The sequence below is a fragment of the Lontra canadensis genome, unplaced genomic scaffold (assembly GCF_010015895.1).
Source record: "Lontra canadensis isolate GAN:19392208 unplaced genomic scaffold, GSC_riverotter_1.0 scaffold29, whole genome shotgun sequence".
Lineage (NCBI taxonomy): Eukaryota > Metazoa > Chordata > Mammalia > Carnivora > Mustelidae > Lontra > Lontra canadensis.
The window spans coordinates 12,599,410-12,743,588 of record NW_022631023.1 but is presented as its reverse complement, the minus strand read 5'-3'; the positions used below and the strand labels follow the sequence as shown (position 1 = coordinate 12,743,588).

At 42.0% G+C, this 144,179-nt stretch overlaps 2 protein-coding genes across 4 annotated transcripts; one reads left to right on the top strand and one right to left on the bottom strand.

The window, feature by feature from the left end:
- The first annotated feature begins 21,278 nt into the window (after positions 1-21,278).
- SOD1 (superoxide dismutase 1) lies at positions 21,279-29,916 on the top strand. Its single transcript, XM_032865444.1, has 5 exons — positions 21,279-21,456; positions 25,344-25,437; positions 27,455-27,524; positions 28,334-28,451; positions 29,536-29,916. Exons 1-5 carry the CDS (start codon positions 21,385-21,387, stop codon positions 29,641-29,643), a joined length of 462 nt encoding a protein of 153 aa, XP_032721335.1. The 5' UTR covers positions 21,279-21,384; the 3' UTR covers positions 29,644-29,916.
- Positions 29,917-31,717: 1,801 nt separating this feature from the next.
- SCAF4 (SR-related CTD associated factor 4) lies at positions 31,718-98,992 on the bottom strand. 3 transcript variants are annotated; one of them, XM_032865440.1, is made up of 20 exons: positions 98,551-98,992; positions 75,554-75,637; positions 74,597-74,641; positions 72,908-73,069; positions 71,634-71,769; positions 71,162-71,301; positions 70,380-70,556; positions 65,768-65,940; positions 65,029-65,137; positions 62,979-63,143; positions 62,358-62,443; positions 61,488-61,678; positions 60,242-60,342; positions 59,719-59,832; positions 58,233-58,389; positions 56,857-57,014; positions 47,682-47,847; positions 47,507-47,593; positions 47,162-47,353; positions 31,718-33,562 (listed from the first exon to the last, which is right to left on the bottom strand). In XM_032865440.1, the coding sequence occupies exons 1-20, from the start codon at positions 98,578-98,580 to the stop codon at positions 32,607-32,609; spliced, it is 3,429 nt and encodes a 1,142-aa protein (XP_032721331.1). In that variant the 5' UTR covers positions 98,581-98,992; the 3' UTR covers positions 31,718-32,606. The 3 variants fall into 3 exon arrangements, with proteins under 3 accessions (XP_032721331.1, XP_032721333.1, XP_032721334.1); XM_032865442.1 differs by having other exon boundaries at positions 47,162-47,287; XM_032865443.1 differs by having other exon boundaries at positions 47,162-47,287; positions 70,380-70,550.
- Between the last annotated feature and the right edge of the window lie 45,187 nt (positions 98,993-144,179).

Below are 144,179 nucleotides of genomic sequence, written 5' to 3'. Positions count from 1 at the left end.
TTAGGAGACGAAGGGGGTCTGTCAGGCGGACTGCCTAGCTAGTGCTGACCCTGACCGGTTTGAGTGTCCCTTTCTGGGAGAGCCAAACCTGGAGTTTGGTTAAGTCTTGGTCTAGTGATGTGGGGTATAACACAAGCTCCCCGATTTGGGGCTGGGTGCCTTGTTTTTAAGTCCCAGCCAAAGGTGAATCTTATAACTTGTAAAAGTTTGCTTAGTAGTATTTATTTTATTGTTTAATAATATTTTTTAATAGTTAAGCATTTTTTTTAAAGATTTTATTTATTTATTTGACACGGAGAGAGAGATCACGAGTACGCAGAGAGGCAGACAGAGGGAGAGAGAGGAGGAAGCAGGCTCCCCACTGAGCAAAAAGCCCGATGCGGGGCTCGATCCCAGGACCCTGAGATCATGACCCGAGCCGAAGGCAGAGGCTTAACCCACTCAGCCACCCAGGTGCCCAATAGTTAGGCGTTTTTAAAAGCTATAATAAGTTTGGAAAAGTTAACACGGTACATGAACACAGCAAAGTCAAAAAAGGCTCTAAAGGGGACACGGGTAAAAGTCAGCATCTCCCTCTTCTCCTACCCCTATCCCCAGCTCCCTCCCCCAGGGCTGGCAGCTCAAGTTCGGGCTTCAGGCCCCAGTGGGGCCTTCTAGGCAGCTCTCCTTCTTCCTCAGTCCTACCCGAGATCTTTGGACCAGAGGATCTTGGCTTGCTGGACAAAGGGGGCAGGGGAGAAGACAAGTCCCCAATCCCTGTGTGAGGCCTTGAGTTCTCATACCCAACCAGCTGTTTGGAGCACAAGTACAAGTCACTCATTCTCAAATGCTTACTGATTGCCAGACACTGATCAGGGCATTTGGAAAACACCAGGCAGTACAATAGACCGGAGTCTCTGCACTCATGAGAGCTTACATCCTGACATGGGAGGACAGAGTGAAAATTAAATATCATAAGTAAATTATGTGAATTAGCCATCCCTCCTGGTTGGAGGTGGAGAGCTGGGGAGGGGTGGGTTGATGAGGGCCTGGTGTGAGAGCCAGGACAAAAAAATCCCCCTTCTCGAGACTCTAACTGCAAACTAAAGAGCTTTAAGCTGGGAAGGGCAAGTACACTTTTTCCTTAACCATCTACAGTGCAAAGGATTTGAGGCCACCACCCACGCCTCTAATATGAACAAGCGATCCCAAATGTTGTTCTACAGTTCTTTCCTTCAATGACAAAAATGGGACCTCGCAACACAGGCGTTCAGTGAGTCACCCATTTTTTGGCTCCAAGCAGTGCTCTGCACTATCACTTCTGGTCAAGGAGCCATCTCTGGTTTCTAGGAGGGCTTCTTGTAGCCAGTGGGTTGGAGCAGAGAGAGAAGGACGAGCAGAATCCCTGATGAGTGCAGAGCCAGACGTGAGGGCTCAACATGGGGACTCGACCCCAGGACCCTGAGATCGTGACCTGAGCCAAAGTCTGACGCTTAACCAACTGAGCCTTGAGCCCTTAACCAACGTGGGCGCCCCTGACCTGAGCCATTTTTAAGTACTCAGTTTAGTGGTACCAAGTGCATTCATACTTGAGTAGGCATAACCACCATCCCACTCCAGATCTCTTCTCATCTTGCATAACTGAAACTCTGTACCCATTTAATAATAGCTCCCCCTTCCCCTCACCCCCCGCCCTGGGCACCCCAGGTCCCAGACACCCTACTTTCTGTGTCTACGACTTGACTATTCTAGGTCCCTCCAACAGGTAGAATCATACAGTATTTGTCATTTTGTGTCTGGCCTATGTCACTCATCAGAATGAGAGGTACCTTCACGGTTCATTTATGTTGTAGCAAGTGTACGGGATTTCCTTTCTTCCTTTTTAAGACTGAATAGTATTCCACTGTAATTTATTTATGCCATGTCGTGTTTACCCCATGCATCTGTCCATGGAGACCTGGGTTGACTCCAACTTTTGGCTACTACACACATAGCCGCTGCTGTCAACATGGGTGTACAGATTGCTGTTCGGGTCCCATTTTCAGTTCCTCTGTGTATATGCCCAGAAGCGGAGTTGCCCTCCGCTTTCCTTAATTACAGACTAAATGACTCTGTTGCAAGAAAAAGTCAGGATGGACAGGTCATCTGTTGGATGTTTGCCACCAATTTGATGACCCAGCTGAAGCCCTCTCATTTAAAGAGAGAGAGAGGGATGTGCCTTCTCGCAGGTTCACAGAAAGTCCCACCGATGGACATACTTTCGAACACACCTCGTTTCTGGTGTAACTATTTATGCCCTGCGGTGTGTGTGTCCAGAAACTGCACCCAGCCCAGAGCCACAATCTTATTAGGTGCTTTGAATGCCCACAGCACAGCTGTATCCAACGATTTCAACACCGAGAAGCTAATACCCCTTCCCCAGAGATATATCCTTTCACACAATCCCTTGCCTTAGGTTTCTGTAAAAGATCAAATTCCAATCAAGTGGCAGAACAAAGAAAGGATGGTGACCTAAAGAAAGAAGCACTTAAAGTGTCTGAAATGGAGTAAATATAAAGCAGAACAGCAGCTCAGTGGGGAACAGGAAATACCTAGCAATTTGTAGACTGATGGAGACAGTGAGCACATGTAGGTGTGCTCATTTGCACGAATAATCAAGGAAATGGAAATTAAATGAGATTTTAGGGGTACCTGGGTGGCTCAGTCGTTAAGCGTCTGCCTTTGGCTTGGGTTGTGATCCCAGGGTCCTGGGATGGAGCCCCGCATCGGGCTCTCTGCTCAGCAGGAAGCCTGCTTCTCCGGTTCCCACTCCCCCTGCTGTGTTCCCTCTCTTGCAGCCCGCTCTCTCTCTGTCAAATAAATAAAATAAAATCTTTAAAATAAATAAGATTTTATTTTTAAGCTCTGACTGGTAGATAAAGAGACTGGTCCTACAAAGGTCCGGTGCGGCTTCAGGGAAACAAACACTGAGGGTGGGAATGAAAAGAAGAGCAACCTTTTTTGTTTTTTGTTTTTTAAAGAAGGCATTTTTCCTTTTTAAAGATTTATTTACTTATGGGGCAACTGGGTGGCTGAGTTGGTGAAGCGACTGCCTTCAGCTCAAGTCGTGATCTCAGGGTCCTGGGATTGATGCTTCTTCCTCTCCCTCTGCCCCTCCCTCCTGCTGTTCTCTCTCTCTTTTTCATAAATAAAATAAATACAAAATCTTTAAAAAATGATTTAAAAAATGATTATTTATTTGAGAGGGAGAGTGCAGGAACAGGTGGAGGGACAGACTGAGAAGGAGAGAGAGAATCCTAAGGAGACTCCCCGCTGAGGGCAGAGCCAGACATGGGGCTCGATCTCACAACCCTGAGATCGTGACCTGAACTGAAATCAAGAGTCAGTTGCTCAACTGACTGAGCCATCCAGGCACCCCAATCTGTTCTACCAGCAAATCATGGGAAACACCAATAAGTCTGTCCATAGGTGTAACGGGTTGACATATTACCCCCAAAGGATAAGGTAAGTCCAAACCGTTAGTACCTGTGAACATGACCTTTTGGGAAATAGGGTCTTCGCATATGTAATTAGTAATGATGGTATCATACTGGATTACAGTGGGCCCTAAATCCAGGGACTGGTGTCCTTATAAGAAGAGAGGACACACAGACATACACACACAGGGAAGAAAGCCATGTGACCCCACAGGCAGAGACTGGAGTGAAGTAGCCACGAGCCAAGAAATGCCTGAAGCCACCAGAAGATGGAAGAGGCAAGGAAGTGTTCTCCCCCAGAACCTTTGGCGGAATCACAACTCGGTTGACACCTTGATTTTAGACCTCTGTCCTCCAAAACTATAGAGGTGTAAATTTCTGTTATTTTGACCCACCCAGTTTGTGGTGATTTGTTATGGTAGACGTAGGAATTTGATACGAAAGGGATCAAGTCAACAAACAATGGTATACACACATGACTGGGGAAGGGAGCGAGACCCTCAAGCTAGCCTTATTAGGTTCTGGTTTTTGAACTACAGGAATATAGTTCCCTTTAAAAAATAAAATAAGAAATGCCTGAGTGGCTCAGTCATTAGGCATCTGTCTTCGCCTCAGGTCACGATCCCAGGGTTCTGGGATCAGGTTCCTTGCTCCGCAAGAAGACTGCTTCTCCCTCTCCCACTCCCTCAGCTTGTGTTCCCTCTCTCGCTATGTCTCCCTCTGTCAAACAAATAAACAAACTCTTTAAAAAAAATAAAGTATTATGGGGCGCCTGGGTGGCTCAGTGGGTTAAGCCTCCGCCTTTGGCCTGGGTCATGATTTCAGGGTCCTGGGATCGAGCCCCATGTTGGACTCTCTGCTCCGCGGGGAGCCTGCTTCCCCCTCTTTCTCTGCCTGCCCATCTGCCTACTTGTGATCGTTCTCTCTCTGTGTCAAATAAATAAATAAAATCTTTAAAAAACATAAAATATTAAATAAAATTCAGACAATAAATATGGTTCTATTTCTTTATAACCTAGTTGTTTGAGCTTTATTTATTGTGCTTTATATTTTAAAAAGATTTATGTATTTGAGAAAGAGAGAGAAGAGTGTGTGTGTGCATGTGTGTGCAAGAGCAAGGGGAGGGGCAGAGGGAGAGGGAGAGAATCCCAAGCAGACTCCCCGCTGAATGTGGAACCCGATGTGGGGCTCGAACTTACAGCCCTGAGCTATGACCTGAACTGAAATCAAGAGTCAGACAACTAACTGAGCTACTCAGGAACCCCAACTTTTTTTTTTTGCCCTTTAAAGCCAAAGTAATAGTGGACATTTATACTGATTCTTTTTTATAAAATTTTGAGCTAGAAAGAGCTAAGAGATTGCCCAGTGTAGTAGGCAGAATAATGGCTCCCAAAGATGTCCACATTTTAATCCCTAGAACCTATGAATATATTAGGTTATGTGTCAAAGGGGAATTTAGGCTGCTTATCAGCTGACCCTAAAACAAAAAAGATGACTCTGGATGAGCCGGATCACTATAATCATTAAAGTAGGCCCAATGCCATCCCTTTAAAAATCAGAGAGGGAGGCAGGAAAGTCAGTGTCAGAGTGACACGATGTGACAAAGATTCAACTGGCCATTGCTGCCTTTGGCTTTGAAGATGGAGAAAGTGGCCAGGAGCCAAGGAAGGCAGGCAGCCTCTAGATAGTGGAAAAGGCAAGGAAATGGATTCAGTCTAAGAGACTCGAAAAAGAACATGGATCTGCTGACACCTTGATTTTAGCCCAGTGGGATCCCCATCAGACTTCTGACCTCCAGAAATGTAAGAGAGGAAAGGTGTGTTGTTTTAAACCAGTAAATCTGTGGTAATTTGTGACAGCAGCCTTAGGAAGCAGACATCTTGTTAACTCCTCCTTTTCCAGAGGAAGAAACTGAGATCCAGGAACACCCTGGAAGAATCAACACTCAACCCCAGATCTCCTGGGTAACAGGGTGTTTTCACTGTAAAATGTGTTACACAGGGTGCGTGGGTGGCTCAGTGGGTTAAAGCCTCTGCCTTCAGCTCAGGTCGTGATCCCAGGGTCCTGGGACCGAGCCCCGCATCGGGCTCTCTGCTTGGTGGGGAGCCTGCTTCCCTTCCTCTCTCTGCCTGCCTCTCTGCCTACCTGTGGTCCCTGTCTGTCAAATAAATAAATAAAATCTAAAAAAAAAATGTGTTATACAAATAATAAAGAAGACAAACTTTCAAGTCAAACATGTTTTGTTACAATTGACTTCACTGAAACATTTAAAATACGAATTGTTCTTTGGAAAATTCAGCCTTTTAGCATTTCTGGAATACTTCTCATCTTTTTTTTTATTTTTTTTTTAAGATTTTATTTATTTATTTGACAGACAGAAAGCACAAGAAGGCAGAGAGGCAGACAGAGAGAGAGGGGGAAGCAGGCTCCCTGCTGAGCAGAGAGTCTGATGTGGGGCTTGATCCCAGGACCCTGGGATCATGACCTGAGCCCAAGGCAGAGGCTCAACCCACTGAACCACCCAGGTGCTCCAGGAATACTTCTCATCTTAAAAACAAAAATAAACAATAAGGGGCACTTGGGTGGCTCAGTTGGTTAAGTGTCTACTTTTGGCTCAGGTCAGGATTCCAGGATCGTGGGATCGAGCCCCAGATCCGGCTTCCTGCTCAGCAGGGAACCTGTTTCCCTCTCCCTCTGATGTTCCCCTTGCTTGTGCTCTCTTGACTCCTCTCCGTCAAATAAATAAATAAAATCTTAAAAACATTAAACAAGGGACGCCTGGGTGGCTCAGTTGGTTAAGCAGCTGCCTTCGGCTCAGGTCATGATCCCAGCGTCCTGGGATCGAGTCCCACATCGGGCTCCTTGCTCTACAGGGAGCCTGCTTCTCCCTCTGCCTCTGCCTGCCATTCTGTCTGCCTGTGCTCGCTCTCTCTCTCTCTCATAAGTAAATAAAATCTTTAAAAAAAAAACATTAAACAATAAGGATATTCCATACTCACCCTCAGACCAATTTATTAAGAACCATTTTTTCACCCAGTTGATCTGGTTTGACTTATTATCTTCCTTGGTAAAACTGGACAAGTTTCTCACTTCAAGCCGATTCAGGGTTTTCAGTCCTGTGCACATGAAGAGCTCCACAAGAAGAAAAACCAATCGTGCCACTCCATGTACAGTTAATGCATGTGCAACAGGATTGCTATAAATTTAAATCCCTGTTCACTGTCAAGAGTAATAAAAAGATTGCTTCTAGAATTAATGTGGTTTTGAGCCCTGTTCTCTAAGGCACTGAAAGGTTAACAGAAAGCACATGTTGTAAGAAAACTGTGAGGGGGGGAAAAAAGAGTCCGGAGCAAGTGGCATATGAAGGAAGATTACTGTTATTTGGGGAAGGGGGGCACCCGGCTGGCTCAGTCAGTGGAGCATGCAACTCTTGATCTCAGGGCTGTGGGTTCAAACCCCACACTGTGTAGAGATTAATTAAAAATAAAATCTTAAAAAAAAAGATTACTGTTAGGGCGCCTGGGTGGCTCAGTGGGTTAAAGCCTCTCCTTTCAGCTCAGGTCATGATCCCGGGGTCCTGGGATCAAGCTCTGCATCGGGTTCTCCGCTCAGTGGGGAGCCTGCTTCCCCGTCTCTCTCTCTGCCTGCCTCTCTGCCTACTTGTGATATCTGTCAAATAAATAAATAAAACCTTAAAAAAAAAGATTACTGTTATTTTTGGACAGTTTGGTAAAACCAAACATATCCTACAGACCTTAGGTACTCAGTGTATGTTATGTTTGAATCAAGACTCATGGGAATCTTATGGTGGTATTTAGTTACTTTAATTGTGGTTAACATGCAAAATTAGAGCAATCAAGCAAGGACAATGATAAGATGTTATTTTAGACTTTAAAACAAATTCCCTGGTATTGTTGAAGGGTGCTGGCCTAGAATTTAGAAAATCTGGGTTTTACCCTTTCAAGGCTATGACCACCTCCTTGAGTCTTAATCCCTAATTTATAAAATGGGAATTATGATATCCTGGCCTTCTAACAGGTGCTTGTGAGTACAGCATGGGATAAGGAGCATGAGAACAATTCAGACTCTACTCTGGGTGCCAAGGAAAAGCCCTGTGCAGGAGGGGCAAGCTAGGAGTAGACGCCCATCCCACAAGGGCCACTGGTGCAGATGCCCTCACATGTGGAAATCCTGTCCTCACTGGCAAAAGAAAAGTACAGATCTATGACCAAACAAGCACTTTCTTGTGGAAGTTCCTGAGCAAGTCAGGTCCTTGCACTGGAAATCCTCCTGCTGCCACTGGCCTGACTTTGCCGGTAATTACCTGGACCTCTTACTCTACTGCCTGGCTATGGTTTCCTCCTTAGGATGACCTTCCCCTCATATGTTGTGTTAGGATTCTTTAACGGGTGAGCAAAACTCATCTAGAAATGGCTTAACGGATGAAGAAGAGGTATACTGAAGAAGAGTTCTGGAGATGGGTGGTTCCAACTAGTTAATCAACAGGCTAGAAGATGCCATCTTTCAGCCTGGCCACCCTCGGCTTGTTTTACTCAGTTTAGCTCAGGTCACATTTGCAAGACGGTTGTCGTAGGAAATCCAGAAGAAGCTGACCAATTCTTCATTTTGCAGATCTTTTCTAAAGAAAGGGAACATTTCCCAGAAGCCTCCAAATGCATGCTCCTCATGTCTCACTGACGAGGACTGGGTAGGTCTTAGGCTTACCCCTAAACTCATCACTGACCTACAGAATGGGGTGACCCTGGCTGGTTTAGACAATCAGGATTTCCTATTTCCTCCAGTCACAGGGGAGGACAGATTCTGAAACAAAATTTTGGTGGTTGGGCTGGTGATCAGCAGTGCCTGATGGAACTGGAAAATAATTTTTTTTTGAGGGGGGTCAGGAGGGGGAGAGGGAGAGAGATTCAGGGCTTGATCTCATGACCTTGACATGATGACCTCAAGAATGGGACGCTTAACCGACTGAGCCACCCAGGCAGTCCTGGAAAATAATCTTTAAGGTTCAGTTCAACTCTGTCTATGGTAATTGTGTAGACGTTGAAAAGGAAGGTCCACCATTACCTTCCTTTCCTTAGATAACTAACAGACACCATGAACTTAACTATATCCGAGATGAAACCACTGCCATTTTCTTTCAGATCTGCTCCACTTGCAGCCTTCCCAACCACCTTAATTAATAACAACCTCATGCATTGGGCCAAAGCTCTGGAATCATGCTGGACCTCTTTCCTCATGTACCCAACATCCTAACCATCAGCAAATCCTACTGATTTTGCCTTCAAAATATATCTAACTTGGGGCCCAGGAAACAGGGATATGGGGGGAAGGCTTGCATAAAACCCAACCACGCTCCAGCATCAGACTAAGGAGCATGTGGAGGCAGCGTCCTTGGCATGCAACTGGGTGTCCTCACGACGGACAGTATAGGAGATGAAACTTCTCCAGGTGGCTCTGAGGACTGTGAATGGGGATAAGGAGCCAGAGCATGTGAAAACTGCAGCTGATACTCTGATTTTGTGGACACACGTGAGCCGATACTCTGGATATGCCCAGAAATAACTAAGGACACCTGGGGATGAGGCGAAAGGCTGATAACCAATGGAGCTGGTAGGGACTTGTGCCAGGAGGAAAATGCAAACTGTCTTTATTTAGAGTGGCTATAGGCTATTCAGGATCTTCAGGACTACAGGTGGATAACTACAAATATTTATGATGCAGATGGTGTTGTGAAAACATGAAACTACTGTGTTTTTGTTTCTCTCTGAAATCATTCCCCAGTAGCCTCCTACCTGCAAGTTTGAGTCATGGGCCTTTTTGTCCCAGAAAAGGAGAGGCTATTGACCCCCACAACGAGGAATTAATTGCTTCCAAAAAAGCTGATTTTCCTGAGGCTGTAGCATGAGGCGACCAGCCATCCTGGTTTGTCTAGCACAGTCCCATCTACGCTTGTGGTCTTAGCATTATTATTATTATTTTTTAATTTATTTATTTGACAGGCAGAGATTACAAGTAGGCAGAGAGGCAGGCAGAGAGAGAGGAGGAAGCAGGCTCCCTGCCGAGCAGAGAGCCCGATGTGGGGCTCGATCCCAGGACCCCGGGATCACGACTGGAGCTGAAGGCAGAGGCTTTAACCCACTGAGCCACCCAGGCGCCCCAGGTCTTAGTATTATTTTAAGTATCAATTGATTTCCTCACCAAAGGTGCCTCAGTTTGGACAGTAAGCTATAGAAGATAATAGTTTGAAAACCTTTTCTTGAGAGAAAAGGATTTTCTAAGTTCCTTAGCATCCATTAACAAATCAAAAGTCAACCCTTATAAAAAGATGATAGAATTTGGGGCGCCTGGGTGGCTCAGTAGGTTAAGCCTCTGCCTTCGACTCAGGTCATGATCCCAGGGTCCTGGGATCGAGCCCCACATCAGGCTCTCTGCTTGGCAGGGAGCCTGCTTCCTCCTCTCTCTCTGCCTGCCTCTCTGCCTACTTGTAATCTCTGTCAAATAAATAAATAAAATCTTTAAAAAAAAAAGATGATAGAATTTTACTATAAATCAGGGGTAACAAGAAAGCAGCACAGAAGGTAGAGATCAGTGGTTCTTTTTTTTTTTTTTAAGATTTATTTATTAGACAGAGATCACAAGTAGGTAGAGAGGCAGGCAGAGAGAGAGGAGGAAGCAGGCTCCCTGCTGAGCAGAGAGCCCGATGAGGGGCTTGATCCCAAGACCCTGAGATCGTGACCTGAGCCGAAGGCAGAGGCTTAACCCACTGAGCCACCCAGGTGCCGGAGATCAGTGGTTCTTAAAGTGTGAATAGCAGATCAGCAGCAGCAGTTATCTCCTGGGAACTTGCTAAAAATGCACATTCTCAGGCCCCATCTCGGACCTGCTGAATCAGAAACCCTGGAGGGTGGGGGCTGAGTCATCTGCGCTTTAACTCTCGAGGGGGTTCTGATTCAGAGAAAGTCTGAGATCCTCTGAGACAGAGCAAGTGGAACACTTTTTCTTCAATATTGTGGGGAGAGGGAAAAGGAGAGCTGGAGAGGAAGCAAGCCACATGGGTGAGCCACATGGGTCCTTTCTTTCTCTTTCCCTGTGAGTTTTTTTTTTTTAAGATTTTATTTATTTGAGGGACAAAATGAGTGAGAGAGAGCAGAGGAGCAAGAGGGAGAGGGAAATGGAGAAGCAGACTCCCCTCTGAGCAGGGAACCAGATGTGGGGCTCAACCCCAGGACCCTGGGATCATGACCTGAGGCGATGGCAGACACTTAACCAACTAAGCCACCCAGGTGTCCCTCCCTGTGAGTTCTGAGGGCTGAGGTAGAAACACCTAGATAAAAATAGAAGATCTTAAAAAAAAAAAAATAGAAGATCTTGAGAACTTTAAGAGTGCTCATGGCATGCATATAAGAGTGGAAGAAGGTCAAAAGTCTGGGAGAGGGTCCATGGGGAGACATTTCAATATGGTGCCAGGCCAGCACATCTGGGTATGAAGGGAGAAGTCAGGAGAGGGAAGTCTGAAGAGCTTCACATTGCCTATGCCTAGCTGTCTACAGCACCCAGAAGTTTCTGTGGGCCCAGTGTTAGATTACAAAAAGACCAAGTCAACCGGTAGACCAGCAGAAGACTGAGAGCAGCGCAAAGAAGTGGGCACTTGGAGACAAGGTAAATGGTCTGAACCACAGTCGACAGTGGTGGGACCAGCCATATCTGGTTGTCACCAGTCCAGAACCAGACTGGACCAGGTGCTCTGCAGCAGAAACGAACAAGGACCCTGGTGACATCACATGAGTAGGGGGAGCTCTCCTCCAGTGCTGCCAGTGAGATGCCCTGGGTCCGTCCTGGAGTGCAATCACGGGAATGGTAGGAAATGCTGCATCTACCAGTGACGCAGGAAACCGTCCACAGTCTAAGGAAGGCGGTATGGAGCACTGTGGTGCTTGGGATAATTACAACGTCCTCTGGAGAGTAACTAGCATTTTTGAGAAAATAACTGAGCAATTTTCTCATAGACTCTGATGAATTTGAGCCTCTGTAGGTGGTTAGATTTACCTGTGCTATCTTGTTATCAATCACCTGAACTGCTAACCATCAGGCTGGCACAGAGTAGACAAACATTCACCTGACAGGCCTTTTTGAACCTAAGGCTAACAATATTATTTAGACACATTTACTTCTTCTTCTTCTTTTTTTTTTTTTAAGATTTATTTATTTGACACAGAGAGATCACAGGTAGGCAGAGAGGCAGGCAGAGAGAGAGGAGGAAGCAGGCTCCCTACCGAGCAGAGAGCCCGATGTGGGGCTCGATCCAAGAACCCTGAGATCATGACCTGAGCCAAAGGCAGAGGCTTAACCCACTGAGCCACCCAGGCACCCTAGACACCTTTACTTCTATCAAAAGTTCCTGCCAGGGGCGCCTGGGTGGCTCAGTGGGTTAAAGCCTCTGCCTTTAGCTCAGGTCATGATCCCAGGGTCCTGGGATCCAGCCCATGTTGGGCTCTCTGATCAGCGGGGAGTCTGCTCCCCTGCCCATCCCCGCCCGGCCTGCCTCTCTGCCTATTTGTGATCTCTGTCTGTCAAATAAATAAATTCTTTAAAAAAAAAAAAAAGTTCTTACCAAAAAGAAATCTCTTAATCAGCTTTATTCTAGGTCTTGTTCCCCTGCAGCACTTTTTTTTTTTTTTTTTTAAGTAGTCTCCATGCCCACTGTGGGTCTTGAACTCACAATCCTGAGAGCAAGTCACAGAGTCTACTGACTGAGCCAGCCAGGTGCCCAACTCTGCAGCAATTTTATTTTATTTTATTTTATTATTATTTTTTTAAAGATTTTATTTATTTATTTGACAGAGAGAGATCACAAGTAGACAGAGAAGCAGGCAGAGAGAGAGAGGGAAGCAGACTCCCTGCTGAGCAGGGAGCCCGATGCGGGACTCGATCCCAGGACCCTGAGATCATGACCTGAGCCGAAGGCAGCGGCTTAACCCACTGAGCCACCCAGGCGCCCCTATTTTATTTTTTTTTAAAGATTTTATTTATTATTTCGACAAAGATCAGAAGCAGGCAGAGAGGCAGACAGAGAGAGGGAGGAAGCAGGCTCCCCGCTGAGCAGAGAGCCCGACATGGGGCTCGATCCCAGGACCCTGAGATCATGACCTGAGCCGAAGGCGGAGGCTTAACCCACTGAGCCACCCAGGCGCCCCTCTGCAGCAATTTTAAATAACATTTTGTGTGTCCTCCTAATGAGTATATGAGAAAGCTGTTCCAGTATCTAAAAGACTCTGAGTTAATCTAAAGCAGTGGTTTTCAGAGTGTGGTCTTTGGGCCAGCGGCATTACCTGGGCACTCACTAAGATGTAAATTCTCCAGCTACACCCAGGTCTAATGAATCAGAAACACAAGGGGACAAAGCTGACTTCTGGCTATGGTCAAGTGGAAAGGCGAGCAAATCCTCTCCCCAGAATGCAACTATCCTATAAAGCTAGACAAAATTGCTAAGAATGACAATTTCAGTGTTCTGGAAACCAACCAAAGGCACAGGACAATTTGAGAAGCGTTTATGCTTCAAAACTGCTGAACTGTAAGACTAGTAGAGGTCTGAGGCATCCTGGCCTAGCACTGCTGCCCTCCCCTCCAGCCCAGCGGGTGGTAGAGGTTCTCCCAGGGAAGGACAGGTCGTGAGGGCTGGCAGCTATGCCACTGTGGCTGAGGGGGGCTCACAGGATTTGCCATAGTGGGTCATGCCCATGGCCAGTGGCACTGTCAGTGGAAGTCATGAAAGCCTTGCCTTTCAGAAAATACCACAGGAAGTCCCTCAGACTGAAAGGAAGTGACACCAGCTGACAACTGGATGCGCAGGGGAGAATGAAAAGCACTGGAAATGGTAAATACGTAGGTTAATACAGAAGACTCTATAAGTATATTTGCCTCATTTCTCCTTTTAATTCCTTTACAAGACATAAGATTGTGTCCAACAATACTCAAAACACTGTATTGTTGGATTTATAGCACATATAAACGTAATAACAATAATAATACAAAGGAGAGGGGAGAAAATTGAGCTATACTGCAGTAAAGTTTCTATATTTTACCAGGATTAAATTAGTATTAGTCTCAACTAGATTTTGGTGAGTTAAGATGCTGAAATCTAGGGAGGAACCATTAAGAAAATACATTTTAACTTAGTAAGAAAAGTTAACAGGGGAATTTAAATGATATACCCAAAAGTACTTATTTAACACAAAAGAAAGCAATGAAAGAGATACAGAGAAACAAAGAAGAGAGGAGACGGAGACAAACAGCAAAATGGAAAATGTAGATCCAAACATATTATGAATTACAGTAAATGTGAATGGCCTAAACATCCCAGACGAAGAGTGGAGAGATGTGGATTGGATACAAAAAGCAAGATCCAAACATATGCTGTATGCAAGAGACACACTTAGATTCAGAGACAGAACGAGGCTGAAAGTAGAAAGATGAAAAAAGATACACCATGAAAAAAGCGACCATAAGAAAGTTGCAGGGGCCCATGTGGATATTAGCTAAAATAGAAGTAAAGACAAGAAATATTACTAGAAACAAAGACAGATGTTTCCTAGTGATAAAAGAGTCCATAGATCAGGAATCTACAAAACCCCATTTGCAAATAAGGTCGCATGGGGTTATCTTCAAGTTATGAATTGTGGTGGGGGCACAATTCAAACCACAACAAATCCAAATGTCCAGCAACTTGAGGGGAAAAACAAGTTGTGGTATAGCCATATAATAAATTACCACTTAGACATAAAAAGGAATGACCTCCTGCTACATGCTACAACACAGATTAAGCTCTAAAACATACTAAATGAAAGAAGCCAGATGCAAAGACTACATATTGTATGGTTCCATTTATAAGAAACATACAGAAAAGGCAAATTTATAGAGAAAAAGGCAGATCAGTGGTTGCCAAGGGCTTGGGATGGGAGAAGGGATTAAGCAAAAACCAGCAAGAGGAAACTTATTGGGCTGATGGAAATGTTCTAAAACTGCATTTTGGTAATGATGGCCAGCCACCTAAATTTCAAAAAAAAAAAAAAAAATCACTTAGGTGTACACTTACAATAGATGAGTTCTTAAGATAGTATATAAATTATACACTAATAAAGCAATTTCTTTTTTAACAGTTTCTGAGGGTGGGGACCAGCCATCTGGGTTTTAATAAGCCTTCCCCCTAATTCTTTTTTTTTTTTTTTTTTAAGATTTTTATTTATTTGACAGACAGATCACAAGTAGGCAGAGAGGCAGGCAGAGAGAGAGAGGAGGAATCAGGCTTCCCACTGAGCAGAAAGCCCGACGCGGGGCTCGATCCCAGGACCCTGGGATCATGACCTGAGCCGAAGGCAGAGGCTTCAACCCACTGAGCCACCCAGGTGCCCCAAGCCTTCCCCCTAATTCTTGTACTAAGTGTGCAAATCACTGCTCTCAAGAGACTATTTAAAACCACATGAACTTGACATAACATCACTGGCACATCCAAGTCATACCTGATTCTTACCCACCCAAAGTGGTAGAGGATCATGAAGACAGTGACAGAGGGCATAAATAGCTACATTAGCTTTACCAATCTGAATAGCATGTGTGTTAAATTTGAGACAGAGTCCAGACTTAGATGTGACCCTGAGATTCAGACCCACAGCCAAGTGGACAATTCCACCTTGGAACCGTCAATTCTAACTAATTGGCAATTCTAACTCCCTCAGGTACTCCAGACGTACCCTTTCCTGAATGAGGATCTTTATCCCTCTACTTGCTTTTCTTGGTAAATGGCACCACCATCAACCCGGTGGCCCAAGCCTGAAAAAGGGGAACTACATTTGCCTTCCCCCTCCCTCACTTTAGATAGTCACTGAGGCTTGCATTGCATTTCAATTATCTTTTTTCCAGTAATGGCCGTAGGCCAGGACGTTATCGTGGCTCGCAAATGGACTCATTGCCTGCAGTCTCACCCCACCCCCTGTCAGTCCACACACTCAGATCATTTTTTTTTTTAAGATTTTATATATTTATTTATTTTAGAGAGAGAGAAAGAGGCATGCTAGTGGGTGGGGGTGGGGGTGGGTTACGGAGCAGAGGGAGAGAAATAAGCAGACTCTGTGGAACATGGAGCCCCACACGGGGCTAGATCCCACAACCCTGGGATCACGACCTGAGCTGAAATCAAGAGTCCAACACTCAAATGACTGAGCCAGCCAGGCTCCCCAAAACACTGTTAGGTTCTTATGTCTTATAGCAACATGATATGCATTTATAGTTCATGTATACATACAATTTGAAGATTTGAATGTAAGCGGGCCCAAGCCCAGTATTTTCTTTTCTTTTCTTTTTTTTTTTAATGATTTTATTTATTTGACAGACAGAGATCACAAGTAGGCGGGGGAGGGGGGAAACAGGCTGCCTGCTGAGCAGAAAACCCGATGGGGGGGCCCAATCCTGGGACCCTGAGATCATGACCCCAGCTGAAGGCAGTGGCTTAACGCACTGAGCCACCCAGGCACCCAGTAAGCCCAGTGTTTTAAAAAAGGCTCGCAGGTAGTTCTAATGTGCAGCCCAGGTACCTCTGATTTATAGCTGAGGTCTAGAGAGGATATTCCAGGAAGATACAGTGGGCCAGACGGAGCCAGAGCCCAGGCTAGAACTGCTAAAAATATAGCCTATGACAGAGGTTCTGACAAGATTATTAAATATACAGCTAACTCGCAATTATAGTTTGCAAACTTCTAATCACAGACTAATCACTCCTGCTTACTAACAATCTATATTAATTTTTACCCTTTTTGCTTTCCAACTTTCAAGAATGCCTCAGATACTTCATGGTTCTGTGATATCATCTTCCTACAGGGTTTATTGGTAATAGGGGTCAGTTTTGGGGATCTACTGACATCTGGGTTTTAGTATAGGCCGGCAGAACTAGCTAATGTCACTTCTGTTTCTCCTTTGCTTCCTAGTTGTTAGTGCATTTGTTTCTTAGCATTAAAAAACCCCTCTTTGTACTTTCCTTCTCTTGGATTTTCCTTGGCTCTAGCATTTTCCTACAGTTCACATAAAAATATGCCTTTTTGAGGGCGCCTAGGTGGATCAGTGGGCTGAGCGTCCAACTCTTGATTTCTGCTCAGGTCATGATCTCAGGATCCTGAGCTGGAGCCCCACGTTGGCTCCGTGCTCAACGGGGTGTCTGCTTCAGATGCTCTCTGCCCCTCTCCCTCCGCCCCTCCCTCCCATTCTCTCTCTAAAACAAATATATAAATCTTTTTTAAAAATATGTCTTTCATAAGCAAAGGCCGTGGTGATAATCCCTTTGTGGCATGTGATGTAAAGGATATTAACAGAAAACTATGTATTGACTGAGAGTGATTAAGGTATAAAGAGGAGATTGCCTTGAATCACAGAAATAAGAATGATTTAGGGAAAGAAAAAGATGAGATAAATGAGAAAAAGTGGAGAAAATGAACCCTGGGCAAAGAAGAGGAGGAAGGGGAAAAGAAAAGAAATGCAAGACTGAACTTTTGGTCTACCTCCTCACTCACATCCTAACTACAGAAGTCCCCAAATGTTGACTTTCATTCTCAGGAATGTGGGAAAGACAGGCCGTAGCTGCTCAGTCATCCACACAGGCTGTCTGATATCTGAGACATCTATCCCTCCCCATCATTCCCTATAAAATCAAAGTCTCTCTGGACTACCTGGACCCCATTCTCACCATCAGATTCTGTCCACATTCTGGGGCTCAAGACAACCCAGGCTACTTTTGAATTGTTTTGACTTCTTGGGGATAATGACTCTCAGTAGCATTGGCCTGGTACGACAGTGACTTTTCGAAATCACCTGAGTACTCTGGTCACACTGCAGTTTGAAACACATCAACTCTGGGGCATGAAATTTTGGGGCAGGAACACTCCAAAGCTACCATGGAATCTCAAGGTTAAAATGAATAGGCCTGCCTTAATATTTACCAGACTGGGGCAAGAGCACAAATGGAGGCCCTCACACCATACACTAGATATGTAAATAATATAAACCAAGATAACAGCCAGATAAAAATATATCCTATCTTCTGGTTTAACAAATATATCTTAATAAAGACCTGCAAGGCGGGTTCAAATATGGCATTGTTGGGCTTAGAGTTCTAGGTAGGAAGGTGGTGATAGGATGAGAGCCAGTCCCCTGTCCCTGGTCTTTCCTTCTTTCACCACTGCAGTTTCCCTGTTGCGCCGGGGGGTCAAACTTAGGTGCATACCCATGGTGGTACCATCTTTAGCCTGTCTAGGCCCTGGAAACAGGCCGAGGATGCCAAGAAATCGCAAAGTCTTAAGTCTTCAATGAGTGTTCTAGAATAGGAGTTCTCAACTGGGGGCAATTTTGCCCCTCAGGGAACATTTGGCAATTTCTGGAGACGTTTTGTCTGTCATGGCTTGAGGAGAGGGGTGTTAAGAGCCTCTAGTGGGTAGAGGTCAGGGATGTGTAGACATCCTACAAGGCACAGGTCAGCCACCATAGTAGTTAACTGACCCAAAATGTTACCAGTGCCACGACTGAGATGTCCTGCTGTAGGTGGACACAAATACTGTTCAAGATCACAAGATACCTTGGAGATACTGTGGGTTTGGCTCCAGACCACTGCAATAAAGTGAATATTGCAATAAAGCAAGCTGGATGAAATTTTTCATTTCCCAGTGCATGTAAAAGTTATGTTTACACTACAAAATACTAAGCGTGCAAGAGCATTCATTATGTCTAGGGGCGCCTGGGTGGCTCAGTGGGTTAAAACCTCTGCCTTCGGCTCGGGCCCTGATCTCAGGGTCCTGGGATCGAGTCCCGCATCGGGCTCTCTGCTCAGCGGGGAGCCTGTTTCCCCCTCTCTCTCTGCCTGCCTCTCTGCCTACTTGTGATCTCTGTCTGTCAAATAAGTAAATAAAATCTTTAAAAAAAAAAAGAGCATTCATTATGTCTCAAACAATGTATATACCTTAACTTAAAAATACCTTATTGCTGAAAAATGCTAACCATCATCTGAACTTTCAGCTAGTTCATAATCACTGACCACAGATCATCATAACAAATACAATGGGTAATAAAAAAGTCTGAAATCCTGTGAGAATTACCAAAAACGTGACACAGAGAAATGAAGTGAGCAAAGTCTGCTGTACATACGGTACCAGTGGGTGCCTGGCTGGCTCAGTCGGTAGAGCAGATAACTCTTGAGCTCAGGGTTGTGAGTTAGAGCCTGGCACTGGGTGTAGAGATTACTTAAAAATAAAATCTTTGGGAAAAAAAAGAAAAGAAAAATGGTGTCCACAGACTTGCCCGATCAGGGTTGCCACAAACCTTCGGTTCATAAAAAATACGTTTGTGAAGTACATTAAAGTGAAGCGCAAAAAATGAGGTATGCCTGTATTTAAATTCCTTAATCCTGTTCTAGAAGGAGGGATAAGGTTCTGGGCAGGAACACCCTCTTGGCTCCACAGACTCTCCCCCACAGGAGATCTGGTTTAGCGAGGGACAGAACAGGGCCTTCTAAAGTACAGGGCCCAGGGCCAGGGACTCCCTTGCCCAGGTGGGAGGGCAGGACTGGGAATGAATTTAGAGTATCTCCGGGGTCCTCGAAACCTGTAGGAGACAAAGCCCTTCCACTAAGCAAAACGGGCTGTCCCGGCTTCAAGTGAGTATTTCAAAGAGGACCAACTCCCTGACCTAGGGCTGCTCTTTGTATCCAGGAGTTGGTCCCTGGGCTGGTCCCCTGGCAAGTTCATACAATGAACTGAAACCAGACTCTCTCACTTCCTGGAACCCAAAGAAACTTAGACCTTGGGCAAAGGCCCTTTGGCGAGCATCTGCACATTTATGCAACTTAGTAGCATATGCCAATTATCTGGAGAATACTAGTAAGTACAAGCAGGAAAATTACAAATATGTGCACTTTCTAGAGGCTGATAGAAAAATGTGGATTGTGTATCTCTGATAGAGGACGCCTTAGAATCCAAGGGTCTTAAGAAGTAATTGAGATAAAGTGTAGCCCAGATGTGGCTGAAGCAGCCGCTGTCTTTGCTCCACTCTGGCATTGAATTAGGCCTCAGTATTTTGTCATCCTTACAAGTGAATCCTGCATTAGAGGGAAACCGGGATTGTGGTGCAGAGCTGTCAGGAAATGGGGAGGATAATACCACAAAGCAAACAGAACAGAAATCCCCAGGAGGCAGAGCGGTTCTTCTCCAGGTCTGTCCCTTCTTGGTCCCTGTCCTGGTCTCCCTGTTTCCACTTTTCTTTTCAGGACTCTTTCCCCATCTCTTCTTTGGAGTCGCGTAGGTCCAGCTCTTGGCCCCAATTTGCCTGCTTCACTGGGCAAGAGGAACACCTGCGAATCACAGGTTCTCAACATGAGGTCCCGGACCAGCGGCACTGGTGTCACCTGCGAGTAAGTTAGGAATGCAAGCTCTGGGTTCCCATCCCGGACCCACCCAGTCAAACACAGCAACCTGCAATTAAACGCGCCCTTTGGGTGAGTCTAACGCTTGCTGCCACGTGAAGGTTAAGCTCGGCACTTCCTGCAAACACAGGTCAGCCCCCTTTGCTTGCATTCCCCAGGCATGCCCTGTGTTGTTGGAAGACAAGGCTCTACTCCCTGCCAGGCTCCCCAGCCCCCACGGCTTATCAAACTCTTCCCCCAACAAAAGTGCGGGTGTCCGGGGGGAGGGTGGGTGGGATTGTCAAAGCCCTATCGCTGCAAACAAATTCACGGCCCGTTGTGAAAAAGGGGCTACAGTCTCCTGTACATCTTTCTAGACATTTCTGAGCGCACAGTGCGTAGATTTATCCTTAAAATGCACACATTTTGGACTGTTTGCTCATTTCATAACATGTTTTTGAAGTATTTCCCTTGGGGCGCCTGGGTGGCTCAGTGGGTTGAGACTCTGCCTTCGGTTCAGGTCATGATCCCAGTGTCCTGGGATCGAGCCCCCCATGGGGCTCTCTGCTCAGCGGGGAGCTTGCTTCCTCCTCTCTCTGCCTGCCTCTGCCTGCTTGTGATCTCTGTCTGTCAAATAAATACATAAAATCTTAAAAAAAAATTAAAAAAATCTCCCTTGAAGGCTGAGTAGGCCTGCCCCGTTAGGAGGAACGACTCGCGCCCCGTCTGCCCTTCTCCCTGACCCTCGAGGCCGTAGAGCCGCCAACACACGAGCGAGGTGCGGGAGTCACCGATCCGGCGATTTGGTGTTTTCACGGTGGTGGGCCTCGCCCAACAGGGAAAAGGCGACAAGGACACAGAATTCCGCTAACCAAATTGGTAACGCTGTGCGCCAGGGACTGAGGAAATTGCAGGGAAGCAAAGGCGGGGCAGGGAGGGGATGCGCCGCTTACACACGGTCAGGAAGCCCAGAACGCAGGACGAGAAACGAAACGACAAAAAGCGCCCAGCTCGACCGTCCCCATTTCTGAGGCACAGATGAGACAATGCTCTTATAACCACTGACGCTTCCACACAAAGTGACGTAGACTATCGAAGGCGTGCCACGTGTACCTCATCTTTTCCATTTCGCGCACGGAGATCTACGGACTGGAAGAGAAAGACCGAATTTTTCCACAGGTCCATGTTTCCCGGCGGAGGGAGCCGGCGGCGCGGGCCGCAAGGTTTCCCACGCGGCCCCTTGGTCCCGCCCCCGGCCGGTCACTCCTGGCCACTCGCGCGCCGACGCCCCGTGGGGAGCGGGCTGAGCGCGCGGGCGGCGATTGGTTCCGGGCCAGGGTGGGCGGGGCGCGGAGCGCCGGCCTATAAGAGCGCGGCGCGACCACTTCGGTTTGCGTCGGCGTCTCCTGCGGCGTCCTGCGTTGTCCTCGGGGTCCCTGCAGCCCTCGGCGCCCGGACCGGAGCGCACCCTCGCGAGTCATGGAGATGAAGGCCGTGTGCGTGTTGAAGGGCCAGGGCCCGGTGGAGGGCACCATCCGCTTCGTGCAGAAGGCAAGGGCTGGGGCGGAGGCCAGCGGCGAGGCGGTGCCCGCGCACCTGTGCCCCGGAGCGGCGGCCGGCGGGCCCTCGGGCCGCCTTCCTCGCGCCCCTGCCGCGCGGGGTCTGCGGGTTCGCGCCGCCCGAGGCCTCTGCCCCGCGGTGGTGTGGCGGCCGAGTGCTGAGTCACCGGGCGGGCCCGGCGGGGGCGGCGGTGCGTCGCGAGGCCTGGGCGGGGGTGCAGGGAAGGAGCCGCGGCCGACCCTGGCGGGGCGGGGGTGCGGGGGGCTGAGAGAGCGGGCCGGGCGGGGAGGGCGGAGGCTGGCTGGCCCGCGGGCCTGGGCCTCCGCCCCGGCGTTTGTAGGTCGGGCGGAGGAGGTTCTTGAGGCGGTTGTGTCCCTCCCTTGCGGGGTCGTTTTCTGGGTCCTGAGGCTCCAGGATACGGAGTTGCGCAGTCTCCGGCCTGGCCCGCCCTTGAAAGTCCGGGGCGGGGGTGGGGAGTGCGGCGGAGCCACCTGGGCACGGTCGCATCCGTAACCCCGCTTTGGGGCTTCCTTTCCGCTCAGGGGTCTGCAGCTTGTAGCCTGCGGGCACAGCCGGTGCCGGGGCGGGTATTGTGCAGCCCCGGAGCTAAGAGGGTGGCTGGTACACGGTTCGTTTAGAAGGTCCTGAAAAACAAGAATCATGGGACTGACAAGTCCGAGATGAAACCCTTGAGTCCCTGAGGTAGTAATTAGTAAAAGCTTATAGTGCACACGCGGGGAGATAGTCGGGACCCGGGAGCGCTCAGACCTAACCATGGGATGAGGGGGTATATTGCCCTAAAGCAGCTTATAGAGTGAGAAGGCAGGGACTGTACTAATTTTTCACAGTCATGGGTCACCACAGTTTTCTTAAATAAGTAAGAAATTGGTTAGTGTTTACCAAAGACCGGCCTTGGGATGCAAACAGTTTGACCTTTTGCTTAGGATTTCCAGAGGCATAAATAAGAAATGACCCAGGTCAAGTTAGTCTTGCAAAATAAGCCAGTTAAGCTATGCTTGTGTGACTAAATTGGTTTTGTCTGATCAGGGAATTTTCAAGGCTGGTCTCGGTTTGTTTTTGACTGTAACAGGGCAGAGACCTTGAGTGGCCCCTTACAGAAAAGTTTTCTGACCCTTGCTCTGGGTCATGGTCAGGCTGTAAAGGCAGAGAAGATGGCCTTGGGCAAAGCTGCTTTTCCACCTGCAAAGCTCCAGAAGCAAGAGAGCTAATGGACTCCCATGCTGGTTGTTTTCCAGACCTGTGATTTTTTTTTTTTTTTTTTTTTTTTAAACTCTGGGTGTATAGTAGGCTTGTTTCGGGAGCTTTTAAAAAAATGTTGATTTCTGGGGCCAACTCCAGATTAGTTATATCAAAATCTGTCGGGGTGCAGTCTGAGCTTTGCTGTTTTCAAAGTTTCCACAGTAGTACTGATTTGCACCAAGAATTGAGAACTGTTGGTAGAGGGTAGTGGATGGGGTTTTTAGGAGTTGGAAGTCAGGAGATGTGGAGTTCACTTAACTCTGTTGTGAGCGTTCATTTAACCAAAATCTCTGTAAAGTGGTTTTTGAAATTGCTCTACCAATAGGCCCATTACTGAAATGGTCAAAAGAATAAACTGTACAAAAGTACTCATTAATAATATCGCAAAACACATGTTTTACAAGGAACGTGCTTGTGGTAAGACTTGTTCCCCAAATCTTAGGTTAGGAACTGATGGAAAATTGTCTGTTGTACTTGGCTTGATAATCATAACAGGATATTTAATATATGAATGAGATTTAATATTTTTTTAAAGACTTTTTTATTTATTTGACAGAGGCAGGGAGAGAGGGAGAAGCTGAGCTGGGAGCCCTGATCCTGGCCTCGATCCCAGAACTCTGGGATCCTGACTTGAACTGAAGGCAGATGCTTAATGACTGAGCCACCTAGGTGCCGAGATTTAATCTTTAAAGTGGCTTACAAAAATATGAGAGGACAGGAAAAGTAATCTTTGAAATTTATGCAAGGGAGCTTAATTTTTTCCTTTAAGTGGTTTCCAAATTTTCTGGAAAAAGGCTTTGTCATTTGACTAAATTTTTGCTGTTTTCACTTGCCAGACTTTGTTTCACTCTTCTTCTTTCCTTTGTAATTCCGCCAATACTAAAAAAATCTCAGAAGTCTCTGAGGAATACCTTCCCTTTGGCCTTGGAGAAATGGCATGGGTGTTACCTTCAGAAGTCAAGCTGTGAATCCACACATAATGGAGTTTTTCCATCTTCCCTGAGTCTCTTGTGGGGCCCCCTCTTTTTATAAGTTCCAAACTTCATTTTGGTGGTGCTGTTTGTACCTGATAAAAGATCCTAGTGTAGTTAAGCATTACAGCTCTACGGATATCCAGGAATGTTAAATTGGAAATAAACTGTATTTGTTTGGTGTATAGTGTTTAAAATTTTGGATTAATTTCCAATTTCTAAAAATCAGAAGTTTTGACCTGTAAGACCAAATTACTAGCTTCTCTTGAAAAAGGGAAGCCACACTGAGCCCTTATTAGGTCAGGACAGCACCCTGCAGGATGAGTGTATGCTTTTTGCTTCCCTGTCCTGTTTCAGTCAGTTAAGGTAACTGCCTGGCCCTATAGGGTGGCACCCAGTCCGCTGACTGCTGAAACGCTCATGTGTGCTCTGTGCATTACCCATTAATGGCGACTTGGAAGAACCTGCCCTTTTGTCTCTGTGCTGTCGGTAACACAGTGCGTTTGAGGGACTATCATTCACGTTTTAGTTTTTCCAGAGCTAAAGCTTAGAAGAATCCTAGTGTGTTCTCAAAGAAAAGCAAAGAAGGGCAGAAGTTGACATACTACTTTCTTTGAGCCACGGAGGCTAACACCTCTTGTAACTGTTGGCCCTGGCTATTAAAAAAAAAAAAAAACAAGCTAAAAAAACAAAGATGCCATCATGTGTATAACTGTGTGGTATGGATACTACGTGTGTTTTATTTTTGTTCCTAAGATCTCTTAGCTGCAAAAGGTCTTCTGTATGCAGCCCTGTGGCGCTGTTACCTATGACCATTGCTTACATGGAGATACCGGTGTGTTCTGCTGCTGTAGTGTTTCTAACTGCCCTTCTTTTCGGTCTCGAGTGTGGAGGTTATCTAGGTTTGAGGCCTTTAGGAAGCAATAACTTGGTTTAGACCAGAATCAGTCCCCCAGGGAAAGTGGGATAGGATATTTTCTGGCTGTTAATAAAAAATAGCTATGTCGGAGATGGATAAATACCCCTAGTGAGAGAGTGGAGAACCGGGATTCTAGGGTAACCTGCTGGACATTTCCAGGGTGTCTTTTTTCCTTTTCTTTTCTTTTGGTGGCTAATCTGTATGTTTGCTGTATGGAAGAGTGTCTGCATGAAGAAAACGACGTGTTACGATGTGCTGCCAACATTTGGGTCAACAAGTTTGATACATACTCATATATTCAGCAGGAGCAAATGTATTCAGAAAAGCATTTACAAAAGTCATGAACTTACTCATATAAAATAGCCATATTACGTATGTAGTGTCTGTTGTAAGGGAGTCAAACCCTACAACATCCACAAATCCACCATTTTAGTGTTCACTCGCCATTCGGCGAAGTGCGTTTTCTTGGCTATTAATTGTGATGCTGGCTGTAGGGCTCCCGGGCTATGAATGTTAGAACAAGGTCACATCTCCCTTGTATTGGTCCCCAGCCTAGAACAGTTAAATAGCTTGCTAGAAATTGGTGGGCCTGGGATTTGGACACAGATCTTCGACTCCCATGTCCATGTTCCTTCCACTTCCCTGTGATTGGTAAAGATTATTCAACTCTTTTCTTTGTTCAGAAGAACTTGCTCTCTCAAACTTTTTGCACTTTTCTTTGACTAAAGGGAAAGGGGCCTGTTGAGGTATCAGGAACCATTACAGGATTGACTGAAGGCGAGCATGGATTCCACGTCCATCAGTTTGGAGATAATACACAAGGTGGGTGTTGTTTTGGTCTAGTGGCTCCTACTTGTTTCAGCTAGTAAGATAAGTAAGACTGGGTAGAGCTATCCCTAAACATTAAAAACCATCAACATGCAGAGAAAAAAAAGTCAACAGGATTACTATGGTCAGCCTTAGAGAAATGTCCCACAAAACTGACTCTTAAGTGTGGAAAGTAAGGGGAAGAAGTTGATTTTTTATTTTTTATTTTTATTTATTTATTTGACAGAGATCACAGTAGGCAGAGAGGCAGGCAGAGAGAGAGGAGGAAGCAGGCTCCCCGCTGAGCAGAGAGCCTACCTTGGGGCTTGATCCCAGGACCCTGCATCACAACCTGAGCTGAAGGCAGAGGCTTTAACCCACTGAGCCACCCAGGTGCCTCAAGAAGTTGATTTTTTTTTTTTTTTAATCATGATTATACCTTGATTATAAGAGCTTCAAGTATTTTTTTTTAAAGATGTATTTATTTATTTATTTGACAGAGATCACAAGTAGGCAGAGAGGCAGACAGAGAGAGGAGGAAGCAGGCTCCCTGCCAAGCAGAGCGCCCGATGTAGGACTCGATCCCAGGGCCCTGAGATCATGACCTGAGCCACCCAGGTGCCCTCAAGTATTTTTTAAGAAAACAAAAAAATTAAGCTACTCTTTTTTTTTTTTTTTTTTTTTTAAAGACTTTATTTATTTGACAGACAGAGATCACAAGTAGGCAGCGAGGCAGGCAGAGAGAGGAAGGAAAGCAGGCTCCCTGCTGAGCAGAAAGCCCAATGTGGGGCTCGATCCCAGGACCCTGGGATCATGACCTGAGCTGAAGGCAGCAGCTTAACCCACTGAGCCACCCAGGTGCCCCAAATTAAGCTACTCTTACCTTCCATAGTAATCTCAGGTGTTTGAGAGCCGGGGTTGAGGGTGGGTGCAGCCAGCACAGGGTCTGCGTTTATTTGCATTACCTGTAAGAGTAGCTCGTACCTCCAACCCAGGAGCATTAGTAGGACAGAAGTAAGGTACAGTCTGAACAAAGAATGTAAACTGTTGGTGTTTTTGATTGAGTTTCGTTTTCTCACTTTGGGATTAGAAGCAAGTTAACAAAAGCTTATATGCATGTAGCCATCTTTTACCATATTCGAGTAACGTGAACTCAGTGTTTACTTTTTATGATGAGAACTTGATTTATTCGTCTTTCTGGATTTGTTTTTATGTTCTATAATTTGGTTCCTATAAAAATTGTAATTTAATGACCAGCTTTGAGCCATTTCGACAATTAAAATTCCTCAGGTTGCTCTTTTTTTTTTTTTTTAAACCACTTTGTGTTGGGTGGCATTTGCCCTGTGTCTTTGATTTACCGTGCCACTTCCTGTGACCTGTGTGTCTTCTCCCTGGGGACACTGGGTAGAAGCTGTAAGCCATGGAAACTCCATCACCTGCCGAGTGAAGAAAGCCTGTCACTAACGAGCCTTCTGCATTGATGAGTCGTCTGTGAGATTGGCTTTCTGTGAGGACAGGAGCGCCATTTTCACAGACTATTCTGAATGGCACTCTGTGGAATTCTGTGAGGCAACAGCCTGGGCTCGTAGCTGTAGGGTGCCATTTCTAGTCTGCTCGCACCAAGTAAAGGGCACCGACAGTGGTTGCTGGTGGTATGTTGTTGGGGAGGTCAGCTTCTTGTAGTTACGGTATGCCACCTCACAAACCAGGATCATAATCATGGGATTTTAATAATAGAAGAACCATGACGATCAAGTTCTGCCCTCTTATTTTACAGGGCAGTGAGGAGATCAAAGCCCAGAGAAGGATATTACCTTTACTGGTGTTACAGAGTAGTTAGAACTTGTTTCTACTGCTTGCCTGTTTTATTTATACTGAGGTGTTGCTTCCTCTCTTTATGAACCTGGAAGTCATGATGTAGGTTAGCATTTTTTGTATTTGAGGTTTTAGCAATGACCAGTTTCTTTTTAGAATTTGTTTGGAAATTCTGATTCATAATTTGGCCACCTTTGTTTTTGTTTTTGGTAAATAGGCTGTACCAGCGCAGGTCCTCACTTTAATCCTCTATCCAAAAAACACGGTGGGCCGGAAGATCAAGAGAGGTGAGTGACGAAGTGCTTTAACTCTTAACTAAAATTATGGCGATGGCTTGTTGGGGTCAGGATGGGTATCTACTTGCAGATTGCATGCTGACATAACTGGGTAGGCCTCCCCACCTCTGCTCTTGAATTTGTTGCCCCCACCAAGTAACCCCTTTGCCCCAGGTACTAGAGCCGCTTACTCCCTGGGCTGAGGAATTGACACATGGGGACATGATTTGGTTTTGTAGCATTTATTGAATATAGAATCAATACAAGTGCCAAAGGGAACTAATACAGGAAATGTCATGAGTAACAGTACTGTCAACCACTAGCAACATAAACCATCATTGTGAAACAGAGGAAGCCTTGTAGGTAAAAATTTGATACTGAAAATTCAGTGAGTCCATTTGCATGTGTGTTTCCTTTCAGGAAAATATTAAATTTAAGGACAGGGCTGAATTTATTTTTATAACAGGCCTGGGGCATAGCATTCTTAGCCAGGCCAAGAATTAACAGGTGTAACTCAGTAACTTTGAGTTTACCCTTCGGTACTTTACCTCTGAAATCAGAGACGTGTCCCCATCCCGCAATTCTGCCCAGAGCATTACCTTGTAGATTGGAAGCTTTGAAAAGCAGCGTGTCTCGAGTGTCAGTTGTTTCTAGTTTGTGTGTATGTTCCAAAATTCTGTCGATCTGGAAGAGTGGGTCCTGTTTGGTACGTACGTACCATCCCTACCCTTCTGTATGACTCAGTCATTAACTTAGTTCACCAACTAGCCTGATGTTAGATGGAAGTCAGTCCCAATTCCTGATGACTCTTTCCCTGTTAGGCATGTTGGAGACCTGGGCAATGTGACTGCTGGCAAGGATGGCGTGGCCATTGTGTCCATGAAAGATTCTCTGATCTCACTCTCAGGAGACCATAACATCATTGGCCGCACAATGGTGGTGAGTTTTTGTATGCTAGGATATGCATACCGTTTCTTCTAATACACAGACATGTATCTTTTCATGGATTCATGATTATTATTCCTGGTTTCTAAGGATCCATGTATGTACCTTCAGTCCAGATTAAGAAAAGCAATTACTTTGATGATCACTGTGAAGGTGAATTGGGTTGATGTAGGTTGGTTGTGACACTGTTCTGCAGAGATGTGGTAATTAAGTAGGTTTCATTTGGTCATACTAGCTCTGTAGCGTGGAGAAACAGTAGTAGTCACCGTCTGGTTTTAAAATGGCCAGATTTTCCGGCCGTGATTGAGTGTCCCCCTTGTAGTTCAACAGAACATTTTGTGAAGTCCAAATCAGACAGACTTCAGTATTGGTATTTGTTCATGTTTGTGGGTCTCCACCATTTGTTAAACTTGTGGGAAGCGAGTGCCCTGAGTTACCCATAGGGGCTGCATCTGGTTCTCGTAGTCACCAGGTAGCGTAGGCTCTGTGTTGCCTGACCCAGAGGACAGTTAACTTTCTGTAGTCCTTTCCTTCCAGTTGACCCTAGAGTTTTCTTCAGCTATGGTTGCGAAGCAGAAAAATCATTGATCAATGTTTGAGGAGCCAAATTTAAAATACTATTGTTTAAATAGTTGAAGATACTTACAGACTGGTGGTTCATTAGGCACGTTTTTGGGTTTTTTAAAATTCCTTTTCCTTTTTTTTTTTTTTTTTTTTCCTTCTAAAGTGTTTTATTATGAAAGAAGGTTATAACTCAGGCTACTAAAATTTCTCTTGGAGGATTCAAACTGGCACATGGCAGCCTGTAACACTTGCCCCGGGTTTTTAGTATTTCATTTAGAGATAGCAACACTTACCTAGTGTTTACAATGAACTTAGTCTCTATCACAAAGAAAAAGCTTTGAATAGTAGTTTCTGTTGTTTACCACTAGATTAAACATTAGTGTATTTCCATGCTAGGATTATTTTAACATGGTCTTTCTAGTATTAAGTGGTTCTTAAAAGTCTTTGGGTATTGTTGGGAATAGGTGGTAATTACTTGATTGTGCTATGTTAATGTTCTCAAAACTTTTTAAAGGTCCATGAGAAACAAGATGACTTGGGCAGAGGTGGCAATGAAGAAAGTACACAGACGGGAAACGCCGGGAGTCGTTTGGCTTGTGGTGTCATTGGGATCGCCAAGTAAATATTCCCTAGGATGCGATCTGAGTCCTAGTATCTCCTCTGTTATCTTGCTAGTTGTAGAAATTTAACTTGATAAACATTAAACACTGTAACCTTAAGAGTGTAATTTGTGTGTCTTTTTAATTGCTTTAAAAAGTACCTGTAATGAGAACTGATTTATGATCACTTGGAAGATTTATATAATTTTATAAAACTCCTATTCAGTTAAAATGTCTGTTTCAACGATCTCTGTATTTTGCCAGGCTTAATAATCATACGTGGGTATTAAACTTAATTGTGTGAATTTCTTCAGTTCTCACTCAAGCCCGCAATAAACAAATATACCATATGGCACTGGATCTTGAACCTGTGGAAGTATCCAAATTGAAACTATAAATGAGCTCTTGATACTCCTACAGAGCGCTCGAATGGAACAGAGTTAGTAATATGTTCACAGATAGGACCGGTTTCATAGAGGTTGCTTTTCAAAGTGTCTTAAATGACGGAAGAGGGTTTAAAGTTCTAGCAGCTGGTCTTTTAGCTAACACCTCAATTTGAATCTTGGTTGGACAGCTGTCCTTTGTCAGCTTCAGGGAAATTAAGGTGGTTTCCCTGATTAGCTACTTACTTAGCATTTTAATTCAAAAAGTATTTAACTTTATTTTAAAAAGTAAATGTTAAGGTTTGAGAGAGCCCTTTGATAACTTTTAGTGAAACTGTGAACAGTAAGTTAGCCTCAGCTAAGAGTAAATTTACCTACCTGCCAAAATGGCACATATTCCACGTTTCATACACCTATGAACATTTATTTAGCTTATAATAAAAGTAGAGGGTGGCACAGTCTGCTTTCAAAGTAGCCATTTAAAGAAAATACCGTAGCGTTTTAAGATGGGACCAAGGAAATGTTTGAATGTGGGTTATGGCTGTTTAAGACTTTACGCATCCAATTAGTAAGTTTAGGTGTAGTTCTCCTATTGTAAATACTTAACTATGTACCTATGAGAAACTACTTTTAAATGAAATGTTAACCTAATTCAGGTTTTGGACTCTGGATTACAGTTATCAACTGGTAACAGTAGAGTATTTCTGACAGGGAAATCAGAAATAAGGTACAGTTCTGATTGATCATAAATATATGCTATCCTTTTATCAAATGTAGGATATTGGTTAGGAGAGGAAAAGCCAATTTGGAAAAGGACAATTTGTAGTGTTCTCAGTTTTAAAATTGGTGATAAAAAGAACAGCATGCTCCAAAGTGGTTAAAATCACTGTTAGAATTTAAAAACTAACGGATTTCGCTAATAGACTGCTTGGGTATACGTGTGTGGGATAAGACTCAAATATAGGGCCTGGCTTGTGAGCCTCAAGTGTAATCATTACCACTTAGTACTTCAGGGGAGGGGTGCTGTCATGTGGAAATAGGATGGTTCCAATACTTAAAATTGGAAATAGGGGTTTTAAGTCCTTGAAATCTGAAAACTAAATCAGATGTATTATTTCTTTCCAGAAGCAGTTTCAGTTAGGACTTTTAAACCTCTCAGGTGGGCCAACATCAAACGGAGGACAAGTCTTATAATTCAGGTGCAGATATCAGCCTGATTTTTCTCTCATTTTCTAAAGCCAGGAACACAAGAACATTGTCCTAGATACATTCTCCCTGTCGAAACAGATCTTGCTGCAAAGTACTATTTAAAAACCAGAGTCATAAAGCAGCTTCACCTGGGGATGAGGGCAAAGAAAAAGTTAACCTGCTCAGCACACTAAAACTAGAACAGTTTAAAAGGTAATTTAAGGGAAAAAAAGCCTCAACAAGGCCATAAACACTTGGGACTGTGTAACAGCAGGTCTCTTCCTTGGCACTGGGGAAAGCAGTTTTACGGAACCGCTTTTCTGTATTTTAGATACAGGTTTGATTTGGCTTTGGACGTCTCCACATAATATTTCCTGGATAAACTACATGTACTTTTCTAGTTATCCCAACAATTTTAAGCAAAAGAGAAAATACTTTATATGTTCTTATATGTGACAAAAAGTTCAGTCTACCTCTGCCCAGCAGGGGAGTTTAACAAATGGTAAAGAAAGGCAACAGTCAAGGCTTATAAGGAAACAATAGGTTGCATTTAAGTCCTTAAACGTAGAAGACAGAAAGCTTTTAGGTTGCAAATGTTAACCTTGATTTTTTTCACCCTTCTGAAAAATTTAATGGGATGGTAAGGAAACACTCAAACTTACTTCTAGTAAGTAATACCCAGGCAATCAGATAATTCTATAGTACAATCGGCTCTTTGGGATCCAGTTTTTCCCCCAGCAAAATTTCTCTTTACAAGTTAATTAGGGCAACGTTTACCACAAAGCCAATGGCAAAAAAGAAAACCTTGATTGAACTGCAAAACTATCAAGCTTTTCAATTAACATGAACACAACTAACCCTTTACACCTTATGATTGAAATGTTAAAATTCAAAAATAGTACAAATGAAAGTGAGAATAACTACATAAAGATGTCTATTTCCATCAAATAAACAAGTCTAATTTAGACTCCAATACAGTATTAACAGCTCAAACTTTGATGGTGAACAATCCTTTTCCACCTTAATGCAGTGTAGGAAGAATAGCACACATTAAAGTTTGTTATGAAAATAGAGTTTATTAAAAACATCCCTATTGTTTTGAGGAGCTTTCACCGTTACCTTGTCTTAAATTAAAAAAAAAAAAATAGAGAGCACTTCTAATTACGATTTGTAAACTTTTTAAAGTCAAAACTTTTAAAAAGTTACAGCAAAAAGGGTAATATTTATTCATATTTTCAGTATTTTTTGTTATTTTGTGGCTATTTTTAAATAGAAGGGAAGCAATCAAATTGCTTACAATTCCCCACCAACTACTGCGGGGCTGCGGTATAGCAGGAGCAATATAATACAGCATCTGTACACCTCAAGCTCTACACTCCGCAAGTGTCACGGTCACATTCGACAAATGCCAGTCTCTAACGAGGAGCCTCTGCTGCTGAGCCAGAATCCTTTTCGGGTTCAACGGATGAGGTAGCCTCAGCAGGCAGCTCTTCAGAAGGTTTTACAACGGCAGACTCAGACTCGCCCTTACCAAGTTCTGAAACAGTGTCTACGGTTCCCACTTGGCTAATGGGAGGTTCAGCGGTTTTGTTACCACCTGCCCTGTCTGTCACCTCGGGCTTCTCCTTTCCTCGGTTTTCTTCCTTATCTCTACGAGACTCTCTATCTCTAGAATCTCTCTCTCTGTCTCGATGCCCACTAGAGCGTCTATTTCTCTCTTCCAAGTCTCTGTGCCTGTCCCGGTCAGGGCTCCTTCTTCCCCACTCTCTCCTTTCACGGTTACTATTATCTCTATCATCATTACGGCTCCCATACCGTTCCCGGTCATTTTCCACCCTATTTCCAAAAGATCTTCTTCCAAACCTCTCTTGGTCTCTACCTGAATTGAACTGCTGCCTGTTATCATTTCTAAACGGCTGTGGTTGTTGCTGTGCGGGTGGAGGCTGTGGCTGCGGCTGCTGCTGCTGCTGCTGCGCGGGTGGAGGCTGCTGGGGCTGCGGCTGCGGCGGTGGGGGCTGCTGCGGCTGGGGTTGCTGCTGCCTTCCGTCTCTGTCTTCAGGACCCCCTGGGCCTGGCCCTGGGCCCCCGAGCCCTGGCATTCCGCCAGGCCGAACAAAGGGGCCATGTGGTGGAAAGGGGCCTTTCATTCCATGAGGTGGCGGCATTCCAAAGCCCCCCGGTCCTGGAGGGGGACCTCTGTGCATCATATGCGGCGGCATGGGACGAGGTGGCATCAAAGGGAACCTCTGTAAGTGAGGTGGAGGCATTCCTGGAGGGCGCTGAAGTGGGATCAGGCCAGGTCGGGCACCAAGAAGACCAGTGGAGGGTGCCTGGAGCCCAATTACAGGACCAGGTGCAACTCCTTGAGTACCTAAGAGAAAGTAAAAATAAAAATTAGGTAAAGTAATGCAGAAGATGGCATTCGATTTTCACCTCTTTCCTGTGGAGCTTCAATCAAAATAAAGTTCAATCCAGAATCTTCCAATTTTGTGTGGTTTGCCAAGTCTACCCCGTGAGAAAACTCAATGTGAGGGTCTGCCCGGTCACAACCACGGATGCAGTCTTACAGATACTACACTATATACATGCTGTGGAGACGGGTCTATGTAACTAGTGCACAGGTGTTAGTGTCTCATAGTGGTAGAGGTCAAAACCAGCTGGAAAAGGAAATTGCAGTATACCAATTTTGGAAAGTCTCCTATAGTCTTCACCAGCAGCTGTTTGGCGAAAATACTTAAAACATTTGAGAAATCGAATGTACTAGGCCTAATGAGAAAGCGCTGAAATATCTGAGCCAACTGAAGGCCAGCTCAGGTGCACGGTCAGGAAATTTTTACGTTTTAAAGTCAATACTAGAAACAAATGGGGTCACTGACCCAGAAAGTCCACTTGAGAGAGAGCTCTCCGATTCCTTGTCGGGAGGATGCCTTACTACATGGTACGCACTACTTGAACAGAAATGCTTACAGAGACGGATAGCCCAGTGGAGGGTTTATTCTTACAGGTTCTTGCTAGGCCACAATGACGAAGGAGGCCCAAAGTTCAGCCATTCATCTTCTCATTCTTCCTAAGGCAACAAGCCGGACGAAGCTGGTGCTGTTGACAGCACTGAGGACTTACTGGTTTTATTTCCCATTTACATGTGGCTTTGCTCATGTTTTGGTGTTAAGTCATACAAATTCAACAATCCACCATTTAGAATGATCTGGCAAGCAGTATGCATGTTTCAGTTCACCACTTAATAACAGAAAGGCATCATCTATTTCTTCACAAATATCAACAGCACAAGGCAAAATACTGTATGACCAACGGGAGTTAACTCCTGTTACGGTAACACTGTCACTAACGCTGGAAACTGTTCCAGAGGTTAGAATGTGTACTATTTCCTCATGTACTGCAGAAAGGCCTTTGAGCAAGTTATGAGTTAGGACTCTTGATCAGCAATGGTTCACAGAAATGATTGGGTGACAGATGAAAAGACTCAAGAGCAAACCCCATACTTTAATACTAAGTATTCCCCGCTCCCCCCCCAACATCACTTTGAACCACTTCCTTCCTCCCACGTGGTTCAGCAAACATTTAACAAGTACTACTCCCTCCCCAATTTTTTCTATGAGTTTCTAACTTCAGTTTCTGCTCCTCACAACATGTGGTCTGATAGTATTCTGTCAGACTTAAGGACTAAACAGAGTAGACCTGAAAATATACATACAGCGGTTTATAACTTTAAACATAAAAACTCACCAACCTTGGTATTTACTTAGACACACCTTCTTTCACATGCTTAAAAAGAAGTATGTCTGGTGAAATATAATCTCACTTAGGAATGACCTTGGACGTGTGCCTCAGAAATGAGAGTAATACCTGCCTCTTGCTGAGATTAAATGGGATAAAATACATATAGTTAAATATGCTGAAATTATATCTTTTTTTTTTTTTAAAGATTTTATTTATTTACCTGACAGAGATCACAAGTAGGCAGAGAGGCAGGCAGAGAGAGAGGGGGAAGCAGGCTCCCCACTGAGCAGAGAGCCCGATGCGGGGCTCGATCCCAGGACCCTGAGATCATGACCTGAGCCGAAGGCAGCGGCTTAACCCACCGAGCCACCCAGGCGCCCCTTATTCTATTTTGACAGGTGATAAATATCCTAACATTAAATATCTAACTTCACTAAAATGAGTGCATTTTTCATTTGGATCTTATTAACCTCTCGTGGTTCCCCAATACCCACCCCAATTTAACGTCGAGCACTTTGGCAGTTGGGAAAAATGTGAACGCGGTGAGCTTCCACATGTCGGGTCTAAAGGTAAAGTACGCTAAATACCACAGTAAAAAGCTAGAATTTATGAAATGGACAAACGAGGCAAAGACCTTGTCTCTTCACACACTCTTCAGACTGGCCTTGAAGCCCCAAGGAACATACACAGAACCTATCCTACGTTTCAGATCTAAATGAATTCACAATGGCCAACATTATTCTATCACTTAGTAAGCACCGTGGTGTGCCGAACAGCAGGGCAACAAAAGCACCTAAGATACGTCCTTTCTCTCACTTTTAAAAGAAATTAGTCCCAACATTTGCGGACCATAACTCAACATAAAACGTATGGACCCAAGTTACTGCCCTTTTCACAGAGATACCACACACAGATACACTCAAACTTTACTCTCCCACCAGCCTTTAAAATGACCACTGTTTTACTGTTAGAGTTCAGGGCAACACATTACAGTACCTCTCTTTAAGCTCCAGAGGCCAATGCCAAATTTTTAAATATCACTAGAAAAATGGGAAGCAGGTTCAGAGCATCTTATTATAACAAAAGAATCAGGTTCAGATGAATCTTTAAGAGGCAACAGGGACTCCTGTAGGACAATGGAAAGGTCCTACTTCCAGATTTACCCAAGACTGGCTTCCTCAACTACCAATCTGACAGTGGCCAAAGGATGCAAGGCCACCTCAGCCTTGTACAGAACAGATAAACTGGCAATAAAACTCTTTAAAAGTACAAACCTGTCTCTAGGAACACATCTCTTAAGTCCTTTATAACATGCACTTGAGAGTAAACAGATTGATTTAATATGGTTAACATTTATAGTAATCATATATTTAAACTATCTACAACATACAATATTTTTAGAAAAGCAAAAATATTGCCTAATTCATTGATTCTGTATGTGTAGCTGTTTGTATTTGCCTAAAAAAATCCCTTCTCTCATTTGTAAATAAGTAGATTTCCATTTAATCCTTCATGGACAAACATTTACATTCCCCTGACAGAATATTCCCATAGTCCTAAATGTTGACCTTCAGGCCACAGAAGTGGTAAAATTATGGATTATTACTGTTTTGTTTTTTTTTGTTGTTTTTTTGCCATCAACATGTGTTGCTTTTATAATCAAAGTTATATTTAACTAAAAATATACCAGGTGGCATAAACCCTTGACAGGCATGCTAGCTGAGTTTCATTTTTAATTAGGAAAGCTGACATTATACATACATCAACAGACTATGTAGTGAGTTAGTCTGGTCTAAAGGGCCTTCAAAGCAATCGTTCATTATGTCATGGAAGGATGACATGCAATGCCACTGACAAGTTTTCTAGTTACAGATTAAAAAAAATAATTCACATATATTGAACACTTGAGCTTTACATTATTAACTCATTTCATGTGCTAGAGACATAAAGATAAACGAAACATTGTCCTTTCCTTCAAACAGGATATAGCCTAAGTAGAAAGAAACATGCCGGCTGTAGGAAGAGATGGCACAAGCTAGTACGGTGGCAAAGGCGGGCCTGCTGAAGCTTGTACGAATTGGAGTGTGAGGCTTAGGGTGTCTGAGCAGGGTCCGACAGCAAGGACATCACCAGCCAAGAGAATTGCAACAGTGTGTCTTCTGACGAGAGAGAAGACAGACAGGCCAGATGAGGTTTATTACTGGGGCAGCAGGCAAGAATGTGCGTGAATACACTACCATCCAACTGAAAGAGGTCCAGGAGGCCGAGCAGGCTGGCTGGGGCAATTCAGAAGTGTGATATGCCACAAGAGGAGAGCCGGACTTTGGCTTCAAGTGATGGAGCAATGACCAAGGCATGATTCGCAAGGAGGATCCCGTGTTCATTTTTGAAAGAGCTTTCTAGCAAGCAGTGTAGAGGAGAGCCAGGAGGGGAAAGACCGCAGAGAGCAGGTGGACGCTTATCCCCAGAATCCACGGGATAGAAAGAGAGAGACTGAACCCAGACAGGGGGGGACAGAGAGGAAGAGCACAGCTCTCTGGTCTGAATGAGTGGACAGAAGCACCAACGCAGTGCAGGAATTTAGAAGAGAAGCTGTTTTGGGGGAGAGGACAAATTTCCACTGAGCTAGAGGAGACTGGGTTAGATCTGGTGGGTGTGTGCAGAAGAAACTGGTATGCATACCTAGAGCTCGTAAGAGAAGTCCCAGTGTCACCCTCAGTTCAGGTGAGGAAAGGGAAGAGTTCAGACCCCAGGAGACACTACCTTAAAGTCTCCAAAATTTTAATACAGCAGATTTTAATGCAGGAAGAGGGACAGCCCCAAATGTCTATATTCAAATTTGAGAAGTGTTAAGAAATACACTTGAGTTCAACTCAAAATAACCAAGACTTAACTGTGAATATTCCTGTGAGTCAAAAACCAGACATTTTACAATTAAAAAGTCAAGATTAAAGGGGAGGTACACTGCTATCTAGAGCAAAGCTGTCCAGAATTACGTGACTTAAAGAACAGGTGTTTAAAGGCTAAAGGGGCAGCGAGGAAGAGGAAGCTGGTATCATGGGTGGAGCCCAATGTGGACCTTGAAATCCCAGAACATAAATAAGGGACACAAACAGTCACTTTCTGCCCTACAGGCAGCTTTCTGCTAAGGACTGTAGGGGGGATAGGGAGGGCAAGGAGAAACATATAAAATTACTGGAAGTTTGAATTAAGTGCTGAGTGACCCAAATGCATCAGTTAGCTGGACGCTTTTGAAGAGGATGAAAATTCACGGGGGATCCTTTAAGGAAAGCAAGGACTTGCTAGGTGAAAAGGGGAGGGAGGAAAAGGATGAGAGGGAAACATCTAAAAAGGCAAGGCAGCTCTACCTCTTTGCCAACAATCTCGTACTTCGTCCTACCAAAACCACTGCTTCTTCCAAGTCCTGGACCTTTTGTTACAAATATCAGTATTACTTCCAAATTCTCATCTGCAAGCACCCCACTCCCCGATCCCCTTCTCGGAGTAATTTTTGATCTCCCAAGGGTCAGGCCCCCACAGTGCCCTTCACTGTCTTTACCTTTCCTTCCTTAACTTGCCTCAGAGTCCATGGTACCCCCTCACCACAGCTGGCTTGGAAAAACCTTGACTTGATGGTTTTGAATGCAACTTTTACCTAATCTGTACCCAGACAGGGCTGGGGGGCATCCCACCCCCAAGACGTCAACTGGTCTCATTTTAAGTGTACAATTAAAACCATAAGTGCTTCCTTAATGGGTTAGTGATCCTCATTTTCCTAGTCTGTTTTCATTCTCATTTCCCTCGATATCTAATTCACCTGTTCCTCCTTAATTCTGCTTATTCTTAGGTTTTATAACAAATTCAGTGAGATAAAATACACATTGTTTATAATTCACTCACAAGTGTTTGTAACTCAACGGTTTGTAGTATATTCAGAGCTGGAAAACTGTCACAATCAACTTCAGGATATTTTCATCACCTCAAAAAACCCACTCTTATCACCCCCCATTTCTGGTCCCCCACTCCCTGCCCCCTGGCAACCGCATACTCCAGTTTGTGTCTCTATAGATTTGCCTATTCTGGACATTTCTATAAATGGAATCAAACAATATGCGATCCTCTGGGACTGGCTCCTTTCACTTAGTCTATCTTGTTAAGATTCACCTATCTTGTAGCATGTTTAAGGGCTTCATTTTTAAAAAAATTACCAAGTACTATTCCACTATATGGTTTATAATGGAAACCATTATAATGAAAACCGTATATTGTATATATGTACTGGGGTTTATCATGAAAAAAATAAAGGTCACTGGAAGACTTTTTCATTACCTACCTACCTACCACATCTACCAGTTTACCTGTATCCGTAGTACTCCTTCTGAGAACATTATGCTCCAAGGGCTAAGCTCTTTATTTGAACCCTGAACCCATGCATGCCCTCAGCAAACACCTCTTCTTTCTTGCACCAAAAACTTCCCCTCTGCTGATTTTCCAATAAAGATACTTTAGTTTCATCCATCTTTTAGAAATTAAAAAAGCCTTCCCTTTCCGTGCATCTCCTTTCAACTGTGACCCCATTTCACTGTTCCTCTATGTACCAAGAACCCTCAGTGATGTCCAGAATCACTGTACCCATTCCTTCAGCTCATTTTCTCCTGACCCTTCGTAATTGTGCTTTTTGGATCCATCATTCCAAGAAAACCGTGTTTCCAAGGTTATCCAGGAGCCTTCATTTTGCTAAATCCAGGCAGCAAGCTCCAGTGTCCTTCCTTGACCCATCAACACAACCGATAGCTGATCCCCCCCGCCTTCCTCGTGAGTCTACTTGGCTTCCAGAATAGCCCTCTACTTTGCCTGCGAGCCCACCGGCCGCACCTTCCAGTGCGCTCTGCTGAACAGAACAGTGGTTAAAACCACAGGCGTGGGGAGCAACGCTGGCTTCAGCTCTGGACCCACCGCCCGCAGCTGTCGACTTGGCCAGGGTATGTCCTCTTTACGCTTCAGCCTCCTCATCTATAAAATGGGGTAACTGCACCCACTGCTTAGGGCTGTAAGGATACAGACAAACTCTTCAGAAGAGTTCCTGGCATATGGAACTATGTCTGCCTTAGTTCTCCGTACTGTATTCTCAAGCGCTAGGTGCTAAGTATTTCCTGGGCTCATCCCTCTAGGTCTCTACATTCCCTCAAGTCCTCTCACAGGCTCCTGTGGCTTTGCCGATGTGTTTGTAGACGATACCTGAAATCACATCCCTAGACATTACTCACCAAGTTGTTTACTTACCATCTGCACGTCAATTTCAAAGTTAAAATACCCACCATTTTACCTTGATATCCTCTCTGCAAACCCACTCCTCCTCGACATAGGTCCACCTCAGGAATAGAAATTATACCCTACTGATTGCTCAGGTCAGAGACTCATTCCTGACTCCCTCCTCTCACATCCTGTATTTAATAAGGCAACAAGGAGGCCCTCTCTTCAAAAGAAATTCAGTGTCCAACCACTTCATTTCCTCCACTGTACCATCCCCGATGCAAGTGGTCAGCCTGCATCTCATCGACTGCAACAGCATCTGGTGTCTTCTTTCCACTCTTACCAACTCCCGTAGTCTGCTTTCTCTGAAACAGCTGTTACCTTTATAAAATACACATCGGATTAGGACCACAACATTCCCCATTGCGCTCATACCCAGGCCCTTGACAACCTTCTCTGAACTGAGAGCCTGCTGCTCTTTCCTTTGCTTACCCGCTCCAGCCACAATAGTTTGCTGGAGTCCCTCGAATAAGCCGAATTCATTCTCAATCCTAGCCTCCTTTTGGCCCTCTACATGAAATGTCTTTTCTCTATGTCTATGCCTCTTCCCCATCATTTCTCTATGAATTACCTTCTTAGATGCCCTCCTGAGCTGTCCCATTTAAAAGAGCACATTGCTGGAGCGCCTGGGTGGCTCAGAGGGTCAAAGCCTCTGCCTTCAGCTCAGGTCACGGATCTCACGGTCCTGGGATCGAGCCCCACATCGGGCTCTCTGCTCAGCAGGGAGCCTGCTTCCTCCTCTCTCTGCCTCTCTACTTGTGATCTCTAATAAATAAAATCTTAAAAAATAAATAAATAAAAGAGCACACCGCATGTGACACTCCTCCAATCCCTAAGTGTTCTCTACTTCACTCTTCACAGTCCATGTGAAACTATTACTTTTATCTGTGTCCCTACCAGAAGTTCTACAAAGACGGGCTTTTGTCTTGTTCATTCAGGTATCTCTAGTACCCAGAAGGGTGCCTGGCACACTAGTTAAGTACTGCAGAAATACATGTTGAATGTACGAATGAATGGTGGTGGCAAGTCGTGATGACTGAATTCATCAGCAGAAAATCTCTCTTGGGGTGCAAGAGAAGAAGCTCTAAGTCCAGGTTTCTCCCCCAGGGTAAGGAGTGTCTTTCCGCTGTTTACCTACAAAGATCTGAAATTTATTTTCAGAAAGGCTGCAATTTTCTTTCACAACCTCCTTTTCTGTTCCTAGTTGTGGTTCCACCTTTTTTGATCTGATCCCAATAAAATGAATGTCACTGTGGCATTTGCATGAATCTAGAATGAAACTTTCCCACACAAGGAAAAAAAATTATCAACCACCCTTCTCTCTCCCACCAATACCAAAAATCCCTAGGCATTTTTTAATTTTTAAAAAATCACTAAATATCTTTTTTTTCATTCCAAACCTTCAGAAAATGGGAATACTGGCACAACCCATATATGTCTTTCTTTTGCCTAGATTTACCATTTAGTAACATTTACAGCATAACTATTTTGAAAACACTCCCAGGCAATTCTTACAGCAGCTACTATGTTGGGAGCTGGGGAGAACAAAAGAGTAAGGAGCTAGTTTTCAAAGAGAAAGCACATTTTAGACAGTATTATGCCAAAATCAAATCGTGCCCAGAATGTTAACAAGAGATCTTTAAGAGAAATCGGAGTTTTCAATAATACATAATGCAGGTGTACTGAGAGGGGGATCCATTTTTAGTATGGGGGTACATTATGTTTTGATAAAATCCAATACATGAAAAACAGAATTTCAAATGAAGAGAAATCAGATTATTTAAAAGTGACTGCATGGCTTTTTGCAGAATAATGTACAATAGGCTCTGGTCCATGTCCCATAGTTCATTTATAGTCACTTTCTAGAATTTGCACACAAACTGCTCTTTTAGTATAACTGGCAAAGCACAACAGCTCTGACTTGGAGTTAAGAGTTGCAACATTCAATGTTAGCTGGAAAAAAATCTTACCTGAAATTCTTCACAGCAACATCACTGTCTACTAAAATCAGTTCAGAGCCCAGAGTATCTGCCCCTCCCACCTTCCTCAAACCCAAAGTGATATATGTCCGAAAGATTTAAATTTAAGAGAGACCCTTTAGGCTGGAGTTCTATAGCCCAGGAAGCACAGAGGGACATGGAGACAAAGTGATATACAGCTTTCAGATTTTTGTACAAGACCTTCCCTGTGTGTTTCATTCAAGTACTTCACCTACTGAGAACATATAGTGTATTCATGCATCAACTCATATCCAAGGCAAGTATTTGTTGTGGATTAATAGCTATTAAGCATCTGCTGTATCCACTGAACAATGTTATATACTAAACTGAAGGTAGGGGACCAGTATGTGGGAACCATTTCTACTATGTAACACTAGTGAAATAATTACCAATGTAATATTTAGAGTACCAATTCCAGTATTTTAAAGCTTTCAAAGAGAACACGTTATAGGATAAAGTCAACAGGCTTTTTGGGGGTACCAAATCAAACACCTCATAGATCCCTCTAGCTTATAATTTAAAATAACCAAATATTATAGCAAAGTTCGCAGTAAGAAAAAAACCATTAAAACATAAAAGTTGTATTAAAAATGAAATATTATCATAAAAAAATGACTTTCTAGGATTTCTTCAGGTTTTCTTTGAACGTTATTCACACTAGATTGGTGCTCTAATGTTCTAATTTAAATGTTAAAAGTTACTAATATAAAAATAATTAAAATTCTGGGCAGAGAAATCCAAGCTAAGTGAAATCACCATAAACCAAATATGAATTTTAAAGTAATCACTGAATGTGATGGTAAAACTATTCATCTTCTAGGCAGTTTCAAGGATCGTAACTATTGCATGAAAGCAAACACAGTTATTCACGTATGTAATTCCCAAACCAAGTCTGTACACTTAATTTCTTGAAGCATCCAAATTTGGGAACATCAACTCAAATACTTATTGAGTTCATGCAGGGATGTGTAGAGACCAAGTATGAAGGGCGTCATACCACGATCTAGCAATTCAGCCTGGAGGCCACCCATTTGTGACTTCTGCTTTAGATCTTTGGTAACCAAAATTACCAGTAAGTAGGAAGCAATCTTAGAAATACCCATTTCTTACTTACAAATTTCGCCATCATCTATAGCAGTGTGATAAAACTAGGGAGAATTTGCATAGTAGCAATTAATGAAAATAAATGTATCTGACAAGAGAAAAGGCTTTAATTTTCCACCGAAGGAAAGAGTTCAAGTTAGCGTAATTTTTCCTTGAAAAGGTATTTTTGGGCATACTGGTAACACAGCAGAGATATGTAACACAAACAAACATTTTTTTGTGTATTTTTTTATTGTCTGGAACACCAAAGTAACCCAAATTTCACATTTACAATGAACTTTTTAATAAAAAATATGCTACACATATTAAGGGATACATGTGATACAAGTGTTTGAAAAGTGAGCACATACACTTAGTACAGTAAAGAGAACAGACTGACTTGCTATCATTAACATTCCCTTTCACCTAAACGACCGACACCCCTACCAACAGCTTTTTTGAAACCACCACCGTCCTAACTAGCTATTTTGGAGTGTGACGTACAAAGAAGGGATTTCTTCAAAATTAGGTGATAATGAATTATTACTGTGCATCATATACCTTCGCATTCTCAGAATGTCACTAAAATGATCAGAATCTCTACAAGATGGAGGTCTAGTTCTCTACAAATTTGGGAGTGTGGGGTACCTCAGCCCAACTCTAGAAACAGACGGTTGGTCAGCACTTCCACACTAACAGCCACACTTAAATTTGATCATTCAGAAAATTCTTCAAGCCAATCCTTGCAGCCCCGCACTGCCTCCTCTCCGTATAATCAGGCCTTACTACTGAATTTGGGGAGATGCGACGAACAGCTGTTTGGCCCATGCTATTTTAAAAATACTATTGCCATGTTTCAGAAATTAAGATCCAAGAACTCAGTTAAGTCCCGAGGATAGGTTCAGCTTCCCTTGTAAGAAAACTACCTGTGTATCATTAATGAGAACAATACATACATCATATTATGCCATTTCAACGAAATGCCACTATGGCCAACTCTTTCCCTCAGTAGGCCAAGTGATGGAACTTGAAAATGTGTGAACTTATGACCCAGTCTAATCTACCAGGAAAATAAGGGAGGCAACTATGTCAAAGTGCATTTTTTTAAAAAGCCCGTTTCCTTTGCCAACAAACAGAACAGTTCAAAACTAACTATAGCTAAAGTAATATAATTTTAGAATTACAAAGTAGAGATCTTATCTAGGTATTTTAAGTATCTCCTAGGACACTCCTTACCTGAAATAAGCCCCCACCATTCACAGATGGCCTACCCTGTGGCAGGCCCCACATGTCAGTCGTTTTATATACATAAGCCCATTGAATCACCACAACACCTGGTGTGTCATTTTTATTCCTCCCCCACCTTTTTAAAAAACAACAACAACAAAAAACCAAAACAAATGAAGAAACTGGAGTTTCATATCACCTTATAGGCTTAAAGTTTCCTGGTACAGCACAGCATTTCTTTTTATTAGCGTAAGAGAAAACATTAGAGCACCAAGAAGAAAGTTGAAAGCACCTTAGTTCTAATATTCTACTACTTGGTCAACATCAACAATATCCCAACCTAATTAGCAACCCTTCAGGGCTACAGTATTACATGTGATTACTGCATTTCTTTATCAGAATGATGGAACTATGATTCCTTTTTTGGATAAATTCTCCTTTATTTGCATATGTGACCTTTCTCTTAAAGGCCAAAATTTAGAGGATATTCTGTTCAAGATTTCTAATTGAAGGACCATGAAAGGCTTTCTTTCTCGTGACTGGAACTAAACTACTGCATTTCAGTTAGAAGTACTTATTTTAACAAAAACAGTTTTCATTTTTATGTTATGTCACATTTTGATCTTTCCAGATTTGGAACAGCCTTCAATTTCTTAATTTTGTTTTGAAAGTTACAAAGATCATCATCAGAGGTAAAGTATAAATAGCCCTACATTGAAAACCATCCATTTATCCAAATCCTCAAGTAACAAATGTCCCTCTCTCATGGAATTTCTATTCTAGTATGTATTTGGGAGGGAGAAGAAGGAAAAGACATACAAAGAGGCGTGTCAGGCAATGATAAATGCCGAAAAATGTAATTATTTTTCTAGCATTGCCTAACTTTCTAAGTTTGTTTTTCAAGCTCACCAACTTTTGATCTGTGCTTTAGTTTGTTTCACAGGTTGGATGCAGAGTTTAAATTAGGCACCTCAGTAGTGATAACAAATAAAGGGCAGAGTCTTCAGGACCTTAATGTTAAATCAGAGGCAGTCTACTTAGTCTTCAAGGTTGTTTGAAAGTAGTGGTTATTAAACTCTTGGGGATGAAGAAAGCTTTCATTTAGTGGATTTACTAACGCCAGAAAAAAAGCACAAATGCATGTCATTTTGTAAACAGTCTCAGGTGGCCTAATATCCACGGATGCCAGTCTCGGAAATTTCATTACAAACAGAATTCATAATCAGTGTGAGGTGGAGGAAAGGGGTTGATCAGAAAATACTATCCAACTCAGATTCTGTGATTCTTATGCAACCATCTTATTACAAATATGAAAAATAAAATGCATAACAAAACTGAGATCCAAAGATTTTAAGGTATCCTGGCTCCCAGAACAACGTTCCTTCTACTACACGATTTTCATTATGGCGTAGACCTTGTAAGCAACTTCCTCATTAAACAAACCATTTGCCATCGTTATGATGACTACTGCTGCATTACTGGTGACAAAATTTTAATCCTAAATGCTCTTTTACCATTACCCAGTATGTATACTAAAGGAGTTGAAAAATCAAGTTTATTTTCAGACTAGAGAGGGCAGAAGACAGCATGCTATTTGAAAACAAATTGATTTTTATTATAAATGTAGTATATGCACAAAGTAAAGTTCCAACAGCACTGAAAGGTGTAGGTGAAAAGTAAAAGTCCTGCATCACAAACTAATGTTCCACAGTCCTACATTTCAGAGGCACCTAAGGTGCTCTCTCCTTAAAAAAAGCTATGATTATGAAAGCTTGTATGTGCACATACATATACTTCTGAAAAATTACAGGACTACAATTACAGGGGTTACAGGACTACAATGTTATAATACTAAGGAGGAATTAACTACCCATTAGGAGAATCAAGTGTTAATTATACCTGGCAAAACCACTTCAAGACACAATAATGTATTAATTTAAAAGATGGTCACTATAACAAGTATATGAAATAATCATTTATAACTCAAGCAAGCAAGGTAAAGCCTCTTAAAGATGGAAACAATCTAAATCATACTTCCCCTGATTGCAGTAGTAAAACTGCGGGTAAAGAGTACAACAGATAAACTAGCAAGAGGCAACTAAGGGGTGAGAAAACACTGTCCCAGGCTGTGCAACTGTCACTCAGACAATAAAGCCATTTTATTACAATGTATCAAAGATAATTTCTTTGATAGCCAACAGAGATTATTACAGCCCAGGATTTTATAAAAACTGGTCCAGACAGGAAAAAATTCCGGGTTGTCAAAATGCTAGCTCTTACAACGCTGGATGTCTGGCGTTATATCAATCATGGACTCTGTTACTAATTCCGTCTCACAGAGATTAGTTTACCTTCCTACACCACATTACGATGTACAAATCCACACTTTCATTCAGGACAACAAACATGATTTCATCTTTGAGGTTTGTCTCTTGGGCTACTCTTGGTAAAGACCAAGGGTACATATTTAAAAGGAAGATCTTCCTCAAAGAAAAGTACGAGTCTCAGAAAACATTTTACCAAAATTAGCATTGTTAAAAAAAAAAAAAAAAGTAAGACACCTAACTTGGGTGGGGAAAAAAAAACTAATGATAAAAAAATTAACTTACCAAGAAGTGAAACAGGCTGGGTTACAGGAGGGGTGGGCAGATTCGTGGGTGCAGCAGGTGGCACGGCAGAGCCATACATTTTCACACTGTCACCAGACTCGGCGTTTCCTCTAGCCCCAGACACCACTGTTGGAATGGGATTTCCAATAGATAAGTCTTTTGTAGTGTCTTCATTTATACCAGCGATAGTAGCTAAGGAATATAATTACATCAACATGTGAAGCTGAATAATTATCTCCCCAGTCAACATTCTTTTGCCATACTATAGACCCTATTACTGGTCCATTCTCCCTCCTACTCCCAACTCCAAGAGGACGAGTGAACACAAAGGAAAAACATGCTTACAGTTTGGGATGCTTATTGGAGGAGTGTGAGGAGGAGGAATGGATACTGGTGGAGTTATAGGAGGTGGGGGTCCAGGAGGAAGAAAACCTAGAATAAGAAAAATAATGTCAACTTACGTTGTGTCACCTTACTTTGGGCTCTAAAAAGAAATGTCTTCTTAAACAACTCAGTGTACCTGGTGGTAAATGCATCGGATTAAATCCTGGGCGCAAAAATGGTGGAGGAGGTGGTGGAGGAGGAACACCAGGACCAAAACCCGGAGGGGGAATGCCCAAGGGAGGCGTGAAAGTGGGTGGCTGGAGAGCACCAACTACAGGAGGACCCGGCTGATGTGGCGGGACCTAAAAACAAAGAAAGAAGAATGAAGCCACATATCTAGCCACCTTCCCATCCATATAGTTAAGTAGAGATGAAGAAAAGATCTTGTTGAAAAAGCTCTTTCTAAACTTGTGCTTACTGTGTGAACAAATTTATCTAAGGTGGTAATTAGTACCTACTATAAAGGACAATTCAAATTTTTGTTCACTACTCTATGACAGCAAATTCACATTTTATCTCACGAGTATCTATTAGTGTTCTGATAGAATATGACATGTTGCAGATAGGTAAACGTGAGAAATACAACTCTAAGAAAAGATACCTGGCAATTTACAGGGATTAAGATCCCAGGTTCTGGAGTCAAACTGCCTGTTCCCTCTCCACTTCTAACTAGCTCTATCATCCCGAGTAAGCTATTTACAATCTTTAGCCATCAGTTTACTTATCTGTAAAATGAAAAAGTGCCAACCTCACATAGTTAAGGGGATTAAAAAGGTAATACATGTTTAAGTGCTAGTGCCTGTCACTTTACAAAACACCCAACAAGTGTTAGCTATTATTAAAAAACAAACAAAAAAGTATGATCAACTTTAACAGATTAGTCAGGTTTCTTTAAATGAGTGGTGATATACACTGAATCTTATTTAGAACCTGTGCTGAATGCACACATCCAAAAAACCAGCTAAAGAGTTTGCCAATTTAACCCATGTACAAAATATCACAGCTAAGTATGTATCAAAGTATGTAATTTTCTCCTTAGGGAGGGAAAATCAAAAGGCTAGGTACTTGAAGGGAGGAGCAAGATGGCAGAGGAGTAGGAGATCTAAATTTTGTCTGGTCCCAGAAATTCAGCTAGTTACCAAACCATTCTGAACACCTACAGACTCAACAGGAGAGCAAAGGAAAGAATACCAGCAATTCTATGAACAGAAAAGCAATTACTTTCTGGAAGGCAGGATGTGTGGAGAAGTGAATCCAAGGCGACATTTGGGAAGAAAAGACCATGGGGGTGGGGGGATGGAGCCTCTGTCAACCAGCTACTGGCAAGTGACAGAAGAGTGGAGCATAAAATTGGAACTTTTAGAAGTCTGCTCCACTGAGGGATATTGCTCCAGTGGCTAAGTGGGGGAGGCGGGGGGGTGGAACACTCGCTGGGGTAGTGTAGTCCAGGACCCTCAGGGTCACAGAAAGAGCGGGGGTGCCTGAGTGTGGCAGAGCCCCTAAGTATTGAAGTGGGGAAGCAGCTGCAGAGATGGACCTAAGAAGGGGGCTCTCAGCTTGGGGTTGCCATAAACCATGATCTGACGCACAGTCTGGCCACTGCTCTTTGAGCAGGGACGCAACAAGTGGCAGATCTGGGGAGATTCCCCTTCCTCCCCCAGGAGGAGCGGCATGGGAGCACATTGCAGGAATCTGATGGGTTTGGAAACCCTAAATGGGGTCATGTGCCAGAGACAGAAATGCTCCATCACAAACCTGGTGAAAGGAGTGGGGCCCCGAGACCTTGGCTCCTCTGGGGCCAGAGACTGGGAGGCCGCCATTTGCATTCTCATCCTCCAAAGCTGTATGCAAAGCTTTCAGGGAACAAAAGCTACTGAGAGCAAACAGGAGGAGATTACTTAGCTAGGCCCCTGGCAAGAGCAGTGTAGTTCCGCCTCAAGCAAAGACACTTAAGAATCACTGCAACAGGGATGCCTGGGTGGCTCAGTGGGTTAAGCCGCTGCCTTCGGCTCAGGTCATGATCCCAGGGTCCTGGGATTGAGCCCCGAATCTGGCCTCCTTGCTCAGCTGGGAGCCTGCCTCTCTCTCTACCTCTGCCCTCCTGACTGCTTGTGTGCTCTCTCTTTCTGACCAAAAAAAAAAAAAAAAATCACTGCAACAGGCCCCTCCCCCAGAAGATCAGCAAAAATATCCAGCCAAGACCAAGTTTACTGATCAATGAAAACTGTAAAACTCCAGCACTAGGGGAATACAGCATACAGAATTCATGGTTTTTTCCCCCATGATTCTTTAGTCTTTCAAATTAATTTTTAAAATTTTATTTTAAAAAAATTTTTCTTCTTTTCAACCAACACCTTATCAATTCATTTTAAAAATTTTTTTAGTTTTCACTTTTACTGTCCTATTCTATCCCTTCATTGTATTTAACCTTATTTTTGGTATATATGAAAGTTTTTCTTTCTTTAAAATTTTGGGATACAGTTTCTTCTAACAGACCAAAATATACTCTAAATCTAGTGTATGGCTTTGTTCTAGTCTCCTGCCTGATCACATTCTCTCTCTTTAAAAAAAAATTTTTTTTTAAAAACCAGTTTCTTACCAATTCCTTTTTTAAAATCTTTTTAAATTTTCATCTTTACAATCATATTCTGTCCCTTCATTGTATTTACCCTTATTTTTGTGTATATATGTAAGTTTCTCTTTCTTTAAAATTTTGGGAGGCAGTTTCTTCTAAAAGACCAAAATACACCCAAAATCTAGAGTGTGGCTCTGTTCCATTCACCAGCCTGATGATATTCTTTTTTTTTTTTTTAAAGATTGGGCAGTTTCTTTTCTTTTTTTCTAAAAAGATTTTATTTATTTGACAGAGAGAGATCACAAGTAGGCAGAGAGGCAGGCAGAGAGAGGAGGAAGCAGTCTCCCTGCAGAGCAGAGAGCCTGATGTGGGGCTCAATCCCAGGACCCTGGGATCATGACCTGAGCTGAAGGCAGAGGCTTTAACCCACTGAGCCACCCAGGTGCCCCCAGCCTGATCATATTCTTATTCTTTTTTTAAATCCCCTTTTCCTTTCGTTGTCCCCCCCCCCCCCGCCCCCGGTTTTGGGCCTCTTCTGATTTGTTTACTGTATATTTTTTCTAGGGTCACTGTTATACTTTTGGCATTCTGTTCTCTCATTCATCTGTTCTTCTCTGGATAAAATGACAAAATGGAAAAACTCACCTCAAAAAAAAAAGAACAATAGGCAGTACTGACTGCCACAAACCAAATAAGATGTGGGAACTACAGTTCAGAATGACAATTATAAAGATACTAGCTGGGCTTGAAAAAAGCATAGCAAATACTAGAGAATCCCTTTCTGGAGAAATAAAAAAACTAAAATCTACCAAGTCGAAATCAAAAAGGCTATTAATGATGTGTAATCAAAACAGGAGGCTCTAACTGCTAAGATAAACGAGGCAGAAGAATTAGTGATATAAAAGACTAAATGGTGGAGAATAAGGCTGAGAAAAAGATAAATGACTACTGGATCACGAGGGGAGAATCTGAGAGATAAATGATACCATAAGACTGAACAATATTAGAATAATTGGGATCCCAGAAGAAGAAAGAGAGGGGAAGAGGGTAGGCATCAGAATCCAGGAGGCACAGAGAATCCCCCACCAAAACAGGTCAACACCCCGACATCTAATATTGAAACTCACAAGTCTCAGAGACAAAGAGAAAATCCTAAAAGTAGCTCGGCAGAAGATGTCTGTAACCAACAATGGTAGAAACATTAGACTGGCAGCAGACCTATCCACAGGGACCTGGTAAGCCAGAAAGGACTGGCATGATATATTCAGAGTCCTAAATAAGAAAAATATGCAGCCAAAAACACTATATCCAGCTAGGCTGTCACTGAAAATCGAAGGAGAGATAAAAAGCCTCCAGGACAAACAAAAACCAGAAGAATTTGCAAACACCAAACCAGCCCTATAGGAAATATTGGAAGGGATCCTCTAAGCAAAGAGAGAGCCTAAAAGTTAAGATAGACCAGAAAGGAACAGAGGCAATATACAGTAAAAGTCACCTTACAGGCAATACAATGGCACGAAATTCATACCTTTCAACAGGTACCCTGAACGTGAATGAGCATTTATGCCCCAATCAAAAGAAACAGTGTCGGACTGGATAAAACAAGACCCAGCAATACGCTGTCTACCAGAGACTCATTTTAGACCCAAAGACACCTCCAGATTTAAAGTGAGGGGGTGGGAAACCATTTACCATGTTAATGGACATCAAAAGAAAGCTGGGGTGGCAATCCTTGTATCAGACGAATTACATTTTAAATCAAAGAGAATAAAGAGATGAAAAAGAACACTATGTCATACTTAAAGGGTCTATCCAACAAGAAGATCTAACAATTTTAAATATCTATGCCCCTAACAAGGGAGCAGCCAATTATAAAACCCAATTAATAACAGAATCAAAAAAACACATCAACAATAATACCATAATAGTAGGGGACTTTAACAAACCCCTCACTGAAATGGACAGATCATCCAAGCAAAAGATCAACAAGGAAATAAATGTTTTATTTTTATTTATTTATTTATTTTTAAAAGATTTTATTTATTTATTTGACAAACAGATCACAAGTAGGCAGAGAGGCAGGCAGGAAGCAGGCTCCATGCCGAGCAGAGAGCCTGACGCGGGGCTCGATTCCAGGACCCTGGGATCATGACCTGAGCCAAAGGCAGAGGCTTAACCCACTGAGCCACCCAGGCGCCCCAGAAATAAATGTTTTAAATGACACACTGGACAAGATGGACTTCACAGATATATTCAGAACGTTCCATCCCCAAAGCAAGAGAATACATATTTTTCTCTTATGCACGTGGAACATTCTCCAGAATAGATCATATCCTGGGTCACAAATCAGGTCTCAATTGGTACCAAAAGACTGGAATCATTCCCTGCATATTTTCAGGCCACAATACTTTGAAACTAGAGCTTAATCACAAGAGAAAAGGTGGAAAGAACTCAAATACATGGATGCTAATGAGCATCCTACTAAAGAATGAATGGGTCAACCAGGAAATTAAGAAATAATTAAAAAAAAATTCATGGAAACAAATGAAAATGGAAACACAACTGTTCAAAATCTTTGGGATGCAGCAAAGGTGGTCCTAAGAGGAAAGTATATAGTAATACAAACCTGACTCAAGAAACAAGGTCTCAAATACGCAACAAACCCTACACCTAAAGGAGCTGGAGAAAGAACAGCAAGTAAAGCGTAAACCCAACAGAAGAATAAAAAAGACGAGAGCAGAAATCAATGAAATAGAAACCAAAGTAACAGTAGAACAGATTGACAAAACTAGGAGGACAAAACTAGGAATTAGGAAGATACGACCCAAATTAATAAAATCATGAATGAAAGAGGAGATCACAACCAACACCGAAGAAATACAAACAATTATAAGAACATGTAATGAGCAACTATATGCCAACAAATTAGACAATCTGGAAGAAATGAATACATTCCTAGAGATGTATAAACTACCAAAACTGAACCAGGAAGAAATAGAAAACCTGAACAGACCCATAACCAATAAGGAGATTGAAGCAGTCATCAAAAATCCCAACAAACAAGAGCCTAGGGCCAGATGGCTTCCCAGGGGAATTCTACCAAACATTTATAGAATTAATACCTATTCTCCCAAAACTGTTCCAAAATATAGAAATGGAAGGAAGACTTCCAAACTCATTCTATGAGGCCAACATAACACTGATCCCAAAACCAACAAAGACCCTATCAAAAAGGAGAATTACAGACAATATCCCTGATGAACATGGATGCAAAAATTCTCACCAAAATACTAGCCAACAGGATCCAACAGTACAGTAAAAGGATCAGTCACCACAACCAAGTGGGATTTTTTTCCTGGGCTACAAGGTTGGTTCAACATTCACAGCAATCAATCACTGTGATACAATACATTAATAAAATAAAAAGAACCATATGATACTCTCAGTAGATGCAGAAAAAGCATTTGACAAAGTACAGCATCCTCTGTTATCAAAACTCTTCACAGAGTAGGGATAGAGGGTATGTACCTCAATATCATAAAAGCCATCTATGAAAAATCCACAGCAAGTATCATTCTCATTGGGGAAAAACTGAGCTTTTCCCCTAAAGTCAGGAACACAGCAGGGATGTCCACTATCACCACTGCTATTCAACATAGTACGAGAAGTCCTAGCCTAGGCAATCAGACAACAAAAAGAAATAAAAGGCATCCTAATAGGCAAAGATGAAGTCAAACTCTCACTCTTTGCCGACGATATGATACTTTATGTGGAAAACCCAAAAGACTCCACCCCAAAACTGCTAGAACTCATAAAGGAATTCAGTAAGTGTCAGGATAGAAAATCAACACACAGAAATCAGTTGCCATTTCTATACACCAATAAGACAGAGAAATTAAAGGAGTCAATCCCATTTACAATTGCACCCCAAACCGTAAGATACCTAGGGATAAATCTAACCAAAGAGGCAAAGAATCTGTACTCAGAAAAGTACAGAATACTCATGAAAGAAATTGAGGAAAACACAAAGGAATGGAAAAACGTTCCATGCTCATGGATTGGAAGAACAAATATTGTGAAAACGTCTATGCCACCTAGAGCAATCTATTACACATTTAAGACAATCGCTATCAAAATACCATCAACTTTTTTTAAAGAAATGGAACAAATAATCCTAAAATTTGTATGATATCAGAAAACACCCTGAATAGCCAGAGGAATGTTGAAAAAGAAAACCAAAGCTGGGGGCATCACAATTCTGGACTTCAAGCTCTATTACAAAGCTGTGATCATCAAGACAGCATGGTACTGTCACAAAAACAGACACAGATCAATGGAACAAAACAGAGAATTCAGAAATGGACCCACAACAATATGCTCAACTAATCTTCGACAAAACAGGAAAGAATATCTAATGGAAAAAAGACGGTCTCTTCAACAAATGGTGTTGGGAAAATTGGACAGCCACACGCAGAAGAATGAAACTGGACCATTTCCTTACACCACACACAAAAATAGACTCAAAATGGATGCAAGACCTAAATTTGAGACAGGAGTCCATCAAAATCCTTGAGGCAGGCAGCAACCTCCTCGACCTCAGCAACTTCTTCCTAGAAACACTGCTTAAGGCAAGGGAAGCAAGGGCAAAAATGCACTATTGGAACTTCATCAAGATAAAACGCTTTTGCACAGCAGAGGAAACAGTCAACAAAACACAAAAGACAACCAACAAAATGGGAGAAAATATTTGCAAATGACATATCATATAAGGGCTAGTACTGAAAATCTATAAGGAACTTAAAAACTCAACACCCAAGGAACAAATAATCCAATCAAGAAATAGGCAGAATACACGAACAGACATTTTTTTTTTTAAAGATTTTATTTATTTGAAAGAGATCACAAGTAGGCAGAGAGGCAGGCAGAGAGAGGGGGGAAGCAGACTCCCCGATGAGCTGAGTCCCCGATGTGGGGCTCAATCCCAGGACCCCAAGATCATGACCCGAGCCAAGGCAGAGTCTTTAACCCACTGAGCCACCCAGGCGCCCCACGAACAGACATTTTGGTAAAGACATCCAAATGTCCAACAGACACATGAAAAAGTGCTCAACATCACTCGGCATCAGGGAAATACAAAACCACCGTGCGATACCACCTCACACCAATCAGAATGGCTAAAATTAGTTAGGTCAGGAAATGACAGGTGCTGGTGAGGATGAAGAGAAAGGGGAACTCTCATACTGTTGGTGGGAACGCAAACTGGTGTAGTCACTCTGGAAAACAGTATGGAAGTTCCTCAAAAAGTTGAAAATAGAGCTACCCTATGACCCAGGAATTGCACTACTGGGTATTTACCCCAAAAGTACAAATGTAGTGATCTAAAGGCGCACGTGCACCCCAACATTAATAGCAGCAATGTCCACAATAGCCGAACTATGGCAAGAGCCCAGATGTCCAGCAACAGATGAACAGATAAAGAAGATGTGGTGTGTATATACATACATACACACACACAAGAATGTTATGTAGCCATCAAAACCCACCCCCCCAAATTTCGCCATTTGCGAGGAGGTGGATGGAACTAGAGGGTATTATGTATGCTAAGCGAGTAAGTCAATCAGACAAAGACAATTATCATATGATCTCACTGACAGGAGGAATTTGAGAACAAGACAGGATCATAGGGGAAGGGAGGAAAAAAATGAGAAAAAAAACAGAGGGAGACAAACCATAAGAGACTCAATCTCAGGAAACAAACTGAGGGTTACTGGAGGGGAGAGGGGGTGAGAGGAATAGGGTGGCTGGGTGAAGGACTTTGGGAAGGGTATGTGCTATGATGAGCACTGTGAATTGTGTTAAGACTAACGAATCACAGACCCGTACCGCTAAAACAAATAATATATGTTAATGAAAAAAAAGGCTAGGTGATAGTTTTTTGATAGTTCAGATTTATCTGATTTAATGTGAGCAACTGAAAAAGGTACAGGAAACACGCTGAGTATTTAATATACATTATGTCATTTAATCCTCAAAACAACTCTGACCTAGGAAGAACACCAGAGCCAAAGCCAAGAAAGGGAATTTGCACATTTACAGATAGGAAATTAAAGCTTAAATTAGGTGACTTGTCCAAAGTTACATTGTGAAGAACAAACAATGGAGCTGGGATTCAAACTGCGTTCTGTTAGAATTCAGATTCTCTCCTCTGAAGTAATGCACTAAGTGATCAGACAGCAGACATTTAAGAATATGCTTTCATTTTAAGTGGACCTCAATTTATTCAATAACTGATCCATTAAAAAATGTCATGATAGCACCACACAATTTGAAAATTGAGAAACCCTCTTTCCCTCAAAGCAGATGCTTGTTGGGATATATACTTTAAGTTCCCTCAGATCATGAAGTCTCCAAAGAATAAAGATGCAATAAAGGAAAACAAGAGGAAACAGAATGTAAAATGCTATTAGGTTTGGATCTCAAGCCTGAAACATTATAAAGACACTTAATAATCTAGACAGGTGTCAGGCAATATGAATTTACTTTGATTTTGTTGGTGTTTATAGAGAATGTATTAGAGTTTATAAAAAGGAGGTCCGACATACGAAAATATGAATATGAACATCTATGGATTCATTCATGTCTTTGAACATTAATCTAGACATACATCTAAATAAATAAGATTTAGAAAGGTTTATCTTTCAGACACAAGTTTAAATAGTGCTCCAAATATTCTTACCTGTGGAGGTGGCACTGTTATAGGTGCGGGGACAGGAATAGGAGGGACAGGCACTGGTAAAGGTTTAGGTATGGGTGATACTGGTTCTGTATGTGAGGTTTCTGCCCCTCCATTTTGAGCAACTTCATTTTCATGCTTCTTGGGGATTCCTTTCCAATCTATAAGAATTAAAGAAATTTAACAATATAAGTTTGCCATTTTCAGTTTATAGCTTTAAATACAGAAATCATTTTTAAAATGCTGATTATATAAAAAATTCAGCAGTATGATTATTAAGGAAATGCCTATGCTAATCTTATAAATACTAAGCGAATGAAAACAACAATAAAAAACATGCAAAAGAATGCCAGTTGTGTCTCAGACACAGTTCTAAGTAATATGTATTAATTCAGTGAATTCTCATAACCATCTGTAAGTAGGCTCCATTATTATTCTCATTTTATAAATGAGAAAAACAATTTGGAAATTAAGGAAAACAAGGTCAGATACTGCTAAGTGGCAGAGGAGGGATTCAACATACACACATTTGGCTATATGGTCTATGTTCTTGACCATAATAGCGTACTGTCTGTAGTAAAGGTCCCAGGAGGGAGGAGCAAGATTCTTTTTACCCAGACCAGAATGCCTGGCACACAGTCATGCCCTGATACCTATTTGCCTGAACAGAAACCTAGCTCTACCCTAAAGTGAAGGCACCATGCACTGCAGGAAACAAGGTCAAGGTATGGGAATGGCCCAGCATGGTTTCACCTCTTTTTGGCTTTCAAACCAATTCCACTTGCTTCAAACTCCTTTAATCACTTACTTCTATTTTGCCACAGCACCCCGCACTCCACCTCGTCCAGTTACCTAGCAATCTCCAGCTCATGCCCACACCTGAGGCTATTTCCCCCAGTGTAATCCTACTGTCAATCTGGCATTTTTAATGCTCATCGCACAGGTAACTATACCTCCTTGTCTTATATGTTTACTTTCGACTGTTTCTCTGGACATTTAAATGTTTTCAAAGAAATTACTATGAAGCACTGGATTAAAACATAATACCAGTAATGTTCAGTTTAAGACTCATTTGATCCATTAGGTTTTCACAGTGAAAAATTCCATTACGATCTACTTATACTGTAATTAATGATTTAACCCCACAATCAATATTATTTCATTTATGTCTCAATCTGTCCCACTAAACAGAAGTTGCCTTAAGAGTAAAGACCACATCTGTCTTATCTACCACTCCTTCCTCAGTTTATTATGGAGAGATTAGCACATAGAGGGTACTTGAAAAATCTCAAAAATCACTTCCTACTGTGAAAAAACATTTTTCATATGTACAGTCAAGAAAACAGATGAATTTTAAAAGAAATTAAATACTGTTTTACCTGGATTAAGTGTATCACTGTCCAACATTCCTCCTTCACAAAAACTCTCCAGTTCTTCAGGCTTGACTTTGTCCCACGGAATATAAGTAACACCCAGTTCTACATCCCAATACTGCTTATAATCTGCCTTTATTCCTTTGTTTAAAGCCCAGGCAATCTGTATCACCATTAGTCAAAGTATAAAAAGAAAGAAAGAAAGGGAAAAGAAGGTCAATTTTGAGAATTAACTGTTTCTCGAATTTCTAGTCACTCAAACTTGGGGGCAAAAGGGGAATAATCTGGCCTTGCTATCCACAGATTTCAATTTGATGACAGGAAACTGGTTAACATTTTCTCCCACTTTATGCAAATTTAACTGGCATTGCCTCCTTATCCACTCTTTGAACCACTCACTTCTCAATTTAGCCAACATAAAACTTAGAGAAAACGAAAACAGTGTTTAGCAGGGAAGGTTGAATGAAGTTCCCTGCACTGGGACCACTTTCCAAAGTCTTGGGTACCTTGGAATTATTCCACATTAGACAAAATCCTTTTGTAGTGCAGTCAAAGGGTAGACTGTTATGACACTAAGGAAATGCTGACGCTGGCCCCTTACAGGAAGAATACCCATGTACCTACATCTTTTCCTCTCTGTTGAATTTTTTTTTTTTTTTAAAGATTTTTGTTTATTTATTTGACAGAGATCACAAGTAGGCAGAGAGAGTCTCTAGAGAGAGAGAGGGAAGCAGGCTTTCTACCGAGCAGAGAGCCCGATGCGGGGCTCTATCCCAGGATGCTGGAATCATGACTGTGCCGAAGGCAGAGGCTTTAACCCACTAAGCCACCCAGGTGCCCCGACTGTTGAATATGTTGAATATTTTTAATAGTTAGTATTCTAAGGATGAGATAGCAAACTTTAAAAATGTGTAAAATTCAGAGGCACCAGGATGGCTCATTCAGAAGACCAAGTAAATCTTGATCTTGGGGTCTTAAGTTCAAGCCCCATGTTGGGTACAGAGATTACTAGAATAAAACTTTTTTTTTTTAAAAAGATTTTATTTGTCAGAGAGAGAAAAAACAGAAGCAGGGGGAGTGGCAGGCAGAGGGAGAAGCAGGCTCCTCACCAAGGAAGGAGCCCAATGCGGGACCTAAGCTAAAGGAAGACATTTAACAGACTGAAACCACCCAGGTGCTCAAAATAAGTAAAACTTAAAAAAAAATTTTTTTTAAATGTATAATATTTAGAAAAATATTTTAAAAATGTATAAATCCAAAATATCTTGAATGACAAAATGAAATTATATTTAAAGCACCAATTAATTAAAAAATACCTTGATGAATTCCACATGAACCTAACATTTAAAATTTTATGTTAATATTTAGGAGATAAGCTCTTTAAAAAGATATATAGGAAATGCTTCAGTGTCCAAAATTAGTTTTTAAAAAGCCAAGTAATGTTATGTATTAAATTTAAAAAAAAATGAACTACAAGGTATAAAAACCGTACCTTTATGGATTTCTGGTTTACTTTATAGTTTCCTCGGCTCAGTTTCTGCAGGGCACGATAGGCATCTTGCCTATGAACCATAACAATATAGGCACAACCTCTGGGAGGAATCATCTGCTCCAAGATATTTAATAAAATAAAATAAAATAAAAGAGCAACAAAATTAAATAAATACTAAATAACCAATTCCAATAACCCCAATTCCCCTGACCCCTTCCCATCCCATGAAGCCAGGTTCTATAATCTGAGGTTAAGGTATCATAAACTGGCAATTCAAGTTTGGTCTCAGCTGCCAGCTTATAATGAACTTACAGTTCTCCAAGCTTTGTTAATATAATTTTTGTAGAAAAGGGTCTCAAACTTGGGTTATCTAAGAACTGTGGTTAAATGCAGAGAGTGCTAAACTGGACTTAACACTTAACACTAGCCACATCTACAAAGCTGGGCAAATTTTGACTTGGGTCTCAAGTCCTATGACATTAATCACACCTGTCAATCATTACATAATTTAATAAACACTCACATTAATTGATTCAATTGGACCGAACTCTTCTAAGAGACTGGCAACATCTTGTTGAGTAGTCCTTTTGTCCAGCTGTCCCACCCAGAGTGTAGTACTACAAACTTAAAATAAAATTATAATCATAAAAATATACATATTTTGATAATGAGCAGCACTGTACTTTTCTACAATAAAATCGTTATAAAAAGATGCACAAGTCACATGATACCATAAGATTAAGTAGCAAATCCCATACACATCCAAAAATATCCTAGAAAATTATGGTAGTACTTCCAAAAATGGAATAGGATAGCTGAACAACATAAGAGTTGAAAAAAATCTGGCCCTTTTGTGGACATATCTAAACTGGGGCCAGAGGTACAATAACTGGTCCAAGGCCACCCTTGGCAAGTGAGCAGAAGACCCAATCCTAACTCTTTCGATCAACAAACAGTCCAGCTGTTTTTGTCCACTAACACAGCTGTCTCTTCCTGACTATTGAGTATACATGAATGGTTTTTCTCTTATGTTGTATCCTAGGTAAAATCTCCCAATCAGAAGCTCTACACATGCCCTACTTGTAGTATAAATAAAAATTTCAACAGTAACTACAAACTTACACCATGAATGTGTCTAGCATACCTTATTAAACATATTCTAAGTACATGATGAGATTCAAGAGATAATGCAAGCTAATATATTCTGTAAACTGTAAAACCTCTCCATGTATAGGAGCGCTAGTTCATCGGCTTCCATTTCATACATTAAATTCAAGACATGCTATCACTTTATTTTTCATCGCTATTAGCTGGTTTCACTCCTTACTGCTGCTTTACAGCTAGTTTTTTTTTTTTTTATTGTGTTACATCAGTCACCATACAGTATACCATTAGTTTTTGATGCAGTGTTCCAAGATTCACTGTTTATGTATAACACCCAGTGCTCCATGCAATCTGTGCCCTCCTTAATACCACCACTGGGCTCATCCATCCCCCTATCCCACTCTCCCCTATAACCCTCAGTTTGTTTCCCAGAGTCCACAGTCTCTCATGGTTCTCTCCCCTTCTGATTCCCCCCCGCTTCACTTTTCCCTTCCTTCTCCGAATGTCCTCCGTGTTATTCCTTATGTTTAACACATCAAAGCATATGACAAAGCACAAACAAAAAAGAGAAAATAAAGCAGTATGTCGCTAACAGTTATGAAACATTTTATACCCAAGATACACAAAAAATAATGCAAGAAGTCTGAATGTAAAAGTTAATTTACCACTCGCAGTTTCTGGTTTGATTTGAGGAAGGCCTTTTTGTCGGCGTTCTCTTTCTTTTTCTCTGTCTCGCCTTTCTTGGGACCGAGATCTAGGAGAATGTCGGCGTCTATCTCTGGACCGGGATCGAGAACGTCGATGGCGGGACCTTCGAGATCTAGAGCCAGATCGAGATCGCCTTCTTTTTGGTGACCTAACATTTTCATGAGGATGAGAATGGATAAAATACAGAGAAAGAACTGAAAATGTTAAGTGGGTATTAATCTGAAAAAGAAAAAATATAACTAGCTAGTTTAATGTTTAGACATGTAATAATTCAAAAGCAGAGAATTCATTTTTAAAAAGTTTAATATGTTGCAAGTTAGAAAGCATGCACATATTTTAAATGAGATAAATAAGGATGCTAGCTTATAAAAAAGTCTCTCATCTTTGATAACTTGATACTATACTAAATTATGTGCCTGGGAGTGTAAGAAGCTGTCATCACTGAGACAGACTGTTTACTACTGGTATCTATCTTCTCAGTTAACTTCTTTCCTGCAGCAAATAAAAATATTATCTGTTTATAGTATTACTTATTACCGTTCCACTTTTGTTGGCTGATCAACTCGTAAAGGAACTGTGAATAAAGAATTCCTATCATTCTATGCATATATGCGTGCAGGCACTGGAGCAACTCCAGGGGAAAAGCATGGGTAAGATGACAGGCCTTAGTTTTTTACATCACTACTTCTTCTCCCACTCTACACAGACAGACATACAAATACACCAAATGTTATTTTATTAATGTTGTATGTCTAAAAATAATCCAGTTTGATTTCAAATTGTCTCCTAAGACACACAGGATTGGAAAAATATTTTCTATCAATTACCTGGATGCTGACCTAGATCTTGACTTTCTGTTATCAGACATGTGCCGCTTAACCTCTTGAATACAAGGCTGTTCGACTTCCATTTCCTTTAAAAATCAATAAAAACAAAAAGAACCAAAACAACCACCCAACATTAAATGAGAGAAATGGAAATTATAAAGGCAAGAAGACAAAATCTAAAAAATGCTAAATTACAAATCCTTTGCCTCGACAGTTTTATTCTGGTTACTTGACACCACATTACTAGTTTAATAATGATTGTCCATCAGTGAGGAAAAAAAAAGTTTTTATATGGTTTACAAGATTAGAAGAAACACTTCTCTACTTCTGAAAATTCATATAAGTTACATATAATTTTATTAAACCATTGATTACAGTGGTAAACTAGGCATTCTAGTTAAGCATTCTGGACTCTGACTCAATGCTCACAGAATCCTACGGAAATTGGTTATTACTATGTCCACTTTCCAGATGAAAAGCTTTAGGCACAGAAAGGGTGAATATGTGCCCAAAGAAGTCTTTCTTCACATTCAAAAATGAAGATAACAAAGCAAACAGGCAGGAATCTGCATATAAGTCAAAGCAACAAAAAAGATAACCAATCTGAGAATAAAGTTTTACCTGATGTGCCTTCTGTGTTAGTGGTTCATTCTGTGCCTGAAAAGAAGCTTGGAAAGGCTGCTGCACAGGTGGAGTTGGAGGAATCACAGACTGAGCCATGGGAGGAAATGGAGGTGTAGGAAGAAGGCCAAATCCTGGCATCTGTCCATTAGGAGGAAGTGGAACCTTTTGTTTTTAAAGAAAGCACGTGAGTAGATTTTAAGAAACAGCTACCAAAAATAATTTGGAAAGTCCTTAGTTACTTGATGTAAAACTAAAATATCTTTAAGCAATTTTGATCAAGCAAAAACCGTGAAGTGACATACAATAACGATTAACAATTTCCGTTAAGTATAGTATTTATCTGAAGAATTTACATCACGTATATAGGTTAAAAATTCTAGAACTCGGGACGCCTGGGTGGCTCAGTTGGTTGGGCGGCTGCCTTCGGCTCAGGTCATGATCCCGGCGTCCTGGGATCGAGTCCCACATCGGGCTCCTTGCTCGGCAGGGAGCCTGCTTCTCCCTCTGCCTCTGCCTGCCTCTCTGTCTGCCTGTGCTCGCTCGCTCTCTCTCCCTCTGTCTGACAAATAAATAAATAAAATCTTAAAAAAAAATTAATTCTAGAACTCATTTTTTTTAAATTTTATCTATTTATTTGACAGACAGAGATCACTAGTAGGCAGAGAGGCAAGCAGAGAGAGAGAGGAGGAAGAAGGCTCCCCGCTGAGCAGAGAGCCCGATGTGGGGCTCGATCCCAGGACCCTGGGACCATGACCTGAGCTGAAGGCAGAGGCTTTAACCCACTGAGCCACCCAGGCACCCCTAGAACTCATTTTTAAAATTATGAATACAAAGGCTTGACTTCATATATTTAAAGACATAATTTCATTTATAAGAGGAACAATGTGACCGAATAAACTTAAAATTCAGAGAGGTACTGTAATCGGTCTCCCTTCAACCTCAAAGGCAATCAAATCAATTGGGAGGGAGAGTGGCTATAGCACTGATGTACAGGTTCACTTTTTAAAAATTTACTCCAAGGGGAATTTCAATAAACATCACTACTTTTAGGGTTCAAAAATATCATATTATTAATGAGAGTAAACCACAACATAACATATTTCTGCATGTGCCATTCCAATATGGACAATATTAAAAGTATAATTATAGGGGCTCCTGGGTGGCTCGTTGGTTAAGTATCTGCCTTTGGCTCAGGTCATGATCCCATGGTTCTAGGATCAAGCCCCACATCAGGTTTCCTGCTCAGTGGCAAGTCAGCTTCTCCTTCTCCCTCCTCTCTGCTTGGGCTCTCTTGCTCTCTCAAAATAAATAAAATCTTTAAAAAGCACAGTATCAATTTCCTAGTAGCCAATTACAGAATGGATCAAACACGATACACATAAGAACATGAACATACTCTTCAGAGTATTTCTCAGAACCCTTTCTAAACCAAGGATACGAAGTAGTATTTCCCAAGGCTGGTTATAAAACAAATCTGTACATTTAAAAAAAAAAAAAACAGATTCTTTAGATTTGACTTTAGCATTAGATCCCTACCTCTGTCATTTCGCTGTACAGTTAAGTTTAGGAAACTCTGAATAAAGGATGTGCTAAAACAAACCCAATAGCAAACCCCTACGAACTTCTTGCAATTTTTCAGAGTTCCTTTCACTGCAAATCTCCAACTATACTCCTGAATGTGGAGAGCTAAAAACCCTCTAAAGCATCTCAAACATCTACTCCCCCAAAAAAATCCTCACAAGGGAAAAAGCTGCACCATTAAGCAGGCCAGGTACCTAAAACAGAGCTATAATCTCTTCTAAATGGTTTTAACAAAACTACCTGTTATTAAATTATAAGCATGTAATATTTAGTATGCTTGTTTTAATTAAAGCTTTTTAAAAATAACAACTCAAGTCAATCTCACGCACAACAGTTCTGACTGCGACTGCAGTACTACTCAGCCAAACACACAGCTAACTAACAGTGGGCTGGGAGGGGCAATCCGTATGCTCTAATGAACAGATCCTCACATATTAAAACTCAGTGGCGAGAAAAATGTGTATACCTGATGATGCACTGGGTCCTGCTGTATCGTCATCATTCGAGGCTGAAACTGATCCATAGTTTGATGCTGTGTGTATGCTGGCTGCTGCATGCCATCTGCAGGAAACCCACTAAAAAAATAGGAGCTATCTTCATTTTGTCCATTCAAAAACACTTAAGATTCTAAGCCACATTTATACTACAGAGACATTAAGAATGCTGTTCAGGAGTCATTAATAATTAACATCTTACTGAATCATGTACTTGCCTACATTAATTTACACATCCAGCATTATTCCCAATGTAAATGCCATTTTTAACTGTAAATCTGATAGCATCTCCTCCCCATTCAAAAGAAAACCCAAGTATCCTTTTAAAAAACAATGACTATATGAAAAATGACTTTGTTACTGAAGTTATAGTTGACCCCTGAAAACATGGGTTTCAACTATGTGAGTCCACTTACAGTTTTTGGCTACAATATAGTACTGTAAACATATTTTCTCTTCCTTATAATTTTAACACTGTTTTTCCTCTAGCTTACTTTATTTGAAGAACACAGTATGTGTACAGGTTTGGCTTCCAGTGAAGAGTAGGCTATGTAAGTTTTGGGGGAGGCAAGTTATAATGCAGACTTCAGACTCTGGGCAGGTTGGCACCCCTAACTAATCACCAGGCTGTGCCAACGATCAACTGCACTTGTCTTATGCCTGATTACAACTCCCAACTCTACCCAAGGAGGAGCATAGGAAAGAACTTACAAGGGTGCCTGTGGAGGGGAAGCAGCAGGTGCGGGGGCCGGCGTGGTCGTGGAGGGCGCAGGAGGCGCAACAGTCATGGCAGGTGCAGCGGCGGCAGCGGTGGCGCCATCTTCCTTCTTTGATTCTTCCACAGCCTCTGGCTCATCATCATAATCAAATCTATCGAGTAGCTTCTGGAATAGGTACATCAATATTCCATTTTAAAATTGGGATTGGAAAAAAAATAATAAAGTTGGGTTGGGATACACTACACAAAAGACTTGATAAAAACAACAGATATCTCCTATCATCTACGATCCCAGAGCAGTAATGTACCATCTCATGTTCCCACTCGCCCCTTAGCACCTTGGTTCACAGACATACCAATGCCACACAAATGCCATCTGAAAAAGAATTTTTTTAAAAAAAGATTTTACTTATTTATTTGACAGAGAGAGATCACAAGTAGGCAGAGAGGCAGAGAGAGAGAGGGAAGCAGACTCCCTGCAAAGCAGAAAGCCCCAATGTGGGGCTCGATCCCAGGATCCTGAGATCATAACCTGAGCCGAAGGCAGCGGCTTAACCCACTGAGTCACCCAGGTGCCCCAAGATTTTATTTATTTATTTGACAGGCAGAGACCACAAGTAGGCAGAGAGGCAGGCAGAGAGAGAGAGAGGGGGAAGCAGGCTCCCTGCTGAGCAGAGAGCCCGATGGCGGGCTCGATCCCAGGACCCTGGGACCACGACCTGAGCCGAAGGCAGAGGCTTCAACCCACTGAGCCATCCAGGCACCCCTGAAAAAGAATTTTTTACTGTTTTTCTTCACCAATTATAAATGCAGTGTTTTCTGCTTATTTTCTATACACTTATTTTATAGTTAATTTAGCAATATAAATATTAAAATATTCACACACTAAAAACGTTTGGAACTTTGCACACATGAAAATGGGTGTACATTTTCAGTTAACTGTAAAATGTACCAAGACCGTCTTATCCAATCACTATAAATCCCTAAAGAAGAATGTCCATATGCTGCTTGCTCAAAAACATACTAACATGACAAAGAAAAAAGAGAATGGCACAGACATGGCCATGAAGAATTTACTACCTGGGCACCAATTTCCTTCCTTAAAGCTTCACAGCTCATGTCAGAGTACCAGAAACATGGAAGGAAGGAAGGAAGGAAACAAGCAAGCTAGCTCAACACGTCACAAGATCACATGTCTAGAAGAGCCATTTAAAAATAAGATGACATTTGTTCAGAAAGGAAGGAAGGTAACACCACAAACACCTACTCCTACCACCATCTACTGTTTACATATCTATGTATGATACTTCATCACAAGAGGCCTGCAATGTACACATAGCTTAGATATAATTTCTTCTTTTTATAGACAAGGAATCTAAGACCCAGGTGATTAAGAAACATTACTCAGACCGCAGAGCCACCAAATGGTAGAACTGGGATGTGGACACTGTTCTTTTTTACTTCAAATCTCTCAATCTCTGGCATTCAAACAAGCAGTCTTTTCCCTCAAGCTGTGCCCATTCTGGTCATGGATTTTCAACCTCAAATTCCTTAGCTTGTGTTGTTCTGTGGTAGTTCTGCCTAGAAATTATGGTTCCACTTTACTGGATAAGAGATTTCTGAATTGGGAAAGGAAGTCCCCTTCTTGGATAACATAGTTTCTTTGTAATGCCAGGCCATGTCATTAAAAGTTCTTACAGTGGGCGCCTGGGTGGCTCTGTTGGTTAAGCGGTTAACGTCTGCCTATGGCTCAAGTCATGATCCCATCGGGCCCCATATCAGGCTCCCTGCTCAGCAGAGAGCCTGCTTCTCCCTCTGTCTCCCTCTGCCTCCTGCTCTGCCTACTTGTGCGCGCCCTCCGTCAAATAAATAAATAAAATCTTAAAAAAAAATTCTTATAGTAACTGAGTGATCTAATTACGACCCAGACACCTTGTTGTCTTACACACATTAGCGTATCATCTAACCCTCAAAGCAGCAAAGCCTACACACTGCCGTCACTTTTACAGTGCTGCACAATGAATACTTAAGTGACTCAGCATCAAGACAGAGTCAATGATGGGAGTCAAAATTAAAACTCAGGTTTAGACTATCTACAAAAAACAAAACTTATGGTCTCTACTGTTTTTCACACGTAGATATGTTCAAAGTTTTAAGGTTTAAAGCTATTGCTTTGAAAATGATTTGAAAAAATTAAAAAATTAAAACTAAGATTCAAAAAGACATTTTTGTTGCTTTTTAGGAAAGTGAAGATCTGTGAAGCAGCTGAAGCTGTTTGACTAGCTTAAAACAGATCTTTTAATCAAAGGAAAACCACAGAATTTCTTTTTCTGAACTTCATGTAACGGACAAACACCGACCAACCAAACCACTTGACCAACAAAGGACTCCATCAGCATTACTATTATTCAGTATTTTTTTGAAATCCCAGCCACCAGTACAATAAGAAAAAGAAATAGGCATACATATTGAAGAGGAAAAGTCAAATTTAGTAGGTACCCAGAAATCTGAGCACCAACTAAAAAACTAAGTGTTTAGTATCATGAACATTTAAAAGATAAAAGAAACAAACAGGAAACATGACTAAACATCTTAGAAATAAATGACGTAATAAATGTACAAGACTTGTATGGAAGGGATTGTAATAAATGGACATTCTGTGTAAAGCTCTTGGTACTTCTTAAATTAACTTATAAATTCTAAAATTTATGTTAAAGTTCATCTTGAAAAGTATGATGTGATGGTTAATTTTATCAATTTGGCTTAGGTTACCATGCCCAGTTGTTTGGTCAAATATTCATCTAAATGTTCCTGTGAAGGTCTTTTAAAAATGTGATTAATATTTAAATTAATAGAATTTGAATAAAGAAATACCCTCCATAATATGGGTGGGCCTCAACCACTCAGCGAAGGCTTTAGGAGTAAGAACTTTGGTTTCCGCAGGAAGGAATTCTCAAGACAGCAACATAAAAACCTTGCTCTGTAAAATTCAGACTCAGAACTGCAACATTAACTCTTGCCTAAATTTCCAGCCTGCCTTCTGCCCTACAAATTTCAAATTTGCCAGCCTTCACAACTGTGTCAAACAGCTCCTTACAAATGAACCGATCTGTCCCTCTCTCGCTTTGCATGTGTGTGGGCGTGTGTGTAATACTTGGAAATGAAATAATATAGTACAGAAGCTGCAAGTAGTTAAATTGTTATGATGCAGAAGTAATTATATTAGGAGGACACAACAGAGTTCAAATGCCCACAAACAGACACAGAAACAAATGAGAATTCAATGTATGACGAAAATAGGGAGGGAGAATTGGCTCTTTCCAAAAAGCTCAAGATACAACTATCTTGAACCATATTCTAAAACAGGTTCCAGATGGAAGGAAGAGACAAACATAAAAAACAAAAATATAAAACTACTAAAAGAAAATATAAAATTAAAAAAATATATACGTGTGGAGAGTTTTCCTAAACTCCGAAAAAACATAAACAAACCTGTTCCAAGCAGGTAATTGCTTCCTTTTTCACTTTAGAACTTCCTGTATTGTGTTCTTTTTCCCTATAAGCATACACTCTTTTTCGATTTCAAATTTTATCCAAACTCCTTTTAGTGAGTAGTTGTTCATAAATCATGAAGATATAATGACAACTAGTATTTACCAAATGGATTCTTAATTTGGACTACCAGCAATAAAATTTTATCTTAAAATTAAAATCTGGAAAGAATAAAACATTTTAGAGATGATTAAGCTAAAAGATTTCACTTAGTTCTAGGGTTTTCAAACATTTGTATTTCTGGCAGTGAGACCAAAAAAAAAAAAGAAATTTTGTATAGTCATAAACCCAATGGACAGACAAGAAATAAAAGAGGTAAGACAGAGTTGTCTGGGCTGACAAATTTTCCGCAGGAAGCTCTGAGCTCTATGAATCCAGCACATCTACATCCTTAGTTGCAGCTCCCTAAACATGCCTCCAACAGAGCAGCTGGAAGACACTGAACCAAGGAAACTCTCAAGTTATACATACGGTAAGTTCTAAGAGCAAAAAAGCAAAAGGCAGCTTCAGTGTCTGTCAACAGGGGAATGGCTAAACTGTGAGGTGCACGTGTAATGAATACTCCTCCCAACCAGCACTCAGTAAAAATGTAGACCTAAATCTAAACCTTCAAACTGACAAGAGAATTAAGATCAAAACAAGTTAAAGACTGTGTGTATATATATTTATATATTATGCATAAAACATGCATATATTCTATATTGTAATGTACATACATACTATGACCAAATAAAGAAACACCGATCCACAGGAAATTCGCTCAGAAGAGACATGCAGCGAAAACTTACAGTAGTTCTCTCTGAGTACAGGGGTTAATGGTCAAAGTTCTCCTGCTGACTTCCCTACTTCCAATGTACTAAAAATTTTTGCACTGAGCATCTAGTACACACTTGCAGCCAGGAAAAATAATCAACGTCTCGCTGTCAAGGGGGGAAAATCCTTTAGGCCACGAAACAACAGAATGAACAACCCAGAGAGAAAGACGTAACTTCCATATCGTCAACTGAGTGCTATGAACAGTCACGGTGGGCCACGTAAGAGAAGCCAGCCTACCTTGTCAAACGCAGTTTTTTGCTCGGGTGGGGGGAAAACAGCTTTTTGTTCGGGCGGCTGGGCAGGAGCGGTCTTGAACTGAGCCGTGATAGCCTGGACCTGGGCCATCACGGCACTGTCCATGGCTGGCGACTGCGGCTTTGGAGGCTGCTGGAAAGTCTGAAGGATCTGCTGAAGCTTAAAGAACGGGAGAGCTGGTAAACCACGTAACAAAGCAAAACCGAAGTACCAAAGGTTGATTTACTGGAAAAAAAGGTCTTAAAGGTAACTCGAAGCAGCACAGGCACAAAGCGAACTGGAGAAGGAATACACCTTTCAGTAGCGGCTAAGTCTGCTGTAAATTCCAGGGACACAGTGTGTGTCGTTCAAGGTTAAACACGTATGCCGATACCCCAACAGGCAGAAAACAGTCAAAAAGGGAAAATACACGGAACTGTGAACAAGGGGAAGAAATGTTTTCTAGAAAAATGTAAAAAATATCTCCAATCCAAATACAATTTTGAAGTTAGTCCGAAATGCTAGAATCACGAGCCACAATACCAACCAGTCAGCAGTTCTGAAGTTCTCTTCACAGGGGCACTGCTACTGCTCAGCACACGGCTCCCTTATTTCTTTCCCTCACTGCCCGTTATCCCTATGCCGTTACCTGCCTTGTAAATGCTCTTCTAGGTGAAAAGGAGAAGCATCTCCTCCCTTGAATGTGTTCATTAGTTAGGAATGGAAAGTAAAAACTGAAAATAGTACCTAACTGCACGGAATTTAATCTTGACATGGTAGTTTACCTGTTGACCTTGAGTTGTCTGAAACAGTTGGGCCACAGCAGCAAAAGCATCAGAGCTAGGCAGCTGTGGTACAGTTGGTACAGAGTTTGTAGTGGCTTGGGGTGGTTCAGAAGAAACTTTAACTGGAGGTGGAGGTGAACCTAAAAAAGAAAAGGCGATTAAGACCTGCAAGAACTTTAATCTTCCAATTTTCCTTTTTAAACTCCATTAGCTATTTTACTAAACACTGCATTTAGTTTAACATACAGGAAAAATAAAGATCATGGTACTAGACTCTGTACTATAGCAAATACATGAAAGAGCATATTTTTATTAGAAATAAGAACTGTGAAAAGAAAACCATACCTTCCAAGATGTAAATTCAAAAGTCTTTCTTATGGAAAAATTCCACCAATATAATCAGACCACAAACTTCTCACGTACAAAAGTTATACCAGTATTTTTCTAAGTTCACAAATATACTTGGCCATACCTTCATTATTAGTAACATTTTCTGCTACTGGGGCGGCATTGCTGGTTCCTGCAGCCATGTCCAAAAGAGGCTGAATAATTTCAATTTTGAATACTCCATTTTTTTGCCAAAGGTTCAGCACACGAACTATTTTACTCTGTTACATGCAATAAAACATGAATATACAATAAATATTTTCACAAATAATGTATTATACCTCTAAAAAAGAAAGCAATCTCTTTAATTTAATCTTTAATCTCTTTAAAGCTAATAATTCCATACTAAGTCTGTTTCATAAACAGAAAAAATTTATCTTTAGAATTACCACCTGGTTAAAACTACCCTCATCAGCCTTTCTTCAGTAGTATAAACTAGAATAAAAAGCAAGGGAGAAAAAGAAACAGAAAAAAAATATATAAGCTAGATAATAAAAACAAACATGATAAAAAATGTACCTCAAGTTTTCACTGTATTTATGATTACAAAGAAATACCATCACTGACAAAAGGAAGTAATTATCTTAGAAAAGTAAATGAAGTGAAGAAGAATTTCTTCAGGATGATTTTAACTGTTAAAATATTTAAGAAACTGGCCTGTAATTGATAGCTAAGTCATTTTATGGCCCAGTAAATATGATGGCAATCAAGAGAAGATGTGTTATTCATGGGAAAAATAACTCTTATGTCCTACTCAGGAAATGATTTTTTTGTCTTGTATATTTTTCCCATTAAGAACATTCCTCTAAGAATATAGAGAATCCACAACACCCAAATTTATAGTGTTCATTGTAAATGTCTTCATTCTTCTGAGTGGTTTTAGCAGTGTATTTCTCCCACCTACTGGGAGTCCAGTTTTCATGTCTGTAATGTTCTTTCTTCTACCCTTTTTATAGTACATAGTAAAATCAGCTGTAAAAATGAGGAATTAAATACTGTAGTCTGATTGCTAATGAATACCATTTATGCTCCAGCCTCTCAAAATGCTAGGAAAAGCTATCAATTATTGGTCCCTTCTTTCTGCAATAAGCAACAATATAAGTACTGCCTTTTTCTATGGCAGAATTTATCACTCAACTACAAGTCAATCTTTCCAACTTCCTTTTCAACAGTACAACATTCCAGAAGAATTTCACAAGAAAATACATAAACATGAGATGGCCACAAGAGAAAACACTGGGTTTTGTTTCAAGTTCACAGAGATCCCCATATAATTCTCTTTCAAATATATAATATACATTTAAATACATTTAAATATAGAAATAATACAAGTTTTCATTTAAAAATTATTAACTATACCTTATCTTCAGATGGACAAAGATATAAATATTGGAATGTGGCGGTTATGTTTTTAGAGAATCTTGGCCCAAAAACATCTTTATCAGTTCCAAACTGATGACGAGACTGTCGCACGATTGAGTCAATTACATATAATCCTGGAACCTTGTACTCTGGTTTACACTACAAAGATAAAGATGCAAAGTTAACACAAGAAAAGCAAAATCCCAGTTTGATGCCCAATAATCTTTCTTTTACGTGGATAAACTCTGCATATCCAATGATTGTTTCTATTTAGAAACTGCGTGAGTGTTTGGTTCTTTTACTGGCTAGCCTGTCACATTTCCCACAGGTGTGTACAGAACTACCAATTCTCCTGACTCTCCAGATCCCCCAAATTTTACTTTCCTCTGATTCCTCTCTTCCCCGACAATTTCCCCAAACCAACATTACTTTACCAATCCCTAAGCCACTTCCACACAAATCCACTTATTATGATACTCTCTACTCCCAATTCATCCTGCTTAAAAAAATAATTTCTACCTCTTAAAGTTATCAAAAAGATAGTTTTAGTAACATCAATTTTAAATCTACTCAAGTATAGTACCAGATAAAAGAAAAACTGAAAGGAGAGATCACATTTTTGGCCCACCAAATCAAGAAGAAGAAAGGAGAAACAGACACATATATATTTCTGGTGGTACAACCTTTATGGATGATGATTTAGCAATAAAAGCAAAGCCTTATTTGATCCAACAATTCCACATCTAGAAATTTATCATAAGGAAAACCATTAAGATGTGGCTAATTTTTTCCTTAAGGCCAGCCACTGAAGTTGAAATGTCCAAAAGGAACTAGCTGAGTAAACTGTGGAAACAATCATGCAATGGAGTACTTTTTGCAGACATTTTACGATAAATTCAGTGGCAAAGCAGCTATTGATGTCACCAGTTTCTTTTATGAATGTATGTGTACAGAAATAAAAAATGAGTAGATCCAAATAAAAATATAGTAATTTGGGGTGGTGGCAAATAGGTAATTTTAATTTTTTTCCATTTTACTTATTGGTACTTTGATTTGCTACTATAAAAACTTCCCCTGATCATTTTTTTGGTCTGTGGGGACTAACTCCTAACTCTCAGTTAGTATTCAAAGGCCATGGATTAAAGACAATGCCACACACATTTACTGGTTTGTACTATGAAACACAGCTCCAGGTTTTGGGGAGGGGAGGGGTAGACAGAGAGGTTTATTAAGTCTCTGTTCTCAGTCCTCCCCTGGTGAGACAGATGTGTGCTAATCGCATGGTTATAAAACCAGATACAACTGTAGAAGTGAAAAATGATTTTATTATGATAGGAGCAGGAAAAAGTTGGAAAAACTTTACAAACTGATTTCATTTGAAATACTTCAAGATGAGTTAAATGTCAATGAAGTAAACAGCAAATGGCACAGGAGGCACATCAGACTCAGAGAAGAGTCATGCTGAGTACACAGGAAACTTGCTGAGTGCCTACCTTATACTAATTAATAAACAGCATTGCTATACATTTTCGGTTAAAAAACAAACTCAAGCGATTAACAAGAACACCTAGTGACAACTTTTTTGGTAGAGTGGCTTTAGAAGCAAGCAACCAAATTACAATTTACAAAGTAAATTACAAATACTCATCATAACTAAAATGAAGTAATAAGGAAATGGATAGTTACCTTTTTGATGAACTTTTCTACTATTTGAACTACATGCTTATAAAGCTGAAAAGAATTAAAAGAAAATTATTGTACGGTTTACATATTTCTACATATTCAGTAATATAATTAGAAAATACTTAAAACCTTAAAATTTGCACAATGTGAATTCTCAAAATACTGAATGAACCATGACAAATAATCCCTAGTCAGTAAGTGAACAATCATGAATCAGAAGAGAATTAACCAAAACAGAAACTACAAAAATACCCCCAAAAGGTCCTTTTATTAAAGATTTTTAATCAATAAACCTTAATAAGGCAGTGTATTCAGGCAACTATGAGCCTGATAAGAACAGTGGAACTGGAACTAAATAATGCAGTTTCTAAAGTGAGTCAGCTACTTAAGGTGTGATCTTGAGGAAAACGTTTAACTTCATGGAGCCTGAGCTGTTTTTTTTTTAATGTAAGTATGAGGCTAATACTCAGCTGATTTATATGGCAAGAATTAACTAAAACAAAGCAAAAATCCTTTCATTCTACTCTCTACTTCTATTCAACTTTCTGACACTGACACACACACACACACACACACCAGCAAATACATGAGGCAACAGATGTGCTAATTGGCTTGACTGTGTTAATCATTTCATAATGTGTATCAAACCATCATTTTTTAAAATAATTTATTTAAACAAATAAATAATTATTTTTAAATAAATTGGATTTTGTCAATTATACTTCAATAAAGTTGGGAAAAAATATAAATGGGAGATACTAAAACAACAAAAAAGGGAAAAAGGTTTTGAAATAATGTGTTACATTTCAAATATATTGTACCGTATTATCACGTGTCTTCAGCAGAAAGCTAGTTACTGTTCTTTGATTCACGCCTAAACTAAGAGGATGAATTCTCATGTTTAAAAGTATTTTCAAAATTTCAGAAACATTTTTTGAATAAAATATATTTTATTCTTACCTTAATAGCTTTAATAGCAGCTTTAGTGATAAGAATCATCTTGGCTCGAGAGATGGGAGGTTTCATATCCATAAGCGAAAAGAGCTTAAAAAACAAAAATAATTTAGAAATTAAAAGTTAGAGGTCAATTCCCCCCACTTCTACAAAGATAATGCAATTTATTAATTAAAAGAATAACAAACTTTTGGAACTAAGCTGAACAATTTAGCTCGTAAAAAAAATCCAAGCACTTTCCTATATACCTGCATCGCTACCAAGAAAATACAATGGAAAAGATACTAAAAAGAGCAAGAAAGAAAAAATAAGAGATTTACTAAAACTATAACTAAAAAAAAACAAAACAAAACAAACAAAAAACCCACCACAAAACACCTAGAAAATTTTACTGAAGAACTCAGAAATAATTTGAATGGAAACATACCAGGGATTTCTGAGACTGGCAACAGTATGACTCAATATTTAATGCAAACCTCACTGAGATTTTGGAGAACTTCAAATAATTCTAAGGTTCATTTGGAGAAAGATGTATTAAATTAGGCAAGAAATTTAAAATGCTGGAATTCACAATTTCTTGATTTAGTCAGGCATAAAAACAGCACCATATTTACCAAATCTCATGACAGTAAATACAACAATAAGGTGCTCCCCATGAGATTCGACCACACATGCATACTTTTTCCCCCAATATTTAAATCAAAACAAGACATAATCAGAGCCCACAGAGAGTTACAAAGATAAAACCCTGACATTAAGAAGCTTGTATCTAGCTTCTTAAATTTTGTTTTTGTTTTTGTTTTGGTTAAAAAAAATTTTATTTGAGAGAGGGCATGCTCATGTACTCACGGGGTGGGGGACACAGAGGGAGAGGGAAACCAACAGACTCCCCACTGAGCGGAAAGCCCATGCAGGGGGGGTCCAAGCCAGGACCCTAAGATCAGGACCTGAGCCTAAACCAAGAGTCAGCGCAACCAACTGAGCCACCCAGGTGCCCATTTGCATTTTGTTTAATCATGGGCACATACTCACCCTAGGACTTCTAAAAAGATAATTTGTGGGATTTTTTTTTTTTTTTAAAAGTAGGCTCCACCCTCAATATGGAGCCCAACACAGTGTGGCTTGAACTCACCACCCTGAGATCCAGACCCAGCTGAGATCAAGAGTCAGATGCTTAACTAAAGGAGTCACCAAGGCACTCCTAAAAAGATACTGTGAAATAATTTTCAGGGCTATATATGAATCATATTTCCAAACAATGTTGATACTCCACATATGTAATCTCTAAGACACAGATCTTTACTAGATCACTAAGAAGTTAACCTGAAGTACAAAAGTCTCTTTTTGTAAGGTAAACAGCCCTATTTGGCAATATACCCTAAAAATTCAGAAAATTTTCACAGCTCTTCACACAACTACAGACACAATGGGACTACAGATAACAGTAACAGTAATATTAGAAAAGGCATGGAATGCCAGAGATAATCAATACAAGAATTAGATACTCTGGTTTAAGCAGAGAAAAGGAGAATTCTTCCATAAGTAATATTAAGATTAAAAAAATTGGGGAAAACACAGATAGTAACAAAGGAATTGGTTTTAAAAAATGCGATTCTCTGAAGAGGGTCACAATTCTTTATTATATCTTTACCAAGGTAATAAAAATTATCCTTGAGAATAAATGCTCATTAACAGAAAACAATTAGAAAGGAGACAGTAATCTTTGAGACTAATATAAAATGATGGGAAATGAAAAAACAATTTAAAATATTACAATTTAAATACAAATTCTAAAAATATAAACACTGCATGAGATATATACCATGCATTTTTATAAAGGGTATTTTCTTACCATTTATAAGTTATAAAATTTATTACGGCAATTGTTATTACTGCTGTTCTATTTTCTTCTCTGTAACTTAATGTAGAGAAAAGGGATGCAAAAAAGTTTATACATGATCTTCAGGAATGAACAACAGTGAGAACTACTTCTCTGGTCATTAAAAGCTTAGAGAATCATATTTTCATGAAACCTAAGCAAAAAGTACTCATTTATTGTATCAAATAGCACTCCTTGATTACTTCAGCAGTGAGCAACTCGCCTTATTAAAAAACCTCAGCCAACTGAGCACACAAGACAGACCAATGTACCATCACATAAAATACTCCATAGTCTCTATTTAAATTACAACTTGTTAAAAAAATGAAAATACAGACTATATCATACAGCACTATAACCATTCATGCAAAACACCAAGAGAACCCTCCAGTGCTATTATCAAAGAGCCAGTAAAAGATGTTAAACATTTCATGAAGAAGGATGACTTGGTAAGAGAGGAGGGAACCAGCATCTGAGGGTCTATGATGTATAAGAATTAAATTTAGTGGTATATAATTTTATTTAATCATATTAACAACGGGAGGGAGGGTGGGGGGTGGGCTAAATGGGTGATTTCCTGTGATGAGCACTGGATGTGGTATGAAAGTGTGGAATCATTAAATTCTATACCTGAAACCAATTTTACCATATGTGTTAATTAACCAGAATTTATATAAAAAGTTGAGAGGAAAAAAAAAATCCATATTAACAAATAACACATTCTCTTCCAACTGTTTAAGATGATATTCAAAAGGGTTACTTACACATCTGTTTCGGATGATGCCCAGGGAATGGGTTTGAACTATAATTTGTAGATTTTATAGCTCACAATTCCCCCCCCTTTTTAAAGGTTTTATTTATTTATTTGACAGAGAGAGTGAGCACAAGCAAGGGGAGTGGCAGAAAGAGGGAGAGGGAGAAGCAGGCTCCCAGAGGACCAGGGAGCCCAACATGGGCCTGGATTCCAAGACCCTGGGATCATGACCTGAGGCAGCCATTTAACTAACTGAGCCACACAGCTGCCCCTATAGCTCACAATTCCTAATAGCACATTCATACCCTTAATGCAATGCTGCTTATAGATTAAATACATACGAGACCATTATGATGGGGAATACAGACAAAACATGAAGCAGGCATCTGTGCCTATCTATATATGTATTATACTGACTCAGGGATAATGACTAAACATATTCAATTTATACTGAAGTTCAGGCAGACATGAGAATACGGCTCTTGAACACAGAAATGGTCCAGTCTAGAAAATGAAAAGTCACAGAGTCAAGACCATGAGTGTGGGTGAGAAGAAAAAAAGAAAGCCAAGAAAGAACACATAAGCTAGGATGTATCGAAATGCCACTGTGGTATAGAGAAAGGGGTTGCACGAATGAATAATATCAGGATAAATACCAGAAATTAAAGGCATATGGTATGGTCAAATGTGGTCGGGGGTGCATGGTTTGACTATTACGTGGCTGAACAGATACTAGTATACTAGTTTTTGAAAGTGATTTCAAAGGCCAACTGGTAAAGAAGTAGGAGGTGAGGAGGCAGAAATACAGTTTTGTGTAATTTTTCATTAATTTAACAAATTTCTGAGCTCTCAGGAAGTGTCAAGCTCAGTGAGTGGTACATAGAGGAGGCAGAGCCATGTTTCAGTGTTTTACAGATGACCGCTCTTAAAATATCTCTTACTTGTAAGCACTGCGATGCTTCTGTCACATTTTTTTTAGACAGTCTTTGCTTTCCTTTACAAATGACTTTTTTAACCTTAAAGCCAAAAATCTGTATTTGATATAATTTATAAAGAAAAACAATACTACAGGCAGATAGAGAAGTTACAAAACCCGAGGCTGAAAAAATTACCTTTAAAAGCTCAATGAATGTTACTAATATTTTACTGACTTCTTCGAAGCACAAATTCATCAGTTTCTATCTTATGCAAGGCAAAAAGTTTCCCTGGTAACTAGATCAATACCTTCCTTGGATATAGAGACCCAGAAATTATGCTGAAATTGATATACCTTACTGGAACTATGTGCACTGACACTACCTATTTAAATAGAAACACTAATTGCTTTTGTGGTAGTTAGATATTATAATTCCACATGAGAACACTGAGGCATAAAAGTTCAAGAATCTGCTCAAAATCATAATTTAGGTGGTAAATTTAATCTGTGGTCCACCACTACCCAAAGCTCAAGTTCTTTCCAATAACTACCTAACAATAAAGAAATTATTTCATTAATACTATAATACATTATCCTAGAGGAATGAATAGCACACAGACATTAAAGATGATAGACTATACAACTAAATTTTTAAAAGTTATATATAAATATACACATATATATGCAATTATATATGTGTGTGTGTGTGTGTGTGTGTGTGTGTGTGTGTGTGTGTGTATGCGCATGAAGACCCAAATAAGAAAGTATACCAATATTTAACTGTTATGGAGGGACCGGACCCAAAGATTTTTTTAGTAACAAAAATAAGTGACACAGAGATAAAGTGCTATGTCCAGCCAAGCAGTAAGTTAGAGGTAACGTACTAAGTCCTTAACTGGATCTAGAGCAAAACTGAAATTTAATAATCTTAGATAAGAAAGAGTTAATTGACATGTTGGCTGAGAAATCTCTCAGAAGTACACGACCTTGTGGTGGTGATCTAAGCAGACTCAGATTATAGTTCCTGAATTTTTCCCCCCACAGGTATACTTACTTTATTTATTTTTTCATTATTCATTATTTTCATTTTTCATTAAAAGTTAACATATAATGTATAATTTGTTTCAGGGGTACAGGTCTGTGATTCATCAGTTCCACACAATTCACAGCACTACCATAGCACATACCCTCCCCAAAGTCCATCACCCAATTACCCCCTCCCCTCCAGCAACCCTCCATTTGTTTACTGAGATTAAGAGTCTCTTATAGTTTGTCTCCCTTTCTGATTTCATCTTGTCTAATTTTTGCCTCTCTTCCCCTATGATCTTCTGTCTTGTTTCTCAAATTCCTCCTGTCAGTGAGATCGTCAGCATAATAGCATTTAGTTCTATCCCCATCCTTGCAAATGGCAAGATTTTGGTGTTTTTAATGGCTACATGATATTCCATTGTATACATATATACCACATCTTCTTTATCCATTCATCTGTTTCTGGACATCTAGACTCTTTCCATAGTTTGGCTATTATGGACACTGCTACTATGAACACTAGGGTGCAGGTGCCCCTTCAGATCACGACATTTGTATCTTTGGGGTAAATACGCAGTAGTGCAATTGCTGGGTCCTAGGGTTATAGTTCCTGAATTTTTAAAAACAATAAATTTGTTAAAGTAATGATAAGAACAAGATCAATAATCAACTGTCTGGAAAATCCGGACTCCCCATCTGCTAGGTATGAGAAGTTGTTTCTTCATCTGTAAAATGAAAATAATTAGCCCCTACTTATTAAGGCAAGTTTAATATAAACAACACATATAAAGACCACTAGTGCAGCACCTAGCACAAAGTACACAATAGACATCACCTATTACTACCATCACACATAATTTTGTTGAAAGGAGAAAAAATCCTTGAAATAATCCATATGAGTGTTTTTTCAAACTGTGGGCTGAGATACATTAGAATATAAAAATGAGCTTAATGGGTGACAGAAATTTTTAGTGGAATAGAGTAAAAAAAAAGATAAACAGAATTGTACACAGCAAGTAAGTATTACTTAGTGAAATTTCTCAGTTTTGTGTGTGGGTATATACGCAAAAACACCTATGTAAAATTATAAATCTTACTACAGGGGTGACAGTCAAAGGCAATGACTCAGAGAAAAAATCTTTTGTCTTAGAAATGAGGGAAAATAAAGCCCCAAACTAAGTGCTGTCAACTTTCAATAATGAATAGTGTCCTTAAGCCATTAACATATTTCTTATGAACAAACTGTGGGGAAAAAAGCAGCACTGTCAACTTAGAAAAAAATTTCATATTTTTCAATCAAGTTTAGAATACATAGCATAGAGAGAGTAGAAAGAGGGGTAAACTTAATTTGGGCTCTAGTTATTTCTGATCAACATCCAATCTCAGCCAACAAACCTCAAGAAAATAACCCACTGACTTCATATAGAAGCATGAGAACATAAGCTTTAATATAATTCCAACAAACTCTACTAGTGGGAAAAAAAAAATCAGATACATGGGTACTCTGGAAAGAGAACAACCTGGTTTTGATTCTGGGTCCAGCAATGTAAACAATTCTGGGCAAATTACATATTCTACAGGATGCAGTGTCCTCATATGTAAAAAGGTATGGTAGTTACCTACTGCAGAGGCTTCAATGAGAACTGAGTGAGTTTTTGCAGATGAATGACTAGTGTATCATCTGCGAGCGCTCAGTAAGTATCACTTAAGAGAGGCACTCTCCCTACTACTACAGCCTCTAGTCACCACTTGTGTCATCTGTCAATGAAAGCAAGTATGTCAAGGCAGCCAAAGAAACCCATGTAATTCTAATACAAAATAGAGGAAGCATAGGCAGAAAAAGGTGCAAGACCCACATGGAAGGCATTAGTAGAAAAAAGTACTTGCCAACAACAGAGGTGTCTGGCTTTTTCCTCTGTCACTAGCTAAATAACTACAGAAAGTATAAATGTGAACACAGTCTTGCTATGGGACATACAGAGAAGCCTGATACACAAAGCAGTCTAAAAATTATGAAGAATCATTCATCACAATCCCTTATACCAATAAGGAATAGTTTCAAGAGAAGGTAAAATATGAGACTATTTGGCCTGTGACACATGTTGAATTCAGTTTGAGGTAGTCAAAGTAACATGATACTCTGCTATTTACTAATGCTATAAACTCTAACAAGTTTAGTTAACCTCTCTAAACTTCAAGATCTTCTGAATATAAAAATGGGGATTAACAGCATATATTTCATCTCATAAAGCTATTAGGATTAAATGAGATAATAGACATAAATCTCAGCCTCGTACCTAACATATAAGTGACTCACTAAATAAAGTTATACAATGCCCTGACAATCTTTACACACACTTTTTGTTATGGCTTACCATAGTATCTTTTTTGTATTACATCTACTATTCAAACACTGCACTTAGAGAAATCTTCTCTACAGTAGCAATACCATAGTATCAAAGACTCTTAAAGCCATATAGCACATTAATATCTAACCTGGTATGTAAACTGAATTTAGAACTACTTTTGTAATGTATCTGCAGCCAAGTGACATACAGCTTAAAACTCCTAACTAATCAGCTCCAATGGTTACAGAGGCCTCCTGTGTACTAACCCCCAATCTCCTTTCTGATACCTTCTCTCTCCTGTTCCAATTCTGATTAGTGAGCTCTCTTGCAGGATAAAATATTTAAAGCTGACTAAACATGTTTCCCACTGAACTATCTTCTTCAACTATTAGTGAGATGGTACTTCTAGTGAAATGGCTAATTCCTTTTAAGTATGATATCCCCAAATGGACCTCGTCCAGATGTATTACTGTGTTAATGGAATCCGGTGGATTGCCTTTTTTTTTTTTAAGTTTCCTATTTCTGCAGTAACACATTACCACAAAATTAGCAGCTTAAAAACAACACAAATTTATCTTACGGTTTTGGAGGTCAGAATTTCCCTAGTCTGCATTCAAGGTGTTGGCAGGGCTACTATATTCCTTCTGGAGGTTCTAGGGCAGAATGTATTCCCTGGCTTTTCCAAGCCAAGGGTGCCTACATTCCTTTGGCTCATGGTCTGTCTCTTCCTCCATCTTCAAAGCCAAGAGGGTAGCATCTTCTCCTCCCTGACCTCTGTGATTCTGTTGTCACATCACTTTCTTGACTCTACTCCCTCTCTTGTATAATGACCCTTGGGATTACATTGTGCTCATTTAGATAATTCAGGACAATTAACCCATTCCAAGATCCTTAACCCCATCAGATCTGCAAAGTAAGGCAACTTATAATAAGGTTCTAGAACTCTAAAGTGGATGGGGGAGGAACTTTCTTTCCTTATTTCCTTCTTAAAAAGATTAATTTGAGAGAGAAAGACCACTGTGGGCAGGAAGGGGCAGAGGAAGAGGGAGAGAGAAACTTTTGTTGATTTTGCTGAGCCTGGAACCCAGACACAGGGCTAGACCTCAACTGAGATCATGACCTGAGCCAAAACCAAGAGTTAGGCACTTAACTGACTGTGCCACCCAGGGGCCCCAGAACATTATTTAAAAATACAAAAACAAAAACAAAAAACAACAACAAAAATAGTTTATGTGTTTTTGTTAACCCACATCTATAACAAACCAAAACCCTCAAACTGTTTTCAATGGAATCTCTATCTAAACTAGATCTTCATGTTGACTTTATGTTATTTTCTGACAGTCCTCTCAATCTACTTAGGTCATCTGGAAATAATTTTCTGCTACTTGATGAAGCAGCTACTCCAATCAGCTCACAAATTTCATGAACTTTCATGAATGTGCTTTATATGATTTCTTCCAACTCAATGGTTTTTTAAAAATTAGTAAGAACAGGACCTACTTGGGGGATGACCCATATGGTCCTTGGACACTGCCTGTCAGCTAAAATTGACTTGACAACACTCTTATCCTGCCCTTATTTTTCTAACGTATTCATGATGAAAACAAGACACATATCTTTCTGAAATACTTGGTTTATAGTCCTCACTAGGTAAAACACACTTCACAAAAGAGAAAAGTTTAATTTGGTCTGCTATGAATTGTTAGTGAACCTGTTCTGGCTCTGAGTATTTTAGAAATTTCTAGTAACAGAACCAGCAAAGATAAAAGTTATTGGCACTGAGTCTTCGATTTCTGGAATATGCCTTTTCCTGTTCTTTGAAATAGAGCTATTAAAGCAGTGAAAAGAATTAGAAGACCATATTAGTCTAAATAATTCTTCTAGTCCCTAATCCCTCAATGTTTCCTTTAGGAATCTTTCAATGGAATGCTTACCTCTTTCCCCCTAAACTTTAAGAAACTTGCTTTCCTCAAATTTATTTTATAATGAATCATACTGATTATATATTGCAGTATTCCTTCCTTGCTATTATCACCTCCAAAATGACAAATTCTGCTTAAGCTGGTGTTATTAATACTTATTTACAAACTTTGAAGAAAAAATACGAATCCTTCCAAAAGGAAGTATGTACACTTAAAGTGACAGGCTGACAGTCAAATCTCCCTCCTGATAGATGCAGGTATCAAAGCATTTAATTCTGATCTTTCTTCCTCTTTCATTCGAAATAGAATCACTTTCTTTTGCAAAGATGCTTTGTTCATCTAATGACAGCCTGAAGACCACCCCATAAAATACTGCTGGAACAATCAGGAAAGGGATAGTTAAGAGCTCCTTTTACATGGCATTTCACTTTATGCCTTAAGTACACTATATCAAAGGTCTGTTCAAACTAATACTTTCTTGGGGCGCCTGGGTGGCTCAGTGGGTTAAAGCCTCTGCCTTCTGCTCGGGTCATGATCTCAGGGTCCTCAGATGAAGCACCGCATTGGGCTCTCTGCTCAGCAGGGACCCTGCTTCCCCCCCTCTCTCTGCCTGCCTCTCTGCCGACTTGTGATCTCTGTCAAATAAACAAATAAAATCTTTAAACTAATACTTTAGTACTGGGCAATTTGACATGATGGGTTGACAGGTACAAAGAGTTGCAAACCAATCACATGTACAATGCCATTCTACCAACTACGCCGTTTTACCTGAAAGTAGAACATATGCAAACAGTAAGAGACGGTGAAATTGAAAAATATGTAGAGGAAAGTAACTCAATTAACAAAGGATACTGCAACAGCCAATTAATAAACATAGAAAAAAAGCCCAACTCTACCAATAATCAAAGAAGTGCAAAGTAAAACAATGAGACACAATTCTTCAGCTGTCTAACTGGCATGAATGTGGCTTGGCATCAAGCAAACAGAGCCCTCTGCTGATGAGAACTAATTGGGGAGTTTTAATTTCAGGAAGTTTAAAGCTATGTATCAAGAACTGAAAAAAAAATTTTTTCTTATCTTTTAAGCCAACAATACCACTTCTAGAAATTTATCTAAAACAATAATACATGCTCCAATCTTCCATGATGACTATTTTAAAATCAGAAAATAACTTATTAAAAATTTTGATCTGGTAACCGTGTAAAAATTTGCAAACACAAGTGGAGGGGGAAAAAGACTAAAACACCCTAAAATATTAATGGTATTCAGTGGGATGGTATTTTCTTTTTTTCCTAATTTAAGTTTACATAACTTGCATTAATTTTAAAGGGAAAGAGATTAAAATCTATTGATTTTCAAAATGAAACACTTTGTGTCTGAGACAAAAATGCATTTCTCAACTTCTGATTATAAATATAATAAAATAATATACAGAACCATCATTATCAGATATAGCTCATTCATGGATTAAACCTTGTCTCTGAGTTATCAAAAATTTTCAAAATTATTAAAACATTTTTAAAAATAAATTTAAAATTTTGTCCCTTTAAATATTTATAATACCTGATGCCCTTGTGGATATAAAACTCAAATTTGAGAAATCACTATCTTTGTATTTTGTTGACCTCTGCACATTAAAGAAAGTATCCCTTTAGTTACTGACATACTTTACCGCCAAGCAAATTCAATTTACTTTCCATAGAATCAGAAGCCCTTTGAAACCCAAATCGTAGCCAATTTTCAACCTGCTTAGAGGAAGGTATAGAGACAAGACAGTCTGGCATTAACACGAACTATTCCTAAGATGGAGCAAATTTACAAGGCTATTGAAACAAAAAGTCAAGAAAAAGAAACCATTGTCTCCCTGCTCCTACTAAGCAGTCTTTCATTTGACTTAAACACTAGAAAATCGTTCCATTTATTTCTCCACAAAATTCACTTTTCAGATTTCTAAAGATCCCTAAACCAGATATTTTCTTTCTTTTTTAAAAATTAACGTACAATGTATTATTTGCATCAGGGGTACAGGTCTGTGAATCATCAGTCTTACACAATTCGCAGCACTCACCACAGCACATACCCTCCCCAATGTCCATCACCCAGCCACCCTATCCCTTCCCCCTACCCACAGCAACCTTCAGTTTGTTTCCTGAGATTAAGAGTCTCTTATGTTTGTCTCCCTCCCAATCCCATCTTGTTTCATTCCCCCTGACCCCGCACTGACACCCCCCGACCCTGCCTCTCAAATTCCTTGTATGAGATCATGATAATTGTCTTTCTCTGATTGACTTATTTTGCTTAGCATAATACCCTCTAGATCCACCCACCTCATTGTAAATGGCAAGATTTGTTTTTTTTTATCCTAACCAGATATTTTTACAAGCAACATAGCTGCACAGAATATTCTCAAGTTCAAAAAAATTTTTCATACTTTTCCTTTATCTTTACCTTACTACATCCTCCTACAAACTCTCCAAGTTTTCTCCTAGTTCCAGAATTTGGAGTAATGCTTTACAAAATACACACCTATAAGTGCAAATAAAAATTGTGAATATTAGGGACGCCTGGGTGGCTCGGTTGGTTGGACGACTGCTTTCGGCTGGGGTCATGATCCCAGAGTCCTGGGATCGAGGTCCGCATCAGGCTCCCAGCTCCACTGGGAGTCTGCTTCTCCCTCTGACCTTCTCACTCATGCGCTCTCTCACTGCCTCTCTTTCAAATAAATAAATAAAATCTTAAAAAAAAAATTGTGAATATTAAATATGAAACTATTTTGAGTTGACTACTTATTATATCTGTGTGCATTAAGGAAACAGAGTATTGGTGTGCCTGGGTGGCTCAGTGGGTTAAGCCTCTGCTTTCTGCTCAGGTCCTAATCTCAGGATCCTGGGATGGAGCATCAGGATCTCTGCTCAGCGGGGAGCCTGCTTCCCCCTCTCTCTCTGCTGCCTCTCTGCCTACTTGTGAGCTGTCAAATAAATAAATAAATAAATAAAGTCTTTAAAAAAAAAGGAAAAGAAAAGAGAATATGGCAGGGGCATCTGGGTGGCACAGTTGGTTGAGTGTACAATTCGGTTTCAGCTCCAGCCATGATCTCAGGGTCTTGAGCCCGCTCTGCCCTCAGTGCAGAGTCCACCTGGGACTCTGTCTCCCTCTCTATCTCCCTCTCCCTCTTCCGCCAGGGCTAAGCTCTAAAATAAATAAATAAATCTTTTTTTTTTTTTTAAGATTTTATTTATTTATTTGAGAGAGAGAGATCACAAGTAGGCAGAGAGGCAGGCAGAGAGAGAGAGAGAGAGAGAGAGAGAGAGAAGCAGGCTCCCTGCCGAGCAGAGATGCGGGACTCGATCCCAGAACCCCTGAGATCGAATGACCTGAGCTGAAGGCAGGGGCTTAACCCACTGAGCCACCCAGGCGCCCAAATAAATAAATCTTAAAGAAAAAAGAAAGAAAATAGAACATGGCTATCAGTTTAAACATCCTCTGCATTATTCCACACTTTTTAATTATATCACCAAGCCCTATTTGTCACCCTTTGCTGCTGGCAGAACTAATTTTCTAAGTAGTTAATTTCTCACAACTTACTCTGTCAAGTATGCCCTTAATTTATTCTTCACTTAAGAGTAACTCTGCTATAATTTCCAAGAATCTACCCTTTACCCAAAAAAAATTTTTTAAGTAATCTCTACACCAACCTGGCGTAACACCCCTCCACGAGATCCAGAGTCCCATGCTCTACTGACCCAGCCAACAACCAGAGCCCCTCATTCAAACTTCCCACTTTAGAACCAAGGCTGGTCTCTTTAGCAGGGCTTTTAACCCATTCAGCTCCAGCTCAGGACAATAGGTCATTTTTTCAGTCCTTAGCTACATTTTGGTTCACTGAACTCCGATCAATCCTCCACTTCTTTTCACTTGATCAAGAAATAGGCCAGAAGGTGATTTTAAGAAATGGCAAATATTTTCTCTATGTCATTGTTTACTAGCAGATTCCAGATTGCAAAATTCCTTTTCCTGTGCCTCATACTAGTGAACTTTGTGTCCCCCCCAAAATTGTCTTCAAACAGTTTTGTGAGGGGTGCCTGGGTGGCTCAGTAGTTCAAGTGTCTGCGCTCAGCTTGGGTCATGATCCCAGGGTCCTGGGATTGAGCCTCACAAGGGGTTTCTTGCTCAGCTGGGAGCCTGCTTCTCCCTCTCCCTCTGTCCCATCTCTCTCTTCTCACTCTCTCAAATAAATAAAATCTTTGAAAAAACTTTTTTTTGTGTGTGTGTGTGTGAATTAAGTAATTTTCTCCTAGACTTCAACTGAAGAAATAAAAATTAGTTCCTGGATATAAAATCATTTGATTAGAAGAAAAAAAAATTATTCCATATTTAATGTATTTCATTTATAACCAGTTCTTTCCACAAAGTTGTGATGAATGGATTTATGCACAAGTACGGGACTAAAAATGAAAATGTTAGAATTTATAAAATCCTCAATTTAAAATTTTGTGAATATAAATTAGTAAAAGAAATATAAATGCCTAGAAGTGCATTTAAGTTTTAAATATGGATTATCTATGCATGACTCAAAAACTTACCAAACTTCATTATTCTTAAACTTCTACAAATCCTTCCAGAAGTATACATTATAGTGTACTTGCTACCATACTTCAGATGTAAAAAAGTTGTTAGTGAGCCCTCTCCCCTCATAAACACTCCAGCAGACAAAGAGCCACTGCTTAAAAACCTCCAGCGCAACCATGTGGGGCAATGGACTGGGCTCAGATGGGTACTTAAAAATACTCTGTAAAGTCGCAGAACTGCCGTATTACCCGGTGTGGCCTTGGTCAATTCACACCATCTCTTCCATTTCCCTAACTTCAAAATGAAAAGAATGGAAAGACACACCTATAAAAAAACCTCTTAGCCCATTAGCTGGCATCTGGCTGGTAGTTAAGAAGCAAATGCAGGATTCCTTTCCTATCCTTCCCTGGATTACTTCTTAAAATAGCATGTAAAAACTAAAGATATCCTATAAAACAAACTTAGAACTCAAGATCAACAAAATAATTTACAGAACCACTCAGCAGCTACTAGGGACTATTTTCAACGGAAAGAAAATCAGATCAAGCAACAAAATAATGGAAATGATGTGCTAAAAACTAATGTTTTCCTATTCATATACCATAAAACTCACCCCTTTAAAGTATGCAATTCAGTGTTGTTGTTGTTTTTTTTACTATATTCAGAGTTGGGCAGCCATCAACATTATTTTGTTTTAGCATACTTTGATCCCCTCCAAAAAATTCTATACCCATTCCTCCCTCCCACCAACCAATAATCTACTGTCTCTATGAATTTGCCTATTTTGGTATTAATCAATAATTAGAGCCTTTATAAAGATTTGAACATATCTCCAATGAACCCCAAACCTGGCTCTCCTTTCCAAAGTGACTTATCATTCAGCATCTCTTAATTAAGGTGAATAAGGTGATATATGGCCATTAAAGTCTGAAGAGTATTTTATGCTTCCTAAAGGCTTAAATGGCTTATTACTGTAAATTTCCATATTATAGGCTTCCTTTAAGCAGCATATAATTCCACTTCAGCTAAAACTCCGCTCTGACAAAGTCAAAAGGAGGGAAAAAAGTAGAATACTCATGAAAAAATGCATAAAGATATCTTAAAAACACTGCAGAGGGAGAGTGAGAGACTACAGAGCTGGTCCACTATTGTTCTCCAACAGCATACGGACAGTGGGACAATGGGAGAAACTAACATAGGTCAGGCAGTCAGTGGGTAAATTGTCTCTGAAGACTCTAAACACAGTAATAAAACTGACTGAAATCATTCTGTCATCACTGAACACTAGCAATTCTAAATAATATCAGGTACAAAATATTCCTTCCCAGAACACACGTTGACTGAGATGTTTAGGTTTTAATCTATTGCTCTGGTTACTGTTAAATTTCAACAATATGTAAGCATCAAATTTATACATTTTTACTACATGTCCTTTACTAAGCCATCTACTCTAAGTAGGAATTCATTAGGAAATCCCCCAGTTATGCGGTCAGTGCCCCAAACATGCAGATTCGCCCTACCTGTTCATTTGGAGAGTCACTACAAAGAGATTTAGTGTACACAGCCTGCACTCAGGCTCAGTTTGTTTCTCCAATCCTATGGTTCCCATATACGTGTGTGTATGTAGTTAAAGAGTACATTCAAAATATGATAGCTGAATGCAATTCTCCTTTCTGAGATCTTTTTTTCTGGTATAAGTATTTACAAACAGCCAGTATCAGCCTTGAACAAAGGTATAGTGGAACACAGAGCTTGAAGATCCACGAATAAAAATCACGGAGAATGCCATTACTACTTAACAAAATGTAAGGAAGCAGACATTTACACATAATTTAAAGAACGTTTAACTAAAAGAAATCTACACTGAACTTTTTGGTGGAAACATTTCAGTGAATTTTTTTATTTTTTTGGGCTGAGGAGATATTTGAAAGTCACTACAATCAATGTGGAAGAAAGACATTCTAGATTTCTAGAATTTATTGTGAAGTGGTTTTTTCCCCTAAATTTCTAACCAAAGATAATTTATGTTTAAGACTCCTTAACTAGTGTTTATCTGTTGCTTTACTTACAACTTTTCATAATTAAAACCAATAAAAGTGTTCTTCAATTATAGGTGAAGACTGATCAAACGGGCTCTAACGGTCTATGAACACAAATATGTGGAGATCACCTTGACAGTCAGCGATAAATACGCAGAAGGTAACGATTGAAGAGAAACTGGAATATCCTAGTAAGTCATTATGACAGACCAGTATGTAGGTAAATTTTTCTACTTTTCCCCCAAAAAAGTATCAATGCAATTTAAAAATATTAACCTTTTCCCACTGTAATATATATTTGCAATTGGCATAAAGTTCAGGTTACTTTCTTGGCCATTCTCATGATTATTTCTGGAATAAATTTTGTTGTAGAAAAGGGATCTATTAAAAAGAAAAACTGTGCTCCGGATGTCACCTATGCAAGGCGTGCCACTGCTCAACAGTCTCTTCCAACTAGGATTACTGACCTACATGGGTTTATACCAAAATCACCAATTATCCAAACACAAATGATAACTTTCAGAAGAACATGGATGGCTCTCTACTTTTCACTGAGCCCTGCTGTCACCAGTACCGCCTCCCACCCTGTGACTCCACCTAAAGCTTAGGTTCTAATTCTTAACTTCGCTCCAGAGTTACATTGGATTTCTTGCAGAATTCACTATAAGTCAATACAATGTGCTTCACTGGACTATCAAAGTTTCTATACTTATGCCTTAACAAGCACCAGTAAGGAGCTTTAGATATAGAGCAATGAAATGTAATCAATAAACCATGCAAATATTTAATAGGACAAAGGTGACCAGGGTATAATAAAATTATAATACTGTTTGTGAAATCTTATTCGTTTTCCAAAAAAATCATGGTAGTACACTGTTAGTCACATGTAATATTAACAAAGAAATGTAGACATGTCTCTTCAAGTCTAAACTTTCAACAGATCATTTTAAGGCCTAGTCCTACCAAAATCTACTTTTTCTTGTTCTATAGGAACAGAATATTAATCAACTAATGTTACCAAAAATTTAAACCAATAATGGGTAAACCGCTTATTCTATATAGCCAATAATGTAGTGTAGCTTGTTTTTAGCTCATCATTAAAGATGTATGCTGTTGCTCTGAAGTATGCTTAAAAAAAAAAAAAAAAAAAAGAATCTGGCATATTATCTCAACAAATGTTATGAATAATACTAAGGTTCATCATCTTTGTAACAACTTTTTTCCTACCATGTTACTAAAATATATTTAAAACAAGATTTCAATGTGTGCAGAAGTTACCTGGAATGCTGAAGTAAATTATATTCACTTGGGTTCCATGGCAGAGAACCTACAATTTACATCTGGCAAAAAACACCCTACCCCAATACCAACTACCATCTGTCAATTTTCTGCCACGTAGTTCTAAGTCCTGAATTATTTCACAAGATTTATAAGCCAACTTTTCTAGGATTCCAACTTTTCTCTGAATCAGTTCCTTATCGTGTCCATGTAATTTTTTCTGAAACGTAATACTAAATGAAAGGCCAGACTTCCAGGGTAGGGGACATTTTCAAAAAGAACATCAGTGATAAATGCTGCAACAGAAAGCTCTGAAGAGCCAGCGTTATTACACTCACCGTAAGGCCAGACCTCTACCGTTGCTAGAGATGAGCAATTCTCTTAGAGTCAAGAAAAAGGAGAGGAATACCACAAGAACTTTTAATATCTAAAACTCCTGTGGTAACAGCATAACATGATCAAATGAGTCAAGGGAAAAAACCTCCAGTTTTACTTCAACTGTGGCCTAGTCCTCTACGTCTCTTCCACACAGTAAGAATCTTGTGTCAACTCTTTATCCACTGCTTTAGACAGACCTCTCCAAGGACGGAATGATCAAAAACAAGTGAAGACGAACATTAACAGATAAAGGAAAAAAATACTTAAAGTATCTTCATATAATTTAAATTCTGGAAGATAACCAGACGTAGTAATCAATAGGTAAAACATACAACAGTTCATACACAAAAATTTCCAGTGGGAAAACAAAGGGGTGGCAACTCCCCGCTGAGATGTGGAACACAACTCCTCCTTCAGGATAACGTGGTGGTCCAAGACTGACAACCCAGTGGTTAAGTGCATCAACGTAAATTCATACATAAAATATTCATAAAACTTAATTAGTCTGAGTTTAAAGATAAAAATGAATGCCAAAGTTCTCATGTTTTCTTCTTGCACTTCCAACACAGCATTAGATGTACACCACCTCAGTAGCTTAGCGCTGTAGTTCTCTAAGAATAGTCTGTGGATCCCTGGGGGTCTGAGTTCCTTTCAGTGGTCTGTGAGGTAAAAACTGTTTTCATTTTAATACTAAAACATTTCTTGCCCCTTTCATTCATTTTCTCACAAGTGTACAGCAAAGTTTTCCAGAGGCTACCTGATGTGTATAATTGCAAGAGACTGAATAAAGAAGTACATGAGAGAATCCAGGTTTATAAACCAAAGTTTAAACGAGATTTGCAAAATGTAAAACAATGTCACTTCTCATTTTCTGGGGGGAAACACTATTTTTCATTTAAAATGCTAAAAATGTGTTAAAATATAATGGGTTTGTTATTTCAATAAATGCATTTCTCAGACTAAATTTCTAAAATGATAAATATCCCAAAGATTTATGATATATATATGTACGCTATCAGCCACAGATACAAAAGCTCTCTGTAGTCCTGAGAACAGCTGTCCCAGAGAAACTCTTATACAATGCAGACATGTTTGAGAAAGTTTACTGCAGTGTTTGTCAGCAACAACTGAGAAGCAACTTGAATGTTCATCAACTGGGGAAGCAGATACATAAAACATGGTTTATTCAAATGACAGCATACTACCCAGCATTAGAATGAGATTAACAATGTTTGAGGGGAAAAAACCCACAAAAATGTACAATATACCACTTACAGATATCAAAATACAGATTATATATTATGTACCACAGATTGATACTAAATTCATTTTGATTGCCTCTGTGGGAGGAAAGGACTTTAACTTGTAATATTTTAAGTTTAAATTAAAAACACTTATAATAGTAACAACTGTCCATTCTTGTTATATTGTCTCTACCCTTTTTTATATTTTAATTAAGCCCTTTTTTAAAAAAAGATTTTATTTTAGAGAGAGCCTGCACAGGTGCCTGTGCTAGTGGGGGGACGAGCACAGGGAAAGGGAGAATTTCAAGCAGACTCCATGTTGAGCTTTGAGCCCAATGTGCTTGATTTCAGGACCCTGAGCCAAAATCAAGAGTCTGGTGCTTAGCCGACTGAGCCACCCAGCTGCCCCTAATTAAACGTCTTAAAATCACAGATGATGCTCCCCTCCCAAAAGTATGGGAAGATACACTCTTTTTTTTTTGGGATTAGAGAGATTGGTTAAAGGCTAAAAATGAAATCAATGTATTAAAAAATCCAATCTATAACTTTTATTCATTCAACAAACTTACAAAATGCCAAACTCTTCACATTAAGGAGTATATAAACATAGCAGAAAACAATTAAGTATTGGCTATAATTGGTCACTCATTTTTTTACAACATTTTTTTTTTTTACAACACTTAACAAACTGCCTCACCGTAAAAGTCCTCTGTTTAATGGGTGTCTTTAATAACTTCATTCTTTTTATCTCCCTTCTTGTATCAGAAATACTGACCTCTTTTACCTGTGCTGATCTGTACTGCTCCTTTTATCCACAACTGTGTTCTAAGCAAGCCCTCTTATTTTTAAATGTACTACTCTACACTTTCCCTCCCCCAACATGCTCAAACTTCTACTCCCATCTGAGACCAGGGCTTCAACATCACTTATTAAGCTAAGATCACATATATGCTATATAAACATACAAATGGCCTACCATTAGTTCCTACTACACTGTTAACTGTACTTCTTTCCCTTCATTCTTGAAGCAACTTTGTCCTTAAATCCCTCAGAACCAAATTTCTAAAAAAGACTACATTTATGATCTTTGTTTCCTTACCTCCTTTAACACCATACCTTACTTCAGATCCCATTACTCTCAAATTTTAGTAGCTTTTTAAAGTCTTTTCTTTTTACATTTTTTTGTTAATTATTTTTATCAATATATAATGTATTATTTGCCCCAGGGGTACAGGTAGCTTTTTCCCTAAGTCTTCACGTCTGACCACTCCGCTGGTATCATACAAAATATTAGCTTCAGGCAGCAATTAAGAGGAGATGTGCATTCAAATCCCAGCTCTACCATTAGCTAACAATCTGCCCCCGGGCCAATTATTATTTAACTTCTTTGAAAATCAGTTACCTCACCTGTAAGTGGATGTCTATGCAAGGTTGTGAGACTATCAGATATGTATTTATAAAATGCCTGATACACCACAGATGCTTAGTAAATATTAATTCCTTTTCTCACCCCGGCACACCCTCCTCCTCAATTTTCTCCAGGGCACATCTGAAAGTGACTCCCAGATGTCTTCCTCAATTTCTTGGTTGCTTCCAAGTTGGAGTCCTACATGCCCAACTAACTGCTTGCCAAAAATTTCCACATGACTTTTCCACTCAATCTCAAACTCAACCTGTTCAAAAACCAAACATATTTCCTCTTCCACTAAATATGCTTTTGATGACTGCTTGATTTGTGTTAGTAGCATCACCACTTTGCCAGCACCTAAAACGTGGGGGTAAAAGGTGCTTATAACCCTTTCAGATGGCAGGTGCATGGAATCCTCTGGCCCATATCCTTCCCCTCCTCTCCTTGCCACTACAGATGTGCCAAGTTCAGATTTTACTCAATTCTAGCTCCATCCTCAAAATGCCCATCTCCCTCAAATCTCTGCCTTCTACAATATATATACACAAATGAAGCAGTTTTCTTTTTTTTTTTTTAAAGATTTTATTTATTTATTTGACAGACAAAGATCACAAGTAGGCAGAGAGGCAGGCAGAGAGAGAGGAGGAAGCAGGCTCCCTGCTGAGCAGAGAGCCCGATGTGGGGCTCGATCCCAGGACCCTGAGATCATGACCTGAGCTGAAGGCAGAGGCTTAACCCACTGAGCCACCCAGGCGCCCCTCAAGCAGTTTTCTTAATTATATCACCTCACTACTTAAAATCTTCAGCTTACCCAGAGCCTAAAAGTGGAACTTAAACACATTAGACAGACATGAAACTTGTCATGCCCCAAATTACTTAACCACCTTTTACTTTCCAGTAGCCTTTGGAATCAAACTACTGTTCACTCCTCAGCACTGCTGCCCTTCAATCACTACTTTCTACACCTTCTGAAATCCTAAAACTGACTCCACCTTCTCTTGCCAAGTCTTTGCTGATCCCCCCCATAGTCAACCTTTTTAAGGGCCCCAAAGGAAGCTATTCTATCACATGTTAAAGTTATTTGCATAAGTCTTGCGTCCTCTATTCTATCAGGCTCCTAAGAGACAGAGATCCTTAGTAGCACCACAGTATTCAGGACACAGCTTCGTAGCTGAGCTCGCACTTAAAAGTTTATAAAACTAAGTTAAGACTTGGGAGACTTGAGGTTACAGGAAAACCAATAACATTTCATGAATGGGGAGAAATAACTGAGAAGTACTGCAAATCAAACAGCACAAGAGGATGAATCTTAATTTGTCCAGAAAGTTTCTTCAGAAGAAAGTTAGAACTGGCAACACTCACCTAACATAATGTAATTTGGAGTTCATAAAGAGTAGGAATGGAAATAAAAATTTGAGCAGAAAGGTGAACAATGACAGGAAAATTCTCATTTTGTACATTTAAAAAAGGTTAAAACACCATTTTCCTTTTTTGAGAATTCACTACCACACCTTATTTTGTTTTTTCAGAGTAAAAACTCCTGCTCACACTTTTCCAGAGCATAAGATATTTTGCTTAATGTCAACTTCCACATTGTTTAACTGAGAATCAAATACTTCTGATCTTAAGAATACTCGAAAAATCCCCTTCTTCGTTCATCTTGGAAAAGAAATGTACTTATGATCTTTAAAAAACTGCTGTACCATTTGTAAAATTCTCATGCATTCAACCATTACTTGCCTCCTATGTTGAGGGGAGTAGGAAAGAACAAAACTCCCTGTCCTCATACAGCCAACATTCCAGTGAATTTTGCCTTCAGGAAACCAAGTCAACTTCCAAACCTGAAATCTTTGGAGCATTCTCACAAATTCTCTAGCCATCAAACATTAGAAAATGTCATCTCCTTATTTTGAAAATCACCACACTGTCCAACGCCAGTTGCTACTCCAATTAAGACATTTTATGCACTCATCGGTTGAAGACAAATAATTTCTAGGATAATCTGTAAGGCAATAAAAGATCCTCCACGCAGTGTTACTGGAGGATCCCATTTTAAGGCTATTACGGCAATGCAAATCTAAAGGAAAGTTATCGCACGTTAATTCTGTTACAAGTGAAATTACAAAACCTTATTGTGAGATACAAGTTTTTAACGCCGCAGCAAGATGTCTAGAGCTACAGAACTACATCTGACTTTTTCAATGCTGGGTTTCTCTCTAGTGTTTGGAAAAGGAAAATAATCCAACTCAACACAGGACAACAATTTCCATTCTGTAACTGCATTTTAAATGGTCAAGTCCCCTCCCCCCAAGTCATTCTGAAGAAGAGGACGTGTGGACTCTAGCTCCAAAAAGAGCACCTGGAATGACTTGAGATAAAACTATAGAGCTTTAGGGCGGCAGGCAGCTTTGTTCCCGGTTTTGGGAGGTTTTCACATGTAAATGTTCCCCTAGAAGGGAGCCGCGGATTAACTACCGCGGAAGAAGTGCGAGGGTGGGGGACTGGAGGCCAAAGCCGGCTTTCTACCGGACCGAGGCGGAGCAAGTACTCCTCTCCCATTCAACTTTTTAGGTGTCACGTTGGGGCCACGGAGCCCACGAAGAGGATTGCGTTCATGACTGGAAATGATAGAGCCACCCCTCTTCATTTGGGAACCCCATTTCCTAAGTGTGTGCATCCCAGGAGAAGAGGAATGAACACCCTCTCCAACTCCTCCTCCCCGACCCGGGATCAGAGTCCAGCCGCCGCCGAGACTCGGCCTGAGCAACAGGAGAGCCGAGGCCGCCGCTCCGCCAGCCCAGCGACCGGCAGATGCTCCCGCTCCCCCGCCCCCAACCCCACACGCCCGCCCGCGCTTCTTTCTTAGCCCCTTGCTGGCTCCCGGCACTGCGAAGCCAGTAACGGGGCTGGGAGCAGACAGCGAGAGAGCCTGGACCTGAAAGAGGGCGAAGTTAGAGGTACCAGCGCCGAAGCGGGCTGGGGGACGCCGGAAGGGGCGAGGGGGGCAGCCCGAGGTCGCCGCCCGGGGGTGGGCGATGGGGGAGGGGTATAGGGTCGGTTCCCGTGGCCGCCGCGACCTCTCCCGGACCACAGGCCGCTCCGCGCAGGCCCCGCCGCCCCGGAACCCGGGCAGGAAGCGTCCCCACCCCGACCAAAGCTTTAAATCTCCGGCGGCGGGAGAAACGGAGCCCCGGCTCCCGCGGCAGGCCCGGCACCCCCCAGCCCGGAGCACTCCTCACCTCCTGGTTGAAGGCGTTGACGGCGTCCATGTTCGCGCTGCGGCGGCGGCTGCTCCGGGCCCGCCGGTCACATAGACCTCGCGCCGCGGCGGAGCGGGGCCGGGGAACCGGCCGGGACTGAGGGGCGGTGGGAAGCGACGAGCGGCGGAGCTAGAGGCCGGGCAGGAAGAGGCTGCGGCCGAGGCGGCGGGGCGGGCGGCAGAGGCGGAGGGTGGCGGGCCCCCTCTCAGTCCCGTTCGGAGGATGAGGAAAAGGAGGCGGCGGTGGCGCTGGGCTCCAACATGTCCGTTTGGCGGTGGCGGCTGCGCTCTGCGTCTCGCTGACACGGCCCCCCGCGCCCTCACGCACTAGCCCACACTGGCCCGACCGGCGAGCGGGCGGGCCTCTCTCTCCCTCTCGCCAGCGGGATGGCGGCAGCGGCCCGAGTCCACGCCGCGCGGGGCACCCTGGGACGGCTCGGGCCTCCCAGCTCTTCCTGTGCCCGGCTCCCGCCCCGCCCCGCCCCGCCTCAGGCGCGCTGGCCCCGCCCCCCGTCCCGCCCCCGTCCCGCGCGCCGCGCGCCCGGCTGCTGGCGCGTGACGCCGGGACGCCTGGCGCTTTCCCGCCGGCGGTGGCGGCTGGCCCGGGAGACAGCGCGGCAGTGAGGCTGGGCCCCGGCGAGGGCGCTGGGGAGCGCGGGACCCCGGAGTCGGGAGGCTGGCACGGAAAGGGCCCGCGCACACGCGCGCCCCTGTCCGACGCGGCGTTCCCCGGTGCGTTTTTGTGCCGTTCAGCCCAAGCAGGCCCTGCGCCCGGCCCGGGCGGGAGGGCGGGCACGGACCCACTTGCTCTCCGCTGCCTGGAACAAAGGGCGCAGGGTTTAACCTCAGCCCGCTGAGCGTGCATTTGCAGGCGCCCGTGCAGCCTCTGCCTGTGCAGCCCTGTCTGCTCTAACTGCGAGAGTGAAGCCCTGAGAAGGAAGTGCAGGCAGTGGATACTCTAAGGAACCCCGGGAAGCCCTCTGTCGCGGGATTCGCTAACCCTTGCTGCAGATTCCCCCAAACGTTTCCTTTTTGGTGGAAGCACTTTGCCCCGGTTCACGTGCCTCGAGTACCAACTGTGTGCTGGCTGGCGACTCTGCTAGGTTCTGGGGATATGGAAGTAAAAGGCAATCTTTCTGCCGGCAGACCGCTCAGTTTAGTGGGGAGGGCAGATAAGACCTAACGCATGATAAATGTTAAGGACGGAGACCCAGGGGGAACAAAGAAGAAAGATACCCATCCGACTAGACGTCCAGGAAGGCTTCTCAGAGGAAGTGGCACCCAGGGTACATCTGGAAGAAGAAGCAGCTGTTGGAGAAGAAGTTGTGGAGTGATTAAACCTGATGAGTACTTTGCCATCACCTTCCCCTGAGGAGGACCCGTGAAGCTTAGGGGGTGGGGTGGACTGAGAGGGAGTGACTGAGACCAGGTCCCGAAGATCCTCTGTACGCTTACAAGGAGTTTGGATTTTGTCCCTGAGGCAGTGCGGAGGCAGACAGGTTTTAAGGGGAGGGTGGTGTCATGCCATGTGCTCTTTCAGAACGAAGGTGTAGCAGCAAGAGTGAGGTCACAGAAAGCATGGCTCTAAGCCCCAGGGGATACCAGGGACTTAAGGCAACAGAGTGGAGAAGGAAAGACAAGGTCAGAATTTTAGGAAGTGGAATGAACTGCCTGGGACAGAATGACAGGTTGAGGAACAGGGAGTTGTCACGGAGCCTGCTCAAGGTTCTGGTTGGATGAGAGTTATGTGTGGTGGATTTGTAAGTCAATTTGGGGACTATGGGGAGGAAGGAATGGGTTTGAGTGAAGGTAGAATGATGGTAAACACCTGTAGATTCTTTACCGTGTGCTGGAGTCTATGCAATACACAATTCCGTGTTATTTAATCTCTGTAACAGGCTTCTGTTTGAGGTGGCTATCAGTAATGCCTTGTTTCATAGTTGAGGAAGTGAGGCCCGATTCTATTAACATGCCCAGAGCCACATGATTTCCTTCTGGGGCTGGTGGAGTTCGAGGTGCCCCTGGGGCACATAAGTGAAGATGTCTAGGAGGCAGTTGGGTAAACACCTGTGGAGTCAGGAGAGCTGGCTGAGAGCAAGCGGAGACCTGGGAGTCATTAGCGCACAGCCAGGGGTGGGAGGATCTAAAATAGGGAAAGCAGGCGGGGAACAGAGGTATGGAAGGGGGAAGAAGCTGGGAGAAGAAACTGAGAAAGAAAAGACCAGGAGACCAGGTCTCGTGCTGAAGATAGCAGGTGGCAAGACATGGACTGGAAAGTACCTGACAGCATCTAGGATCCCAGGAGGGAACGCTGGCAGGAGTGGGTGCGGACAGAAGCCAAACTGACGTGCATCCCAGAGGGGAAGGCAAAAGGAGATATTTCACGGACACTTGGCTGTGAAGGCAGGTTGTAAGAGCATCAAGAGAAAGCTGCAGGATGAAGGAAGGGTATGCCTGTGTCTTTTATTTTTTTATTTACTTTTTAATAATTTTTTATTATGTTTGTCACCATACAGTACATCATTTGTTTCTGATGTCATGTTCCATGATACATTGTTTGCATATAACACCCAGTGCTCCATGCAATCCGTGGGCTCTTTAATACCCATCACCGGGCTCACCCATCCCCCCCCGTTCCCGCTCTGAAACCATCAGTTGGTTTCCCAGAGTCCATAGTCTCCTATGGTTTGTCTCCCCCTCTGATTTCCCCCACTTCATTTTCCTCTTCCTTCTCCTAATGTCCTCCATGCTATTCCTTATGTTCTACAAATAAGTGAAACCATATGATAATTGTCTGTCTCTGTTTGACTTATTTCACTTAGCATAATCCCCCTCCAGTTCCGTACACATTGATGCAAATGGTGGGTATCCATCCTTTCTGATGGCTGAGTAATATTCCATTGCATATATAGACCACATCTTCTTTACCCATTTGGCTGCTGAAGGGCATCTCGCCTCCTTTCATAGTTTGACTATTGTGGCCATTGCTGCTATGAACACTGGGGTACAGATGGCCCTTCTTTTCACTACATCTGTATCTTTGGGGCAAATACCAATACTGCAATTGTTGGGTTATAGCGTAGCTCTATTTTTAATTTTTTGAGGAACCTCCACACTGTTTTCCAAAGTGCCTGTACCACCTTGCATTCCCACCGATGGTGTAAGAGGGTTTCCCTTTCTCCACAGCCTCTCCAACACTTGTTTCTTGCCTTGTCGATTTTTGCCTGTGTCTTTTAAAATGAGAGAAATGTAGTCTTAATTATTCGCTGCAGGAACAAACAAAATTGATCCCAAATATTCTTTTTTGACAGAGATCACAAGTAGGCAGAGAGGCAGGCAGAGGGAGAGAGGGAAGCAGACTCCCCACTGAGCAGAGAGCCCAGCAGTCCGGATGAGCCCCCCGCATCGAGGCAGGGAATTCATCAAGATTGTTATGTAAGATATCTTTTCTAAAATTGAAAGTTATGAAAATCAAGTCTTGGCTGAAGTGAAATGAACCACCCCAGTCTGACATTTGCCCATTCATTTCATTCGTTCATTCACGAAATAAATATGACAGCTTCTGTGATGGGCACTGTGCTAGGTGTTTAGGAGACCATGGTAAACAAAAGCAGAAGTTCCTTTCTCCCGGAACTACTCCCCCAGAGTCTAACACCTGGCCCTGAGGTTGAGCATTTTTTCATATGCATATTGGTCATTTGTTCACGATCATGTCTTGTGAAAATAAAGACAGTTTATTTATATTTCCCAACCACTGTCTATGTCTTTTATGTGTTTTTCTTGCCTGCACTCACTAGTCCTCCAGCAAAATGTTGAATAAAAGTAGTGAGAGTATCTTGTGTCTGATCTCAGAGGCAAACATTCTTTCCCCATTACCTAGGTCATTGTCTATAGGTTTTCCGTAGATGCCCTATAACAGGTGGAGGAAGTTCCCTTCTATTAGTTTCTTGAGAGGTGGTTTCGTTTTGTTTTTATTTATTATTTTTTTTATTTTAAAAGATTTATTTGTTTTAGAGAGAGAGCGAGAGAGCACACAAGCAGTGGGAAGGGCAGAGGGAGAGAGAAAGAATACTTGAGCAGGGGTGCCCGAGTGGTTCAGTGGGTTGGGCCTCTGCCTTCGGCTCAGATCATGATCTCGGGGTCCTGGGATTGAGCCCCACAATGAGCTCTCTGCTCAGTGGGGAGCCTGCTTCCCCCACCCTTTCTGACTGCCTCTCTGCCTACTTGTGATCTCTGTCTGTCAAATAAATAAATAAAATCTTAAAAAAAAAAAAAAAAGAATCCTTGAGCAGACTCCCTGCTGAGTGTGAAGCCTGCCCCAGGGGTTCATCCCAGGACCCTGAGATCATGCCCTGAGCTGAATTCAGTTTGTAGAGATTCTGTCAAGAATATTTCCTTCTATGTTTATGAGTGATACTGGTCTGTAGTTTCCTTTCTTGCACTGGTTCTGATGTCTGAGCAGCCCGTCTTCATCAAATGAGTTGAGAGCAGTTTCCTTCTTAATTTTCTGAGTTTGTGTAGAATCCGTATTATGTCTTCATTAAGATTTTGTTAGAATTCACCAGTGAACCTATCTGGGCCTAATGTTTTCTTTATGAGAAGGTTTTATATTCATAACTTAATTTTTTAAATTGATACAGGGCTCTTCAAATGTTCTTTCTACTTGTTGGGTCAGTTTTGATAATTAATATCTTTTGAGAAACCTGTCTGCTTAAAGGTTGACAACTTATTGCCATACAGTTTTTTATACTAGTCTCTTATTGCCCTTTTATTTTTTAATTTTAAAAAAAATTTAAAAAGATTTTATTTATTTATTTGACAGAGAGGGAGAGAGCAAGCAGGGGAAGGGACAGAGGGAGAAGCAGGCTGATGGAGGGCTTGATCCCAGGGCTCTAGGATCATGACCTGAGCCAAAGGCAGACACTTAACCGACTGAGCCACCCAGGCAACCCTCTTATTGCTCTTTTAATGTCTGTAGTGATGTCTCCTTTTTCATTCCTGATGTTGGTAATTTGTATGTTCTTTTTAAAATTTTCTTATTCAGTGTAGTTAGAAGTTTGTTTTGTTGATCTTTTCAAAGAAACAGCTTTTGATTTTATTTTTATGTATTTTTTAAGATTTTATTTAGTTATTTGACATACAGAGAGAAATCACAAGTAGGCAGAGAGACAGGCAGAGAGAGAGGGAGAAGCAGGCTCCCTGCTGAGCAGAGAGCCCTATGCGGGACTTGACCCCAGGACCCTGAGAGCATGACTTGAACCCAAGGCAGAGGCTTAACCCACTGAGCCACCCAGGCTCCCCCAACTTTTGATTTTATTTTTTTTAATTTTTTAAAGATTTTATTTATTTATTTGACAGAGAGAGAGATCACAAGTAGGCAGAGAGGCAGGCAGAGAAAGAGGAGGAAGCAGGCTCCCAGCTGAGCAGAAGGCCTGATGTGGGGCTCGATCCCAGGACCCCGGGATCATGACCTGAGCCGAAAGCAGAGGCTTTAACCCACTGAGCCACCCAGGTGCCCCCAACGTTTGATTTTATTGATTAATCCTACTACTTGTGTGCTTTCTGATTTATTAATTTTCACCATTACCTTATTTATTTTCTTCCTTCTGCTTGCTTTGTATTTAATTTACTTTTCTAGTTTCTTAAGTTTGGAGGTCTGGATCACCGATTTGAGACATTTTTTTCTTTTGTAATTTAAGCATTTAAAACCTTAAATTTCCCTCTCAAAACTTAATATGTTGTGCTTTTCATTTCCATTTACTTCAAAATATCTTGCAATTTCCTTTATGATTTCTTCTTTTATCCCACATTTATTTAGAAATGTATTGTTTAAAAAATAACTTTAAGTCTAAAAAGTATTTTAAATATCTTAAAAAATATTTCTGTTATTGATTTATAATTTTATTCCATTGTAGTCAGAGATCAGACTTGTGTGATTTCAGTCCTTTTGACTTTTTTGAGACTTGTTTTATTCCTCAGCCTATGGTCTCTCTGGATGATTGTTCCATGTACACTTAAAAATAATGTTTATTATGCTGTTGTTGGATGGAATGTTCTATTAATGTCAATTGGGTCAGGATGGTTGATAGTATTGTTTAAGTATTTATCTCTTCATTTTCTGTTTACTTATTCTTGGTCACTGAGAGAGGAGATTTGGTATCTTTTCCTATGATTATGGATTTGTCTATTTCTCTTTTCTCTTTTAAAAATGTATTTTATCTTTATTTATTTATTTATTTATTTATTTTTGAGAGAGAGAGAGAGTACATGAGCAAGCACCAGTGCAGTGGGGGCAGGAGCAGAGGGAGAGGGAGAGAGAGAATCTTAAGCAGGCTCCATGGCCAAGGCAGGGCCTGACATGGGGCTCAATGTCAAGACCCTGAAAGCATGACCTGAGCCCAAATCAAGAGTTGGTCACTCATCCAACTGAGCCACCCTGGTGCCCCTTCTATTTCTCTTTTCAGTTCTGTCAGTAGTTTCTTTCATGTGTTTTGGATCTTTGTTATTCAGTTAGTATAAATTTAGGGTTATTATTTTCCCTTGATGAATTGACCTGTTTCCATAGGAAAATTTCCTTTTTTGTCTGGTAATAGACCTTACCCTGAAATCTGTTTCATCAGATATTCATATAACCACTCTGGTCTTATGATTTGTATTTGCATGACATATATTTTCCATTCTTTTACTTTTTTTTTTAAGATTTTATTTATTATTTGACAGACAGAGATCACAAGTAGTCAGAGAGGCAGGCAGAGAGAAAGGGGGAAGCAGGCTCCCTGCTGAGCAGAGAGCCTGAGGGAAGAGGGGCTCTATCCCAGGACCCTGAGATCATAACCTGAGCCGAAGGCAGAGGCCTAACCCTCTGAGCCACCCAGGAGCCCCCCTATCCTTTTACTTTTAACCTGTTTCCTCTCCCATCCTTGTGCTTACTGTTTTATATTTTACTTCTACATATGTTATATAAACCCACAACATATTAGTATTATTACTGTTTTTGTTTTGTTTCCCGTATGTTTTCCAGTTTTCTGTTTTTGTTTGTTTGTTTGTTTTATGGTGGAAGGGTAATCCTGGACCTTGTTACTACCTCATGATTAGAAGTTTCTAGAAGTTTTAAATTTTTATGGAATGAAATTTGTTAATTTTTTCTTTTGTGGTTCTTTGTATTCTGCCTAAGAAACTTTTGCCTGCTTTGGAATCATGAAGATATCCTTCATGTTTCCTTTTGGAAGATTTATTGGAAGTTTTAGTGCTCATATTGAATCTATGGTCCATTTTAAATTAATATGTAAGATAGGGTTCAAATTTCATTTTTTAAAAAAGTTCTGTCCCCATTTACTGTAAAGCTTTCTTTCCCCTATTGAGTTGCATTGGCACCTTTGTCAAAAATTAAATGGCTGCATATGTAGGGTTGTATATCTGAAATCATAATTCTATTCCTTTGATCAATACCATACTTGATTACTAATACTTACACTTAAAGTTTTGAAATCCAGAAGTGTACGTCCTCCAATTTTTTTATTCAAGTTTATCTTGACTATTCTAGTTCCTTTGCCTTTCCGTATATATTTTAGCTTACACTTGTCAATTTTGGAGAAAAAACAAAATCCGCTGGTATTTTAATGGATGTATTTGATTCTCAATTAGTCTTCATGCCCATGAATCTCTCAGGTGAGCCCACTGTGAAATCCAGCAATCACACTACCTTTCCTCATATAAAAAAAGGAAGCTATTCCAGAGTTCTCCTTACTTATTTTTTTTTAAAGATTTTTATTTGTTTATTTGACAGACAGAAATCACAAGTAGGCAGAGAGGCAGGCAGAGAAGGAGGTGGGGAGCAAGCTCCCTGCCGAGCAGCGAGCCCGATTCAGGGCTCGATCCCAGGACCCTGGGATCATGACCTGAGCTGAAGGCAGAGGCTTTAACCCACTGAGCCACCCAGCTGCCCCTCCTTACTTCTTATGGACCAGAACTGAGCTACGTGCTCATCCCTAAACAAAGTAAAAGAAGAATGGAATTGTCTTTTTAAAACCAAACCAGGATTTGTTGGCTAAAATATGGGTGCCTTTCCTTCAGTCCAACAGATATTTGCCTACATGTGAGCAAATAAATTGTCAGCAAGGAAGCCTCAAGGGGGAGGAAGGAAGCAAAAGTATGGCTGTTGAGTGGGCAAGATTGACTCCCATGCAATAGATCGACATCCTATGTGTGTGTGTGCGTTTATTATTGTATAAGCATGCAGAAAATGTGGACGGGTGGATACCCAGTGGTTGGCACATGCGACATCACAGTGGGGAAGGGGTAGCCTTAAAGCAGGTGAAAGCAGGAGGGGAGACAAGCAAAAATGAAAAAAAAAAAAAAAGTCTTGGGGCGCCTGGGTGGATCAGTGGGTTAGAGCCTCTGCCTTCGGCTCAGGTCATGATCCCAGAGTCCTGGGATCGAGCCCCGAGTCAGACTCTCTGCTCAATGGTGAGCCTGCTTCCTCCTCTCTCTCTCTGCCTGCCTCTCTGCCTACTTGTGATCTCTGTCTGTCAAATAAATAAAATCTTTTAAAAAAAAAGTCTTAAAATACATAGATCACATGTATGCATTTATTTAAAATTCTGTACATATGTGACTACATTTATCAGTTGGAAGATTAGAAAGGGGGACACCAGGGTGACTCAGTCGGTTAAGCATCTGCCTTTAGCTCAAGTCATGATCCCAGGGTTCTGGGATCAAGTCCCGCATCAGGCTCCTTGCTCCTCAGGGAGCCTGCTTCTCCTTCTGCCTGCTGCTCTGCCTGCTTATGCTCACGTGTGCTCTCTATCTAAATAAATAAGTAAAATCTTAACTTAAAAAAAAAGAAAAAGAAGAAGATTAGAAAGGGGATCTCAACGCCTTCTAAACACAGAGGTCCTTAGGTCCTTTTCAGGCAACATATGAGCAACATGGCTGTGTACCTGAATTCAAGAAAAAAGTAAAACATGAATGATGAGGGAATGAGTAAATCAGTAAGTCTGCAAGCAGCCATAGTACATGTTCCACCTAAACAAATACATGAAAACAAGTCCACGAATGGCCAAAATAGATATCTCATTGTCCACATATTAAAGTCACACGTGCCACCCACTGGACACTGAGCAGTTCTCCTAGAATAATTATCTAACAGTTCTAACCCCTTGAGTTTTGGTTTTTAAGTACGGGTACATGAAAAGTAGCAAAACAAGGAAGGTGGCTGCTGGAGACAGGCAAACTGGGCATCAGAAAGTGGCTGCTGACAGGCTGACAGCAAGAGAGGAGACAAACGTCTGCAGACAGCTGTGAGAATGCACAAGGCCAGACTGTCGGGGCCATTGGGTTTAAAGACAACTCATTCTCGGAACCTGCACACCCCTGGGTGGCTTGTGTTTTACAGTAAGTCACCGAGGGCTGCTGGGATCTCAGATCCCAGTTAACAAAGAAGCTGACATTCTCTGTTTAAGACGGCGAGGCAGCCTACTAGAATGGAGGGTGATGGCTACGCCTTTCTTCCAGAAAGAAACTATGCCCAGGTCACCCTTGTGACTCTCAAGGCAGAGATTCTAGCTCTCCACCAGATGCCCCAGCGTGGGTCCACAGCTACCTCAGGCTCAACACATCGGAAACTCTTCCCACCTCATTTTCAATTCAAGTGCCCTCTTGTTATCAGTTACAAAAGTGATTGTGAGGGAAATCCATATAGGAATATTTTCAAAGGAAAGGTCTCCACTACTTTTGAACACCCTCCCCCACTTTCAGACAACAAGATGGCCAGAGCACAGAGTGGGAGGAACTGGTGTAAGGAGGCTGGTCATGAGAAAGTGGTTGCCTGTCTCAGGCTTCCATCCCTCTCCAGTCTGGAACTGGAAATGAAGGGAGGGAGGAATGCTCCCTCTAACCCAGGGGTCAGCAAAGGTTTGGCCTGATCACTGCCCATTTATTTTTGTAAATAAAGTTTTATTGAGGCACAGCCACGCTGATTAGTTTGTGTGTTGTCTATGGTTGTTTTCAAGCTACAAGGCAGAGTTGAGTAGTTCTGACAAAGACAGGTAGGTAGTCCACAAAGCCTAAAATATTTACCACCTGGCTGTCTCGAGAAGAAAGTTTTCTGACCTCTCTTCTAAGCTCACAACTCATGAGGAAGACTTCAGGTGTCATTAGGAGGGTTTTGAAATGTGTTCTCTGTGTTGAGAGAGAAAGAGAGAGAGAGAGAGAGAGAGAGAGAGGGGACTGGTGCCTAAGCCATGTCTAAGGCCGCCAAGGCAGCCTGTGGGCAGGAGTCTGACTCCTAGGACATCCAAAGCGCAAGCAATGGGCTGAGTACCTACTTTGGTGGCAGGTGCTAGGACAGTGGGATCCAGGATAAGTAGGGGAAGTGACTGACTCTTTCCTGTTTGAGGATTGACTGGGAGACAGAGAGCAGTGCTATGACTCATCTTCGGTCTTACTGGATAGGCCACCTGCAGACCTGAGTAGGAAGAGCCTAGAATTGACCAGGGATTGCACGTGCAGGGATTAAAGAGAGAATTACAGGAGACTACACAGAATTGGTGTGCCCTTTGTGCTCAAAGGAAGTGGGGGAGAAAGGGATTCAGAAGAGAATCTTTGAAGAGCCCAGCAAAGCATCCTCGAGAAAGTGCCAGCACCAACAGTCATGCCAGCCCCGAGACTCAGCATGAAGCCTCCAGCCAGGGTAGAGCTGGTGTAGACCCTTCCCTCTCCCTCTTCTCCACGCATGCTTCACCAGGGTGGTCCTGTATCAGCCAGTGGCAAGAAGAGGAGAATGGGAGCAGGAGGTGAGAAAGGGTATGTTACCCTACTGCAAGCTCCCAGGCAAAAATTCAGGGAAGGAAGTTTTAGCGCTGTCAAGTTCCGGGTGCTGAAATTCTAATGGCTAAATCAAAATCGTTTATGATCGTTGGGACTCATTTATTGCCCATAAATGAGTAGGTAAGCTACGGGACCGGCTAAAGTTTCATCCAGGCTCAGAAAAGACTACCGCTGCAGAGGAAAGTTCGAAGGGTGAGGGGAAGAACACAGAACTAAGGTTTTCTTTGTGCCATGATTCCTGCTTGTTCAACATACTGGGTACAATAATATGTATCGAGCGTTTACATGTGCCGGTCGCCATGCCAAGCACTTTTCGTGTGTTAGCATGTTTAATCTTCCCATCAAGTCTCTAGTATGAAACCAGTTTTACAGATGGGGAGTCAAGATAAAGGAAAGATAAGTTATGGTCCACAGCCTCGGAGCTAGTGAGTAGCAGAGAAGAGATTCAAACTCGAGCAGATCAGAGCCAGTCAAGCTCTCAGTCACTACGTGAGGCTGCCCAGAACAGGACCCCAAGAGCTGGTTCTCTAAAGGTTCATTATTTGCTGAGAGGTCTTGAGTTTCCCTGGAACCATCGGGTCTTCTATTTGGGTTCTCCTCTCGGCACCTGCCGTGGGCTCTGCTGCAACCCAGTGGGCGGGAGACACTCAGGCCTTATTGGATTCCCCAAATCACAAGTGTTAAACAGCAGTCTTGCTTGTCCTGCAGCCGGGAGCAGCCCCGGGCTTTCTCGCTCTCAAAGCTGAGAGTCAGTTGGGTCCCTCTTGGGGTCGGGTGGTGCACGCAAATGGATTATGCAGCTCTAGAATCCTGCAGAAGCGCACAAACATTGTGTCTGATTCCTCTTGACAGGACATGCAAGGGACAGCAGCCTCCTGCTCATTTTGGAGACTGAGAGCCCTATGTGCCCTGGGTTGTCAGAAACGTTCTCCCATTTCTGCCCCAAATCCACTGCAACTTGGTGAGACTTATCGTCCAGCCTTTGAGATGAACTTTCTTACCCAGGCCGCCAACATGTCTGCTCCTTCAGCTCCTGGAGTCTCTCAGCTTGAGGTCCTGTGAAATGATCCAGGGCCCATGACCAAACTCAGGCAGAGCACCGGACAGGGAGCAAGATGCAGGTAAGACCGTAGAGGTGTAACTATTGGCTTTGCCAGGTAAAGCAAACAGAAAAACAAACAAACAACTTGCTTTTGGTGTTCTTTGTGTTGGGCAGAGAAAACATACCTTTGGCAAACCCACAGATGCCTACCATGTGCCAGGGGCTTTGTATATTTGCTTTCGTCCACTGAAGGCACCTGGAACAGCAGATGTAACTGGTTAAGTTTATGATGATCCATTGTCATTCTCCAAGACCCATCTGGTTTTCTTCACCAGCCAAACTAGAGAGTTAAATGGGAATATGGTAGCAGTCATCACGTCTGGGTCTTTCAGTCTTTTGAAGTTTGAAATTCTACGAGGGATGTGCTGTCAGTCGTGATGTGTTGTTTAACATAAGGAGAGCATCATGGGCTTACATCGGGCCATTCCTACCTTAACGGCCCTTACTTCATGGGGTAGAGAGCCGATGTGGGGATTTGCTGTTTGTTCTCTGTGTTCTTTCTACTTACACTTTCATGAACTGAGGACATAAACACAGATTTGGGGGCTCCTTAAGCCTATTGAAGATGAACTTAAGTCAAAACTCATTTTACTACCTTTTTCCCTATAAATTTCCTCTCTGACTGGAGGACAACAGTGGCCTTCTGGGTCCGCAGGAATTAGCCTTAGTCATAGACCAGTTTCCATGAATCCTCTAAAGATCTAGATATTTCCTTTTCGGTGGCACACATCTGATCTGATTAACGACGGTATCTGTTTTGAAGGAAGATCAGGATGAAGATTTACAATACATATTTGTGATCTTTTTGCTGTATTCTTCAGCAAGAGTTTCTGGTATTTCCTTCATTCAAGAGGTTCTGCGTCTGTGAATTTATTCAAGCCCAGGATTTGAGAATCTCTGTTGCAGTACTCAGATCATACCTCTCTTCCTCAGACCTGAGTGAGCTCCTTATGATTTTGGTCCTAGAGATTCTGTGGTCAATTAGCCACGGTGGAAGATCCCTGCAAGACAGACCATTCTGATTCTATTTGGGCCACTTCTTTGGATCACTTTTTCCTGATTCTCTAAGGGTGGCTTTGGATGAAGGGGGGCATTAAGCTGGTCAGGCCTGGGTCACTTGCCCACATCTAGCTGCAAAAGCACCTGGGGAGTCACAGATCTGTTCTTCAGTTTCAGTTGTGGGAAGTAGAGTCTGCTTTCCACCAGAATTTAAAATCTGCAGAAATAAATCCAGATTTTTATCCCAAACATAAGAAGGAGGGTCCGAGCTTGCTCAACCAAGGACAATGACAAATGCTTTCCCTAATCTATTTCACCCCTCTATTATTTAACAACAATGAGGCTTAGAAGATTAATCCCAGCTCCAGATGTACCCCATGCTTTATCCAAGCCAAGTTTAATAATGTAACCTTCCTTGATTTGTTCAGAAACTCAGAGCTGAGCCAGATAGGACATTCCTCTGATCTCAAAGGCTGGTTTGTATATCGGCATCAGACACATTTTCATCTAATTAGATGCAAAATGATGGATTTTGGGGGATTTTGAGGGAAAAGTTTCTTGTGCTCCAGAGAGCTAGAAAAGATAGTAGTATCTTCTTTATGGGATGCCTGCAACCATATTGATACCTGCCTGAATAGGAAGCTGCCATTGGGTGGTAAGCAGAACCAAGATTGTCCAAGAACAGTTGAACTGGATCTGCTGGATGAAACCAGTCCTGAAGCCCGTACTACTCCTGGTCTTGGGGTTTTGAAAGCCAGTCCATTTCCTTATTGTTTAAGCCAGTTGAGTTGGGTTTTCTGTTCTCAGTGATTGAAAATACCCAAATTGATCCAGTATAGAATCTTCTACGTTTATGACTCCTAATGGCCTGGTCCAGAATTGATATTCTTTTATAATAATCGCTACTGCCCTGCAAGGTGGGGGTGGCTGAAATCTGGACTAAGAGGGCATTAAAACAAATGTGAATATTGATATGAAAGGAAGTAAATATTGACTGAAGGAAGATTGAGATGTATAGTTTTTATAATGAAAGAGATATGCTTTAGTTACCCAAAATTTTTACAGTATTGACAATTCAGTTCCAAGTAATATAAATAAATGAGGCACCCTTAAGCATTTAGAAGAGACTTATGAAAGTAAAATAAGAAACCTACTTCTGCCTTGCCATACCCTTTCTCTCCCACTGAGCTACCTTATTATTATGAGTCATTGGAAAGAGTCCAGGGAACTGGTTTGTAATATGACCTTAGGCAGGTGAATTTGGTCCTTTGAATCTTGGATTTCTAGTCTGCAAAAACAATTGTTAGTATCAAATTAATTCATATAGGTGAAAAGTTGTGATAGAGCCCAAGGCAGTGAAAAGGCAGGTTTTATGGTTGTCTGGATTGTGGAGGGCGGATAGGTCCCATCGCTCATCTATGAATGTTAGTTCTAGTGTACGTACTTCATTTCCTATTTTGCTTGCTGATTTGTACATTTGAAAAAGGTAGCAAGTCTATTGGTGTGTGTCTTTATACCCTGGTGCTTCCTAATTGATAACTCTCTCTATTTTTGCTAGATAACGGAAGATTGATAATAACTAACATTTTGTGAAGGTAAACAGAAGGTAGGAAGCACTTTTTTAAAAAGATTTTTTATTTATTTCACAGAGAGAGAGAGAGAGATCACAAGTAGGCAGAGAGGGAGGCAGAGAGAAAGGGGGAAGCAGGCTCCCTGCTGAGCAGAGAGCCCAATCCGGGGCTCGATCCCAGGACACTGGGATCATGACCTGAGCGGAAAGCAGAGCCTTAACCCACTGGGCCACCCAGGTGCCACTAGGAAGCACTTTCAAGTGCCTAATCGCATTCGAGCAGTGCAGGAGCTCTGCACAGTTGGGAGGGAGGGCAGTGTTCTGATCAAAACTTTCTGAGGAGAAAACTGGTACTCGGAAAAGTGTGCAGACTAGTTTGGCCAGTTACTGGGGAAAGGAGAATTTTAATCCTGTCTTCTGATAACATTTCTATGATGATTAGCTGTGTGACCTTAGGCAAGGGACTCAGCCTCTTCCTGCCTTAGTTTCCTGATCTGGGAAAGGCCCACTGCAGGTTTTTATAAATAAAGTTTTATTGGAACACAACCGGTTCAGTTCATTTGCATAGCACCCATGGCTAGCTTTCAAGTTACAGTGACAGAGTTGGGTAGCTCAGTAGGGACAGTATAGTTCCGAAGGCCTAAAATAGTTATTATCTGACCCTTTACTTAAAACATTTGCTGACCCGTGTTTTAGATGCAAACTTTTTAGAGACACACTTAAAGTCTTTGAGAGAGGAAATCTCACACATTCTAAATTCAAAAAGTAAATATTTCCTTTTTGTTCCTTTTGGATTACAAATATAAATGATTCCCACAAAACTTCACCCACCTTTCCTATATCCCAGATAAGGGGCAATTACTATTATTATTATCCTTATCATCAATCTGTTATTATTATATCAAGTACAGATTGTCATTGCCCGCTCATGCCCACCAAGAAGCTTGTGGAGTCAGCTCTTCGATATTTGGGGAGGCCCATTTCCCTCCTTAAACATGTCTTATGAGCAGAGACTCTCCCTTGAGATCAAAGGAGTGATTCATCTCTCCCTGAGATCAGATCAAAGCCTGAGTGGGGGCCCAGGTCTCCCCACCCGTCATCTCACTTTTACTTCCTGCAGCAGAACAGTTCCCAAGTTTGATCCCAGGCTACACCAGCCAGCTTTCTGCTCTCTCGTGATTGCAGCCACCCCCTTCATCTTGGGCGTTGGTCTTCTAAGTCTGTGCTTAGAAGAGCTTCAAGAAGAATTTGGATGGATCAGGTCAAATCCCTTTGGGTTTTTCCCCTGGGAAAATAGTTTGGGGCACATGACACGTGTCTCTTGCCTAAACAGACCCACTCCAAGGGCCTAGCATGTGGCTTTATCATTGTGTATTTTTAATGTTCCAGTGTTTCATGGTTTAAAATGATCTATCAGATCAGAGGGTCATCTGCGGGGAAAATCGACCCACCCTGGTCCTTTGAGTCAAATTGCTTTTCACAGATCATTTTCAGCAATTTGTCCTTAAAGCTTCTTAAAATTATCTTGGTACTCTACAGAACCTGCCACTCTGAGAATCTGTCTCCCCTAGACATAATTCCTGTCATTCTGTAATGCAATGACATCGCTTCGTAAATCTTTAATGTATGTGACTATCCAGATTGACAGATTTTGTACTTCTTATCTGTGACATTTTCATTGACTTCTTTTGCAAAGTGACATTATTGCCATCCCAGCCTGGGTAAGATTTAATACCGGATCTTTCTTCCAACCATCTATCTGAATCATTCATAACTCCCTCTTTTTCCCCTTCCCTCCCATGCAAAGTTTAAATTCAAAGATTTTTCTTTTTAACCTATTTCCTTGGGTATTTTTCTCTGATCACTACTTTGGTAAAGAAATAGTAATACTTAAAGGATGGTAGCTGTCCCAATCCCTGTCTGCATTCTGATTTATTGAGATAGTTTATGGGCTTTTATACCAAACTTCTAAGGAAGTGTCCAGATATACTGCTAATGATAAAGGCCATTGTTTTGTTTTATTATTTTTCTAATAAACATTATTTATAATGTCCCTATTAGAAGCATTATAAATTGTTTCCAAGGTGCCTCTATCTAAAGTTTAAGAGTTATGGAACTTTAAAACTTTAAAGCCCATTTGTAAAAAGGACTATAGTGAATTTTTCTTCTTTCTTTTTTTTTTAAAGGTTTTATTTATTTATTTGACAGAGAGAGAAAGAGCACAAGCAGGGGGAGTGGTAGGCAGAGAGAGAGAGGGAGAAACAGGCTCCCTGCTGAGCAGAGAGCCTAACTTGGGGCTCCATCCCAAGACCCTGGGATCATGACCTGAGCCGAAGGCAGCCACTTAAGAGACTGAACCACGTCACCAAGATGCTCCTATAACGTATTTTTCATATCTTGAGGGCACTGATCTTCAATTTTCACAACAAATTGTTAAACTTGAAATACAAATTTATTTCCTAATTTAAAGGTAATGGAGACCCAGATCTGAATAGCACAGAGTCCCTACCCTCATAGAGTTCATAATTTCACGTGAGGGTCTGACAAGTTTAAAAAAAAATTAGCAAAAGGGGAAGGACTAAAGAAGCTACTGTTCTGGGTGAGTTTTATAGGTTTTATTGGAGCACGTGTGATGGCATCATCAGGGAGGGCTTCTTGGAAGAGGTGAACCAGGTCCTAAAGGAAGCAGAGGATGTTGCTGGGTTGGGACAGGTATCCTAGGATAAAGGAACAGGTTGTGCAAAGTAAAGTAACTCTGTTTGGATTATCTCCAGCAGGTCCACGTAAACACAGACCAACTAATTCTGCAGTCCTATGTGCTTCAGGAAAAGCTGGACCAAACCAAAGTGCTAACACACTTTCTCTGGGGTATGTAGAAAGGTCTAGAACAGGTTGAAGGGCCAAGAAAGAGAACAAGGACCTCTGACATAAAAAAGCAAGTGTAGTGGCAGATAAAAGAAGTTTAGAGCAATGAATTATAATTATGTAGGTAATTCTTTAGACTAACACTTCTTTATGGTCCCTATCGTGATTCTTAACTTGGCAATCATATTTTTTTTTTTCTGATTCTCTTACAGTTCTATCGAGAAGGACTCTTAGGATATAGGTCTACAGACTGAAGGAAACAGACTAAGGAGAACATTTCTTCCTTTCTTTTTTGGTTTAAGTCTAATTTTAGGAAGCAGCGAAACAGATACTTAATAAAAATGGATGTTTCTAAGCAGATCGTGTGGGTGCGTGTGTGTGCGTGCATCTGTGTGTGTGTGTGTGTGTCTTTGAGAAACTTTTTTTCTCCTGGTCTCATGCAATGTCGAAAAAATTGAGTGAGCAAATTGAGGCTTTTTTCTTTCAGTGGTGTTGTTTTTATATCTAAAACTCACCTGTGAAAAGTTGGTTTCTACTCTCACTCCCAGAACCAGGGTACTGGCTTAAAGACACTGTAATGTAGTGATCTAAGCAAAGGCTCTGAAGCCAGGCGGCCTGGGTTCAAATCCTGACACTATGACTTATTAAACCTATAAATTGAGGGACATTTGTCGTCTGTAAAACAAGGGTAATAGTAATAGTGCCAACCTCATGAGAGGTATTTTTTTTTTAAGATTTATTTATTTGATACATGTAGAGAGAGTGCAAAGGCACTCACGTGCACAAGCGGGGAAGGGGCAGAGGGAGAGGGACAAGCAGAATTCCCACTGAGCAAGGAACCCCACATGGGGCTCGAACCCAGGACCCTGGGATCATGACCTGAGCCAAGGGCAGACACTTAACCAACTGAGCTACCCAGGAGCTTCCTTGTGAGAGCTGTTATGAGGATCTACGAGTGGACATAGTGGTTCAGAAGAGTACCTGGAACATCATGGACACAAACCTGAGTGTCAGCCGGCCCCGTCTATCAGGTGGCATCCAGGGACATACGCCCTGGCCCCGAGAAGTGTGTCTTCAGTGCTCTCTCTCTTCCTTATGTCTTCCTCACTATGCAGTGTCCCCCCCCCCGCCGCCCCCACCACCATCCTCACCCCAGTCAGCTCCCGGGGCTTTGACTTTGCTTGCTCAGAGGGATAGTGATCTGGTCAGGGTCAGTCACTGGTAGCAATGAAATATACAGTTGGCCCTACAACTTGGGGTTTAGGGGTGCTGACCCCCACACAAATCCATGCATAGCTTTTGACTCCCTCCAAACTTAACTACTCATGGCCATTGTTGGCCAGGAGCCTGACTGATGACATAAACAGGGGAGTAACACATAGTTTGTATGTTATATGAATTATATACTGCATCCTTACAATAAAGCAAGCTGGAGGAAATCCTAAGAAAGAGAAAATACACTTAAAGTACTGTACTATATTTATCGAAAAAAAAAATCTGTGTATAAGTGGACCCGTGCAGTTTGAACCCATGTCGTTCAAGGGTCAACTGTATTGTTTTTACAGTATGATTCCTTATTCCTAATTGAATTTGCTTAAAAATAAGAAAACCTGGGGTCTGTTCCCCATCATGGATTCCTAGCTGTGCGTCTTTAGGAAAATCTGAAAATTCTATGACCCTCGGGTTTCTCATTCTCAGAGTTGGGATGACAATACTTGACCTGATCTCACCTGGTCATTGTGAGGCCACAGAAGATAGGGCTCATGGAACTCTTCTGTAAACTGTAAGGGGCAAACGAGACTGCTTCCGTTAATCCAAAGAAAAGAAAAAAGATTAATAGTATTAGCTTTTCCTGCCCTTCATGTAACATCTAATAACTGCGGTACAGTGTTGAATGGGAGTCTCATCTTATCTCTGACTTTCATGTTGAATTTCAGCAAATGCCTTTAAAGCATCTGTTAATACAATCATACTGTCTTTCTACTTTCTTAACACTGAAACATCTATTCCTAGAATGACCATTTTGTGTTATCCCTTTAATACACTTCTGGATATGGAATTTTGCATCTTTGTTTTTAAGTAAATGTACGCGTATGAGTTTGGATAGAGAGATAGAAAGAGACAAAAGCGTGTATCAGGGATCTGTATTGTATTGAAACCATAAAATGATTTAGGCTTTATGTTTTTTCCTAGGCTCTGAGATAGTTTGTATAGAATTAGCTCTTCACTAAAGGTCTGGTAGACTCTGCCTTCTGAAAAGCGCTCCGGACTTGATGCTTATTTATTTATTTATATTTAAGTAGGCTCCACACCTAGCATGGAGCCCAACATGGGGCTTGAACTCCCAACCCTGAGATCAAGACCTGAGCTGAGATCAAGAGTCAGATGCTTAACTGACTGAGTCACCCAGGCCCCCCTCTTATGGTTAAGATACTATTCAAGTTTCCTACTTTTCCTTGAATGAATCTATAAAGATTCATTAAATATTCTCCTAGGGAATTAGTCACTTCATCTAGTGATTTTCAAAATGCTTGCCATAAAGGTTCTTACAATTTTTATAATCTTGTAATTTACATTCTTACAATTTTTGACTTACGATTTTGTCCTTTTTCTTTCTTTTGACAGGTATGACAAAGATTTGTCTTTCACCAGTTCATTCAAAGAACCAGTTTAACTCATCAATTCTGTTGCCTTTTTGTGTTTTATTTTTATTAATTTCTACTTTTATCTTCCTTGATTTCTCCCTTCAACTTTCTTTAGATTTATTTTCTCTCTCCCCCTCCCCATCTCTGTGCTCAGCTTCTTGAGCTGAAAGCTTGGTTGATTCATATATTTTTAACCCTTCTGGTTTTCCACCCTAAGCATTTAAGGGTATCTACTTTTCTTCTGAATGCTGACTCAGCATAGCCCATGGGCTTTGTTATGTATGCAGTGCTCCTAATATGGTTCTTTTTTTTTTTTAAAGATTTTATTTATTTATTTGACAAATAGATCATAAGTAGGCAGAGAGGCAGGCAGAGAGAGAGAGGAGGAAGTAGGCTCCCTGCTCAGCAGAGAGCCTGATGCAGGGCTCTATCCCAGGACCCTGAGATCATGACCTGAGCCGAAGACGGGCTTTAACCCACAAGCCACCCGGGTGCCCCTCCTAATGTGGTTCTAAACAGCTTGTCATTTCTGGTTTTAGTTTCTTTCAAGCCTATGACTCATGAGTCATGTAAAATACCCAAGAGAATAGATTTTTGTTGGTTACCCTCTTGTTCTTATTTTCCAGTGTTACTCCATTATAGCTCATGAGTATGTACTATTAGAGCTTTCCTAATGGGGATTTGATGTGAGTGCCTTTGTGACCTAATATACCAGGAGAATGTCTCATGAGAGTTTGGAAACAGTGTATAATCTGTGTTGGATGCAAAGTTATTTCTCTCCATATATCTATTAGGTCATAATTGTCCATTTTATTAGCCAGGACTTCTGGAGCCTTATTCCTTTCTGTGATATTTGATCAGCCAATTTCTGAGAGCTTGTTTAAAGTCACTACTTATCACTTACTTCCCTTAGCATTATACTTTCTAGCTCTGTCCATGTTGTTGCAAATGGCAAGATTTCATTCCTTTTTATGGTTGAATAATATTATATATATACATATATATATATCCTCTTATATAATCAACATTTATATATATCCACATTATATATAACATTATTATTACATATAGTAATAATACATTATTATATATAATCAACATTATATATATATATATATTTCACCTTTTCTTTATCTCTATATATAAACAACATGTTATTATATATATCTATGTATCTCACCTCTCCCATATCCCTTCATCGATGGGTGGGTGCTTGGGCTGCTTCCCTAGTTTGGCTATGGTAAATATTGTTGTTACAAACATAGAGGTTCATATATCCTTTTGTTTTTTGCTTTGTTTTTTGTTTTGTTTTGTTTTTTTTAAAGATTTTATTTATTTATTTGACAGACAGAGATCACAAGTACACAGAGAGGCAGGCAGAGAGAGAGAAGGGAAGCAGGCTCCCTGCTGAGCAGAGAGCCCCATGTGGGGCTCGATCCCAGGACCCTGAGATCGTGACCCAAGCTGAAGGCAGAGGCTTTAACCCACTGAGCCACTCAGGTGCCCCGTGAGGTTCATATATCCTTTTGAATTAATGTTTTCATATTCTTTGGGTAAATACCCAGTAGTGTGATTACTGGATCGTAGGGTAGTTCTATTTTTAACTTTTTGAGGCATCTCCATGCTGTTTTCTTAAGATTTAAAAAATTTTATTTATTTTTGTTGTTGTTGTTGTTTCAAGTTTTTATTTAAATTCCAATTCCAATTAGTTGAAGTGTAGTGTAATAGTAGTTTCACTCCATACTGTTTTCCACTGTGGCTACGAAATAAGTCTGTTGGAGAAAGACAAATACCATATGATTTCACTCTCATGTGGAGTTTGAGAAACAAAACAAATGAGCAAAGGAAAAATAAACAGAGATTCAAGCCAAGAAATAGACTCTTCACTCTAGAGAACAAACTGGTGGTCACTAGAGGGGTGGTGGGTGGGGGATGGGTGAAACAGGTGGCAGGGATCAAGGAGTGCACCTGTCCTGATGAGCACTGGGTGATGTATGGAATTGCTGAATCACTCTATTGTACACCTGCAACTAATATAACACTGTATGTTAACTATACTGGAATTAAAATAAAAACTTAATTAAAAAAATTGTCACCATTGTGAAAACTCATCGGTGTCGGCTTGCATTTCTATCAGGGTTTGCTTTATGAATTTTGAGGCAAAAACTTTTGGTACATAAAGGTTTGTGACATATTTGTTAGGTTGTACTTTTGTAATTATGATATATTCCTTTTAGCCCTTTTCCTTTCGAATTTTACTTGATGTGAAATGAATAGTGTTAATATGCATTTGGCATACTTTTCTCCATCTCTTTCCATGTCTTTGTATCTGACTTCCCTGTTTTGATTTCATTAGGTGTTATGATTACTGGTATGGTCAGCCTCCTTTCTGGCTACAGCAGAAGTGGGTAGTCGACCACCAAAAATTCATGATCCCCGCTCCATAGTGTGGACGGAGGCTGCCCAGTCAAGGATGATGTCCAGGTATAGTCATGTGATTAGTTCTCAGCAGTGGAATGTGAGCAGCAGTGATGGGAATCACCCAGGACTATCATTTTCTCTGCTTTGATTGGATGCTCACTTAGTGGGAAATGATTTTGCAGGTAAGTGGAAGTAACAGAGGGGAGGAAGGTGCTTCTTTTTGTTGATTAATTCTGAGCCCTCCAAGAGCCAGGGGAGACCAGGGCTATCTAAGTTATTGCTATAGTCTGAATGGTCGTGTCCCCTAAAATTCATATGTTGAAGCTGTAATCCTTGAGGTGGTAGTATTAGAAGATGGGGCTTGGGGAGGTGATTAGATCATAGAAATTACTGCCCTTATAAAAGAGGCCCCAGAGACTGCCTCGCCCCTTCTGCCATGTGAGGACCCAGCAAGAAGATGGCTGCCTGTGAACCAGGAAATGGGTTCTCACCAGACACTGAATCCACCAGCACCTTCATCTTGGACCTCCCAGCCTCTCCAAGTATAAGAAATAAATTTCTACTGTTTATGAGACACTCAGAACATTGTATTTTGCTATCGCAGCTTAAACAGACTAAGGCAGCCATGTTGGTGATGCAAATGACCTGCTTTTGTCATATGGCATTTATCATAGATAACCTTAGTTTGTCATCTACGACTTAAGTTATAACTTCAGCTCCCCGAGGCCCAGAGCTATCCCCACCTAGTTTACCGCGATCTCCCTAAAGCTCAGCTTTGGTAAACACTTCATTAATACGTATTGTATGAAGGAATGAAGTTCTGGCCATCTTCTCCTGAGCATTTGCTTTCTGGTGACCCCCACAACGGATTCTTTTGACAAGTGAATCTCTGCTTAAACTAAGCCGGGCCGACATCTTTCTCAACAAGAAACCAGGCCAATGAATGTGGGAGGGACGCCACAGGAAAAGAGTCTCCCATGTGTGTCTTCCAGTGCTGTGTTGGGCAATGGCTATCTGGGAAGTCTGCAAAATGAGATCCTTCCTTCCTTCCTTCAGCTGTACCTTGTCAAAGGAATTTAGCAGCCTAAGGTCCAAGGCTCTTTTGCTTGATTTGGGGAAGTCATTTAATTGTGCTAAGCCTCAGTCCCCTTGTTTGTAGAATGGGGATATGACGATACTGACTTCCAGCTGCTGTCAGGGTCGTTGCAAAGAGCAAATGAGAGAATGACGCGGCCTTCAGCGTTTTGCAAACTACCGAACTCTACGACAATCGGTGATCTTATGGAAACTTGGAGAGGCTTGCATCAGACTTCAGACTTGCTCAGTTTGAGGACATGACTTCTCACAGGCAACCTCTCCATTATTCAGAGTAGAATGAATGCTCTTGGTCCCATGAGAGGCTATCTTCTTCCTGTATTTCCTTCTATTTTCGGCATTCAACTTTCTCCTCGGCATTGTTTGTAGGTGGGCAAATCTTAACCGGGTTTCTGTTCCTCAAATCAGTTACTTAATTTGCACTAGGGGGAAGGGTGGCACAAGCGGATTTTATTACCTCCCAGCCTTTCATAAATCTTTGCGGAGAGAAGCCTTGGTTGGTTGTCAGGAGCCCGGGATGGAGCTGAGCCCCGACTTGGCAGCCTTGTGACCTTGGTGAGTTTCTCACCTCCCTGCTTCTCAAGCTCCCTGTCTACAAAGCGTTGGGTAAGGCTCTTTCCCTAAGGGCCAAAAGCCTTGCTGGAAGGCTTCAGAGTGGCAAAGAGTCCTGAGCAGAAGTAAACACCTGCTGTAAATGTCTGTACCTCGGCAACGGGGCCCATGGCGAAATCTTTATTTAGTTGTGTTTGGATAATTTTCCTTTCTCTTTTTGCTTGAGCGCTTCCTACTCCAAATATTTGTTTATTATAGCTATCCCCCCCTTTTTGCTCTACTGATGCAGGTGAGATGCAAATGTGCCTTTTGTGACTTCCTTGCTGTGGCCCGCTTGGGCCCCAGATTGACAGATATGGGGCAGAACGGTTGTCTGAGCTGGAGCGGGCAGGGTTTGGGGGCAGGAAGTGTGAGTCAACACACGAGGAAACCAGGGCAAACAGCTGGAATGGAAAGCAGGGGTAGAGAATCTAAAGCTAGCAGGAGTTTCCTTCAGAGATCTCTGGCTATGGGACTCCAGAGTGAGGAGAGCTGGCCTGAGTGTGGTCATGCTAGCAGTACATTAAAAAAAAAGGGGGGGGGCATCTGGGTGGCTCAGTCAGTTAAGCAGCTACCTTAGGCTCAGGTCATGATCCTAGGGTCCTCGGATCGAGTCCCACGTTGGGCTCCTTGCTCAGCAGGGAGCCTGCTTCTCCCTCTGCCACTCTCCCTGCTTGTGCTCTCTCCCCCTCTCTCTGACAAATAAATAAAATAAAATCTAAAAAAAAAATCGGTGTTATTCCACTGCTTAAAACTATTCAATGGATTACCATCTCACTTAAAAACAAAAGAATCTGAAAATTCCTATCCTTTAGCTGACAAAGGCTCTGTGGCCTAAGCTTTGCTCTTTCTTTTTATTTTCTACCACTTTTCCTGCTCCCTGTGGGCCACGACACTAGTTTCTTAGTGTCCCTTACCACGGTCCTGCCTCAGGACCTTTGCACTTGCTGTTCCCTTTGCCTGAAGCATTCTCCTCCTTTATCCAAGCAGCGATGTCACCTTCTCAGAGGCCTTCACCGACCACCCACACTGAAGGAGCCACCCTCACTCCAAGCTTTCTTTATCCCCCTTGTTCAGATGTATTTTTCTTGGTAGCCCTTACCACCATGTGAACTTATCTCACAAAAGGGGCTGCTTGATATCCATCCCCTCCACTGACATAAGAGCATCTCAAGGACTAGGGGCGTTGTGAAGTTCTCCATAGTGTCCCCAGCACGTAGTTCAGCACCTGACATAATTGTAGAAGGAATGAGTGCATGAGGGATTGAGTGAATGAGTGGAGAGATGGATGGGTAAAGGCTTATTGGAATTGTAAGCTTTGGGACCTGCCGGTTCTTCAGACTTTCCTTCTGTCATCTTGATCTTTGGCTTCCTGTTTCCACACCTGTCTAAGTTCTCCTCTCCTTCTCTTCTTCTTCCTCCTCCTCCTCCCCCTCTACCCCTCCTCCTTCTTCTCCTTCTCTGCCTCCTCTTCCTCCTTCTCATTGTCCTCCCCTTCCTCCTCCTCCTCCTCCTTCTCCTCCTTTTTTTGCTTAACCACAGTTTTACTGAGAAATGTCCCTGCCCTATTCCTGGTTCCATGGCCCTTGGCTGGTCAGGCAGAGGCCTTGAGGAAGAAATAGAGCAGAGAAACGGAGGCTCAGGACCCAGGGGCAGAGTTCCTTCCAGCAGAGAAGATGCTGTAGCTAAAGGCCGTCCGCACCCCCTGCAGAAGAGCACCGGTCACGTGCGGGTGTTACCAGGGCCTTGCTGGTGTGGTCCTACGTATCAGCAGCGGGCTTGTTGAAGAGTCCATCAGTTGATGACATCAACTGATGGACTCTTCAACAAGCCCGCTGCCCCGGGACTGGGTCGAGGCTTCGCACACAGTGGGCTAGGCACTGAGGACCGGTGGAAAGGATTCGGTGCCAGAGCTGAGAGGCCTCGGGCTGGATCCTGGTCCTCGCTTTTTACTACAGAGCTTACAAAGGTGTGACCCTTGTGGATCAGCTGCCATAGCCTCTTGCCTTCAGATAAAACAGTCTAAGCAACCAAAAATCATTTCACAATGACTCCGATTTGTTTCCATTTGTTTCTCAAACACCTGGAAACCCATAATCAGGAAATTTGAAAGTTGCACAGAGCACTAGGTGTGGTGCAGAAGCAATGAATCTTGGAACACTGAAAAAATAATAAAATAAAATAAAATAAAAAGTTGCATTCTCCACAGGGGAGAAAAAAGTCTTTTTTTCCACTCTACATTATATTTCTGAGAGTTGGCCACCCCCCTCCCAAGTTAATTAATACTGTCTTTCCGTGGCTGTAGGGAATGCTATCCTACGGATATAACACGTTTTATTGATCTATTCTTTTACTGATGTTTTGCTGTTTAGATTGGCTTTTGGATAGACCAACCCCTGCTGCAGCGGACCTCATGGTCCAGCTGTCCTCGTGCTTGTGGGAGAGAGGGTCCTGTAATAGCATCCTTCGGGATTCGTGTTTGCTCTGCAGTTCGCAAATGAGAGGCTTGCTGCTGCTCCAAACATCCCAGTGAGGCTTCATGAGAACAGCTACTTGCACCAGCCGTCTGTGTTTGGGCTCCGAGTGTTGGAGATGAAGCCACAGCCTTTGTGCAGGGCAGGTGGTGCTCTGGGGAGTGGGAGCAGGGGAAGATGGCCAGGCTTGAATAGAGATGTGTGACCTCTCGGGAAACTGGCTTGCCTCCCCCGGGTTTTCCTGTTTAGTTCTGCAGAAGGCAAAGGAAACCCATGGTTTGGGAAAAGTCCTGTTGATAGAAAACCAACCAGTTTATTTTTATTTATTTTTTAAAAGATCTTATTTAGGGGCACCTGGGTGGCTCAGTGGGTTAAAGCCGCTGCGTTCAGCTCAGGTCATGATCTCAGGGTCCTGGGATCGAGCCCTGCATTGGGCTCTCTGCTCAGCAGGGAGCCTGCTTCCCTTCTCTCTCTCTGCCTGCCTCTCTGCCTACTTGTGATCTCTGTCTGTCAAATAAATAAATAAAATCTTTAAAAAAAAGAAAAAGAATATGTCCATTAAAAAAAAAAAAGATCTTATTTATTTATTTGACACAGAGAGAGCAAGCGAGCACAAGCAGGGGGAGCCAGAGAGAGAGAGGGAGACACAGAAGCCCCGCTGAGCAGGGAGTCCGTCGTCGGGGGTCGTTGTCTGGGCTCAACCCCGGGATCATGACCTGAGCGGAAGGCAGATGCTTAACAGACAGAGCCACCCAGACATCCCAAAACCAAGCAATTTAAAATTTAGTTGAGGTTCAGGCTATAGCTGGGAAGCACCCATTAATCGTGTTCAACCTGCTTCCACCTAATGTGTGCATAACCTGTTCTTACTTAACAGCATCATTCAACATTTATATCTGGTTTTATAGGTGCCAAGAGCCCTTTGCCATTAATTTTGCCACATAGTAATTCTGCTGTCTAGATAATGATGCCCGATTTATGCGTGAGGAGGGTGAGGTTCGAAGATGCAAAGGACCTTGCCTGGGGCCAGAGTCTTTTAGCAGAGCTGGGGACATATGTTAGAATTCCAGTTTTTAACTATGTATTTGATTTTTTTTTTGAGATTTTATTTATTTATTTGACACAGAGAGAGAGAGAGATCACAAGTAGGCAGAGAGGCAGGCAGAGAGAGAGAAGGGGAAACAGGCTCCCCGCTGAGCAGAGAGCCCTACGCGGGGCTCGATCCCAGGACCCTGGGATCATGACCTGAGCTAAAGGCAGAGGCTTTAACCCACTGAGCCACCCAGGCGCCCCTGTATTTGATTTTCTGTAAGCCATGCAGACTTCTAGGTCCATTCTAAGGTTCATGAACATATTGGTGGATACCAACTCATACATAAGAGAGACCGTAGGGGTTCTGCCCCGAAAGAAATCTGTTCCTTGCTAGGTCCACAGGTCTTTGCAGGGATGCGCCTGTTGATGTCTTCTGCGCCTTTTTTTTTTTTTTTTTTTTAAAGTAAGCTCTATGCCCAGTGTGGAGCCCAATGCAGGGCTTTAACTCACGACCCTGAGATCAAGGCCTGGGCTGGAGATCAAGAGTCAGACACAACCAACTGAGCCACCCAGGTGCCCCGATGTCCTCTGATCTCTTACCCATTTTAGTTGTCGTGGGGTTTCTCTGTCACTGGCGAACAGATCTTCCTTAACATAGCTTTTGCTAGGTAGTACTTATCGCTCCAAAGTTTCCAGAGTAAGTGATGTGAAGAAGGGAATTTGGATATGTAAATTGGGGGCCAGTGAATTTGATCATTTCAGAAAACAATTTGGTAGGTCCTCGAAATGCTGGAGGTGTACCGCCATCTACAATCTCTTGCATGGGTGTGACAGGTGACATGCCCTTGGCAGCATTTTTGTTAGAGCTAAAAAAAAAAAAAAGGGGGGGGGAGGGGGGAATCACTCTAAATGTTCACTAACCAGAGAATAGATAGAAAAGTAAGGAATGTGGTCAGGGAATATGGCGCTAAAGATCCGTGAAAATGAATGAACTAGAGCCAAGGCCTCACCATGAATGAATCTCTGGAACGTAAAGTCGAGCAAGAAAAGTAAGATGCAGAAAAAGCAGCACAGTCTGATTGCATCTAGATAATGTTCAGAAAGCAGCAGACCACCTGGCGTATGCAGAGGAACACACAAATGTGGGCCCACTAGGAAGTAAATCCTAGAAAGACAAGTGCCCGAGTCAGGCTGGTGCTTCCCTCTGGTGGGAAGGAAGGAGACCGGTGGGGGAGGGGACTACGAGGGTTTGTAGTGCATTGGTGATGGTCAATTCCTTTAGCTGGGTCATGGGTCCATAAGGGGCATTGACTACATACATACACACACCTATATATATCCTTTGTTTTGAATGAAATATTTTGTCATAGAAAAATATAGAGTCAACCTTTTTAAAAAAGATTTATTTATTTAATTGAGAGAGAGAAAGAGAGTGAGCATGAGCAGGAGGGACAGAAGGTGATGGAGAGAAGTAGATTCTGCTAAGTGCAGGAGCCTGATGTGGGGGCTCGATCCCATGACTCTGAGATCAGGGCCTGAGCTGAAATCAAGAGTCAGATGCTTAACCCACTGAGCCACCCAGGTACCCCTATGAACAATGCAGGGTTAGGGGCATTGATCCCCTGCACAGTTGAAAATCCAGTATAAGGTTTTTTTTTTGGGGGGGGGGTAAAAATTCATGTGAGAGAAAGAGCATGAGTGTGAAGGGGGACAGGCAGAGGGAGAGACTCTTGAGCAGACTTCTTGTAGAGCGTGGAGCCCAGAGTGGGGCTTGGCTCGGGGTTGGATCTTACAACCCTGAGATCATGACCTGAGCTGAAACTAAGAGTCAGACGTCCAACTATGAGGCCACCCAGGTGCCCCCATCCAGTATAACTTTTGACTCCCCTGAGATGTAACAACTAATAGCCTAATGTTGACCAAAAGACCCATGGATAGCAAAAACAGTTGATTGACACATATTTTGTGTAGTCTATGGATTATATACTGTTTTCCTCCAATAAAGTAAGCTAGAGGGAAGAGATGGTCATTCAGAAAATCCTAAGGAAGAGAAAACACTTTCATGGCACTATTTTGTTAGTTATCGAAAAAAAATATGTGTGTAAGTGGACCCGTGCAGTTCATACCTGTGTTGTTCGATGGTCAGCTGTACAAATAAACTTCTATGGGGCTCCATCTGTCATGTAGCACTTAAGTTTCTCGTCCGACTTAAAGACCCTTCACCGTCTGGCCTCCAGCTCTGTAATGTTAGTGGACAATAACATCACTTTGTGCCAGGAACTGCCCTAAGTGCTTTATATTTATTGTATTACTATATCCCATCCTAACAACAGCTTATCTATGTATCACGTGTGAGCAAAAGGCCCTGTTCAAGTTCATGTGGCCCGTAGGTGGGAGAGGTGGTCCTTGAACCTAGATGGTCTGATGTAAGCGTCTAAACATTACTCATTTCCCGCCTAGCTTTCCCCTGCCCTCCGGCTGTGCCATTCATCTCACTATTTCATGCACATTCCCAGCTTTCCTGCACCTGCCTTCCCGTGGCTGGTGCTCTGATTCCAATGGTCTTTCCCAAGTACATACCGTGCAACCCCAGGACCGTGAAACCTGCTGTTTTTAAAAAAAGAAAGAGAGTGTGTGTGCCATGTTCAAGTAAACCAAGCAAATCCTGAAGAGTAGAAGCCACTCGCAGAGAATTGCGATGGTTCTCAGCTATCAGATGATCTAAGATGCCCTGGAGTAAAGATACCTGGTTAATTTTGGCAATTGCCAAACTTATTTGACCCCAGGACCTTTTCCTGCCAGTCACAATATTTGCTGTTTCACTGAATCAGTCCAAGGAACCCGCTCTGGGAAATACCTGATGAGGGTTTATCTAGTCTTCCCTCCTGTTTAGGTAGGTTCTCTGAAACTCCAGTCCTTCTGGCTTGTATGGAGCACTTAGTGCTGGTTTATAATCTGATTACGTAAATCCAGTCTGGTCTAAGGAGGGCCAGCCTTTTATTCCTCAGTGGCGTGTGAAATTCTTGACGGGCAGGGAGGAAGTCTTGGGCTCTTTCTCTGCCTCTCTCGGCTACCAACTGTGGCTACAGTGCTGGGCGCTCGGTAAATTCTCAAAACACGGGGACAGAAGGTGGTGATCTGAGCATCGGAGGAAGAATACCGAGGACGTTACCGTAGGAATTGGGTGTTTGGAGCCATGTGTTCAGGGGTCTCTGGATGTATCCAGTCTTGTTGGAAATAGTATAGAGAACACAGCAGATGCCTGTTTATCAAGCTGGGACTGGGGACAGACTGCAGCAAGGTTCCTCAATGACGGGTCTACTGGATTATGGGTGGTTCGATCCTGCCTTGTGTGGAACTTTCCTGAATATTGCAGGATGCTTAGCATTCCTGGTTCCCGCCGCCAAATGTCAGTCATTGCACCTGCCAAAAGTGCTCTCGCGCATTTTCAGATATCCCCTGTGTTGTGGTACTGCTCTCAGCTGCCACTCAGATATCCCTCGTCCACGGTTAGCGTGGGTTCCAGGCCAAGGGGCAGGTGCGAGCCCAGGTCTATAAGCCAGTTGGCATTAGCCGTAAGGAGACGGAGTGTATAGAGGCAGTCCTGAGAAGTACAAAATATTCTGGTTGTCGTTTTGTTATTGATAAAAATGGAACTTCTTTTTCCAGATCTTCTGTGTCATAGTTCATGCAGCATTGCCTCCGTTCCCCCAGACGTGTCTTCTCTCTTTTCCTTCCTTCCTCTCAATTTTATTCTGTTTTCTCCTTTCCGTGATCACCAGCCTCGCCGAAAGTCACCAGCCCTGGTGATTTTCTTTCACGATGTTCGGAAGAGCCGCCTAAATGGCCATTCTTTGTCCTGCTCCTTCCCTCCTCTGAGCACCCTACACTAACCTTCCAAAGCCTCCTTTAAAGGTCACCCCCGCTCATGCAGCTCACCAACCTCTTAGTGAGCCTCCTGGGGTCCCCACGTGGCAGGTGCTGAAGAACCAAAGCCAACCCTGCTGGGATAGTCCTCCAGCTTTATGTCCCAGCTCTACCGGCTAGGATTCTCTTGGTTTCGGGGCATTCTCTCCATCTGGCAAACTCCTCACACTTGTTTCGGCCACTGCTGTGTCGTTAAGGACCAGTTCATACCCTTCCCTTTTATGCCTCTACCTCCTTGTAGGAGCCGTTCAGCTGCTCTTGTCTCCATGAATGGGTATGGCTTACTGGGAACTATGACAAGATTTCACAACAATTTTTAAACTATCCCATTACTGAAGGTCGGTCTCAAGCATAAAAGCGCTTTATTTCTCGTTCAATGTTTCTTCTCTTGAACCGTAAACTTGTCGGGTTCTCTAATACGGAGCTACTTTCGGTGATGACAAATTAATCCATGCTAAAAAGCGTTGATGGTCCGCCTGTGGGATTTCTAGCCCAAGAACATTTGATAAAAAAGAGAACTTTGCTGCAATCAGCTGAAAAAAATCTCAGCGCATGGATAGGGGCGCCTGGGTGGCTCAGTCGGTTAAGCCACTGCCTTCACCTCAGGTCATGATCCCAGCGTCCTGGGATCGAGTCCTGCATCGGGCCCCTTGCTCAACAGGGAGTCTGCTTCTCTCTCCAACTCTGCCTGCTTGTGCACTCTCTCTCTCCGACAAATAAATAAAATCTTAAAAAAAAAAAAAAAATCTCAGTGGATGGATAAACCCAGTCTGAACAGCAGAGGGCTCTTATGTACATAACAAAAATTTGAACTGCTTTTGAACAGCCCCACAAACCCAGGTGTACAAAGCTTATGTCATCTTCTGTGTGCTTCTGCAGGTGTACGTTTCAACAGGTGTGATTCCTGCGCTCCTGGCCGCCATCGCCCACGTCTTTCTGTTCCCTAGTGGCCTTGACAGGAGCAAAATGGGGGCAGAGACAGCCTGTGGGGAAGTGTTGTAGCAACTCTAAGGAGATACACAAGCGAAATGTGGTTATTAATCAGTTCAACGAGAAGTAATAACGACCTCATGAGATTGCTGGGAAATTGAGGAGTCAGGTGCCCTGTGAGCCATGAGATGCTGCACGCCGGTACCATGATGCCCCCTTGCAGGGGCGTGCTCTGCCCTTCCTCTCTAGAATTTCAGCCCGTCTGCATCTCTAATGTCCTGCGTGGAGTTCCTCCCCAAAGTGGAACAGGCATTTCGTAATTAATGAAACTGAGACCGAATGCTCCATCCACTCCCTACCCCGCTTCTGACAATGCAAAATGAAACAAACCCGATCACGCCAGCCGTGGTTTTCCTTACTTCCGTAAGTGGCCCCAGTATTCACCCAGCTGCTCAGGCCAAAAATCCAATCCTTGATTCTGCTTTTTCCTGTTGCTCTAATCTGAAGAAGGTCCTGCCTACTCTCTGCTGAGACTCTGCCCGTCTCTGCCCACCCTCTCTGCTTCCAGTCTAGCAGGAGTCCCCGTGCTGGCTGGTCTGGACTTCTGCCAGGAGCCTCCTTCATGGTCTCCCTGCTCCCTCTCTTGTTCTTTTCAGCCTGGTCCTCAAACACAGCAAGTGTTTTTCTCTTAAATCACATCAGTTCCACTCCCCTGCTTAATCCCCTACTTTCCCTTATAGACTTCTTCACTGTGCCCGAAAACAAAAGCCAAGACCCTTCCCCAGCTTTGTAAGACCCACCTGGTCACACCCTTCCTGCCTCTGCAGACTCATCTTTCATACACTCCTTCCTACATCCCACGCCACCGCTTTCTTTCCATGCTGTGGACACTGTGCACGCGGGCTCCCCATCTTCTCATGGCTGTCTCCTTTGATGCATCTGATTCTCAGCTTAAATACCATCTCCTCCAGGAAGCCACCCCGGATCCCCCAATCAAACATGGTGAGCCACTCACTCTTTTTCACACCCACCCTACTTCAACTCTGTGAAATACTCACCATTAGCTGATTATCACCTACAAAGCACAGCACGTCCTTAATAAAGCATGCATATTCAAATCCCAACTCCTGACATAATTCTATTAACCGTATCCACGCAAAAGCATATGCTTTTTGTAACAGAGATGTCATCCACAAATCCTTCATATTGTCATCCGCTCAGAGATGCAGTGACTTCAGAATCTGGGGGAGAATCCGGGCTACAAACAAGTTACTTAGGGAAGCTAGGGGATGTTGACAGTGACGTCACCAATGTTGAGCAGCAATATCCCTGGTATCCTTCATGTATTCGTGAAGTTACTTATCAGTTATCACTTATCAGTTACTTATACCTTTAGTTACTTATCAGTGAACACTTACTGAGCATCTATGCCCTGCCAGTTGCTGAGGAAGTCATGATAAGTCAAATCAGGACCAGTCTCCCTGCATCGGCTTCTCCTTCCTCCCAACCCTGTCCCCTCTTCCTTTTGTTAAAGCTCAGGATGTGAAAACATAAAATCCTCAGCCTATTCCTAAATGCATGTTTTGATTTTAGGGGGAGGCTGCTGCGGATACTAGGTGGATGAAATGACCATGGCAGTGATCTCTGGGGACAGTTGAACCAATGCGTGGTCTTGGGGAAGTGCTATAACCAGCCATTGAAGGAGTGAATCAAGAGAGTCTGAGAAGAATTAATCAAGGCCATACATGCCACTGGCAGTCTCCTGGGAAATTCACAAGGCACATAAGTCTTGCGCCTGCAACTCTCCCACCTTCAGACATCCTATTCCTGACTCAAGTGTGGCTGCTTTCTAGCCGGCTGCTAGAGACAAGCCTTCCCAACAGCAACTCGCTCGCTCCAAACCTCTTTTCCAGTGCCACTCCTCTGTTCCCACCTTCAGGGAGAACTCCCAACTATTTGGAGTAATGTTTGATGCACATGTGTGAATGACGGATAGCCTTCACTTACCAGGTTGTACCTTTCCTTTGAAAGAGAATCTTAATGAAACTCCAAATAGAACTCTTGTTCCTATTTAGGAAAATTTGTTTAGTCAATACTTGAGAGCAGGGTGTTGGTGGCCTCTCCATTTCTTTCTTGGCTGTGTTACTTTGGGCAAATGGCATATCCTTTCTGTGCTTCAGTTTCCTCACATTTAAATGGGGATCATAAAAGTACCTGCCCCGTAGATTAAACTAATGAATGCATGTAAAGCATTTGTAGTAAAGCCAGGCATAGGGAAGGGCTACATATGTATTACATATGACTGCCGCCAACACCACCACCACCATCATTATCATCACCATCACCATTACTACCACCATCACCACCATCACCATTACCACCATCACCACCGCCTCTATCAACTTCACCATCACCACCATTACCACCACCATCACCATCATCATGGCCACCACTGCCACCATCATTGTCATCACTACCACCACCACCATCATCATCACCACCACCATCGCCATCATCACCATCACTACCACCATTTCCACCACCGACATCATCACCATCACCACCACCATCACCACATCACCTCCACCATCACCATCATCACCATTACCACCACCATCACCATTGTCACCATCACCACCATCATCAGCTCCACCATCACCTCCACCACTGCCATCACCCCCACCATCACCACCATCACTGCCCCCCAGCGCTGCCACCATCACCACAACCATCATCACCACCACCATCATCAACCACCATCACTACCACCATCATTATCATGACTACCACCTCCGCAACCACCATCGCCATCATCACTGTCATGCCCAGTAGCAACCACAGCATTATTATTTTTCCTCCATTATCAGGAGGTCTCAGGGCGGCAACCTGACTCTGCTCCTTTTCCCTCAGTCAATTCAATCCCAGACGAGTTTGCTGCTTGCTAATGTCACCAGAGGGCAGACTATGCATAGAAGGAAAACATGGTCAAAGTTAATAAATACAAGAATTTTATTCAGTTCTTGAATTTGGAAGCTGCCTGTGTGTAAATTCCTCCAGACTGCTTCACAAACCATACTTTATGTATCTCCTAAGCAGTTCTTTTTTTTTAAAAATTTCTTTGTCACAGGAAGTCTCTCTCGTTCAGTGAAATATAAATAGCTTTGAGTATTTGAACCCAATGTTTTCCTCTTTGCTCTAAACTCTGAAACATTTTGTGAAATGTGGGAAAATAAAGCTTGGTATGTCCATTGCATTTTCTTTTTTACTGCTAGAAAGCTTTTTTTAATTTTAGGCTCCAGTCATAGGAGAAAGATGTCTGGAGTAAGAGGGTTTACATTTCTAGGCACAGGTGGCACATGGGCCATCCTTCCCTCCTCTTTTGCCCATGGAAGACACTGCTGATGGACTGTTCTGTTCTTCCTTGCTGACTTCAAAGGTCACATTAAATGCTTTCTCAACACAGCCCTCCAGCCACTTCCAATGGCACTTGAGATAAAACCAATATGGCATCCCTGAGATGTTCTACTTCACACTTCTCTCATCACTCCCCATTCCAAGTACAGGGTTGGGGCCTCTTGTTTTAAAGAACATATTTATGCAGTAATGCTTAATTGGGCAGTTCCACTGGAGTATTTTGGAAGTCTGTGAAGAGTGTTTTTTTTTTTTTTTTAAGATTTAATTTATTTATTTGACAGAGAGAGACACAGTGAGAAAGGGAACACACGCCGGGGAGAGGGGGAGGGAAAAGTGGGCTTCCCGCAGAGCAGGGAGCCTGATGTGGGACTCGATCCCAGGACTCTGGGATCATGACTTGAGCCATAGGCAGCCGCTTAATGACTGAGTCACCCAGGTGCCCTGTGAAGCGTGTTTTTTGGTGGTGTTGATTTTTTTTTTCCTGTTTTCAACTCTTCCAGTTTTTGTGTTTTTTTTTTTTGTGGTAAATTATACACACCATACAATTTACTATTTTGCCATTGTTAAGTGACAGTTCAGTGGCATTCCCATTGTTGAGCTTTCCCCAAAACTTTTCATCATCTCAAACTGAAGCTTTGTATCCATGACACATTAACTCCCTGTTCTACTTCCACAGCCCTTGGTAATCACCATTTGATTTTATGTTTCTTTGAATGTGACTACGTTTAGACAGCTCACGTAAGTAGAATTATATAGTATTTGCCCCTCTGTGAATGGCTTATTTCCCTTAGTGTAATCTCTTTAAGGTTTACCCATGTTGTAGCATGTGTCAGAATTTCCTTCCTTCCTAAGCCCGAACAATATTCCAGTGTATGTATGTACCATATTTTTTTAATCCATTCATCTGTTGGTGGACACTTGGGTTCTTTCTACTTTCTGGTTATTATTAATGATGCTGCTATAAACATGACTGTACAAGGATCTGAGACTCTACTTTCAATTCTTTTGGGTATATACTCGGAGTATAATTGCTGGAAATACGGTACTTCCATGTTTAGTATTTTTTGTTTGTTTGTTTGTTTTAGAGAGCAGGAATGCGCATGTGTATGTGGGAAGGTGGGGGGGGGCAAGGGGCAGAGGAGAGAGAGAGAAAGAATCTTAAGTAGGCCCCATATTCCGTGCAGAGCCTAACACAGGGCTCAATCTCATGGCCCTGAGATCATGACCTGAGCCAAAATCAAGAGTAGGACGCTTAACAACCGAATCACCCAGGCGTCCCACCATGTTTAATTTTTTAAGGAACCACCTTATTGCTTTCCATAGCAGCGATACCATTCTGCATGGGTTCCAATGTCTTCAGATCTTTGTGGGACAGGTTTTGTAGTCAGAGTAATTACAGGTGGGAGCCCGGATGGCTAGTCATCCCAGTGTGTGGAGTTTTCTCGCACAATGAAGAGGTGGCCCCTGGCCTGCCTTACTTTTGAGTGTCTTGTTGGTCATTCATGTAAATGAAACATGCGTTAATAGTGATCTAATCCTTGACCCACACTCCACTCTATATTTTATTATTTTCATACTCTTTTAATATATAATGAACCCCGTTGGGTAACAACCATATACATTGAAACAACGTGGCATTCCGTTTTCTGGGGACGTTGCTAAGGGCAACAGTGCTCATGGGATTTGAGTTGCCAATGCAACACCCCCATTTTAGTCTGCATTTGTAATTGTCCTGTTGCCGGAGTTTTCCAGGGAAGGCAAGTATGTGATACCCACGGATGTCTTCTATTGTGGTCACACACGAGCATTTAGATGCATGTGGTTTGGCTGTGCTTTGTATGGATTTCATTTCAGAACAGTAAGGTAGATGATTCAAATATTTGGTGTAAAGATGGTCCACTGCTATGGACAAAGGGTTGCTTTTCTTATCTCTGTTGAAGAGGAGGTTGGAGGCTGCAGCGGACTCAATGTTTGGGTCCTCCCCAAGTTCATATGCTGAAACCTAACCCCAATGGAATGACATTAGGAGGTGGGACCTTTGGGAAGTGATGAGTCACAAGAGTGAAGCCCTCTTGAGTGGAATTAGTGCCCTTATAAAAGACACTCCAGAGATCTCTCCCTCTCCCAGCCATATGAGGTTATAACGAAAAGGCCTCTGTCTAGGAAGCAGACACTGAATTGGCCCTCATCTTTGTCTTGGACTTCCAGCCTCTGGTACTGTGAGAAATAAATTTCTGTTGTTTATAAGCCACCTAGTTTATGGTATTTTGTCATAGCACCCTGAATGGGCCGAGACAGAGGCATGATTCGGTGTCCTTGTGTGAAAAGTAGAGCTGGAGTGGGGTGCGTACAGGTGAGTGTGTGTTTAGTGTTCAATTTTTTTTCGAATAGTGGCCACTGATTTAGTCTGACCCACTAACACTCTTTTCAAGTGCACATGTTGTCAAAAGCACAGATTTAAAAATAAATATTTTATTTATTTTTTAATTTATTTGAGAGAGGGAGAGCGAGAGAGAGCATGAGTGGAGGGGAGCAGCAGAGGGAGAGGGAGAAGTAGGCCCCCTTGAGCAGGGAGCCTGATGCGGGGCTCGATCTCAGGACCCCGAGATCATGACCTGAGCTGAAGGCAGACACCTAACTGAGTGAGCCACCCAGGTGACCCCAAAAAGCACAGATTTTTTAGAATGATGTCACCTGGGAGAGCCATCCCTCTTGTTCAGGTACCAGGGAGGAGCCACTGATGTCCATGCGGTTGAAGGCACTTGTGGGCCCTATTTTTACCATTATCTGGCTCTGCTCTCAGCATGGAGTCTGCTTTCTCCCTCCATCTTCCTCTGCCCCTCCCCACAATGCTCACGTGCTCCTTTTTTCTCTCAAATAAATAAATATTTTAAAAAATAAAACGAAATAATCTATTTAAATGCATATATTTTTGTTTGGAAAACATTTTGGAAGGATGAACATCAGTAGTGAGGGAAGGGAAAATGTAAATTTCATGAAGTTTCCATTCTCTTTTCTGTTTTCAAAAATTCAAGGGGACACCTGGGTGGCTCAGTCCGTTAAGCAGCCAGCTCCTGGTTTTGGGGGGTGTGTTTGTGGGGGCACAGTTCAGTCCATAAGACTTTCCTTCTCAATAAAATAAGGACATCTAGGGGCACCTGGGTGGCTCAGTTGTTAAGTGTCTGCCTTCGGCTGAGGTCATGATCCTGGGGTTCTGGGATCGAGCCCTGCATCGGGCTCCCTGCTCAGCAGGAAGCCTGCTTCTCTCTCTCCCACTCCCCTTGCTTGTGTTCCCTCTCTTGCTGTCTCTCTCTGTCAAATAAATAAAGAAAAATAAAGACATCTAAATAGTTTCCACACGAATCACCTTCTGCCTTAAAACCATAATTACAACATGAAGATGATGCTAATAATTATTTTATATCATGCCAAAATTTATTTTATACATTTATTTATTTTTTAAAAATTTTATTTATTTATTTGACAGAGAGAGATCACAAGTAGGCAGAGAAGCAGGCAGAGAGAAAGGAGGAAGCAGGCTCCCTGCTGAGCAGAGATCCCGATGTGGGGCTCGATCCCAGGACCCTGAGATCATGACCTGAGCTGAAGGCAGAGGCTTTAACCCACTGAGCCACCCACGCGCCCCTATTTTATACATTTAGACAGATTCCCACAATGTCACTGGTGATAGGAAGAAGACCCAAACACATGCCTGGAGAGCAGTTTCTCCCCTCAGTAGTTCACGACTCACAAAGTTTGAACCAAATCATGCTTTCTTCATTTGAAGCCAGCCGTCAGCTAATCCACATTTACTGGACGCCCACAGGGTACAGCACATTTTTCTAGGTGTGGGGGTGAATAAAAATAAATAGAAGCTCAACTCATGCCTTGAAGGAGCTTTTTAATTTCTGGGGGACACGGAACATTCCCAGTGAATGAAAACTCACTAATATTGAGGAAGCGTTTCAAGCGGGGTTTCAAGGCCAGCGGCCTAACTTACTTTGTGGAGAGTGACATATTTCGTAATTAAGTGACCACAAAATAACAGGATAAGCTGGGACTTGCCCCTAAGCCTCTTGACTCCCTGCCCAGTATTTTTCCCATCAGATCAGCTGCCACCGACCCCAGTGAGCGCCACCACCTACAGTACAAAATTGTACACTAGATGCCTCAGGGAGTTTTAAGGCAAGAAAACAAAATCAGATGTTGGTATCAGGAAGAGCATTTCCAATGAGTCTTGGAGGAGGGGAGAGACACTGACTGAAAGGAAAGGAACAGAGGGGCATCTGGGTGGCTCAGTTAGTTAAGCTTCTGCCTTGGATCAGATCGTGATCTCAGGGTCCTGGAATCAAGCCCTGTGTCTGGTTCCCTGCTCAGTGCGGAGCCTGCTTCTCCCTCTCCCTCTGCCTGAAGCTCCCCCTGCTTTCCCCTGCACAAGCATGTGCTTGCTCTCTCTGACAAATAAATAAATAAATAAAGCCTTAAAAAAAGGAAGGAAAGGAACAGGGAGAGTGGTTTTCCGGCCTGGCTATCCTCATGGTCTGAGGGTTCTCTACGTCCAGTGGGAGGGAGATCGGCAAGGCCTGGGAAGGAGAGATTCTCCAGTGAGAGAAGGCAGGGCTATGTGGAGTCACCACTGGACTGTGACGACGGATGCCACGGGTGAGCCTGGCTGAAGTCGGGGTTGTCAGAAGCCCCCCTCACATTCCATGGCTTGTTTCATTGTAAATTCTTTCTTGGTACAGTCATGAGAGTTAAAGTTTTTTCTTGGGAATGATGAAAAGTCCGTAGATATTACTCCATACAGCCCTGGACTGTTGAACGAATTCGTTCTTTTTTTTTTTTTTAAAGATTTTATTTATTTATTTGACAGAGAGAGATCTCAAGTAGGCAGAGAGGCAGGCAGAGAGAGAGGAGGAAGCAGGCTCCCTGCTGAGCAGAGAGCCCGATGCGGGGCTCGATCCCAGGACCCTGAGACCAGGGCTTGAGCTGAAGGCAGAGGCTTTAACCCACTGAGCCACCCAGGAACCCTGAATGAATTAGTTCTTAAAGGCATGTGAGTGTGTGTGTAGGTCTGAGTGAGTGTGCGTGTGTGTATGTGAATGAATGTATGTGACAGTGACAGTACATGAGTGTGTGTTTTGGCGGACTGAGTGTACGTGTGTGTGAGTGTGTGCGTTTGGGAAGTGAGTGTCGCTGTATGTGTGAGCATGTGTTCGGGGAGCGAGTGTACGTGTGTGAGGGTGTGCATTTGGAGAATGAGTGTGCATGTGTGAGTCTGTGAGTGTGTGAGAGAGTATGTGTCAGTGTACGTGTGTGAGAGAGTGTACCTCAGTGTGTGTGAGAGAGTATGGCTGAGCGCGGGTATGTGCGGGAGTGCGGCCACAGGAGTATGTGAGGCTGTGTGTGAGACAGTGTAAGGGATTGTATGTGAGAGTGAGCGTATGTGTTCCACATTGGCCCCTGAGGTCACTGCGTTGGTTTCCTGTTGCTGTTGTCGCAAAATTACCACATGTTTAGTGGCTTGAGACACTACAGATCATTATCTTCTATTTCTGAAGGTCAGAGATTCCAAATGGGTCGCACTGGGTTCAAATCACCGTGTCAGCAGGGCTGTGCTCCTTCTGGAGGCCCTGGGAGGAAATCTGTTTCTTCCCTCTTCCAGTTTCTAGAAGCTGTCCATGTTCTTGCTTGCGGCTTTCTGCCACCTCCAAAGCCAGCGATGGCAGGTGGAGTCCTCACCTTAGACCTTAGACCGCCCGCCCTCCTCTTCTGTCACCCTCTTCCACTTTTAAGAATCCCTGTCACTCTCCTGGCAAATCCAGTATCCTTTACTTTCAGGTCAGCTGGCGAGGAATCTTAATTCTAAATGCAACCTCAATTCTTCTTTTCCCTGAAACCTAACATATTCACAGTTTCCAGGGACTTAGAAGGGGGACAATTTCCTACCACAGTTGCCATCGTAATCACTAGACAAGCTTTCATAAGGTCTCCAAATGTCATGGTGCCCTGGAGGGTCAGCAGGAGGCCAGTTGGAGAAGCAGGTGCACGTTGCGGAAGTGCTGCAGATGATTCGAATTCAGCCCCACTCCCACTGAGAGCCCCTGTGTGAGGTGCTACCCTGCAGCAGACTTTGCCTTTCCCCAAATAGCAGTGATGGGAAGGACTTTTGTGATGACCTGTCTAACCCGCTCATTTTTATTCATGAGGAAACGGAGAGCCAGGCTGGTGGACTGCCTTCTCCAAAGGCTCCAAGCTGGTGGGGTCAGAGAGAGATCGCTAGCAAGATCTTCGCAGCTCCATCCGCTGCCCTCTGTACCCCCATGCTCATCATTTTCCCCAAAATCATTGTCCTGCATTTTCTAACCCAAGGGGATGTGGCTTTTTGACCTTCGGAAGGTGTTTAATTCTCTTGACTAACAGAGTATATCTGTCTCTGTGTGCGTGTGTCTTGGAAGCAATTACAATAATTGGATAAGTTGCTTACATGGTTTTGCTGCATTTGCTGCCTGGGGCACATAATGAGACGAGGAGGTGAAAGCCTACATAAATGCGCCTGGCGTTCAATCTGGAGTGCCGCGGTATCAAGAAGATGCTGATAAATTGGCAGAGGTTCAGGAGAGATCAGCTAAAATGATGAAAAGAGGGAAGATGGAAGCAGCTAAGCAAGGAATGCTTCACTAAGTAGTCAGTCGGCTGGAAGAAAGCAGGCTCCGGGATTTCTGTGAATGTTTTCAAGCTACGACAGAGAGGGAACATAATTACTTTAGCATTTTGGCAGGTCTAAAAAGATGCTCTGTGTGTAGATACCAAGAAAGAAGACTGCTTTGTGCCAACGTTAAGGGCATTGAATCATTTTTTTAAAAAGATTTTTATTTATTTATTTGACAGAGATCACAAGTAGGCAGAGAGGCAGGCAGAGAGAGAGAGGAGGAAGCAGGCTCCCTGCTTGAGCAGAGAGCCCGATGCGGGGCTCGATCCCAGGACTCTGAGATCATGACCTGAGCTGAAGGCAGAGGCTTTAACCCACTGAGCCACCCAGGTGCCCCAGGGCATTGAATCATTTTTGCCTCAGCTTGTAGACGTTCTTGATTTCACGTTGGCTGATTGCTAGGGTGACCAGTTGTTCTGGATTTCCAGAGATTAAGATTTTCCTAGGAGGCTGGACTGTCAGTGCTAAGACCAGAATGGTCCTGGGTGCTATGAACAGGACAATTTTCCTCCCACAGACTGTACTGATTGTCTCAGTGCATGTGAGAGTCATAATCTAGGCTCACCTGTCCACCCTTCTGAAGACACTGGGATTCTAAAAGGTTACCAGAAGTCCTGTTTGCACGAGGGCTTCAAGTCTGCTTGGAGAAATGGGAAGGAGATCCGTGGGACTCATGGTTGAGCCTCAGAATCCCTAGTTGAGCAACTCTGCTCAAATCAGGGGAGCAAAGGCTGACCACTTTGGGTTGAATAACCTCTGGTCCAGTAGGGAAGACTGAGGCTACCCTTTGGGGCCCTGGAAATGTATAACCACTGAGGTAGGACAGCACCAGTGTGGAGGGCCCTGAGGAGTGTTTGGATGCCAGCATGGTAACAGGAGGGATGGCTAGGCACCTTTCAGTAGCAAGAACTGTAGGCATCAAGCCAGGTCATCAGATAATGGGGTAAAACAAGAATGAAAGTGAGAACAAAAACAGCAAGTGCCAGAAAGGGAGGACATTGGGTGGAAACTTAGAAGCACAGTAGTAAGACTTGGTGAGCCTTTTTTCAAGCCAAATACAATCCCTATTTTTACCCACGTTGTCAGAGTCTAAAGGTCCTGTTCTTCCAGGTGCCCTGGGGCCCTGGAATTGGATGAACCTCTAGAAGGATTAGCCAAAGGGGCCTAGCAGAGGCAAGGATCAGGATCGAGACAGGTGGCTGAAATGTGAAAACAGAAAGAAGGGAGAAAGACAGATTAATTCAAGGCCATCGAGTCATGGGCCTTGGGACTGAGATGTGGGTCAGGTTATAGAATGGGCATTTGATGATCAGTCTCACACGTACTGAATCAGTCAGTATTCTCAGCTGTGTGCAAGATAGAATGACTGGTAGATTTAAGCAGACAAGGAATTTGTGGCAAGTTAAAGCAGGTATCTATCTCATGGAAACTTTTGGAGGCTTCAAGCACTAGGCCTGGAGCCAGAAAGTGAGGGTAGGGGTAGGGTGCCTACAACTACACCACACAGGGGAGAGTGCGAAACTACAGCCCACCAGATGTGCGGCTCCCGTGGCTGACCTAAGACCTCGATGCCTTCAGTCACTGCTCCTTTGGTACCTCCACTGCTGCTCCCACCTCAACCTTCCTGCCAGGGCAATGCACACTTCCAGAACTCACTGCCATTCTAGCCTCAGGGAAGCAGTCATTCCTCGTTGGAGGAATTGGCACGGCTGATGTAACCCTAGGATCTGTACAAGACAGTCTCACTCTGTGACAACATTCTAGATGTGGTTTCAAAGGACTTTATTCCAATGCCTGGTTGGCCAAGAAGGGCATGAACATAAGTAGCTGGTGGATATTTTGCTCTTAAAACAGTAGTAGAACGTCTACTCGCAGTTGGGAACCACAGCAGCCCCTAGCTATTTCAAACAGGTTGAAAGATGTTGTATGATTTTGTGGGGGGGGGGCGCGGAGAGCTTCTTGACAACCAAAAATCGTTGAAATTCTATGTGACTCCTTCCTTTGACTCTCTCTCAGCCCTCAATTGAACTAGGCTTCTTATATTTCCAGGAGAGCAAGGGGGTGTCATGACAAGTCTTCACCTAATGGACTCCCCAGTTCAATGGACATTCCCATCACCTCCAAAACACACACAAATCAATGCCTGGGGCAAGCTACATGCTCACAGCTGGTTGACCACTCTCTCCCCCACTTGTTGATTTATCTACTGTGCCTACTGAGTTTCGTGTGTAAGCTTTCCAACATTTTTATGCTGGTTATACTATTACTGTAATTTATTAATCTAATTAAATATTATGTTACCATCTTTTTAAAAAAGATGTATTTATTTGAGAAAGAGAGAGAGAATGAGTGGGGAGTGGGGCAGAGGGAGAGGGAGAGAATCTCAAGAAGACTCCACACTGAGCACAGAGCCCAACACAGGGCTTGATTCCACAACCCTGAGATCATGACCTGAGCCGAAACCAAGAGTCAGATGCCCAACTGACTGAGCTACCCAGGTATCCCGTCATGCATCTTTTTAAAAAATTATTTTATACATATATATACATATATATGTGTGTTTGTGTGTGTGTGTATATATATATATATGCATATATATATATTTAAGTTTTTTAAAATTTAATTTTATTTTTTCAGTGTTCCAAGATTCATTGTTTATGCACCACACCCAGTGCTCCATGCAATACATGCCCTCCTTAATAACCACCACAGGCTCACACAACCACTTACCCACCTCCCCTCCAAAACCCTCAGTTTGTTTCTCAGAGTCCACAGTCTCTCATGGTTCACCTCCCCTCCGATTTCCCCCAGTTCACTTCTCCTCTCCTTCTCCTAATGTCCTCCGTGTTATTCCTTATGCTCCACAAATAAGTGAAATCATATGATAATTGACTCTCTCTGCTTGACTTATTTCACTCAGCATAATCTCCTCCAGTCCCGTCCATGTTGATACAAAAGTTGGGTATTCATCCTTTCTGATGGAGGCATGATACTCCATTGTATAT

Bases quoted from the DNA above. Each gene is read 5' to 3' on its own strand.
- SCAF4 (XM_032865440.1), bottom strand. From the start codon at position 98,580: ATGGACGCCGTCAACGCCTTCAACCAGGAG. The intron at 75,638-98,550 runs GTGAGGAGTGCT...TTGTTTTTTAAG, and splicing joins TCAACGCCTTCAACCAGGAG to CTCTTTTCGCTTATGGATAT. The intron at 61,679-62,357 runs GTAATTGATAGA...TGAAAATGTTAG, and splicing joins AGATCTAGGTCAGCATCCAG to GTCACCAAAAAGAAGGCGAT.
- SOD1 (XM_032865444.1), top strand. From the start codon at position 21,385: ATGGAGATGAAGGCCGTGTGCGTGTTGAAGGGCCAGGGCCCGGTGGAG. The intron at 21,457-25,343 runs GCAAGGGCTGGG...CTTTGACTAAAG, and splicing joins CCATCCGCTTCGTGCAGAAG to GGAAAGGGGCCTGTTGAGGT. The intron at 27,525-28,333 runs GTGAGTGACGAA...TTTCCCTGTTAG, and splicing joins GGGCCGGAAGATCAAGAGAG to GCATGTTGGAGACCTGGGCA.